This window comes from Notolepis coatsorum (genome assembly GCF_963971535.1).
Source record: "Notolepis coatsorum genome assembly, chromosome: 6".
NCBI lineage: Eukaryota > Metazoa > Chordata > Actinopteri > Aulopiformes > Paralepididae > Notolepis > Notolepis coatsorum.
This window is the reverse complement of record NC_140170.1, coordinates 150,635,331-150,748,554: the sequence shown is the minus strand read 5'-3', so window position 1 is coordinate 150,748,554 and position 113,224 is coordinate 150,635,331. Positions and strand designations below refer to the sequence as shown.

Here is a 113,224-nt window from a genome sequence, read left to right as displayed (position 1 = left end):
GTTCGAACAAAGTGTAGCTAATTGGTGGAAATTGGTTTTAAGCCATAAATATTGGATCAATATTGATATTTTTCCAATAAAGAAATGCATTTAAAAGTGAATTTGATCCTTTTTAAATGAAAAATAGTGCTTGGAAAAGTACTTTAATTTCATTTAGCAATGTCTTTTTCTTCCACATCTTGAAACATATTACAGACAATACTTTTCACCTGGTAGTTTACAGCTCTAACCCCATATGCTTGCCTGTACCTAATATGTAGAATTATTGTTTGTCTGTACATGTCTGATGTAAATATTTTGCACAATGTTTTTTTTTTTTTTTTTTTCGTTTTTGTCCCATCCCAATGTTAGTCGTTATGCCAATTCCCAATCCCCTTCCTGGTCGTTGCGCACTCTACCGCGTCTATACTTTCCGTAGCCGCATTTCTGGCAGACGCTCTCTGATTGGCCACTGTTGCCCAATCGCGTGACAAGCTGTGTCTTTGCCCATTTCCGCGTCGAACAGCCTGCAAACTACCTGGCGTTCTATCGCCATGCTCTAAGACAAACTCTAACCTTAACCAACTTCGAAAGAGTGCCTAAGCTTAACCGTCGAAAGAACTTGCTGTCACGCTCTAAGACAAACTCTAACCTTAACCAACTTCGAAAGAGTGCCTAACCTTAACCAGTGTAGAAACAGGCGTCGGCCAATCAGAGAGCGTCTTGCCAGAAATGCGGCTACGGAAAGTATAGACGCCACTCTACCCCCTACCGTCAGTCCGGGAGGGCGGAGACTATCACATGCTTCCTCCAACACATGTGTACCCAGCCCACCATTTCTTTTCACCTGGCAGCGCAGACTCTCACTGGGAGAGTGTAACGTGTGGAAGGTCACACTACCTCTCCTAGATACTTCCCTTGCTGTGCAGGCGCCCCGACCGAACTGTAGGAGTCACTGTTTACAACGATATTATATTATATTTTCCCTAACAGACTTTCCCACGTGAACTTTGGAAATTACTCAATAACCAACTAGGCTGCAGTAAAAAACTTAAAACCAGATTCTCAAACATAAAGACGGACAACACGCTCATCACAGAAAAGCTGGATGTAGCCAATTACTTAAATAGTTTCTTCACAAACATAGCCACAACACTGGTAAACAAACTCAGGGCATTATGGGGTAGAACACATAGTAGCATACTACAAGAACCTAGGGGTCCACAAAGACGACTTCAAACTGGAAATGGTAACAACAGATGAGGTACTCAAAAAACTGAGCGCCCTCCAACCTAACAAGGCCACTGGCCATGACAACATCCCCTCCAAATTCCTCAGAGACTCAGCAGCCGCCATCACCCCAGTCATCACACACATAATAAACCTCTCCATAAAACAGGGACACGTCCCCAAGGACTTCAAAATTGCGAGAGTGACCCCTCTGCACAAAAAAGGTAAAAGTAAATTAGACCCAGGCAACTACCGCCCTGTTTCTATCCTTACCTCCATCTCGAAAGTCATGGAAAAAATTGTATACGAACAGGTCGAAAAATACCTTGCGGAAAAAAATCTAATCTACGAATTCCAATCTGGCTTCAGAACATCCCACTCCACTGACACATGCCTTCTCTATTTAAACGACCACATCAAACAAGAGGTGGACGCGGGCAAATACTGCGGCATGGTCATGCTGGACCTACAAAAGGCCTTCGACACTGTCAATCACACCATTCTGATTGACAAGCTAAAAGCAATTGGTTTTGATAGTCTATCAGTGAGCTGGATGCAATCCTACCTGGAGGGGAGAGAGCAGATGGTGGAGGTAAACGGTACCCTATCCCCCCCCCCCTCACAGTAAGCTGTGGTGTTCCACAAGGAAGCATACTAGGTCCGCTACTGTTCCTAATTTATGCAAATGACATGTCGTCAGCTTGTGACTGCAACTTGTTCCTGTTTGCGGACGACTCAGCCCTGCTGGTCTCTGACAAGAACAAGTTACAGGTTGAAAAAAACCCTCAGCTCAGAACTAGGCAAACTCTGCATATGGCTTGCTGGTAATGGGCAAAACAGAGTCCATTCTCTTCGGTTCAAATAACAAACTCAGCAAGACCGACGGCTTCTCAGTTACAGTGGGTGACAATATTGTCACAAAGAAAGAAGATATTACCTACCTGGGTTCCATCCTAGAGGCAAATCTTTCCTGTGACAAAATGGCATCCAATGTAATAAAAAAAGTCAACCAACGAACTCGATTCTTGTACCGGATCTCCTCACAGTGGTAAACAAGAATACCCTGAAGACTGGCAGGAGCACTCATTCAAGGGTACTACGACTATGCTTGCACCTCATGGTACCAAAGGCGCTAAAAACACTTTACAAACATCTCAAAACAAACTGGTCAGACTGCTGCTTGACCTTACTCCTAGAACCCACCTCACCCCTGCCCACTTTGACAACCTAGGATGGCTTAGAGTAGACGACAGAGTACAGCAACTTGCAATGGGCCTGGTCTACAAGATACACTACACGACCAAGGTACCCATGTACATGTCAAAATACTTCCCAAAGGTCAGTGAATACCACGATCACAACACCAGAGGGAGCTCCACAAATCATGTTAAACCCAGATTCGGCTCAAACAAGGGACTAAACACGTTTCGCAATTATGCCACATCAATGTGGAACGCCCTACCCAAAGCTGTAAAGGAATGTGAATCACTACCCACTTTCAAAAACACTCAAAAAACACCTAAGGGAGACTGCAACTCGAAACTGGCCCCTGTAAATGTCTGAACACAACCCCCTCCAATGTACAGTAAATTACCAAGTATGGTCTTGTCAATATTCCAATGTACAGTTTTGTTTGTACAGTTGTACAGTGTGTCCCCCCCCCCACCCCTCCTACCCAACCTCCCCCCCACTCCTACCCAACCACCTCCAATGTACAGTCCCCCCCCCACCTACCCAATCCAATGTACAGTTTCTACGTCAAATGTATATACTCTTTTTTCTGGACTCTTTTTGTATCACAAACAGTACTGTATTTGCAAATCTGGTATGTCATAAATGTATAGATGTAGCAGTACTGTAGTATCTGTATGTCATGTATGTCATATATGTTACGATGAATTGAAAATGGGGGACCCTGATGTAAACAAGACGAAAGTCTTTCTCTGGTCTGCATCCCCTTAACAATTGTATGTATTGAGCTGTACTGTACTGTACCCATTCTGCAATCTGTTAATAAAGTTTTCAATCAATCAATCAAACCTCCCCTTCCCCCTCCTGCTATGATGCCTGAATTTCCCCAAGGGGATCAATAAAGGAATATCTTATCTTATTTCATTGGTTTCATTTAGGCTCTGTTGTCTGTTTTATTTACACCAGAATTTTATTTAGTTTTCACAAATTTCACTCTCAAGTTTGTATAAATAAATTTGATAGTGGTGTATACATTATTGCATTTAAAATGGTAGAGAAATATATTTTTAAACTCAAAATATGCCCCATGGGGACAAGCACTTTTCTTGTACTTGGAACTTCATATTGATTAAAAACAAATATTGCCCAATTCTTGGCTCAAATAGGTATAATTGTTCAAAGAACATTTAACATTATTCAAATATATAAATTAAATGTGACTACAAAGTCTGTTTAAAGTGTATGCTCTCTGCAAAGGCTGGGGACAGAAAAGTGGGCGTTTCTATAGAATGACTTCCCCATACCAATGACTTGACATGTTAGTATATACTATATAATAATACATTTTATTTATACGGCGCCTTTCAGGACACTCAAGGTCGCCGTACAACAATTTAAAAACAGTTCATTAACAATCACAATACATTTAACGGCGGGGGGCAGAGCAGCTGAAGGCTCTTGACCCCATGGTGGACAGACGGGCTGGGGGGACGGTCAGGTTGATGGAGGAGGCAGACCTGAGGGACCGGGTGGGAATGTTGATGTGGAGGAGGTCGGACAGGTATGGAGGGGCGAGGTTGTGGATGGCCTTAAATGTATGGAGGAGGATCTTGTAGTCTATGATTGATTGAAAATTGTATTAACAGATTGCAGAATGGGTACAGTACAGTACAGCTCAATACATACAATTGTTAAGGGGATGCAGACCAGAGAAAGACTTTCGTCTTGTTTACATCAGGGTCCCCCATTTTCAATTCATCATAAAATCTATGCAGTGTTAATGGGAAGCCAGTGTAGTTGGCGTAGGACGGGGGGCGAGAGGCTGCAACAGGGGCGTTTTTAGGGTTAGAAAACATTGGGGGCTTCAGCCCGGGGGGGTGTTTTTTTTCTAAACACAGAAATACGCAATTTTTGAGTAATTAGAGATGAATACTGAATAACTAGAATCATTAGAGGTTCTCAAAGTGAGGTCCAGGTCCATGAGAGGGATCTGGGCAGTCCCCATAGAAAATTCAAAGTTAACAGGACCAAATCATCAGTTTCTTATTTATTTATTTATTTAACCTTTATTTAGCCAGATAAAACATTGATCTGGTCCAAGAAGCCCCAACAGGAGTACAAATATACATATATACACATATATATACATATATATATATATATATATATATATATATATATATATATATATATATATATATATATATATATATATATATATATATATATATATATATATATATATATATATATATATATATATAATATACATATACTGTACATACATACACACATATACACCAATAACAAAATAAAAACACAGTTAAGAATCATACACATAAGCAAATAAACAAACAAACAAACAAACATATGCACAGCCTATGTACAAAAGAAATAAACAGTTCATCTCTAGTCTTTACAGTTTTCTTCAATTGCATAAACACTCAAATCAAAAGTATTACACAATTAACAAAACCTTACACTCAAGGAGCAAAATATAGGCCCAGATTTGCACCCCTACAATGTCAGCCTCACACTTTTTGCAAAACAATACACACAGTGATTTGCAAAACACTAAACACACTTGCATTACATTAGACACAGAATGTCAAATTACCACACATATGAGCCAATTGGTTAAACACAGCAATCAGATGCACAAACACACCATTGCTTAATTGTAGATACACCAATCAGGTTTAAGCACTATAAAAATGCAGCAGGTGAGTTCACCTGTCTTCAACCAAAATGGAAGGAGAGTGAAGTACTGTACACAGAGAACGTGAAAATATACAATACATTCACCAAACACTACACAAGACAACCAATGATGCAGACTGATGAAAATATAAATGTTCTCCCATTTTCCCAAATCAGTCAACATGGAGAATCACAACAAAAAATTATCTTGCCAGATCCAGCTAGGCAAAGAGATAATGTCTAGTATTTTCTGTTTAAATGTTTTCAATTTTGTTTTGTTTTACTGTAATTTTAACCTGTACTGGATACAGTATTTTATGTTTGTCTGATATTTGCTGAGCTTACAGTGTTATGCACATACAGGGACATGTATTGTTGTGATTCTCCATGTTGAAATGTTGACTGATTTGGTTATATGGAGAGAAAACTTATATTTTCATCAGTCTGCATCATTGATTTGGGTATATGGAGAGAACATTTTATTTTTTCATCAGTCTGCATCATTGATTTGGGTATATGTAGATAAATAAATTATATTTTCATCAGTCACTCTACAGCATTGGTCTTGTGTAGTGTTTGGTGAATTTATTGTATATTTGCACATTCTCTGCAGTACTCTAATCACTGAGAAGTAGAATTGCTAAATGTGTTTTAGGTTAAGCACAGCAGTGTGTGTAACTGGTTCAAACAGAATTCATTCATATGAAACGTGTGTTTCATATGGTAACAAAATGTAGTTTTTATAAATTAGTGTATGGTTTTGACAAGTGTTTAATTTAGCAAAGGATCTGAGGTGTTCTGATAATTGTGTGTGTGGTTGTGCTAATTGTGTGTTTTGAAACACCGGGCCCCGTTTTCAAAATCATGCTTAGGCAATCGAAAAAAAACTGTATTGTGTGTTTCATTATATGCATATGTTTCAGTCTTCTCATAAAAAAAAAATTAGATTTTTGGGTCTTTTCCTGCCTTTGGTCCGCTTTGCATTCACATCTCAAATGAACCGCAGCAGGGTTCACTTGCAAGAGTGAATGAGCTTTCACACCACCCCAAACCAACCGGACTATCCAAGGAAATTAACCAGGGTTCGATTAAAGCTTATTATAGGACACTGGACATGGGTATGGATGGCTCCAGGTGCTGCTGCGTTAAAGTGCACATCTTCAATATCTGTACTATTTAAAAGCACAGTGCAGGACACACTCAAAGGTTATCGCACCTCAGAGATGGCAGTGGACATGTATGACAGGACAAAGGCCATATGTAATGCCCTTTGGATTGAGGAACATACTACCAGCCAAAGGAGGAAGCAGAAAAGGATGGACGAGTATGTAGTTGAGTCATCTTGTGGCACAAGCTCAGACCTGAGCTCAGGAGATCAGCTGAGACAGAGACTGTTATATCCAGTCGTCGACAGAATGCTGCAAGAGCTTGAGAGCAGGTTCTCATGAGTTGGATAACAACTTATGAGAGGCATACAGGCATGTTATCCAGCCTCAGACCAGTTTCTCTCAGTGGAATTGCTGCAACCCCTCGCCACACATTACAATATCCAACTATTGCCAGAGGAGATCACAGTTGCAAAGTGTTTCCTGGTCAGGACAGGCAGAGATGCAGTCCCTACTATCCAAAGTGTCTTTTCCCTCCTGGATAATAATAATAATAATAATAATAATAATAATAATAATAATAATAATAATAATAATAATAATAATAATAATAATAATAATAATAATAATAATGCATTTGATTTATAAGGCGCCTTTCAGGACACTAAAAAAAAAGTCCACAAATCGGTGAATGAAAAAATTATAGGATCAAATGAAAACTACTTAATAAAAATGGATGTTTAAAAGTCCTAAAAACCAACAAAAAATACCAAACACTAACAAACATTCAGCACAGACAATGGGGATGCTGACATTACAAAAAAAAAAAAAAAAAAAAAAAAAAATTTTTTTTTTTTTAGATCCTGGGCTAGGAGAAAAACATCCGGGGCTAAAGCCCCGGAAGCCCACGGCTAACGACGCCACTGGGCTGCAACATGACAACGTGACTAGGTTACCGAAAAAAAAAAGAAGAAGAAGAAGAAGAAGCCCGGATGTTTGAATGCTGCTGGCCAATCCTGATAGGACAGAGAAATACCGGAAACAATCGCCGGTTTTTGGTGACGCTGCATTAGACTGCAAGACATGGCCCATTCTAGTGAGTACATTATTTCGTTAACATTGAGAATAATGTTAGATATATGATTATTTATCCAGGTTTCCGATTTTGAATAGATAATATAATTAAATAGCTATGTCCAGTAGAGACTTTTTGTACAAAAAAAAACGCTGCACGGCGCGTGCAGTGTCATCATAGTCTAGTTCACGTTAGCTAACGTTAGCGAAGCCTGCGATAATGAGTACAAACTGTCAATGATGAATGTTTGTTTTCTATAAGCAGTTTGCTGGTATCTCAATGTATCGTGTATCACTGTACATGGGTAATACAGTACAACTTTGTACGTACATCTGATGATTTACACTATTACTCAGTAGTACTAATTTATATATTCTATATCCAGTTTACTCACCCGTACGTTGCATATTGCTGTTGCACTTTACGGTTACATTTTGCATTCTGATTGGATGCCAAACTTCTTTTCGTTATAATGACGTGCTTGTGCTGTATGATCGATGTCAATACATTTTTAATATAATCTAATCTTCTGTCCACAGGTTTGCTCGGCTATTTCCTCCTCAGCCTGGCTCTCGGAGCCCGGGCTCTCGCACCATCTCACTACCTCTCCCCCTCGGATGTGGCGAGGCTTCAGAGCCTTCTGAATCAACCCCCCACAGACCTGGAGTCGGCATACTATTCTGTCGTCGGTCTGACCAAGCTTGGAGCTACTGTCGCTGATCCATCTGTGAGAGAATTCACTTACTGATTGTTGATGTTTATCTGTGGTCTAAGTTGAAGATGCACATTGATTAGAATGTCTCTTGACAAAGCTTGATTTTGTTACATTTGTCATGGTATCTTTTTGCTGTTTTCATTGTTAATCTAATAGTGATCATTGTCTTCATACCTTAATTTGAGATGTTTGTCTGTGTGTGTTTACAGGAAGCGTGCCAATTCCTGAAATCGCAGCTAGATTCCACAAGTGTTGATTCTCTCTTTTTTGCTGCCGAGGCCAGTCAAGCCCTGTCAGGATGTGAGGTATAAAACTGTTTCACCTTAAAGATCCCCTCCACTGAAAAATGGAGAGGGAGCGCTTCTCTGTACATCCCTAAAATTGGAGATGCATGTGTGATGTCGCAAATGGTCCCAACCGATTATTGTCCAATATGTATGTGGTAACTTGACACCTTTTAGCTTCAGCGTACATAGAAAGCAGAGCTTTCAAGAAAGCATATTCATAGACCCTTGCATTCCCAATGAGGGTAAAGGTGTAGAGATGGTGCTAAGCCATTTTAAGTAGTTGGTTGAATAATTTTATGGAAAAATCACATTATACAATTTGTTAATCAATATAGAATTGTTTTACACTTTTAAAATCTACCGGAATGTGATCTATAAAGGACCATACCAATTTGGACTTCTCGCCATTACCTGCGGTAGACCCTGTCTTTAAGAAATTTTGTGTGCATATGTATATAAAGTGTATGTTTTGGTAGATTTCAGCCCACTTTTCACACTGCCACTGGTGTTTAAAAGGGATGTTCTCCGTGACACTTGAAAATCGCTAGGCACAGGTCATTTCACTCTTCTGAAAACCACTACGCCTTTACGTTTGCTAATGCTGGCATTATTTTATTACTCTAGCTATTCAAATTCACGGATCAACCTGGAGTTAATAACGATTGCACTCAACTCGTTTGATGTGCCAGGCTGTTGGCAAAAGTAAAATGGCTTTGTGATATTCATAAGGTATGCCTAGCCCATTTTCAGGCTGAGTTGCAATGTGAATGGCATTTAGTAAGTTAAGCTGAGATCTGCTAAAACACACATATATACTGTACCTGCAAACACAAAATTAGTTAAAGAGGTCATATTGTGCTTTTTGGGGTTTTCTCTTTCCTTTAGGGTGTTATATAGCTGGAGGTGCATGTAGAAAGTCATGCAGAGTTACAAAGCCTGAAGTCTACTCCAAAGAGTTAGTCCCTGACAGAAAACACTGCTCCTGAACTGCCTGAAATGCCTCGTTTTGTAGTCCAGCCTTTTCTGGACTTCCCTGCGTCACATTTCCAACACACGCTCTAAGAGGTCGGCCAATCAAAAGGTAGTGGGGACCTTAAAGAGACGGGAGCCAAAACAGTCCGTTTCAGGCTGAGGGATCTGGAGGTGCTGCACACACAGCCTGTACAGTTGTCACTAGGTGCTTTTTGACCATGGCTCATCTGGCAATATTCATAACATTTATTTAAAAAAATCCCTTAGATCCCTGTGTCCAACGAGACTCGCGACATCCTCCTTGCGGCAGTCAGCGAGGACTCCACCGTGACTCAGATCCACCGGGCTGTGGGTGCTCTCAGCTCCCTGGGGCTTCCTCTGGCCTCTCAGGAGGTTGTTGCTGCCCTTACAGCTCGCATCAACAAGGAGGACAACGTTATGGCGTAAGTACCCTGCTGGCTGTACCCTGCAGCCTGTACCCTGCAGCCCATAATATCGTCTGTCCGATATATCTGTCTAACCCGAATAGATATATCGGACAGTCGATTTTATCGGCAGATATTATCCGTTTACAGATATAACGGCAAAGGTGCCGCCAATAAAGCCCAGATGAAATTCTTCACAATGGTAGCAAATAAGAGCCTTGTCTTGTGGCGTGTTGATTTTTTTTTAACAGTGTTATCTTTTTTAATTGTTAATAATTACTTGAAGGTCGGAACACACCAATCCAAAATCAAAGAACAGGGTTTGCACAAGGTCCTTAACTCATTGACTGCCAGCTATTAGACGGGGCCCGTCGTAGCAATGCCACGCTTTAAAAGATAGGAGTGCGTCACCTTGTTTGTAGCGCTATAAAACTATATTCTATATTATAGCTATGGATACAATATTATGGCCCATTTGACATCACCTATCTATCCTACAATATGTGAAAAATAAATAATTCTTTCATCCATACGTTCCAGTGTTATACCGTGGTGAATATAAGTATAGTTATAGCGTGGTCTGGGGTAATTCCCGAAAGGCTGAGTAAATAGCCTTATACGTCAATTCTACTATAAACATCACTGTTTCTTGCCTGTACACGCTACTATTCCCGTTTTTGAATGTTTTGATCCTCCCCAACGGCATACGTTGTAGAGTAACGTTACACACACTCGTTGCGATCGAGGTAGTGATGCACCGATTTCAAAATTGTGGCCGATAACCGATATTAATATTGCTGTTCTGGCCGATACCGATATTTACCGATGTCGATATCTCTGTATAGAAAACACTTTTTTATGATAATAAAATAAAGAGCTATTTTCCAAAACGCTTTTTTTTTTATCCACTTTTTCTCCCCATTTTCTATTTTTCCTCTCATCCCAATTTCGTATTTCCAATTCTTCCCTCCCCTGTCTTGAACGTTGCTAGACTATGCCTCCCACTGGTCGGCTGTAGTGAGGATGGAAGCCTTGCATCACGTGTCCCCTCCGGTACACGAGGAGGCAGCCTGTCTCATCTTTTCACAGCAGCAGCTCGAACTCTCAGTGGCGAGGAGTAACGCGTGGGAGGCTCACGCTGCCAATTGTGTTAGTATGACGGCTCGATACCAGCATCTCCTGCGTTAGTGGCGAGCGCCTTTCCCACTGCGCCACTCAGCCGTTACTTTTGTAACTTATTTTCAGAAATTACTGATATTTTGAAACAATTTAAGGCCAAAACAAGTAAAAAAAAAAAAAAAAATAAATAAAAATGATTCTTTTATTTTTATGTTTTTTTAATTATCGGCCCTATCTTGATATCGGACCGATACCGATGTGTAAAAAAACTGCCATATCGGCCGATATTATATCGGCGGCCGATATATTGTGCATCACTAGATCGAGGTGAATCAACCTCTGTTGGATCAACGCAGGATTGATATCATATAGCCCTTACCTTAACCAGGATGTACCCCAAAAAGAATATTCCAATTATCTGATCGCGAGTCCCAGTATTGGTGTCGATCATGTCGCCAACATAATCCACCACACATGCATTGGGAGCACTTGACGCTTCTCAATCCGATTGTTAACCATACTTATCTCGGGTTTGGCAATTAGAGTTAAAGTGCTTGATAAAAAAAAGTCCAGGCCTGGAATTCCTTAACTCATTGAGCGCCACACTCTTTTCCCATCTTTACTCAATGTTATGTTTTACTTTACTCAATGTTTTACTCAGCGTTATTGACCATTTTAGCGATGTTTGCAGACCCATCGTGTGTTCTATATTATAGCTATGGAGACAATAGTATGGCTCATTTGACAGGCATTGTTCATAGTCCATCACTGACTAACCAGTTCAGTGAGGGCTGGGGATGGGATGCCGCATACCAGACCTTATCTCCTTTGACTCCAGACTTGACCTTGTGGATTCCACTCTCTCCAGCAGAGTTGTTTTGGCTGAGAGGGGGGGGGGGGGGGGGGGGGCAGCAGGCAGCGCTTCCAGAATGCCCCAATTTGATTTAAACAAGATTTGTCACGCTCTTAATCTCTTGCGCGATCCCCAGCATAGGGCTGGGCGATAAAACGATAACGGTAACTATCGCGATAAATTATTTCCTCGAAATAAACATGAAACGTGGTCGCAAAGTTTCGATATATCGATTTTCCAAGCTTGGATATATCCAACAACCAATCAGTGAAGGAGATGGCCGAGAGCGAAGGAGACCCGCGCTGCACCTCTGGGTAGAGAGGTAGGACTCAAGGCTGGCTAGGATAATTAGCTTGCACGGCGCTATTTTATATATTTACGTGCCGAGTATGTGTGTGGCGTGAATTCTGATGCCACAGTTATAGTAGTGTGTGGTATACGGTGGACGTCATTGCAATGTATTGGGGCGAAACGGAGTATTTTAGGGATATTTAGTACTAGGGATGCACGATATTGCTTTTTTGACACCGATAACTTTATGCTCCTCAAGCCGATAACCGATATCGATAACCGATATTTATTGTATTATAATTTTTTTTTAATGTATGTATATTTTTTTTATCACAATTTTTTTTTCAACATGAAACAAAACATATCACAATACAATAATAATACATAAAAAGACTTTCCAGGACAATAACTTAACACCAACTTAAATGTGACCTAACCAGACAACAGAAACAAAAGCCAAGACAACAGTTTTGACTGATAAAGTGACCATATTTATTTTTCCAAATGAAAATTCACAATCCGTCAACAACTTATAATACATCCAACCTAAGACGCTTGAAGTTTTTTGTTCTTTTTTCAAAGCGGAGCCTTGAAAAAAAGGCTTTGAGTGGACACATCACCACCTCACATCACCACCACAACAACAAGTCACCTGCAACATCACCACCGCCACGGTGTTAAAAGCCCACGTCGACGGCGCGAGCACGCTTGTACCTATTGACGAGTCGTTTGCTAAATTAAAGAAGTTTGACAGAAATGACCCAAGGGCTCAAGCCGCTAGCTTTTAAGCAGTCCTTGGTGGTGCAAATTAACCTGGCTACTACGGAGCAATAAGTGACTGCGTATTCAACCAAGGGTTGCATCACAGCCATGAAAGGGGCTAGCTTTGCTTAGCTCCTCGCGTCGTCGTAGGCTTCTAAGTTAACACAATAACACACCATCGTAGCGGTGGTGATGCCGCAGATGACCTGTCAGGCTGGATGTATTACAAGTTGTTGCCCTTTTCCCTCCTTGTGGAACTTCTGCATTGCATTTATTACAAATAGCAAGTGAACTTTTTCCTCTGAAATTCCGAGTACCGACGCGGCCATCTTTGTTGTTAACGTCCGCGCTGCTTCCAGAAACTTGCGTGGCTACGTGTCACAGCCAAGAAAGGGAGCGCTGGATTTGTGTAAAACGTCCTGTTCCTAAACCACACGCTATCAGTTGCACCACAGTACTGACAAAACGGAAGGAGCCTACAGTCAAAACAAATGCACTTCATTCCAATTCACCCACACCGCATTTTTTTTTACCAAAAAATATATTATATTATCGGAGCTATTAATAATGTTATCGGGTTTATCGGGATGACGTCATAATTGCTGATATCGGCCCGATAAAATTATCGTGCATCCCTATTTAGTACATTGGAAACATGGCTGGCTAGGATAATTAGCTTGCACGGCGCAATTGTATAGTTTGGCTGGCTAGGATAATTAGCTTGCACGGCGCTATTTTATATATTTACGTGCCGAGTATGTGTGTGGCGTGAATTCTGATGCCACGGTTATAGTAGTGTGTGGTATACGGTGGACGTCGTTGCAATGTATTGGGGCGGAACAGAGTATTTTAGGGATATTTAGTACATTGGAAATATGGCTGGCTAGGATAATTAGCTTGCACGGCGCAATTTTATAGTTTGGCTGGCTAGGATAATTAGCTTGCACGGCGCTATTTTATATATTTACGTGCCGAGTATGTGTGTGGCGTGAATTCTGATGCCACGGTTATAGTAGTGTGTGGTATACGGTGGACGTCGTTGCAATGTATTGGGGCAGAACAGAGTATTTTAGGGATATTTAGTACATTGTCATGGGATACACTGCTCGCTCTGGCTAACTGCTAACGTGCGCGGACTGATGACGACATCAACTCGAGACATTCGCAGCAGAAAAACAAGTATTAATAGCCCGTCCATCGGCGCCGGGCATAAGAAGTTAATTAAACTTGACAGACATTATATCGACGATAATTATCGATATCGAGTTATATGAAAATAATTTTATAATTTTATCGCGATAACGTTTTTGGCCATATCGCCCAGCCCTACCCCAGCATGACCTTTGATCTCGATTGCTCGTCCGAATGATACACAGCGAGTCTCTTAAACAGTTCAATGTGGGAGACTTCAATCCTGGCTAATGCCACCGCCAAAGGATCTCTCCGAATTATTTTTAAACAAAACCAGACTCGGATGACGATCGCTCCCAAGCCGATCAGCATGAACACGAGGATATAGATGTCCTCTACGTCTTCAATCTCCAGAGGAAAGAGGCAGATCGCGTTCCCTTTCCCCCAGCTGTCAATAGAAAATCCTGATTGAAATGTTCCAAGTGGGCATATCGGATCAGCCGAATCCTGCTTCCTTGAAGAAAATATGCGATAGATCGCTGCAAATGACCAGCTTATTTGATCCATATTGTAGGTTTGAGTAGGGAGTTGATTCCGCTGAAGAAGGTAGAGTCGACACGTCTAACTCAAAACTCTGATCGTTACCAAAAGCATGGTTTAGGTCTGGTAAAATACGACTCTGTGATCGCTACAAAAACATGTTTCAGGTTCGGTAAAATAGACATAGAATATACCTTATTAAAGGTGCAATCTTTGTTCAACGTAAATGCGCCTTCTGGTTCTACTGGTATGCACTTGGTTGACGCGCTTAAATATCGGCACTCGGGAGATCGGACTTTACATTTGACATTTATTTTCCTTTCAGATCTTCGGATTCTAATAATCCCCACAATGAAATTTAGGAAAGGCTTGTCTTACCATTTGACGGAGAAATCATAGTGTAGAATCAATCAAAACAGGCTGCTCTGCAATGGTCAAAAAACCATGTCACCACATACTAAACATTTTTAGAACACTGGCTGTGTGACGGCCAGCCCATTTTAACACCTGATGCCCGTTTCCCCACATGCATCCCAATTGGCATCTCCATAATTAGCTTATCAGCTATCCCATAAAAGCAAAGCAAATTAGTAGTCTACCTTCATATAGTACCAATAGCCTATAGGCCTACATTGCATCATCACAATATAATCAGAAGGTAGCCAGAAGGTACTCTAAAAAGAATAATCCCTAGTGATCCCATCGCGATTACTCGTGTATATGGGAAAAAGGTTTGAGGCGTTAAAATCTCAGAGCAATCGCTCTGTCCTCTGAATGGGAGTTATTGCAGACGAAAAAATAAAATAAAAAAGTGTCCACACACTAAACTATTCCAGTTCAAAGCGTAGGTGACTTTTCTCGGGTTTGGCGCAGAAAGGGTTAAACAGCCAATTTTTTAACAAGGTTCTTAAAAAGTCCTTGAAATTCAAATCAACCATTCGCATTGATAGTTTTGTTCATCCATGATACAAATTGGATAAAAGTCGGAAATTGGTTTTAACTAGAGGTGGGCATAGATTAATTTTTTTAATCTAGATTAATCTATCTGCAATCCTGGATTTAATCTAGATTAAAATGGCTCAAAAAAAATTCAAAATATGTGTGTTCTACCCAAATAATTACCAGAAGTAAGTCCTTACTTTTTCTTTCCTCATGTTTCTCAGGCCAGGTGGCCCATTACACCATGAGCCCATCTCCCGTTTCCAAAATGCATTACAGACTGTTTGAAAAAGCTGTTTTGCTATGATAATTGGTAATGAAATATCAAAATAATGTTGTTTTATTCATAAGTTAACACAAATAAATAATATTACCAGTACAGTACAGTATCTAGCACTCTCAGGAGCAAAACAGAAAGAATCATTTCAAACTATGTGACATGGCTTGAATCAACTGCTCCAGTGGAGTTGCTCAGTGGCCAATGGTGTCAACTGTGGTTGTACTGGGCAGCTCCCAGGTGTGAATGGAACTGTGTGAATGTGAAGCAGGGCGTTCCTGAAAAAGAGCATCTGTGCTCAGCGAACCTACCCTGGGTAAATTTTTTTTTTTTTTTATTATAGATTAATGCGTTAATTATATTATCGCGCGATACTAGTAAAACGCAGCACGTTAACGCCGTTAACGGCCCAGCTCTAGTTTTAACACTTTCCGTGCCAGAAATAGGCGCTTGAGTGCCAACGCTGTAGTCAATGGACGGCGATCATATTTGCGAACGCATAAACTATATCTTAAATTATGGCTATGTGTCTAATAAGCCCGTCGCTTATCAATGAGGTTTTTTTTTTTTTTTTTTTGATACTTTCAGAAAAAAATAAGATTCTGCAGGAATCGCGCTTTACTGTAATACACAAAACACGTTGTCATCTTTCGGCCTATTTATGAATCGTTTTCAAATAAATGCTAGATTATCAATAGTATATGTGTACTTATGCACGCTATAGAAGCAGGCTGAAAAATCGATTATCATTCTTATTTCCTGATCAGCACACACACACTCACAGCCACACACACACATATGGGACACGTTGATATATAGGTGAAAACAGCTCTGATTATCCCAAGACTGGTAAAATAGATTCCTTACCTCAGATCAGATGTTCTCCAAAAAGATTATTCCAATTCCTGATCGCCATTCCAAATATCGATCGCGTTTATTGATCCAACGCTGGGTGGTCGAAATACATATTCCACGCTGTTCTGATGGTGGGCAATGAATGGGATCGGCTCGGATTACATGCCTGACAAGTAAAATGTGGAATCCGGACTCTTTTTTTTCCCATCAATTTCATTCAGTCCAATCCAATGGGGTGCAATACCATCCGGAGAGACGATAGGGGGAGGTATTTTCCCTGTTCGACCTCGGACAGATCCCCACTGGTAACGTGAGGCTAGATTGATGAAAAATGAATGGAAATCGATAATAAAAAAAATAACGATTAAAAATGAGATTTCTCGTCGGTTGGCACTCAAAAGTGTTAAAGGTCCCATGTCTTATAAATGGCCTTTTCCAGTGTTTAGCATTGTTTTCTAGCAATGTGGGGTTGTATCAATGGAGTCTGTGTCTCTAATTCTCATTTTGGCTCATCAGTCCAGTCTCGAGTTCACGAGATCCTCCCTCACTGAACTAAGCTATTCTGAATTTCGCGTACCTGTGACGTCCAAGAATTCTCATCTGCATAACTAACGCCCCCTCTATGGTTGTAGAACTAACGGCCCCTCTATGGTTGTAGCACACTCAACCATTCGCTCAACAACAGAGCGAGTGGAAATACTGACACTTCCTCAAACGGGTTGACGTGGCACGGGTGCCGACAGAGAGAGCAGAGAAAGAGCGAGAGTGACACGGAGAACCCCACACACTCCCGACCGTGCGCGGGGAAACACACACACGCAGTCGGGAGCACTCTCATATCACTGTCAACCTGCTGCAGAATATCATTGCGCATGCTCCGATCCATGCAATAATATTCACAGGGGTATATATTGTCATTTGAAACAAGTTACTAATACATTGTCCTGTTGGATTATGCCCCCCCGCGGCGAAATTAATTCGTATCCCCCTCAATCTCTCTGTCTCTCTCTGTCTGCCAGTGCAGACTGTGGGTGACTGTCACTCAAAGCGCTTATGGGATATAGATCAGGGGAAGACACTGAGAAAATACGGCGAGTCCGGGAGTCGAACTCGTGTACCCCAGATCCGTGACGCGCACGGTTGTCCCCGACGCCGAAATAGCGCCGAGATACGCGGTGAGCTACTGGAGCTCCCAAGTTGAACTAGTTTTAACTTTATGCGCTGGGAGCGCTCCTCCCAAAAACTCTGCTATGGACACAAGCCCTTAGAGTACTTGATTAGAAATACAAAACAATGAATTTTTTTTGGAAAAAAAAACCTTACAGATGTGTTCAATAGACTCACAGGAATTGTGTAACATTGCCCAAATAGTGAAAGGAATAGCAAAACACAGGACCTTTAAGCCATAAATATTGGATCAGATCTTTCCCCTATAAAAAACAGCAATTGTATCTTTTCAAATTCCCTTTTAAAATGATAAATAGCGCTTGGGAAAGTACTTGAAAGTCCTTGAATTAAATTTTGCAATGTCTGTGGGAACCCTGAAAGAACTACCACAGACAAAAGGTGACTCCTATAGTCTCCCGTCGCCTGTACTTGGGGCTCGTCTCCCGTCGCCTGTACTTGGGCTTGTACGTTTCTGCGCCTGCATGAGATTAAATAACTCCACACCAGCATGTGGCGGAAGACCACATGTAAAGAACTTCCACGCTGATGACGTGTGTGTGTGGCTGTGACGTCTGTGCGACTGGTCACCAGTCATGGCCAATCAAGTTGAAAACGGTCCCATCGATCGGGTGCATCTCTAAAAACATGACATTGTTTTTATCTTTTAGAATACGGCTATTTGTTTGTGTGAGACAGAAATTGTATGCAATATTTGAAAGGAAATGTCATTTTTCATATTGTCTGTTTAATTAATAAAAGTATAAAGGCAGAGATATTGAATACAATTTAAATTTAAGTTCCCAAATATCAAAATCTGTATTGCCAAATCAGTCTAGCCCAAATGTCTATCCCTAGGATGTCATGCAATGTCAGCACGTTTCACATCATTATTGCCAGTTTGTTCAGAAAAAGTTTATTCAGATGTTTAAGGAATACATTCTTCTGCTTTTTGGGGACAGTATTACTATGGCTCTCCAGACAGCTGCCCGCCTCTCCCAGCAGACAGAGCTTGGGCGAATCCTGGAGGAGATTGAGGTGAGTTCTTCTACAGCTCCACCAGGTGACACTGTGGCTCCATCCAACTGTAGTACCATCATATGTATATTTATTATTGCCTAGTTTACAGAAGGTGTATATACACCACTGTTCTAAACGGAGGTGGGAATGTATGCGTTTCATATGTTTGAATTCCCCTCCTTAGGATCTGACCGCTCGTTTGGATGACTTGGGTGGCGTCTACCTCCAGTTTGAAGAGGGACTCGAGGCAACAGCCTTGTTTGTGACTGCTGCCTATTCGCTGTCGGACCATGTGGATATGGAACCCCCTCTTAAGGAGGTATTATCTTTTAGTATGACACTTGACGCATTCCAGGTCTGTCTGGCTCATCTCGCCAAGGCTAGGATAAGTATTCCACACTAAAGTCAATCATATCATCATAAGATGAATCTGTGTTCTGAATGACATCGCACACAACCATTTGCCTGTTGCACTGGAACTCTAGTCTGTCAATGGCAGCCTATGACATGACTCTGGGCAGACAGTGATCACCTGAGGTCGTATAACATTCACCCTCTCCACAGGACCAGGTCATCCAGCTGGTGAACGCCATCTTCAGCAAGAAGTCCTGGGACTCCCTGGCTGAGGCTTTTAGCGTAGCGAGCGCTGCAGCTGCCCTCTCCAACAACCGCTTCCACGTGCCGGTCATCGTCAAGGCCCAGGGCCCTGCCACAGTGTCCCACAGCCAGCCAATTCTGCAGGTACACTGGGACGTTCACTGGGCTCAATAGTCGTCTCCTCTCTCCTGTTTGAATGTCCCCCTACTGACGGTATTTTGCTTGTGTTGCGATTTGCAGCTCCTTGTCACCGACGTCCTCTCCCGACCCCTGGCCTCGGCCAGTGTGGTGGTGGAATCTGCCTACGCTGTGGTCTCTAAAAGCGTTGTACTCAGCCAGGCACCGTTCTCCCTCAGAGAGTAAGTATCCTCAAGAGGGTTGATTGGTTGTGTGCATTTGTTTTTGGTAGGGCTGTACCGAATGCTTCGAAGCTTCGATCATAATGTTGACATTCGAATTCTAAATCAACATTCGAATTAATATTTTTTTATAAAATATTATATATATATACGGTATACGTATATATTTTTTTTTAAATCTTTTTAATTAAAAAAAATATTGTCTATTCAATCTGTTTAAACCAATGGGGGTTTTCTTCACAGTTGCAGTCAAAGATTAGGCTACACTAATATTATACTATAAGACGTCACCATCACTTTCATACCAACCGTTCCCTTATTGGACTATTTATGTTGACGAAACCGATGAGTTATATTCATCAAAGAAAGTTGATTTAATAAAAGAAAAATACTAATTTAATCAGATTAATCACTTTATTCAAATTGAGGATTTAGTAAAAAAAAATAAAACTTTTTATGAAGTACATTTTTTTTTTTTTATAGACATTCGAAGCTTCATTCGAATACTTCAATAGAAACTTCGAATGTTAAAAGATGACATTCGGTACAGCCCTAGTTTTGGATAGATTTGGTTTTGGATGTATGTCGAGCGACTCTTCGGTTTTGCTTTTACAGCGGCGTCTTTGAACTGAACTTCATGTCCAACCAGCCGGCCAGTGGGTATTACCAGTTCACAGTCGCTGTGACGGGCGACAGCCGCTTGGTTGCCAATCACGTTGAGGTGAGCTTACATTCGGCATTCAGGTAGAATTCGAAGTGGTGACATATTTTCAGTTTTGCAACAGCTGCTACCCGACTGGACCGTTGAAGCATACAATAATTTCTTCCCAGGATATCGATTTACATTGAAAGGAAAAGATTTGTTGTGTCTAGAGTGGATTCTACAGCATTTCAGTTCTCAGTCACTTACCAGGAGCCTTTGGGGTTTGACTCCAACACCAGTATGATGGTTGAATGGACCTATTTCAAACTCCGCCCTCTTGTCTTGATCCTCCAATCACAACAGTTGCTTCCCTCTGATTGGAGGATCAAGAAAAGAGGGCAGGGCTTGATATAGGTCAATTGAGATTTCATTCTGTATTCATAAACATACACAGAATTTGAATAGCCATGGATGTCATCTGTGAAGTGTTGTCTAGCAGTGTATTTCATACACCCGGGCCTTAAGGACTCCCATAATTGATACAAATCCGGGCTGTGGACCCCCCATTAACACTATCTCTGCCAAGGATGCCTAAACTCGTCATTCCCCGCCATGCTCATTCTGCCAATGACGCCGTGACACGTCATTGAGATCAATATTTTAAAAATCTGTGATCGCAATCATATTTCTCCTCCGGAGACTTGAGATCTACTGTTGATCCCCTCTCAACTCTCCAACGGTTCAAGAGCGCCATCTGGTGGCCGATCGGCGGATCGCCCAAACCGGAAACGGAAGCTGGTGCTCATTCCAATTCGGTCCGATCACTCACTAATAGTCCCGGGACTCGAGCTAGACACAATGGATAGCAATCCGTTACCAATAACTCGATAAACAACATGATTTGGACGTATATACTATTATACAACCTGGAGATGGATCGCATATTTTAACATCCCATAATAGGAATATTTTTGCTCATCGCCCAACGCTACGAGGAAGCTACGGTGAGTTTCAGCGTTTTTTTTTAACGTGTTCGATACAAACTGCTCTAATGATCATATCACCCACACTAGATGAATCATCTAACGTTGGCCACAGAATTATAAACGACCCCCCCCCCCCATCCGGTCAACATCAGATTATAAGTAGTAACTTCTAGAAGCACATCCATTTGAAATTTTTTATCTCGCGCCGATCGCTATCAAACTGTATACAATCATCAATATAATGCATTTAGGGCTATAAATCACGTTCTGCAGAAAGCTGCAGAAAACGATAAAAAAAAATACTTATACTTTAGACCGTATTTTAGTATGAATATGTGAATGAAAAAGTATAACGTTGCTACACCCTGAACAATAGATACTTGATGTTGAATGGGCCATAGTAATGTCAATTTAGCAATACAATTTTTAAAAAGTTATAGCCCTGCAAAGAAGGGGAACTTCTCCATAGACAAATAGAGCTGGCAGAGGATGGTATAATGATGTACATAAGCCTGGCGAAGAAAGTGTTAAGATCTTGTTTCAGGGACCCCCATTTAAGAAGACGTTTGTTAGAAACTATTTAGTGCAGAATTCCAAAACTGTCTACTGCATGTGGGGGAGATAACAGTAGATTGAAAGCTATGATTAGAGTTGTCACTCTTATGATGTCATTGGGCTAAGTTATAGTGGATTTCTGGAGACTCTTTGGAACCTCCTTGGGGATCACTGGGGCCCACTTTGAGAACCACTGATCTAAAGTGCTCTGGTTCTATCACATACGTGAGAGGGGTCTCTCTCAGCGCCCCAAGATTATCTCAAGAGAACAATTATGTCGTCTCACATTTATGTCAAGCTCATTCACCTTTCTTGCCTTTTTTAAGATGGGATTTCTGAGTCCACTCCACATACATGTGACCGTAATGGTTCTGTATTAGTATTGAAAGGTGCACGTTGCCTACATTGTCACATGGACTTCATTGCTTTCTTTTCCCCTCCCTCTCTGTAATCCTTCTGTAGCTGAAGGTCAAGGTGTCTACCGAGGTGGCCATTACCAGCATGGACCTGTCTATTGTGGATAAGGACCAGAGCATCGGCACAAAGACGACCAGGTGAGAGATGGGGCCGATGAATGAAGACCCTTTTATTTTAAAGGTCCACTTCACAGATAATTCACAGTTCATCCTATCGTTCCATTTTGAGGAGGACATGCAATAATCTGACATGTGACTTGGCAATGGGTTCCATGTCTCAAAGAGCTTGGCCATATCAGTTCCCCTGAGAAACTCAGCGGACAGCAGACCTCTAATGCAGGGGTTCCCAATGTTTTCAGGCTGCGACCCCCAAAATAACTGTCAGAGAGTCGTGGCCCCCACTATTATAGGAGGTTAAAAAAATCTAATTATTTTATTTATTTATTTTATATAAATGGAAATGTATGGTTGAAACATGCAAACGTTCAAACGCACACACAGTAATAAGCATTGGAGGCTTTTAACCAGGGCCGGACTGGGGAAATCATTCAGGCCAGGAAATATAGTGTGAAATATAGCCCCAGTCAGGCCACTTTTTAACACTTTCAGAGCCGGCCGTGTTTTCCTTTTTACCCCCTTGAATGCCCATCAACCACTTCAATGTTAGCGTTAATATCGCCTAATCTATGTGTAGGCCTGCCACGATAACACATTTTGCTGGGCGATTAATTGCCCCCAAAAATATCGCGATAAGCGATATTATTGCGACCGGTTAGAGAATTTTTTTTTTGGAGAAATTTATTTCCCAAAAGTTCTCAATTTTCTTTTAAAAATTCACTAATATAATGATAATCGCATAATAATGCAAGGACACCGTTTCAAAGTGCAATAAACTTATTTAACATTAGGGCGGCTAGGTGGTGTAGTGGGCAAGGCACTCGCCACCAGTGTGGAGACGCTAGGATTCGCGTGTTCGAATCCAGCTCTCCACATTGTTTTCAGTTTAGCTGGTCGTCCGCAGTAATACACATTGGCCGTATTACGGGGAGGGAAAACTGAAGGGTGGGGATCGAACGTTGTGAACAAGCGACTCCTACAAGTCGGTTGGTGCGCCTGCGCAGTAGAATCAGGAAGTGTCGGGGGCAGCGTGAGCCTCCCACGCGTTACTCCTCGACACTGAGAGATCGAGCTGCGCAGGTGAAAAGATGCGACTGCTGTTACCTCAAGTACCGGAGGGGACTTGTGCTATGTATGACTTAGTCCACATTGCAGCCGGCTTGTGGGAGGCAAGAAACAGCGTTCGTGACAGGGGAGGGTTGAATTGGATGATACGAAATTGGGATGGGAGAAAAATATAGAAAATGGGAGAAAAAGTGGATCAAAAAAAAAAACTTATTTAACATTGGAAGACATTTTAAATATCCTAAATAAAAAAATGCTCAGTTTGATTGTTTATTATAAAACAAACTGAAACTGGAAACAAGCCCTCTGTCTGGCTTTTTGTGTCATCCTTTTAACATGTACATGTATTATTAATGTACCTTGCGCCGCGGTACCATGTACAAAATGTTAATAAAGTGTGAGGAAAAAACTGGAAACATAATAAATAAAAAGGCAGTGAAACAATAATCAAACACCAAAATATATACTATCTCTATTGGAATGGAGACTTCAGCACAAGATAAACTAGGGATGGGCAAAAATAATCCAGATCGATTGATCACATGATGTACTCGTGGAGGAAAACGCTGTACAAAATAAACATATTTTCCGGTGTTTTGGACTTTTATTTTGAAGCCCACCGCTCCGTCTTTTCCGGTGTTTTAGAATTTTATTTTGAAGCCCACCGACCGGAGCGGAAGTATTGTTGTTATTATCCTAGCAGCCAACTTGTCTCGTCCGGTTGTGTTTTTGAGCTAATGATAAAACAAATGTTGAGATTGTTGGTGAACAACTAACTTTAGGTTAGTTTTAACGTTAGCTACTAACGTTAGATGCAGCTACTACAGGCAATCAACGATGAGGAGGAAGCGTCAAAGCCGTATATAATAGAATAGCCGTGGTGCGTAGGCACGAGAGCGCAACTCTATTACCCGTTATAATAAATGTATTCATGTTTAACTTGTCCCCGTGTCCAGTCCTTTGACCACCCGTTCATTGTAAACAATGATGCATGTAATTGTATTAACGTTATTCTGTGTTGTAGCTAGGGCTGTCTTAAATACTTCGAAGCTTCGTTCGATGGCACAAGCTTCGAACATTAAAAAAAATCGAAGTTTAAAAAAAAATAAAACTTTTTTTTTCAACACTTTTTTTTTTAGTTCGATGTGTGTGTGTGAACTACCCATCCCAGTTAGGACAGCCGAATCCCGTCCAATCTTTCGCCGTCGACTAAAGACTCACTTCTTCAACCATTATCTGAAATGATAAAAAAAAAAAAAAAAAATCTAACCGTGACTAACCTTAATCGATTTATTGCTTATCGCGGCAGGCCTAGCTATGTGTCTAATCTGCTATGTGTCTTATCTGCTATGCGTCTAATCTGCCCGTCGCTTATCAATGACTACAGTAATTTTCCAGTCAACATTGTCGAAGCGGATCGGTTAATTTCCGTTTTATAGCATTTTGAAAAGCCCTCGTTTTCACGGAAAATAAAAAGATTCTGTGATAAATGCCCTGTACTGGAATATTTTTCGGCCTATTTATTAATCGTTTTCAAAAACGCTAGATTATCGATAGTATATGTGTACGTATGCACGCTGGTGCCGCAAGCTGAACATCGATTCTCTTAGTTTCTGATCGCTCGCACAGCCAAACAGCCATATCACACATAGGGGAAAAGCTTATCTTCCTGAAAACAGGTCTGGTTATCCTAAGACTGGTAAAATAGATTCCTTACCTGAGATCAGATGGTATCCAAAAAGATTATTCCAATTCCTGATCGCCATTCCAAAAATCTATCCTTTTATTGATCCAATGCTACGTACTGTAAAGACATATTACACACTGTTCTGATGGTCCACAATGACTCCGAGCGGCTCTGGGTACATGCGTGAGAAGTAAAATGTGGATTCATCATCTGGGAGATGATAGGGGGCGCTTTTTTCACATTTGAGCGCCTGGTGGGGCTGGTTTCCCAACGGTAGACTCTGTTGATGAAATATGAATTCAGATCGCTAATAAATAAAAAAGATCACGCTAATTATCGTGCTGGGCATTCGTGTTATGTCGTGGCTGGCATTCAAAGTGTTAAGCAGGGGGTCTGGGGGTCCCCCACCAGGACATTTTTTGTTACAAAGACTTAATTTCCTGATCATAACACCACATATACATTTTTATAATTCTAACTCTTTAAATGCCAGTGTGTGTGATGGCATATATTTGCAATATATCAAATGCAAAGTAGATCTTTCTGGAGGGGATTATTACAGGCTAGCATGTGTCAATGATTAGCAACAACACTGATTTTGATGAGTTTTTATTTTTTTGTAAGGGTCCCGCCTCCACCAATCACATGTGGCTCCCTTTGTATGTGTGAGCAAAAGAGAGAGAGAGATAGTTCTCCAACAATCTTTTTATATACGTATATATATATATTTTTTTTTTTTTTGCGAAATCATCTGGCGACCGCCCCGCGGCAGCTCGGTCCCCACTTTGGGAACCACTGCTCTAATGAATTGTGACGTTATTTCCTCAACCGGAGTAGGTCCAACTCGAGGAAGGTTGAGGAAATGGTGTCTGTAGTTCACTAGAGGTCTGTATTTCACTAGAAGTCTGCAGTTCACTAGGGGTCTGTAGTTCACTGGAGGTCTGTATTTCACTGGAGGTCTGTAGTTCACTGGAGGTCTGTAGTTCACTGGAGGTCTGTAGTTCACTGGAGGTCTGCAGTAGGCTTGGGCGGTATCAGGGCTGTACACTGCGACGATCTCGTTGCAAATTGCCCCTTAATTTGGCCGTTGCGAGTTGGAAATATTATTTGGGAGCAACGTTGCGAGTTGTGATTTCAACCCTTCATTCGCATTTCACTCCTAAATTAATCCATACAAATTGGATACATTAAAAAAAAAAAAACATTAGCCTACAACCAAGGCTGTACAGTGCGCCACAATGTTGTGATGCTATGAAAGAATCTGTCTGCAATGAATGAACTTACTGCGATCACCGATAGCCTGAGTGAAAAAAAAGATTTGCGTGTGGAGTGAATCTGGGTCACGCTATATACTTGGTACTTGTAGTCTATCGTGCGATTAAAGACCATGTCCCTATCTGCGTAGTCTATACATCCAACACCAAATCCCATAATTCCTAGCAAAACGAAACTGAATGTGGCCTCTCTTCCTTTCAATATGGGCTATTGCATCGCCAAAGAAGCACCTCCTTTCAATACATTTAAGACGCAAATTTTGCTCTGCAAGAACAACTGAGTGGATATCAGTCCATCTTATGACAACCACGTCCGATGTGGAGAGATGATAAGATGATGATTGACGTGATGATGTGATGATTGATTGACGGGGACATGGACACTTTTAACGTTCACGTTCAGCCATGCATTAGGTGAGTACTAGTAGCCCACTATTAGGACGTGAAATACGGTCTATTTAAATTTATAAAATATCAACCTATCTATCTAATAATGAGACAATATGCAAATAAGATAATACTTATAATTGTCACGGTTCCCCCGTATATGAAATGAAAGTGGCTTGCAACTTTACTGCTGGTAAAATCACTGTTTATTTCTCGTTTAGCATAGTATTACATTCCACTTCTATAAACAATCAAAGTCCTACCGTAAGAGCCTCATACGGGTCAATTAAACCTTTTTGATTAGTCTTTCCTTCGAGCTAAGTTGGACTGAACATTTCACTGTCAAAAGCGCAAATGTAAATAAGGTTGCGTCGCAACACGGTTTTCAAAATAAAGGTCACATATACAAATACCTCTCAATTCTTATTAAAAAAAGTCCCGGATATACATAAACATTAATTGGCATAGATCTCTATAAACGGCCCAACACATTGATCACTTTAGGCACACACTGAAACCAGTAACATCACAAATATGACGCAGGTAATTACCCATACAAATAATAAACCTTTCATGGGGTTATTTACAATAATAATTTATTTGATTTCTAAAGCACTTTTCATTGTGAAACAAATGTATGCAGAGTTTCTTGTTCTCCTGATTAATGCAATGGTGTGTGTTGTGGTGATCTCATTCAAGGGGCACTACACAAGCACGCGCACACACACACACACACACACACACAGTTTGTTGTTTTTGTTCTATTAGTGATTTACACACTTTCTCAGTTGGTTCATTATAAAAGATACAAACCTGAAAACAAACGCACTTAAATGTTAAATAAAAGGACCACAGTAATGAGGCAGGAGGAACATATTTTTTTAATAATGGTAAAATTGTTATTTAAAAATTTGCCCCTAAAAAATATCTTTTGTCCCTAAATTTCTCATTTAGGGGCAAGTGTGCCTGTTGTGAAGGATCAGATTAAACCGAATATATATATTTATTTATGGATATATATTTAATAGTATTTGTATATCGTTTGATATCCCCTGTATATTCCTTGTACAATATGCACTGAATATCCCTTTAGTCTACTAAACAGCCCATAATAGTTTCATTCTACCATTGGACGAGAACCTGGCGCCAGCAGCCATGCCCCTTGGTTCAAGTTCAATCGTGCCGACCAACATGTCGTGGCAAGCCCGGTTCCGCGTAGGAATACGTCTGGCGAAATACGAATGGTACTATTTGTTCACAGCGCATATATATATGGCGCAAGTAAAGTAGAACTTCCTTTTTAGTCCATTAGTTCTTTACCCTCCAACTAAGTAACAGACGCGAAGCCTCACCCACGACGCACGTGTGGTGCAGTAAGGCCTACTTGGCCTCAAAATAGGCATTGAGATATCGTGTGGATTAATAGTTGAATTATCATAGTTTGGCACTATACCGTCGAGTTGGACGTATTTCTATTAAGCTAATAATAGTCTATTATGTATGGTGCATCGTTCGGTTAGAGTTATAAAGTGAGCAGTACCCCCATCGTTCCTGACGTTATCTGGAGTCTTAACCAGGCTGGGCAGACCACGTGTGGTGCTTGCATCCGAGGAGCTCCGGGCCAGGACGAGTGGACCTGTACATTGGATTACTTTACCCGGACGACGGCGAGCCTTCCACGGCTTGGATTATCTACATGCTTTGGGTGCTTTGATTATTCCATGGATAACGGCCAACACTGCTGAGTGTTGGAACTACCCCCCGGAGAGGAGTCCAGGTGAGACGGCGCTCTACCCCGAGTGAGGTCGCCTCACGTCTCTTCATCTGTGGACCGGCAGCTACCGTCCACCAGAGGGTCCAGCTGTATTCATCTGCGGACCGAGGTTCTGTGGGCATCGTGTTCAGGACTCTGAATTCTCCCAAGAAATCGTGGCCAGATGGGATACCGCCAGCGGCTCTTCTAACCCCCCCCCTACTGTCTTACAACCAGCGGGACCCCCCCCCCCCCCCCCCCTTAGTGTAACCAAGTAAACAAATCACGGAGATGGCCAGTTAGCCCGCAGCATCAGAGTGCTACTATCGTTAGCTCTCAGAATGGTAGCCAGGAGCCCGCAGCATCCTAGTACTACTAACGTTAGCTCTCAGAAATGTAGCCAGAAGCCCACAGCACCCTAGTACTAGTAACGTTAGTATTGTGTATTCAAAAACGCAACGGACTGCGACGTAACGTTTGACCGTTTATTTGCTTGCTCCACCAGAGCACAACAACACACACTCTTGTTACCATAACGCTTTACGGTATTTTCACAGCACTGTCGCAACATTACCGTAAAGTGTGAACGCCGTTGTGATCCACATACACAACAGTTAGCTCTCAGAATAGCCAGTTAGCCCGCAGCACCAGCAACAGTAAGCGTGTCTCATTTAATTTCCACCACTGAAGCGCCTGAAGCGGGGTTTCCCCTCCTCCTCCTCCTGTGTGTAGTAGTGATGTGACGATTCATCGATTTGCATCGGTGCGCCGGCATACACGTTCACGATGCGAGTGCACCGGTGGAATATGTCCGCATCGGCAAAATGTCAGGCTGAACTCGCGATGCATCTTGTTGTAGCGTCTTTGCATCGGTCAAAAACCGATGCATTCATATAATTTCCTCTCATCCACTTGTCAGCAGTGCACTGACTGCACACACACAGCAGATACTATTGCTTCGCTACTACATAAGGCGAGAGCCGGGTCACAGTTATCAACAAACAGTGGAAGTCGAGGAGACATGAATAGAATTGATCAACATGCTAACGCTAGTAGCCTCTGGCTAACGCCAGTTAGCCGTTCAGCTAACGCTAAACTAGTGTCTAACTAACTAACTAACGTGACTGCAACACCAGTACCATTAGTGAGGAGGGGGGGGGGGGGGGGTATATTGAAGACGCTTGACAACAGGGGTTCAAAGATAACTTCACATTTATTGGTTATTCGTTTCTTAATTATATCGCTTCATGCATCCATCCAGCCTGGCTCCGTGTTGTTGACATAATACGGCTAGTGGGCTACGGTCGGAAAGTATAGACGCATCCTAGTGACCTAGTGTGTGTGACATCAACTGTCGACGGCAACTCAGACGGGGAGGGGCTCTCTCTCTCTCTCTCTCTCTCTCTCTCTCTCGTGTGTTTTTAGCTAAAGTTGTATGGGGGGGTGCTAAAGGTGAGCGATAAAGTGGCAGTCAGGAGAATGAGGCTGGCAGGTCACTGCCAGAGACACCATGAGATGCCAACCAGCAAACTTGTGCTGTGGGAACCAACACACGGGCATCGATCACGAGGACGTCCCACATTAACCTACGTGGACGTACTCGGGAGAGATGCGGGAACAGAAAGCACCGGCGAGCTAGCCAGATGCATGGAGGATCGGGATGACTGGAAGCACCGATGGAGGGCCCGTCCGAGGACGACCTAGATAGATAGAAAAGACAGTTTATGCAAAAGTCTTCTTAGGCACCCAAGAGTTTTTATATAAATTGTCTTACAGTAGATTATTTTATTTTTAATAATAATATAAGCTGCATATAAGGAATACAACCAAATCCTCTGTCATACCATAAAATTGTATCATTATTTTGCATCGTGTTGAATCGCATCGTATCGCCCCGAACCGCATTATGGTGAATCAAATCGTATCGTATCTCAACAGGGGGTGAATCGTATCGCATCGCATCGCCCGGTGCTTCAAATGTATCGTTAATGTATCGTATCGTTGGCACCGTATCGAGATGCGCATCGCATCGGCCTCAGTGAGGAGATGCACATCCCTAGTGTGTAGAAGACAACCAGCTCTGCGGCTCGCTCCACTAGTGAGGACTGGTCTCGCCCTCTGCTAGCGCGTGTGTGCACTACAACAAACCACTGTCAAAACTCTGTTTCAGTGTAATATAAACTGAAATGCATCTGTGATTTTGACGGTATTGATTTTCAATACCGTCGGGATTTCAAAATACCCTGGTATACCGTCATACCGCCCAAGCCTAGTCTGCAGTTCACTGGAGGTCTGTAGTTCACTGGAGGTCTGTAGTTCATTGGAGGTCTGCAGTTCATTGGAGGTCTGTAGTTCACTGGAGGTCTTTAGTTCACTGGAGGTCTGCAGTTCACTGGAGGTCTGCAGGTCATTAGGGGTCTGCTCTTAGCCGGGTGACGACACTCCAGGGGTTCTTTTTTTACCTTTATTTTACCAGGTAGTCCTTTTAGATCAAAGATCTCTTTTTCGAGCAAGACCTGACCTTTAAAGTGGAGATGAAGCAGTGAGCAATGTGATCCTAGTTTGTTTGTTGTGTACCTTGTGTAAGACAGGGTTCTATAATCAAATGTGAAATCTATCTTATTTGTCTGAAAAATATAATATAATATCCCTGTTTTCAACATGGGCGCCGCCATTTTGTTGCTGACGTCATGGCTGACGTCATGCCGGGGGTTGGGTGTATACACTCTGGTTAGCTGCCTATATTGAATGGGTCAGTCAGCAAATAAAATGTTGCCTACAAAACAACGGGACCGCGGTGGTTCTGTTTGTATTGCTCCTGGCTGTTCAAACTAATTTTACCATGTGAGAGAGAGGAAAGTTGGTTAATTTCCACAAACTACCAGTGAAAAAAACAGTGTTGTTGACATGTTGGCTCGGGCTGGCTGCACTCAGGCGGCGCGACCAGCCTGTTGGACAGGGAAGGAGGATCTGCAGCGAACACTTCATTGCCTCGGATTATGTTGTTGGGGTGGGATGTTTGTCCAGAAGACCACTAATCAGCTGAAGCCGGACGCGGTTCCCTCGGTCTTCGACAGACAGACCGGCGTTAGCTCTCGGGAGCGATCGCTAGCTAGTTGGCACCAGCCGGGGCCCGGCGTTAGCTCTAGTTAGCGTTAGCAACCGGAGCGTCGCTGAGCATTCAGCCGGCTGGCTACCTAGACCCACTTCAACCAGCGTCGGTTGCTAACGCTAACTAGCTAGCGAGAGCTAACGCCGGGCCCCGGCTGGTGCCAACTAGCTAGCGATCGCTCCCGAGAGCTAACGCCGGTCTGTCTGTCGAAGACCGAGGGAACCGCGTCCGGCTTCAGCTGATTAGTGGTCTTCTGGACAAACATCCCACCCCAACAACATAATCCGAGGCAATGAAGTGTTCTCTGCAGATCCTCCTTCCCTGTCCAACAGGCTGGTCGCGCCGCCTGAGTGCAGCCAGCCCGAGCCAACATGTCAACAACACTGTTTTTTTCACTGGTAGTTTGTGGAAATTAACCAACTTTCCTCTCTCTCACATGGTAAAATTAGTTTGAACAGCCAGGAGCAATACAAACAGAACCACCGCGGTCCCGTTGTTTTGTAGGCAACATTTTATTTGCTGACTGACCCATTCAATATAGGCAGCTAACCAGAGTGTATACACCCAACCCACGGTATGACGTCAGCAACAAAATGGCCGCGCCCATAATGCTAAATGCTTCAGAAATGTACACAACAAATCGTTTTTTCTTAGAAACTGCTTATTTTTATAACGTGACTTCTTCTGTGGCTTATCTAAATACTAATGTGATGCTATGAATATGTATTTATCGCACTGCTTCATTTCCACTTTAACGTCCGATTATCGCATGTCATCCTCGCAACAGGATGGTAGGATTCAGGTAAGTAAATGTTCTAATATGTGTTTTTAATCATGTAGGGTGGATTATCCCTCTAAATCCAAGACCTCCTTCATCGCAGACAGCCACCAGAACTTTGCCATGGCTTTCCAGTTGGTTGATATCAACACCGGAGTCGAACTTACCCCCCATCAGGTTAATTAATAGTTAACATGTTTACATTCCAAATTCAAATTAATAGTAGTCTAAATGTGTTCCAGCAATGATTAATATTTATTTGTGCAAAGCAAGGGGCACAGTATATTGTACCTCTACGATACCCATTATTCTCAAGCTATCCTTTGCCCATTTTCAGACTTTTGTCAGGTTGCACAATCAGAAAACCGGCCAAGAAGTCGTGTTTGTGGCTGAGCCCGACAGCAAGAAACTTTACAAGTTCGAGTTGGACATGGCGGAGAGGAAATCTGAGTTCAACACCATGTCCGGCACTTATTCCCTCCACCTCATCGTCGGAGACGCTACCCTGGAGAACCCCGTCCTGTGGAACGTGGTGAGTGTTGTGACATCGAATAAGAGTCAATGTAACTTAGTGAGAAATCTGTGAGTTGTTTTCTTCTAAAGCGCATCTCTTTTCAAGGCCGATGTGATTCTGAAGTTCCTTGACGAGGAGGCCCCTGCGATCATTCAGCCAAAGACGCTTTACGTGCCCAAACCAGAGATCCAGGTAACACACCTTTATTCCTCAGTTATATATCTGATCTGCTGCATCGTTTGCATCAGTGTAGAACAAGTTGCGTTAAGATGACTAGTAGTTGCACTCATTTGTAAGGAAGATTAAAGTCTTTTTCTGGTCTGCATCCTCTTAGCAGTTGTTTGTATTGAGCCGTGCTCTTCAATCTGTTAATAAAGTTCAATCATTCAAACCATCCGCCCTTTTGATCGGCTGTAATCTGTCTGCAGAGTAACAATTAGAATTCCTTCCTATTGTCATTGCTTTCAGTTTCAAATATACTAGGATGGCAAATTATACAAGAACAAATGGCAATAAATGTAAGAATAGTATATATAAAAAAAGAAAAGGTGTGCAGGTTTCATTAACTCATTCCCCGCCAACAACGATTATACTCGTTATTGGGCGCTATCCTTTGAACGCCAACAACGAGTATACTAGTTATTTGATCGTTTAAATTTTTTCCTCTTTTAATATTCTATTCAATGTCAGGGACCCGTATGTTGCCGTTATAAGGCATACTGCGACCCCAAGGGTGCAGTACCGGCCAGACCCTCCCAGGTGGCAGTATCGAGAGTGCAGTAAACCCTGTTCCAGACCCTGTGTTACACTCAAATGTCTCCGGGTGCAGTGTTCTGGGTTGGGCGAGTCGAGTGGTTGTCCGATTGCATTGAAGCGTGTCAAATGCCCCCGATCCATATGTTGTGGTGGGTTATGTCATGGACCAGATGGAGATCAGATGGACCAGATGGCGATCAAACAATTGGAATATTATTTTTGGAATACTCCCGATCACAGGTAAGGAACATCTGACGTCAATTCTAGCTTGATCGTGCAATGTTTTTATACCGATCCAGCTGATCAGCGTTTTTAGTGTTCAATACGAATGTCGTTACTGGCAATCAAAGAATCAGAAACGACCCCCCCCCCTCCCCCTTTCATGCATTCATGATTAAACATAATACATATTATATAGATTTGATTTGGGAATAGTAGCGTGTCCAGGCAAGAACCGCCAAAGCTTATAGGTAGTTAGTATGTGTTAAAAACAGAGATGGACAAATACATAGGGCTAAAAAGAAGAGCTAAAATACAGCTAAAAGTGGTGAATGGAAGAGGAGTTAGTCCACAACCCAGCTCCTCCAGTCTACGGCAGTTAGCCCGTCCTGGCCCTGCCTGGTTGTGGAGCCTGATTGCCACCGGCACAAAGGACTGCCCGAAGCACTTTGTGGTATGTTGGGGGGGGGGGGGGGGGAGAGATAAGTATGTGGCTAAACGTGGACCATATACTGTGTATACACCAATACACGGTAAACGTGGACCATATACCGTGTATACACGGTAGGGCTGAGCCCAAACGTTCGAACCTTCGTTCGTTATGTTGGCATTCGAATTCTAAATAAAAATTTGAATTTTTTTATACAATTTGTATACAGTTGCAGATAAAGATTAGGCTACACTAATATTATAGTATTAAAAGAAACTGATTAGTTATATTCATTAAAGAAAGTTGATTTAGTTCGGCTGGGGCTGGTAAGTTGATTTAATAAAAAAGAAAAGACTCATTTAATCAGATGAATCACTTTATTCAAATTGAGGATTTATTTTGAGGATATTTATAAAGAAAATAATAATAATAATAAAAACGCTAAATCTTTTTTTGAAATTAAAAACGAAGGTTCGAATGTTCGCTCGAAAAACCCTGACGAAGTTCGAATCCCAAAAACAGGCTTCGGGGACAGCCTTAATACACGGGTGCAGTATACACAAGGTACTAGCGATGTTCGATATTGGCTTTTTTACCTATACCATTACCGATGGTCCTATACAACAAGAGGTGCAAATCCAGAGCCTGCAGGATAATGAAAGATCCTCACCCCCCCAACAACAGCCTGTTCATGCTGCTGCGGTCAGGCAAACGCCTGCGAGCACCAGTAACGAGGACAGAGAGACTTAGGCTCAGCTTCTTCCCCCAGGCCATCAGAGCCTTGAACACTGAACTCTCCACGCACAAGCACACATGAGCACACGCACAACACACACACTGTACACGCTCACACACTAGCAGCGACTTTAACATGAGCACACACACTCATGCTGCACACGCTCACACTATGGACACTTTACAGAAGGAAAGGTCACTTTAAGAATAGTATAGCTTGAGATTGTATAATATAGCAGTGTACATAAAGACCCAATGCCTCATCCGTAGCTAACAGTGTACTGCACTGCCACAGGACCTAGCATGTCCGACCATGCTCTGTAAATAGCTCATGTACATATACCGATATGCCTACTTTGTTTACTTGTTTATTGTACTATGTCGCTCTATTGGTTGGACTCTTATTATTATTACTTGTATTATGCACATCGTTGCGGGTGAGACCCCCCGCATTTCACTGTATACCTGTTAGGGCTGTCTTAAATACTTCGAAGCTTCGTTCGATGGCACAAGCTTCGAACATTAAAAAAAAATCGAAGTTTCAAAAACAATTTGTTTATTTTTTACTTCAATTTTTGTGTGTGCCGCGCGTGCGCATGGGGCCATTGGGTGGGCCCGGGGGATGAATACACTGGAGGAAAGTAACCCAGCTCAGCACTGCCCAAATTATATCATCACTATTGCCTGTTTGAAGGATATCATCCTCAAACACATATACACCTACATGCCTTGTAGAATTCCACACATAAGAAAGAAAGATACTGGGATGAATAAACAAAATAGGAAATAAAATGTAGAAATGCATGCAATACATAGATAAATATGAATCTCCATATATGAAATAGAACATTTAGATAAGGTGCTACTGAGATATTTTGGTGAGTTCTTTGTATTTTTGTGGAAGTAGCCCTTCTTAAAAATGCATGAACATTCACTGATAATTGGTCTGTAGTGGAGTCTACAAGGTCTACATTGCCGGACCATGTAGAATCCGGACCTTGTAGACTGACATAATTCTGTGCATAGTTTAGTCTACACGGGCCATATTTCAAATAATCAAAATCTTACTTCATTCATCTTAAACATTCTTGATTTGGGGGATTGGTAGTTCCCATGTTCAAATGACAACAGCGATCCACTTTGAATTAAATCACACAGCCGAGTGAAACCTTGTTGGCTGCGTCACAGTCACGAAAGGGGCTACTTAATTCATTAATCCAATCCACTTTATTTATAGAGCACATTTAAAAACAACAACGTTTTTACGAAAGTGCTGTACAAGTCCCACAATATAAGATAAAAAAAAATATATATATATATATATATATAAAATCGAAGCTTCGAATTAAAATCGAAGCTCGGCCCCGAAGCTTCGATTGCCAAAAAAAGCTTCGAAGGTCAGCCCTAATACCTGTATGCCGTGACAAATAAAACTCTTGTATCTTGTATCTTGTACCGATATTGTCCAACTCTTAATTTCCGATACCGATATATGCAGGGTCCCCCCCCCCCCCCCCCCCCCCCCCCCAAAACTGAATAATTTCAGGTAATTAACATTACATATCTCTTCTCGTGGAATTAGCACAACATTATGCATACTTTTGACAATAAATAAAATCAGAATTTGTTCTTACTTGCTTGCCTGGGTAAATAAAGGTAAAATAAATGTAAAAAAAACAAAGTTTATTTTTTTTAGTTTTTTTTTTTTAAACCGATACCGATAATTTCAGATATCACATTTTAATGCCAATATCGGCAGATAATATCGGACATCCCTACAAGGTACCCTAACTGGCAGGGTATGCAATGCATCATTATGTTGTAGTCCGTGCCGGTTAGGTGGTAAGAGTCATTGGATTTATATTTGTCTGAGCCAAACCTAAGCTGTGTAGTGTCTGTGTATATATGTATTGTAATTATAAATAATGTATATAATACACTTTTTTTACGCATAAAGAATTTTGAATCATGACCTCAAAATCGAAATTTGTGCCAGGGTTAGCTTAGTTAGCATTAGCAGCTACCGTTAGTTAAGGTTTTTACCGCTCGCAGAGTTTTCACTTCACATAGAAACAGCACAACTTGTGAGAGGAGTTGTCATAGTGCTGTGAACGGCCGGGCTGAAGAGCTAGATGTCATAGCTTCTAAAATGTAAGGTCTGCTGATCTGTCCATTATGAAATGACAATTGTGTGTTGACACACCCAGTCGCCCACTACACAAAGCGTGCTCTCTCTCTCACTCTCTCTCTCGCTCTCTCAAGCACACACTGCTCTGGTCATGAATCCACTCAACTCATACAAAATACGCATCGGGCTATTATTCTAAATGTATCGATACTAATAAAATGGAGTATTGAACCGTTTTTAACAGCTGGGTATCGCAATACTTTTCTAGTATCGGTGTATCGTGCAACCCTACTCAGGAGTTCTATACAGTGATCAGTGACTTATTTAAAATCTCCTTCTTCTCTCTGCAGCACCTGTTCAGGGAACCAGAGAAGAAGCCTCCCACCGTGGTCTCCAACACCTTCACAGCCCTCATCCTCTCACCCCTGCTGCTGCTGCTCATTCTGGTACTTGTTATTTCATCCTCTCACTCTTCTTCCTGCTGCTGCTCATTCTGGTACTTGTTATTTCATGCTCTCACTCTTCCTCCTGCTGCTCATTCTGGTACTTGTTATTTCATCCTCTCACTCTTCCTGCTGCTGCTCATTCTGGTACTTGTTATTTCATCCTCTCACTCTTCCTCCTGCTGCTCATTCTGGTACTTGTTATTTCATCCTCTCACTCTTCCTCCTGCTGCTCATTCTGGTACTTGTTATTTCATCCTCTCACTCTTCCTCCTGCTGCTCATTCTGGTACTTGTTATTTCATCCTCTCACTCTTCCTCCTCCTGCTGCTGCTCATTCTGGTACTTGTTATTTCATCCTATCACCCCTGCTGCTGCTCATTCTGGTACACCGGGTATATTGCTGTTCATTTATGTCTGTGGAGCATTCTAAAAGTTGATTTCTCTACTTGAGTAATTCATGCTCGAGTACCTGATCTGGAAAAACGTATTAATTAAGAAAAGAAATTACTTGTGTCCATCACTAGTAGTATCGGCCCATGATAATTATTTGTTTCATATATCTATATCCGTCCAATAAGCAAAGCTGTGTGTATGTCTATATATATCGGCAAACGGAAATCGACTGGTGACGGTGATTTATTTTTTTATTGATTGCATTGGTTCAGTGAGAAAACTGGGCCGATGTGAACAACTGATGATTATTTATCTGTCTAGCTGCCGTTGTGTGTGTTTTTAATTATTTTGGCCACGCAGTTTGTTTGGGTAACCGTTCTTGCATGTGATGATGGAATGCTCAATTAGCATTGAGGGCTAACATTGTTTCAGTATGTACAGAAATGGTATGTACACAATTAGATTATCATAGTAATTCGTTTTTTGTTTAAATACAGATCAAAATGTCTATCTGTGCATTCCTAGAATTCTAGTATTCATTGTGGAGCAAGGCTGTTCAGAGTGAAACCTTGATACCCAGTGAATTAAACCGTAGTTGATGAATCACGCAACACTTCAAAAGCAGTGTTAGGGGCCGTGTCGACAGCCAGCTTTTTCTGAGTTGCCAGCTCCTTTCTGTCATTCATTTCTATGCTAAAGACGCGACAGGCACGCTCCTTTTCCCAACGCCGCGCCTCGCGTTTTAGCGCTCTTGGCGGCTAGCGTTTTTGGCGGAGCGCTCCCAGCGCATAAAGTTGAAAATAGTTTGACTTTGAGAGGAGCGCCGCTCATCAAGGTAACTTTTTTCGACCAACCAATCAAAATCGAGCAAGTGGCGGAGCCGCGGGAGTCGCGAGACTAAAGCAGATTGAGGTCCGGAGTTCTGGAAACGCTCTGAGCATGCATATTTTTGATTTTCAAAGCGGTCTACCTTGAAAAAAACGTTGTCTGTGGACACAAGTCCTTATACCGTTTTTTTATTTTATTTTTTAACCCTGACATGATCACTGAGTAAAGGTTATTATTACAATAGACCATAGATGTAAAATAATTAATGAAGTTTATACAATAATAGACTGATCTGCCTTTTTCTCTTGCTTCTTTTGTTTGCCGCTCTGTGGATTTCAAAGAAGCTTTTTTATGCATTTGTTTTGTATTTCTGTCCTCTAGTGGTTTAAACTTGGGGCCAACATCTCCAACTTCACCTTCACTACCAGCACAGTTCTGTTCCACATAGGACACGCAGGTCAGTCCCTCAACACCTGAGCAGAGAACATGATTATGCAGCTGTTTTACTTTATTTTACTTTATTGCTTCACAGCAGTTTGTGATGGTTCTGATTGACAGTAGTACTAATTTATATATTTTATACCTAGTTTAATCGCCTGTACGTTGTATATTATTATTGCACTTTACTGTTACATTTGCACTCTGGTTGGATGCCAAACCTCTTTTCGTTGTACTGTCCTTGCCCTGTGTGTAATGACAATACAATTTAATCTAATATAAATTCCCCAACGGGATTAATAAAGGAACACTTGACTTGACTTGGGCATGTTTGTTTCAGCCATGTTGGGCCTGATGTACGTCTACTGGACCCATCTCAACATGTTCCAGACCCTCAAGTACCTGGCCGTCATCGGGAGTTTTACTTTCTTCTTCGGGAACCACATGCTGGCCCAGAAAGCAGTCAAGAGGTAATGTCTTTTTCAGAGAGCTACACAGAGAGCCCCCGACCTCGGGGAGAAAGTCTGGCCCCTTTCAGACGAGCGGGGACTCCAGGTGCTTTGGGACCCTCTCTGCGGTTCTTAGCTCCGAGCCCGTTTTTTTTTAAAAGGGCCTACTGTTTGGCGCCGGCTCCTCAGTAGGTCCCCAGGGGCCAGCTGTCAGGGAAGTGTGGCAGGAAGAGTGAGTGTACGGCTCACGGCTCCGTGGCACCAGGGGGAAAAAGCGCGCTCACTAGATCTGTGCGGGTGACAACCTGAGTGGGCGATTTCCTCAAGCCATCAATATGAGCGTTCAAAAAGGCCAAAGTGACTCATTGTGTTCCCGGTATTGCTGGCTGAAGACGTCAATCTCTTTTAATGGCTCACTTTTACTCTGGAGTAACCGATGCTCCCATCTTTTGTTGCCATAAGCCATTTAATTACACTTAACGAGTACAAGATTACAATTGATGATAATCGCCAGTGTAATTTTCCTATTGAGGTGTTTTTCTGCTTGACTTACCACTAGCCACTGTCCTTGTAGCTTAGTGCCTTGTTTCTTTTAACCCTTTCTTTTCCACTCTTTGCTTTAAATGTCTCTTTACTCCTCTTCCAGGATTGCTGCAGAGCAAAGTAGTAGGTTGGCAAAGTATAGGAGCCTACGATAAAGGCCTCTTTTCTTGTAACAAATGGCTGGTCTTCCAGGCTGAAGTAAGGGCATCCCCACAGATTTGCATTCCAGTGCATCTCCATATGGCCTGCCTAATGCATGGCTGTGTGGTGCTCACTCAACTCACTCTTACTTCCGAGTGTTTCATGTGTACTTGACGCCCCCGGCTTGCCCCTCACTCATCCCACCCCTGAAGGGATGTTCCATCCGTTTTAAGAAGCCCGTCTGATTTTGCTACAAATTATGGGAGTCATTTCACCTACGCCAGTGTGTTTGTGTTTTTGTGATATTAGAAGAGATTTTTTTATTGGCGTTTGTTAGCATTGCTAGTGGAGGCCAATGGGGTTTCAAATCCCATTTGAAAAATCACAATCATAGCTTCTTAACGGTGCACTATATAGTTAAAATTCTAAAGGTATATTTTCATAACTGAATAAACAAACGGTCCTCAAAGGAATATTGTCTCTCTGGAATATTGTTTGAAGCTAGAAGACTACCTGAAAAGTTACTGTTTCACTATTCGTACAATGGCAGGACCCTTTAGTTTCATAAACATATGCTAGACTTACTTTTTGATTCTGAGTAATCTCGTTTAGCCAGACCTCCGTTTCATTGTAAAAAAACAAAACAAAAAAAACAACAGTGGCCTGTCTTTAGGTTCAAAGTGCTGCAGAATGATTTTGATTCATGACATAAGATTGATTTTATGATGACGTTACATGTATATTAAATGTATTTTTAGGGGGAAAACTCTCATTGTGGCTTTAAATGTGATTTTTCAGATAAATAGTTTTTAAAACATTTGACTTTCACAAGCATCGCTAACGAATGCTATTTGTTTTCTATTCTACTTATAATATTTCAAAAACACTATTTTGGATGGACTGAAGTGCCGGATTACAAATCGGATAGGCTTCATAAAATGGGTGGAGTTTCCCTTTAACCTTGGTGTCCATGCATTATTAAAACCTCCATGACATTCTAACACATATGGATGTGTCCGTAGTTTCTGTTGTAACATAACCATTTTAGTGACATGTTTTGTGTTTGTGTTCATAAGCAAGGATCTGCAATGTTAAAGGGGCACTTTTATTATGCACATAATCTCACACATATCCCCAAACTGTAAACGCACATTAATTTCTTTTGACCGTCTTTGAATGTGTCCTCCAGTGATGTCATTGGAGGACATTGAATCCGTGTGTTGTGTTAATTACAGCTCAATGACATTATCTAGATGAAAAGAAAATAGCTAAATGGATTGCTATTTTTCATCTCCAGTCCTCTGATGACATCACTGGAGGACATAATCAAACTCATTGGGCCTCATTCACTAAACTTTTCTTAAATTCTTCTTTTGTTCTTGGGGGGGGGGGGGGACATGGGATACATGAAACATGGATTTTGTGTGTGAATTTTACCAGATGATCCTATTTAGTTTCTAAATGGGATACACTGCCAGTTAATGTTAATTGGCATAGGTAGTAGGGCTGGGTATCGCCACTGATTTCCCAAAACTATTCGATTCCGATTCACAAGGTCCCGAAACGATTCGATTAAATGCTATACAATTTAAATGGTTCAAGGAACTCTCTTAACATGTTGCATTGTAAAAATTATCAATGTTTACATTAAGAATAGACTCAAGCAGTTACATGAATGTACTTTTTATTGGAACATAGGCGTTTGCATTAGGGCTGTCTTAAATACTTCGAAGCTTCGTTCGATGGCACAAGCTTCGAACATAAAAAAGAATCAAAGTTAAAAAAAAATTAATCAAATCTTGCGCCTCCATTCCAATGAAACGAAAGTAAGCGGCGCCTTCCCGCCTCCATTCCAATGAAACTAAAGTAAGCGGCGCCTCGACTCCACCTATCTACAACAAGCACATGGAGATTATCTGTGTTGAAAACAACAAGGACATGTGCAGCAGACATGTCGACGAAGAAGCGAAGCAATGCCGTTTGTTATTTAAGACTATGTCGGACAGATTTGTGTTCATTGTGCTGCTTTTTTAAAGTGTCCCGACCCATATAAAAATATATCTTAATAAAACGTGCTTAATTAAGTCGAATTCTGCCTTTGTCTCTATCAACTACATATAAATATTTATATAATTGTTTGCTTGATAGACGAAGGTTGCAACATAATTATGTAATGTCATGTCGTTGGCTGTGAGAGCAGCCCCACTGCACCCAGGCAGGGCAGCCGAGTGAAACCTTGTTGGCTGTGTTAGTCACGAAAGGGCTACTTAATTAATTAATCAATCCAATCCACTTTATTTATAGAGCACATTTAAAAACAACAACGTTTTTTTGGAAAATACCTATCCCGAGGCCAAACTTAATTGCCGACCCCTGGTCTACACCCTCCCTAGACCGACATTGGGGCAATGCGCGCAATGACCAGGAAGGGAATTGGCATAACGACAACAAAAATTGGGGGATACATCTTTTTTTCTTTTTTTTTTATCGATCTTGGAATTTTATTAATCAATAATCGCTAATTCAAATGAAGATCGATTCGGAATCAGGAAATCAATTTTCTTAACCCAGCCCGAATAGTAATATGTAATGCTATGCTAGTTACACATCATAGCTGTAATATGTAATGCTATGCTAGTTACACATCATAGCTGTAATATGTAATGCTACGCTAGTTACACATCATAGCTGTAATATGTAATGCTACGCTAGTTACACATCATAGCTGTAATGTGTAATGCTACGCTAGTTACACATCATAGCTGTAATATGTAATGCTATGCTAGTTATACATCATAGCTGTAATATGTAATGCTACGCTAGTTACACATCATAACTGTAATGCTATGCTAGTTACACATCATAGCTGTAATATGTAATGCTATGCTAGTTACGCATCGTAGCTGTAATATGTAATGCTACGCTAGTTACGCATCGTAGCTGTAATGTTACGCTAGTTATGCATTGTAGCTGTAATATATAATGCTACACTAGTTATGCATTGTGGCTGTAATATGTAATGCTATGCTAGTTATGTATCATAGCTAATGGGTAATGCTTTAGCTGTAATATGTAAGGCTACGCTAGTTACATATCATAGCTGTAATAGGTAATGATTTAGCTGTAATATGTAATGCTATGCTAGTTACGCATCATAGCTGTAATATGTAATGCTATGCTAGTTACGTATCATGGCTGTAATGGGTAATGAGTTAGCTGTAATATGTAAGGCTACGCTAGTTACGTATCATAGCTGTAATAGGTAATGATTTAGCTATAATATGTAATGCTACTCTAGTTATGCATCGTAGGCGTAGCTGTAATATGTAATAATATGCTAGTTGCGTATCATAGCTGTAATGGGTAATGCTTTAGCTGTAATATGTAAGGCTACGCTAGTTGCGTATCATAGCTGGTCAAAGAACCGGGTAGTGAGAAGAATTTAAGAACCCTCGGGGGTCAGAGTATCTGCTTTTATCTAATGTTTAAATTGTTATTTTCACTCGATTCAACATATCGGCACCCGGAGAGCAGACACACTCTGTTGATATTTTAACAAATCGAGTTATTTCATCAACTTCGTCGTGAGTGTTTGACAAATAGGTCGCCCAAATTTTATGTTTAGAATTTTTCAATGGTAAAGTTTAGTTAATTTTAATGTTCATTCGACCGGCTGAAGCTAGTGTAATGTTGCATATTACAGACTGGGACCAGCAAATGGGGATCCAGCAAACGATAAACTGTCTTGTCAAACAAAATTTGTGCACAGCTATTTACAGTTTTCGGGTACATGTGAGATTATGTGCAAAATAAATAGTCAATGGGTCTCATTCTCCAAGGACTTACGACAAAAAGGGCTTTCTCTTAGGGCCATTTGAGACCTTTTCGGGCCGATTTTGGGATTCACCAACCGTCCCAATAAAACATATATAATTAATATTATATTATAATATATTTTCTATATTCATGTCTTGCCCGAAAAGGTCTCAAATGGCCCTAAGAGAAAGCCCTTTTTGTCGTAAGTCTGTTGGAGAATGAGACCCATTGTTTGTCAGTGAAGTGCCCTTTTAAGACATTTCTCATGAGAATCTTTGGCATAATTATCTTTGTATTTGTCGTGAATCTGTGCAGAGAAATGCATGCGTCAACCCTTAACATGACTTGTTAAGTTGTTAGTAATCCAGTTTTAAACCTTGGAATGTAGTGCCTTGATGGTAGATACAGTGATGTTTCGTTCATGTTGATGTAGATCTGAAAAGTCCAATGTGAAATGTATTTTTCTCTTTCAGAATTGCGTCAAAATGAGGACAAAAAACACTGAAGACACAGATGAAGATTTTTTTTCTTTTTTTTCAAGGACACAAAAAAATCATACTGTTGGGAAGAATGAAGAAATAATGTATCATGAATCCGATTGACAATTTAAACAAAGAAAAATACAGTTTGTAAATGTGATTACATGGTGTCGCTGGGCGGCTGGTCAGACGCTCCTACTGAGGCTGGAAAGCTAACAATCCTTGCACTTCATTTTCCTGTGATTTTTGTTTTTGTCCCAATATTTTCTAAGGCCTGTGGTTTATTTTATGGGGTTCGTTATTTTTTTCTACATTCCTTATTCCCGTCGCTCAACGCCCCATCTAACCTGAAGCACTGCAATACTGTTTGCATTCTAAGACTTGTAGATCCATCGACAGTGTTCAATAACCATGACTGTAAGGTGTGTTTGACCATTTTTGCATAAGTGTGGAAGATGAGAGCTATTGTCTTCACTCCCATGATTAAGAAGTTAAAAAAATAAGTTACTGTACCCAAGTAAAAGAGGAAAGGAATGACCACATAAGTTATGGGCAATGCCAGGAATGGAGATGTTTGTTTTGTAATGAAAAGGAAATAAAAGACTAAAGGACAGTTGAGTTTTGAGGGTTTTTTTCTGAGTGAGACACATCTGAAAACGGTATATTTGAAAGATTCATTAAATGAGAAATCATACAAGTGATTGCTTTAGTTGGAGGAAGAAAAATAAATAAAATCCCATCCTTCTGTTTTTCACAGAAGGCACTACAAAAATCGGAAATTCATCAAGGCACAAGAACTGAAATGTAGATTTTCTTTACTTGGCTTTAATGGGATAATATTTACACCTGAAAATGAATGTTCAGAGCGGTGCAGAAGAGGGGGTGCAGCAGTTTGTTTTCACTTTGTCCACGTAGGCATTCTCAACGATGTAGTCTGTAATGACCAAATATCTTTGATTAGGTTAAAGATAATCATTTTCAAATATTACACAGTGAATGCTTAAAACAATTATGGCATATTAACAGAATTCCTTAAGAGAAGTCAAAGTGAATGCAAAGGTTTGAATGCATGTTTGTTTCTGTGGTTGTTACCTTGTTCTGTTAGCATTCCCTTGTCATCCCCTGTATCTCTTGTTTTCTATGGATGGATGTAAGATCCTGTTCATACGTTCCTTCATAGATGTCTGACTGACGTTTCACATAGCCGTTACCTCTATGGAAAGCATAAAACAATTCATTCTTAGCAGGATTACTTAATAGTATTCTGTGATTTAGTAGTTTTGTGACTTTCTTTTCCCCTGATGAATTTCCAAAGGGTCAGATTAAAAATGTTTCTTCTTACCTGCTATCACTGGGACAGGTGCATACATTTTAATTATGACCGGTCGTTTGACGAAACGTTGTGATTATTACATTTGTCAAAAGGTTTAATTTACATTTACTTTGTCATTTAGCTGACGCTTTTATCCAAATCGACTTACAAGTTCTGTACGACAAGTCATCACTGTAGAGCCTTCCACTTACCCTAATCTTTTCCCCATGATGGTCTGGAGGAACTTCCTGGCAGAGATTTGCCCCAGGACCTTCCTGTAGCTGTTGGTGAAGATGGCATCTGCATGTCGTCCCAAGCTAAGATGGAGAATGAAGACTCTTTACATTGGATATTTAATACAGTGGTTGGTTCGTACGGGCACTGGAAATCCTTGAAAATGCTTGTATTTCAATGTGGTGTTTTCAAGGTTTGAAAGGTGCTTTAATTGTGTATAAAGTGCTGGAAAGTTATTGAAATTGTAATTGCACTGTATACTTTCATAATAACTCCCTATCTAACTGAATAGTTAGGTTTTTAGGCAGTGGCGGCCGGTGACACGTGAAGTAGGAGGGTACATGGTGAATAACACCATGTTACAATTGTGTCGCTAGAGATTTCGCTCAGAGCATATTCAGCACCTTCATGAGATCAAGTGTACAAAAAATCTAAGCAAATGAATAAAGGGAAGATGATTAAAGAGAAGGATTTGTAGATACAGTAATAAATTATAATACATTTTAATTATAAATTCATATTTGACCTTGAACTTGACCTTATTATGGCCAAGGCTCCTCTTTCCAATGGCAGTGTTAAATCTGGATTTAGTCATTTCCTCTCGGTTTTACGATAAAAGATATAATTAGCATTTTTTCCATAAATTCTTATTTTCGGTAAATCTTATAAAACATCGGTAAAAATTTAAATATACTTGTTATACAATATATTTGTTGCCTGTCGATTGCCCTTTCAGGTGACAAAATCCGTTCAGCGGTTCTCGAGTTACATGCCGATATGTGAGACGTGCGCCAAAGTACACATTACCACCCCTGACTCCCGGGGGTCTAGTTCAGTCAATCATTTAGCAATCTTGAAAATTCTTGGACAGGGTTGGACACGATTTATGATTAAAAAAAACAAGCATGGTCAATTAAGGCTCAAGGAGCTGATTGACTGCCTATAAAGACTGTTCTCTTATTTTGCACATTTTCAGTAAATATTTCATTGAAATTGAAGTTTTATCGGGTGATTATTTTAGTGATTGTTTCATATTGGCTCAGCCAGGTTATATAGTATGCCAAGTCGACATAATTTTTATTGTTTATAGCACAATAACATCTGATTTAATGCGATGGAAGAAGTGAAATTATCATTTTGAGTACATATTTAATTTACCACAGCCGCATAAGATGCTGTAAAAGCTTGAAAAGTGCTTTTGGAAAAGGTGTAAGAACCCTCAAAATGGGGTCCAGGTCCTTGAGGAGGTGCCCCAGAAAATGTGAATAATTTCACTATTATTCATTCACTAGACGTTAAGCCCAATGGGAGAATATACTGTGTAAGAGTGACCATCAATTTGGGGGTCCTTCATATGAAAAAAACATTTTGGGAACAGTTTACAGGATGCCTATGCAGTAAAGGAAAATTACGAATTGTTGTACTAGATGGAGTGAACATGTATACATTTCAGGTTTCAATGGATGAATAGGAATGGACACAATGTAACAGAAATAAGATATTCCTTAATCCTTATCTTATTTCTGTTACATTGTGTCCATTCCTATTCATCCATCCTAAATTTAATACCTCAGAGGAACAACCATCTCACTCCGTTTTAGGTTTTCAGAGGAACAATGTTTATCTAATGTTAAGAGTTGTGTACATTCAATACACATTCACGCTACAAGTGAATTAGATTCTGACTTTACAACTGCAGATGCATCATATGGTTCCTCTTCTGATGGGTTTAGTTCTATTTTCCAACAGCCACTCAGCCTGTACGGGGATGCTGACCGTAGCTCTGCGTCTTGCCCAGGAGGAGAGCCGTCTCCCAGCAGCCCAACTGGATTCTCTAGGGAAGACGTCATCAGGATGGACATGTCCCTCTGACCAAACCTGAGAAACACAGCATCACAAAAGAACCCTTACGATAAAGATATGGTGGGAGTTTGACGGTAATCAGTTGTACCCACGGCCATTTTATAGATAATTAACCCTGGTAAAAGTTATGTATCGTCACGGTACCAATAATACCGTGGTACAGTATAATTACATTTAAACCATGATACTGTTGGTAATATCATGATATTTCCATAGTTTCTGGTCAATACATCATCATAGTGACCAGAAAATTAAGGAAATATGGTATCATGATATCATGGGACATAGTGACCACCCCCCAACAACATGAATCTAAGTGTCATTATGAAACTCAATTAAAAGGTATTGACAATGAATGAATTGATTGATTGATTGAAAAGTTTATTAACAGATTGCAGAATGGGTACAGTACAGTACATCTCAATACATACAATTGTTAAGGGGATGCAGACCAGAGAAAGACTTTCGTCTTGTTTCCACCAGGGTCCCCCATTTTCAATTCATCATAACATATATGACATACATGACATACAGATAGACAGTACTGCTACATCTATACATTTATGACATATCAGATTTGCAAATACAGTACTGTTTGTGATACAAAAGTGTCCAGAAAAGGAGTGTATATACATTTGGCGTAGAAACTGTACATTGGAGGAGGTTGGTGGGGTGGGGTTGGGTGGGTTGGGTGAGGGCTGTACATTGGAGGTGGGGGGGGGGGGGGGGGGGGGGTTGGGTAGGGGACACACACACATTTTACACTGTACATTGGAATGTTGACAAAGCCTTACTTGGTCATTTACTGTACAACTAGGTTAGGACATTTGTAGGGGCCAGTTTCGAATTGCAGTCTCACGTAGGTGTTTTTTGAGAGTGTTTTTGAAGGTGGGTAGTGATTCACATTCCTTTACAGCTTTAGGCAGGGCGTTCCACATTGATGTGGCATAATTGCGAAACGTGTTTAGTCCCTTGTTTGAGCCGAATCTGGGTTTTACATGATTTGTGGAGCTCCCTCTGGTGTTGTGATCGTGGTATTCACTGACCTTTGGGAAGTATTTTGACATGTACATGGGTACCTTGGTCGCGTAGTGTATCTTGTAGACCAGGCCCATTGCAAGTTGCTGTACTCTGTCGTCTACTCTAAGCCATCCTAGGTTGTCAAAGTGGGCAGGGGTGAGGTGGGTTCTAGGAGTCAGGTCAAGTAGTAGTCTGACTAGCTTGTTTTGAGATGTTTGTAATTTGTTTTTTAGTGCCTTTGAGGTGCTTTGGTACCATGAGGTGCAAGCATAGTCGTAGTACCCTTGAATGAGTGCTCCTGCTAGAGTCTTCAGGGTATTCTTGTTTACCAGAGAGGAGATCCGGTACAAGAATCGCGTTCGTTGGTTGACTTTTTTTATTACATTGGATGCCATTTTGTCACAGGAAAGATTAGCCTCTAGGATGGAACCCAGGTAGGTAATTTCATCTTTCCTTGTGATAATATTGTCACCCACTGTAACCGAGAAGCCGTCGGTCTTGCTGAGTTTGTTATTTGAACCGAAGAGAATGGACTCTGTTTTGCCCATGTGTAATGATAGTTTGTTGTCGGCGAGCCATATGCAGATTTTGCCTAGTTCCGAGCTGAGGGCTTTTTCAACCTGCAACTTGTTCTTGTCAGAGACCAGCAGGGCTGAGTCGTCCGCAAACAGGAACAAGTTGCAGTCACAAGCTGACGACATGTCATTTGCATAAATTAGGAATAGTAGCGGTCCTAGTATGCTTCCTTGTGGAACACCACAGCTCACTGTGAGGGGGGGGGATAGGGTACCGTTTACTTCCACCATCTGTTCCCTCCCCTCCAGGTAGGATTGTATCCAGCTCACTGATAAACTATCAAAACCAATTGCTTTTAGCTTGTCAATCAGAATGGTGTGATTGACAGTGTCGAAGGCCTTTTGTAGGTCCAGCATGACCATGCCGCAGTATTTGCCCGCGTCCACCTCTTGTTTGATGTGGTCGTTCAAGTAGAGAAGGCATGTGTCAGTGGAGTGGGATGTTCTGAAGCCAGATTGGAATTCGTAGATTAGATTTTTTTCCGCGAGGTACTTTTCGATCTGTTCGTATACTATTTTTTCCATGACTTTCGAGATGGATGTAAGGATAGAAACAGGGCGGTAGTTACCCGGGTCTAATTTGCTGCCCTTTTTGTGCAGGGGTGTTACTCTCGCAATTTTGAAGTCCTTGGGGACGTGTCCCTGTTTTATGGAGAGGTTTATTATGTGTGTGATGACTGGGGTGATGGCTGCTGCTGAGTCTCTGAGGAATGAAAACTTTATTTAACAGATTGCAGAATGGGTACAATACAGTACGGCTCAATACACACAATTGTTAAGGGGATGCAGACCAGAGAAAGACGTTTGTCTTGTTTACATCAGGGTCCCCCATTTTCAATTCATAGTGACATTTATGACATACACAACATACATGACATCATGCCATTTATGGCATAGGGACATACATGACATACAGGTATATAGTACTGTTACATTTGTGATATATACGATATGCAAATATACAGTACTGTTACCCATAGATCCTAACAGAGAATACATATGATGGGGAGTAGACTGTCTATTAGGGGGGGTTGGACATTTACGGTGGCCAGTTTCGAATTGCAGGCGCAGCCTCCCGTAAGAGCGGTTTTGAATGTGGGTAGGGATTCACAACTTTTTATGGCTGTGGGTAGGGCGTTCCACATTGTTGTGGCATAATTGCGAAATGTGTTTAGTCCCTAAGTTGTTTGTGCCGAATCTGGGTTGCACATGATTTGTGGAACTCCCTCTGGTGTTGTGGGCGTGGCATTCACTGACCTTTGGGAAGTATTTCGACACACACATAAAATAGTTGTTTACAATACAACATTACATTAAAATCTTTAGAAATATTTTCGATGAGTCATACTGTAGCTGAATTATATGTTTGATTAAAACAAAACAAAATAGGAATGGCTCCGATTTGCATATCATGAGAATACATTTTTGATTGTGCTAGCTTGACTAGACTGTTACCTTTTTTCCAGAGGGGAAAAAAATCCACCTCATTCTAAATGCAACCTTTCCACTTGTTCTTTTTGTTCCCAGAATAATTATACGTTCATCTACTTCGCCATTGAAAGCTGTGTTTAATGTGCTGTGAAAATGTAGCACACGGTGACTAATTCGGCCATCTTGACCCTTCTTAGCATAACAAGAGCAGAGGGTCACGGTATGACAGCCAGAATGGCCTTGGAAAGATTTAACACACCATGTTTGCTGGATACAGTGATTCTCTCACAGTTCTTTCATACTGTATATATAATTATATATATATCGACCACACCTCGCGTTCGTCTCAGTGTTACGCTCTACGCTCTGAGTGAAGCACATTACTCGTCACACAAACATATACATGATACACTGATTTTCCTTTAAGGTATGAATCCTAAATTCAGTCTAAACTACTTCTGCTGAAACTGAGAGTTAAAGCATTAACTATTATTAATTTATCAACAGCTATATTTAACATTAAAAAAGTAGAAATACAATGAAGATTAAGAAAACATGAACTGATTTAGCAGATTTGGATTTACTATTATCATTATTAGTAGTAGTATTTACATTATTATTATTATTTTATTTTTTTACACACATTCCAATGTATTACAGTTGACTAACTGAAGTATTTCTTGTCAAATTAATTTCCAGAAACGGTATCCTGACATTCATTACTCAATATTTCATAAACAAATATGACTGCAAAGGCCTCAAGATAACTAATAAACCCCAATTAACATATAATCATGGTTACATCTATGTGAGAAATCATTTTGTAAATGTTTAATTTTTTTCAAAAGTTGTCATTTCAGCATGAAAATAACATCAATAACTTCAATAACATAAATGTATTGTTTCCAATGAATCAGCTTTTAATCCATAACTTACCTTATAGATGGGTAGAGTGGGGAGCCTGATGAAGACACCAACAGACAGCAGAACACCAGCAGTGCAGCTCTCTCCATCACCGTGGCCAGTACTGGGAAGAAGGGACAGCAAGATGAAATGACAGAGTAGAAATTACACTAGGAGAAGAAAATGCTGAAGCCACAGTTTCCCCTCACTTGGACTCATCTGATATCTCCGCTGTGGGCGGGTTCCAGTTGGCAGACCTGTATACAACAATATTGGATAAGAAAGGTAATGAAAGTTGTAAGTGAATTTGTTGAACATTCATGAATTCACTTATTCATCCAGGTTCATTATCCTATGTTCCAAATCATCAAAGCTAACCTACTGGATTGTCAAACTAAATAAAACAATACAAAACAAATCTGTTTTTAATCTAAGATATTAATATGTATTGTACATGCTATCAACTATGGTATCCTTGTAGGCTGCTTAAAGATTTAATTTGACAGATCTGCAGTATTCAAGTTACCTTTTTTTGTATGAATTCTGAGCTTTCCTGCAGTCCTTTTTCAGAATTTAGTGTTGTCCACTCTCGTCATCTCGAACTCTCTGTGTGATGGGTACAGGGTAGCAGCTATTGGAGGCGAGACTGAAAGAGTTGAGTGGATTCTCTGTGAGGTTGGTCAGTTTATACTCAACCTGTAATATCCAGTGACATCACACACAGTAATAACTGCTCTCTCTCCCTGAGGTGTCAGAATGCTCTCTCTCTCTCCCTCTGAAACTACTATTGATATTTAATCTAGCAAGCTACCACATTCACACATTCATGTTTCCTACCAATTAGAATAGGACCTTATATATTATTATTATTATTATTATTATTATTATTATTATTATTATTATATTCTACTACGCTAAAAAAGTATCATATTTAACCATGTAATTCTATCAAAGTGCTGTGTTTTAAGTGACAGGTTTGCTTCAGCTAAAAACAAGAAGATAAAAAAAAAATAAAGAATCTGGAGAATGTCTCCCCTCCCTTAACAATCAACACTGAAGTGCCCTTGAGCAAGGCACTTAATCAACTGTGGAGTATCAACCTTTTTTCAATGGAATTGCGTTGCTAGGGAACAGCTTAGGCCAAAGTTTATATCCCATCAGCTATTGTATTATTAGCAAATACTACAAACTGGAAATACACTTGGGCACATTGGAAATGTTTTGCCAACTCTTTGTGTTGTAGCCTATTGGGCAAGTGTGTGCACCTGTGGGTTGATTGATTGAAAACTTTATTAACAGATTGCAGAATGGGTACAATGGGGGGGTGTTTGGACATTTACCGGGGCCAGTTTCGAATGGCAGCCACCCGTAGGTACTCTTTGAGAGCGGTTTTGAAGGAGGGTAGGGATTCACATTATTTTACGGCTGTGGGTAGGGCGTTCCACATTGTTGTAGCATAATTGCGAAATGTGTTTAGTCCCTTGTTTGAGCCGAATCTGGGTTGAACATGATTTGTGGAACTCCCTCTGGTGTTGTGGTCGTGGAATTCACTGACCTTTGGGAAGTATTTCGACATGTACATGGGTATCTTAGTGGTGTAGTGTATCTTGTAGACCAGGCCCATTGCAAGTTGCTATACTTTGTCGTCTACTCTAAGCCATCCTAGGTTGTCAAAATGGGCAGGGGTGAGGTGGGTTTTAGGGGTAAGGTCAAGCAGTAGTCTGACCAGTTTGTTTTGTGATGTTTGTAGTCTTGTTTTTAGGGCCTTTGAGGTGCTTTGGTACCATGAGGTGCAAGCATAGTCGTAGTACCCTTGTATGAGTGCTCCTGTTAGAGTCTTCAAGGTATTCTTGTTTACCAGCGAGGAGATCCGGTACAAGAATCTTGTTTGTTAGTTGACTTTTTTGATTACATTGGTTGCCATTTTGTCACAGGAAAGATTTGCCTCTATGATGGAACCCAGGTAGGTAATTTCATCTTTCCTTGTGACAATATTGTCACCCACTGTAACAGAGAAGCTGTACGTTGGCCTTGCTGAGTTTGTTATTTGATCCAAAGAGAATGGACTCTGTTTTACCCATGTGTAATGATAGTTTGTTGTCGGCGAGCCATATGCAGATTCTGCCGAGTTCAGAGGTGAGGGCTTTTTCAACCTGCAACTTGTCCCTGTCAGAGACCAGCAGGGCTGAGTCGTCCGCAAACAGGAACAAGTTGCAGTCACAAGCTGACGACATGTCATTTGCATAAATTAGGAACAGGACCCTGATGGAAACAAGACGAAAGTCTTGCTCAGGTCTGCATCCTCTTAACAATTGTATGTATTGAGCTGTACTGTACTGTACCAATTCTGCAATCTGTTAATACACTTTTCAATCAATCAATCAATCAATCAATCAATCAGTGTTTGCTGGATTTGGCACTGGAACCTTTCATTTCAGAAACTGTGCTCGACGGATCACAACATTGAACGTACTAGGGGACACTTTTGGTTGACGTGCAGTTTACATACCCGTGGTGCTTAAATTACATTTAATATTAAGCGACAAAACGCTTGCTGGTAAACTGAAAGCTTTTAATGAACATATTCGTTTTATGACAGCCGTAGTATGAGGAATTGGACAACGTCAGTTTAGCAGTTAGCTTGCTAACGTCGCAGGGCAAACGCGTCAACTGTTAGCAGACAGACTCGTACTTTTAGCTACTTCTGTCTGACTAATAATACAGACTAGTACTGTCGCTAAAATTTATAAATATGAAATACCTGAGACGTTTAAGGCATTTGTGTCTAAACCTCCAACAATCGTTACCTATACGATGTATACGTCACAGTTATTGCTCCAAGTCTGCTAACATCACTTCAGGAGAAAACAGGAGGGTAACGTTAGACAAATTCAAGACTCTGATATCCTCTGGACCAAGTCTTCAGGATTTTGTCCAAAGAAACTCAGCCAACCAAACTCCAGCTGGCAGCGAGGGATGCAGTGGCGAGCAGCATGCCTATCTCCCAGAGGACTCAGACATGGGGAATGGGAGGAGAGGTTAGTCACAATAGTTAACTGCATCACACACGACTTGGATCTTTAGGGAAATACTATACTAACAGTCTTATCTTATTACAGTATACTTTGAAACGTATGGCTGTCAAATGAATGTCAACGACACAGACATAGCTTGGTCCATATTGCAGAAGAAGGGATATCAACGCACCAGTGACCTAGCTGAGGTAAAGTTACAGGAAGATATTGCGACTTATGTTCGCTTTCCTCATTTCAGTTCAGCTCCATGTATTCTATAGCCTAAACCTGATGTCTCTTTTCAGGCGGACGTTGTCCTCCTTGTAACATGCTCCATAAGGTAAGGTACTACAACAAATGTCCATGAGGATGGAATCTCTCTCATAATAGATGTTTGACTTTTAAAGCTGTCAGAATACAGCGAATAATGCTGCACAACACCTCTTCATTGGCCTCCACAGAGATAAAGCTGAACAAACGATTTGGAACAGATTACAGCAACTCACTGCCATGAAGAAGAGACGCCTAAAAACTCACACTCCAATGAAAATTGGGATTCTGGGTGAGTCACTTTACAGGTTTACCTGCACAGTTTCCATTTTCATGACTTACACAGCGAGCAGTTTAATGTCACTAAATTGTCGACAGTGGCGTCGCGTGGGTAAAATAACAGGGGAAGCCAAAAAAATTTTATTAAAAAAAATTTATTAAATATTTTTATTAACACTTAACACATGGGTTAAATTCATGATATACCATAGATTGCCAGCTCTATTTGTCTATGGAGAAGTACCCCTTCTTTGCATGGCTATAACTTTTTAAATTCTATTGCTACATTGCCATTATTAGGGCCCATTCAAAGTCCTATATGTATTGTTCATTTTGTAGCAACGTTAAACTTTTTCATTCACATATTCATAGTAAAGTATGGTCTAATGTATAAGTATGTTTTCATCTCTTTCTGCAGCTTTCTCCAGAACGTGATCTATAGCCCCAAATGCATTATATTGATGATGAAATACAGTTTGATGGCAATCGGGGCGATATAAAAAATTTCAATTGGACGTACTTCTAGAATGATCTACATATGATCTGATGATGACCGGATGGGCGGGGGATCGTTTATAATTCCGTGGGCAGCGTTATATCATTCATCTAGTGTGGGTCATATGTTCATCATAACAGTTTATATGGAACACGTTCGAAAATAACGCTGAATCTTACCGGATCTTCCTCGCGCCGTTGGACGATCAGCGTGGTGTAGACCGTTTTCGATTATGGGATGTTTATCCTGATGAACCATTTCCAGCTTGTATAATACTATATACGTCCAAATCATATTGTTTATCGAGTTATTGGCAATGGATCACTATATATTGTGACGAGCCAGAGTGCCGGCAGCCAAACCGAGTGCCCGGAAGTAATATGGCCGACCAGCACAACCTCCACAGCACTTCCTGTTTGGCGATTGCGCCGATCGGCCACCAGATGGCGCTCCTGAACCGCCAGAGAGCTCAGTGGGTCCTCCTGGTGGATCTCAGGCCAGCGGAGGGGAAATATGAATCCGATCACAGATTTTTGAAATATTGATATTAAAGACGCTGTAAAGCGTCCTTCGGCAACTTGAGCATGGCCGGGAATGACGCTGTAAAGCGTTTCCCGGCACCCAAAGTGTTAATATTTTCTTTTTTTTTCTTTTTTTTTTGGTCCCTGTTGGTCATTACAACAATACACAGGAGACGCGCTCAGCAGATTCTACCCTGTAATGGCCTATAGGTAATGACCAACAGGGACCGATAGGGAGCGCAGTGATTGCCGGACGCACCAGCCATTTTGCCAAGGTTCGCTCTGTGAGTACACTCGTTTTATAAGAATGATTTAAAATGTTTATGAGCAACTCCGAGCTTCCAGAACCCATCGTGAAGCTGTGTTAAACCCATATTGTACGCTGGGTATCTTTGAAATTCAGATCTGATATATTTTTGACCCACCCCGAGCCCCGCGATCACGCTTGGTTGTTTGATTCCTGGATGATCGCCCCGTATAAATAAGTGACTGCGGTCACAAAAGCCCCAGGCTTGCAAACCGAAAGTCACGAAAGGGGCTAAAGGGGATGCAGACCAGAGAAAGACGTTTGTCTTGTTTACATCAGGGTCATTAATACTGCTGGAGCATTGGTTCATTTTTGGTCCGATTTTTCCTTGCACGATTTTGCGTGCCGCGTGGGAGGAAATTCGAGACACATATTTGGTTGCAAAAAGGTGTCCCACGGTCTCCTCTATGGCCGTGAATATTTTCACGTGGATCGGAATCACGGCGCGCCTGTGGGACACTTTTCCGTTTTGGCGAGTTTATTCCACGCTTTCGGCTTTCCTTTTCTAAGCATTTTCGGGGCTACATGTGAATGAGTAAAAGTTGCGGGACGCCCAGATGTTTCCACGGTAGAAAGCTCGCGTGGATCCCATAATAGGCTCACTTAATACAGAGTTTTTAAAATCACGCAACATTTTCAGGGTCGCGAGCCGACCTTTTCCCCTCGTTTTCGATGATGGAAGTGATTTAGGAAACGCTTCGGCACGCCGAGAGGTACCCGTGGATTTAATCTCGCGAGGATCGGGGCAATATTCGGCCCGTGGGAGCAGTCACGGGTTAATACAATTTTCAGAGTGCAGAGGGGAGGTGTGCAGAGGGGATGCCAGACTAATTATTCTGCTCACAGCCCCGTTTTAAACTTTTAAGGTGTGGCAGTCAGCTCGAATCTGATTGGCTAGTATCGGTTTTGGACTCTACATACATGAATCACATGGTTGAGGCTGGAGAAAGACACCTACCCCCTGCCTCTCCTCTAGCTGCAGTGAGCATAGTGAGTCTGACAGTGTGTTAGAGAGAGTGAGAAGGAGAAGAGGGAGACATTTAAAAAAAATAAATAAAAAAAATTATAACACAGATGCACAGATGAAAAAGAATGTAAACTATATTAAAAAAAAATTATATATATATATATATTTTTTTTCTTCATATTTCATATTTGATATTAATTCAGATTTTGATAGGGAGGCCTGGCTTCCGTTGGCTTCCATAAGGATTCGCCACTGATTGTCGATGCACTATATAGGCATGGGACAATACGGCATATCGCAATACATCACCATTCCTGTGAAAGTGTCCTGGTTGTATGGTATCATGGACCACATATCGTGTGGTGAGATGAGCATATCGGCCCATCTCTAGTATCGTTATATCTGGCTGATAATCAGGCTAAAACACTTGTTCGGTACCAGAGAATTTCTCCAGTAATACCAATTTCAGTCATGTGTAACATGTTATTAATCAAAACAAAGTGACTTGATTTTCTGCATTTCTGACACATAGAAGCATGTTGGAGTTCTCTAATGGATGATGTTCCACTTTCATATGTGTGTGTCCAGGTTGCATGGCAGAGCGGTTAAAGACAGAGCTTTTGGAACGGGAGAAGCTGGTGGATGTTCTGGCGGGTCCAGACGCATACCGGGACCTTCCCCGCCTCTTGGCTGTCACTCATGGGGGTCAGCAGGCTAGCAATGTGCTGTTGTCCCTGGAGGAGACCTACGCTGACATCATGCCCATCCACCATGCCCCCCACGGATACAGTGCTTTTGTGTGAGTGTCCTTATCATCACAGACCTGTGATGGCTTTGGTAGGGGGCTGTCCTTCTCTCTATCACTCTATTAGGACTGGGGGGGGGGGGGGCAGATAAAAAATATCGATATTGAATAGTTTCCTTTGAATAGATTGAATAGTCTTTTACTCTCAGAATCAGAATATCGTTTCCTGTTTCCTGTTTGGCAGCAGCATGCACTTTGGCTACAAGCCATTCAAATGATTTTATTGTGATTTTGGACTTTTTTTTTTATAAAGCATACAAATATATTTGTTATCATCTTTCTATGTAATATATAGAGAAGAGCTGAAGTGTGGATGACTAACACCTAAAGAGATTTTTGATGGATTGACAATCCGGGCGTATCACCATCCAACCTGCCTGAATATCTTCCATCTTCTCTGAGTAAGCTTCTCAACTTCTTGAAGTAGCCTCTGTTCCTATTATTCAAGTAAATCACCGGAACCACTGGAAACAAGATGAGTGATGAAGGAAAAGACACAAAAAACAGGAAGAATTACAACCAAGCAACTGGGGCTGCAGCTGAGAAGGAGCTTGTCACCATAGACATTGTTAAGAAACTCATTAGTCAGAGTTTGGCTCAACAGAAAGCAGAAAATGCTATTTTACTTGGTAAACAGATCGCACAACAGAAACCCCACTATGAGGAGAAACCTTTTCAAGTAATGATGGACTCCACCAATAATCGTGAGATCCAAGCCAGCCTGCAATTTACCCAGCATGAAGTTGATGGAATAAAGGAAATAATATCCAAGCTCTCAACTGACCATGACCTTCTGGAGAAGAACATGAAAGTAGTCTGTGATAGCGTTGACCTCCTTGCAAAAAGCACGGATTACCTGGACGCAGTCTAAACGCAACAACCTGGCTTTTTAAAAACATTTGAGTCAATGTGTTTTTATTAAAGTTTTAGATGTTGCAGTAGACATTAGATGTAACAGACATAAGCACATAAACAAAACAAAACCAAGAAAACAGAAAAACTGTTCACAGAACACAAAACCGTTACAATACAATACAAAGTCATTATTTCAGGGAGTGAGAGACAGTCAACCGTTCCACATAAGAAATAAAGGGCTGCCACACCACATCAAACTTTCCACTTGTGTATTTTATCTTTTCCACTTGTAAACAATACATAACATCCCAAATCCACCTGCCAAATGAGGGAGGATGATTGTTTTTTCAAGTCAAGTCAAGAGTTTTAATTGTCACGGCATACAAGTATACAATGAAATGCGGGTGGTCTTGCCCGCGACGATGTGCAATACAGTGGTACAACATATAATAGAATCCAATAAAAAAACAACAATATAGTTCAACAATTAGGGATGCACGATATTGATTTTTTGACACCGATACCGATAACTTTATGCTCCTCAAGCCGATAACCGATATCGATAAACGATATTTATTGTATTATAATTTTTTTTAAATGTATATAAATATTTTTTTTTTATCTTTTTTTTAGTATTTATAAGTTCCGACGTCATCGGTACTGCTATCGGTACTCGAGAAATTATGGAGTTTTTTTTTTGAGGAATTTAAACGTCGCAAACTAATCTTGTTGGCCGTTTTCTATATCTCTCCTGCCTCGGTGTCTCTGCCTGCGCGAGGAGCGGGCTGTGCTCACACACACACTCACTCGCACACACACACACACACACACACACACACACACACACGGGTGCTGCCGAGTACAGACAGCTCTGCTCTCATCATGGCGGACAGAACGAAACGTTTAAAAGTCTGGGTCTATTTTTACTAAAGTCGATGCTGACCAACGCTCGTTGCCACAAGTGCAACAAGACATTTTCCAGTAATGTATAAGCGCTGGTACATGTCAATGTGGCTGGCGGGGAGCTAACGTTATTAGCCTGAGCTCCGAGTAGAATAATGGCCGACAATCCGGAGGTAAATAAACGAACGAGAGCTTCTGATTGGTGGTAAGAAGAAGAGGTGGGTGCAAGCGGTGGGACGTATTTGGCAGATCGACTGTCTGCCTCCGAATGTAACGTGACTACGTCACAGCCAAGGAAGGGAGCGCTGGATTTGTGAAAAACTCCCTGTTCCTAAACCACACGCTGTCAGTCGTACCACAGTACTGGCAAAACGGGAGGAGGCTATAATAAAAACAAGCGCCCTTCATCCAAATCCACCCACACCGGATTTCTTTTAACCAAAAAATGTATTATATATTATCGGAGCTATCAATAACATTATCGGGGTTTATCGGGATGACGTCATAATTGCTGATATCGGCCCGATAATTATCGTGCATCCCTTGTGCTTTTGGTAGATAAGAATCCCCAGAGAGAACACCAAAAAGTCCCAGAAAATGACATGGTTCAAGTACCCGACCTGCAAGCTCTTGAGTAGAGCTCAAATATGGATGACCAGAAAGCTGCTAGGCTAGGACATGAACAAAATGTGTGATACAGAGTTACAGACCGACCCGGGCTTGTTTGCATCTGTTACAAGTAGGACTAACCTCAGGGAAAATTCTTGACAGCTTGAGTTTGGACATATGTAGCCGATGTACAATCCTGAATTGAATAAACCTCGCACAGATAGATGAAGAGTGAACATTTTTAAGTATTCTTCTTGACCACACATCTTCTGATATGTCTGTTTCAAAGTCCTTTTCCCAGTGCCCCATGCTCAAAACTCCCTTTCTGAACCACTGATCAAATACATTATCTAGGAGGGAGGCAGGCTGTTCGCTGCACACTGGAAGAGGTATAAAAACTTTGGAAGAATGCTCATCTTAATTATATTAATTAATTAATAATGGAATAACATTCAAAATAATGCAATAACATTTTCCTCTATAAATGTTTACAAACACAGTAAGTTCTTTTCTATGTTCGATCAGTATTTCTGTGTTTTTTTCTTTTTTTTTATGTATTTTCTTTAATCAAGTGGAGGCCTCGTATAGGCCCACTTGGATGTCTTGCCTCTGCTTTAGCACAGATCTTTTTACATTTTTGTATTTGTTCTTTGTATATGTTTTAAACATGCTAAATAAATAAACTAAACTTTATTTATCAAGTACATTTTACATATACCCAACATTTTTACATATGCACTTAACATGCATGCCTTTATGGTGTGGGAGGAAACCAGAGCACTCCAAGGAAACCCACACAAACACCGGGAGAACATGCACATGGAAAAGCCTTCTACTGGGGTTTGAACCCAGGACTTTCTTACTGTGAGGCAGTGCTCACAGTGGTGCCAACCACCGAACCACCCGTGAGAATGATCTCTTCCCCTTTTCAGTGGACGTGTGAAGATCTTCACTAAGCGTTATTTCTAGTGAGCCTCCCGTCCTGCAGGTGTCACTAGTTTGCATTGTGCTGAGTTTCTGCTGAACTACTGTGGACACTCATTTGACCAAATTACACTTTTTGACAACAATGGCAGGTGCTGGTCCCCTGTAACCAGCGCAATTAAGCCTAATCGAATCGATATCAAATCGAATCGGCACCTTGAGAATTGAAATTGGATGGAATCTGGTAATCAGTGCTGATAACCAGCCATACACTCTATTCTATTTCCTGCGCTGTAGGACTGTTTCCTTATGTTGGCTTTGTTTTCCCAAACAGAAGACTCTTATTTATTTTGGTGACCCCATGACCTTTCCTCTAGGGATAGGAATCACCAGAGGCTCCACGATACGTTATTATCACAATACTTGAGTCACGATACTATGATGTTGCATAATATTGCTATATTTCGAATTATTACCTTTTTTTCAACAACAAATTATGTCTTGGATGGAAAACTGTCAACATCTGCATACAAATGTGTAATAATATATTAGATATGTTTTTATCTAATACAATAACGTTTTCAGTCTCACCTCACTCCAATATTTTCTATTACAGCAAAAAAAAAATCTAAATATTGGCATGCAAAATATTGCGATACTATGCTGTATAGATTTCTTCCCCCCACCCCTACTGTCCTCTCTAGCTCTAGTGCCCCAGTTGTAACCTCTGCTGAAACACTGTTCATGCTCCCCCACCCCTGCAGGTCCATCATGCGAGGCTGTGACAACATGTGTAGTTACTGTATTGTTCCCTTCACCCGAGGGAGAGAGAGGAGTCGGCCTGTCGGCTCCATCCTGGAGGAAATCGCAATTCTGTCGGAGCAGGTGAGAGAATAAAGTGGATCCCCTGGAAATTCTAAACGTCATAAAAGGTATAACCTGTATAACCTGTAATGTTGTCAAACAGCGACCTCTAGGTAAAAGGACCCCGGAAACGGCAGAGCGGTGGATAGGGGGGCGGGTCACGTGGGGGTCGCGGCCAATCAGAGGAACCCGGAAACCGAATTCCGTTGCGGAAAGGATACACGCGGACCGGACGGTATCCCCGGCCGCGTCCTAAAAGTCTGTGCCGACCAACTGGCCCCGGTATTCACTGACATATTTAATCTGTCCTTGGAACAGGCTGTCATCCCCACCTGTCTGAAGAAGTCCACTATCATCCCTGTACCCAAAAAATCCAAGCCTGCTTGCCTCAACGACTACCGCCCTGTAGCTCTCACCTCTATAGCCATGAAGTGCTTTGAGAAGCTAGTAAAGGGCTACATCTGCTCCTCCCTCCCCATCAACCTGGACCCCCTGCAATTTGCATACCGACCCCTACAGGTCCACGGAGGACGCCATAGCCCATGTGCTGCACACAGCAGCATCACACCTGGACAAGAGGCAGGGGAACTATGTGAGTGCTGTTCATCGACTACAGCTCAGCATTCAATACCATAGTCCCTTCCAAACTCATAGCCAAGCTCAGGGACCTGGGCTTGAACTATGACCTCTGCCAGTGGGTCTTGGACTTCCTGACGGGCAGACCCCAGGTGGTGAGAGCAGGCAACTGCACCTCCTCATCCATCACCCTCAACATAGGGGCCCCCCAGGGCTGTGTTCTGAGTCCCCTCCTCTACTCCCTGTACACGCATGACTGTGTGGCACAGCGGAACAACAACACAATCATCAAATTTGCTGACGACACAGTAGTGGTGGGCCTGATCTCTGCAAATGACGAGAGGGCCTACCTGGAAGAGGTCAAGGTCCTAGCGGGATGGTGTCTCCCTGAACGTCAGCAAAACAAAAGAGATGATTGTGGACTTTAGGAGGTCGGGGGTCAGGGACTACAGCCCCCTCAGCATCGACGGGGCACCGGTTGAGCGAGTGAACAGTTTTAAGTACCTCGGAGTCCACATATCCGAGGACTTGACATGGACCACACACATTGACAGTGTTGTGAGGAAGGCACGGCAACGCCTCTACTTCCTCAGGTGCCTAAGGAAGTTCCAAGTCAGTCAGAAGATCCTTAAGAACTTCTACTCATGTACAATAGAGAGCATCCTGACTGGCAATATCGCCTCCTGGTTTGGGAATAGCACCGCACAAGACCGTAGCAGACTACAGAGAGTGGCCCGTTCAGCCGAACGCACAATTGGAGGGGGGCTTCCCACTCTCCAGAACATTTACAACAAGCGGTGCATGGGTAAGGCTAAGATAATTATCAAAGACTCCAGCCAGCCAAACAACTGCCTCTTTGAACTGCTGCGGTCAGGCAAGCGATACCGGAGTCTCATGGCAAGCACAGAAAGACTCAGAAGAAGCTTCTATCCCCAGGCCATCAGGTTGCTCAACGAACAATAACACTATACAACAACCATCAGATGCACTCACAGCACACACATCCATACGCACACACTCACTTTGAACAAACAACTCACTGCAGCACCCACTTACACACTTTAGAACACCTAAACACACTTTATATTTATTGGCAAAGAATTTGCACAACAACCCATACCTCGGTACACCTTACTGTAAATTGTACCTAAATTGTACCTCATCCCATTTCTGCTTTGCACTATATAGTATATTGGATATTAGTATATTGTATAGTATATTGTATGGTAACTCAGTTACTTCTACTTTGCATTGAACATTGTACATACCGGTATATACATATTGAACACTTGTGTCTACGTACGTGACTTCTATTTTATACAAGTTCAAGTTTCAAGTTTCTTTAATAGTTGTCATACAGAAGTACAGAATACTTTTATACAAAATGCTTCTTACTGTTACGCTCCAGAGACTGTGCTAGACAAGATAGTATGAAATAAAATAGTATAGCATGTAAAAATAGAAGTAAAAATAGAAGTCACAGTGTTCAGTATATACATATGTACAATGTTCGATGCAGAATAGAAGTAACTGAGTTACCATACAATATACAATATACTATGCAATGTACTAATATACAATACTATATAGTGCAAAGCAGAAATGGGATGAGGTACAATTTAGGTACAGTTTACAGTAAGGTGTACACAGGTTGTAGTGCAAATCCTTTACCAATAAATATAAAGTGTGTTTAGGTGTTCTAAAGTGTGGAGAGTGGGTGCTGCAGTGTGTTGTTTGTTTAAAGTGAGTGTGTGCGTGTGGATGTGTGTGCTGTGTGCATTTGATGGTTGTTGCATGCTGGTAGAGGAGGATCATCAGTATATAGAGGTTGGTCATGCTGACATGGTAGAGGAGGATCATCAGTATATAGAGGTTGGTCATGCTGGTAGAGGAGGATCATCAGTATATGGAGAGGTTGGTCATGCTGACATGGTAGAGGAGGATCATCAGTATATAGAGGTAGGTCATGCTGGTAGAGGAGGATCATCAGTATATAGAGGTTGGTCATGCTGACATGGTAGAGGAGGATCATCAGTATATAGAGGTTGGTCATGCTGGTAGAGGAGGATCATCAGTATAGTTCAAGTTCAAGTTTCAAGTTTCTTTAATAGTTGTCATACAGAAGTACAGAATACTTTTATACAAAATGCTTCTTACTGTTACTGCTATACTTATTTTATTTTATACTTGTCTTTTTGTCTAGCACAGTCTCTGGAGCGTAACAGAAATAAGCAGTTTGTATAAAAGTATTCTGTACTTCTGTATGACAACTAATAAAGAAACTTGAACTTGAAAAGAAAACAATAGAAATGTAATGCATTCGAAGCCCACTGCCCCTCAAAATAGTTAATATTGTACTATTACTGTACCTTACTGTTAATTGTACCTCATCCCATTTCTGCTTTGCACTATATAGTATTGTATATTAGTACACTGCATAGTATATTGTATATTATATGGTAACTCGGTTACGTCTATTCTGCATCGAACATTGTACATATGTCTATACTGAACACTGTGACCTCATTTTTTACTTCTAATTTACATGCTATACTATGTTATTTCATACTTATCTTGTCTAGCACAGTCTCTGGAGCGTAACAGTAAGAAGCATTTTGTATAAAAGTATTCTGTACTTCTGTATGACAACTATTAAAGAAACTTGAAGAAACTTGAACATGAAACTATTTAGGATTTTAATATAGGATTTTAAAATAATAATAATAATAATAATAATAATAATAATAATTATATAAACCTTTATTTACCATGGGAAGGTTCGCTGAGCACACAGTCTCTTTCAGCAACGCCCTGCTTCACACTCTACACAGTTCCACACATTTATACATGGCAGTTTCCCAGTATAACCACAGTCTGACACTGTTGGCCCCTGAGCTTCACTGCAGTGCTATTATTACTTCCACGAAATGATGAAAATGAAAAATATATATGTATCACAGCTTTTGAATGTGCCTTTCTAGGAACTGTTAATTACTCTCTAAGGCCATGACATTTTTCGTTTTAATTATCTCAACGAGATGTATTCATTATTTCGTGGAATAATACACTATACATCTATCTGACCACCTCCACCCCCTGCACTCCCTTCTGGAGGCTGCCGTCCTCCGACACCAATCTGCTCTCCACCCCTCACACCCCCACTATGTACTTTTAGGGACAGAGGCTTCAGTGTGGTGGCTCCCACCCTCTGAAAACCCACCTGTTCACAAAGGCCTATGACCTCGAGTTGTCTCCCTGTCCTTTATTATTATTACTATTTATTTGGTTTATTCTGTGTCTTTGTTTTGCCTTGTAAAGCATCCTTTGGTTTCTTGAAAGGGGCTACAATATATAAGTCCAAGCTACATATTCCATAGTCCATTACATCTTAACGCTTTGATTTAATAACTTGGTATTAAGACTGCTATCACATGAGTATAATGACAATAACAATGTGACCCGCAACATTCTTTTAAATGATACATTCATTAATCAATAATTATTTTGGGGGGGGAAAGCAAAACGTGCAAAAACCAATGCGGCCAAAGCGTCCAAGTCGAGGCACAAGTGTTTTTCGTCCTGCTATTTTCAAACGTTTAGATATTTTAAAATGTTGTAGACCATCTCACAGAGGTGGAATATGCAATTTAAATAAATATGGGCTCTACCACAGATAAATAAATAGATAAATATATATATTTTCAGTGATGGCAGAAAAACATTTGACCTCCTATCAGGAGCAGGGGGTTCCCTGATGTTCCGGGCCAGTTCCCAATCGGCTCATCATTGTTCAGCCATGCATGTGTGTGTGTTCCTCCCCAGGGTGTGAAGGAGGTGACTCTCCTGGGTCAGAATGTAAACAGCTACAGGGACACGTCGGAGGAGCAGTTCCGTGGCGCCGATCCAACGCAGCTCAGCCGAGGCTTCGGGACCGTGTACCGAACCAAACAAGGAGGCCTGCGCTTCTCTGACCTCCTGGACAGAGTGTCCCTTGTGGACCCGGACATGAGGATCAGGTTCACCTCTCCTCATCCCAAGGACTTCCCCGATGAGGTGCAGACAACACACCCTGCTGAGAGTGATCATGAGGTCTTGATGACGGTGCTCTGTCTATGGGAGGAGGGGGGGGGGGGGGTTCATCGTCACAGCAATAGCAAAACACAAAGCCTTGCGTTCTAGAACTGTCAACAACTGATTCCATGTCAGCAGTGTCGCCACGGCCAGGGAATTAATAGTCTTGACTGACAGTTAAAAAAGGAAGATTTGTGGGTCTGTTCCAGATGGGGAATAGCCGTGTTATTGAGCTCGGCATGTATAATATAACGGTTCATCTTGGCTAGGGATGTGCTGATCTGACCTTTTCAGTCCCATACCGATACCTGGGCTTTGGGTATTGGCCGATACGGAGTACCGATCCAATCCGTTTACCTTTAATGAACAGTATAGACATTTGGCCGTCATTTTGGCCTCATTGGACAAAAATATGTACCATCTTCTCATTATTAGCAAAGACGGCAACAAACCAATGCCTGAATAAAGCCGACACACCAAATATCTCGCTGGCACCAGCTGTGCACAGTTTATGATCATCGTGCCCACAGCTAGTTTACATGCCTCACAAACGGCAGTGACCCTGTGTTTTATGTGGTGTAAGATAATTAACATTAAATCACAGAGTATTCCAGTGTTTTATAGTGCAGCCAATTCCCTGTGTTGACGTCACTCACTGAAGTGTGTCTGTGTGTGTGTGTGTCTGTGTCTGTCTGACTGTCTGTCTGTCTGTTTGTGTCTGTAGCCCCTTTCACACTGCCCATTAAAGCCGGGATTTGTACCTCATTATCCCAGCATGCCATTCTGTGTGAAAGGAACGAATGCGGAATGGGGGGTAACATTTTATGCAGCATTTTGCCGCTTCAGGTATAGTAAAATTGGCGGGTTGTTTTCGTCTGTGTGGAAGGGACATCCCGGCATAGTGGGACCACCAACCCACGCACATGATATAATAATAATAGGCTACACGTTTTATATCTAATTGAAATTATATGCAACATGAAAATCTCCGCTGGCTATTGGCAAGTTCTGCCCTACATTTTCAAAAGCCTAGAGAAAGCTTGTCTTAACTAATCATCATGAGTTATGCATGTCAAATTGATGGTATTTTTCATTCCATGCATGCGTCTTTGGGAGAGCTATTTCAGAATGCGCCGCCTCTTATTCTATTCACGATGCGTCTCCCATCTATTCTCTGCATCACGGCATTGTGTCTGAACGGTGAACGCACACTTATACCGTCTCGCTAGGTTCAGTGTGGACAACCCAAAGCCGGCAGATTGCGGGAGGGGGGGGAGAGAATCCATATAATGCTGCGAAGTCTGTGAAAAGGGCTTGTGTCTCTGTGTCTGTCAGACAGTGTGACAGAGAAGATGCTATTTGTATCCACAGATGTCCTGAAAGTTTATTAAATTAGAATATTATAATACTGTAATATTTTAATCCTATTCGTATGTGTGTGTGTGTGTGTGATTTGATCTGCACATACAAATAAAGTCTTTAGTAAATGTGTGTTTTGCAGGTCTTGCAGCTGATTGGGGAGCGTGGGAACATCTGTAAGCAGATCCACCTCCCTGCCCAGAGTGGCAGCAGCCAGGTGCTGCAGGCCATGCGGCGCGGGTAAGAACCCACCAGCTGGCTGCTCTTACATGACGCCATTTAGACTTGAATGAAAATATGAATAGTGGTCATCAGGGGTATATTGACCAATTCTTCAGAACTAATTACAAGCATTGAGTACTTTATGAAGTAGATACAAGTACCAATGTGTGCACACACACACGCATATCAAGGACTGTGACACACAGGGAACAAACTTAACTTTTTGACTTACCAGCCATTTGGCTGGTAGATTTTTAAAAGTACCAGCCGGGCAGATTCTTTACTAGCCAAAAATTATAAATAGCTTTTTAGTACATCGCCATGTGTTATTATTACATATAATACTCTCATATGCTATTTTCAATTAATATCATAAACAACATAAGGAATATTAGCATAATTTTGAGTGGACTGAAGGAATGAGTCAGCGTTAATAGTTTTAAATGCAAATAATTTATTGAAACATAGAAGTGGGGTCGGGACACACACACACACACTGTGTTTCAACTCACCACCCCCGCATCATATTGTAGTCTGTCTTCAAACTTCCACTCCTCTCGAAACTTTTATTTTTTTTATATATTTTTTTATTATTGCAAAACAAAAATTATTAAAAGTCAGTACTCAACACATAATGCATAATGAAACTAACAGTCAAGGTGGTTAAAATTACATGCAAGTACAGAAACAAGATAAAAAAAAAGTCTATAATAACATTTTAACCGTATACAGTGTATATCCAGCGAAATTACAATTATATAAATGTTATATAGAACATACCCCTAATACCTATTGTCTAAAACCCTACACACATATGCTCCAGCTCGAACCCCCCCCTCCCGGACCCCTCCTTGGATAGTACCTCCATTATCCCTCACTCCTAACCAGACACTACCATTATAAGCTAGCTTTTATTCTCTCCACCACTTCTACCCACATTGACATTTTGGATTCGTTGAGACCCAGAATTCTTGCTGTAGATATTTCTTGATATATCACATCTAGATATGTAAGAGACCAAACTTTCCGGCACATTTTTTCCGGTTGAAACCAGCGTGATGCGATCAGTTTTTTAGCAACTGTGATACCCGATAAGACCAATCTCTTTAGCTGTGGATTTACTGCAAACTCAAAAACATCATTTAAAAGCAATACAGAGGGGTGTACTGGTATATTCCAAGATACGAGTTTTGATAATTGAAGGGTCACATCTTTCCAGAATGCCTTAACTGGTGGGCAGTCCCAATACATGTGCATAAATGTCCCTTCGTCTCCATTTGTACATTGGGAGCATTTTGAGTCTTGTTTCAGGCCCATTCTGTTCAGCCTTATAGGAGTCAAGTATGTCCTGTGAATATAGTTAAGATTGATTTGTTGATGGTCCGGGTTCCTTGATGTAAGACGGACATTTGCCCATGCTTCTTGCCAATCAAAGTCACTTTCCAGGTCTGGAATATCCCTCCTCCAGACAGTGTCTAGTTGAAGGGTTTCATACGAGGACGTTAGTAATTGATAATAAAAACCTGATACAAAACCTCCCAATGTTTCTCTTTCATAGAAAAATTTGTGGTATCTGTGGTGTTCAACTGGTATGTGTAATGGAACACCGTGAGACCTCAAACATAGGCGTAACTGTATGTGAAAAAGCCATGTGGACTCGGTGAGGTTAAACTTTGTGCATATTTCTCCATAACTACAGAAGCCCTGGTTATTAAAAATATCCCCTAATGAGTGTATGCCTTGCTCTTCCCATATAGGGAATCTTATAGGACGTTTTCCCATTAAGAGTGCATTGTTATTGAATATGGGAGTGTGATTATGCCATTTTTGAGGGTTAGGATATTTTTTTTGTGTTTCTCGCCATGTTCTGATTGCATGGGTAATTATGGGGCCAAATTCCCGCTCACAGTGCTTGATTGAAAGTTTAGTGTGTGCTATGTCCTTCAGTCTCTGTGGGGCTACTATGTTTTCTTCCAATTCTCTCCAAGATACCAAAGCCTGGGGATCAAACCATATTGTCAATGGTCTTAATGTGAAAGCCTTAAAATATTGTAAAAAATCTGGAACTGCCATGCCACCGTCTGCTTTATTTCTCTGTGCGGTGGATCTTTTTATGCGAGGTGGTTTGTTATTCCAAATAAATTTGTATGTGGAGGATTGTAATCTTTTCCAGTAGCCCTCTGGAGGAGGTAACGGTAGCATTGAGCTGATGAAGTTGATTCTTGGTAATACATCCATCTTAACAATTGATACCCTTGCCTGTACTGAGTTTTTAAGTTTTGCCCACCTGTCCAGGTCGTCTTTGATTTTGTTCTGTATTTTTGTGTAATTGTGCTTCACCGTTTGCCTTATGGTGGGAAATATTTCCACACCCAAGCATCTAAAATGTTTAACCATGGGTATCGCACCTGGGAGGGATGTGTCTTTTTTTGCTCGGATGTTAAGAGGAAGGAAAGCCGACTTTGGCCAATTTATTTTAAATCCCGATAAATCACCAAAGTTCTCTATCAACTTGAGTAGATGCGGCAATGTGGTGTTGGGGTTTTGCATGAACAATATTACGTCGTCCGCATATAAACAAATTTTATGTTGTGTGCCCTTGATTACGATTGGTTCTATGTATTGGGATTGTCTTATATATTGTGCTAAAGGCTCTAATGATAGATCGAATAGTCCGGGACTAAGAGGGCAACCCTGTCTGGCTGAGCGTGATACCGGAAAGATTTCGGAGATGAATGTGCCTGTTGTAATCATGGCCGATGGGTCCTTGTATAGTACTTTAATCATATCAATGAATCCTTTTCCTAACCCCATCCTTTCTAATACTGCCCATAGAAACGACCATTCCAGCCTGTCAAATGCTTTCATAGCATCCAGGGATAGCATCGCCTTAGGTGTGGTGTCCTCTTTGTCTGCATCTAGTACGTGCAGAATTCGCCTTATGTTATCATTGATCAGGCGACCTCTTATGAAGCCAGTTTGGTCCGGATGAACTAAAGACGTCATATGCTTTTGCAATCTGATGGCTAATATCTTAGAGTACAGTTTGACATCGGCTCCGAGGAGGCTTAAAGGTCTGTAACTACCGCACTCAGTGGGGTCCTTGTCTTTTTTGAGAAGGACTGAAATGAGTGCGATATTGTGGTGTTTATGGAAGCTCCCCTCCTTGACTGAGTATAAGATCATATTTAGTAATAAGGGTCCAAATATGTCCCAACAAGAAAGGTACATTTCTGATGGGATACCGTCTTTTCCCGGAGCCTTACCGTTTTTCATTCCGGATATGGCCTTCTTGAGTTCTTCTAATGTGATCGGTGCTTCTAACTGTTTAGCGTCGTCCTCCGAAAGTTTAGGGAGAATAATTTGATTAAGATATGTGTCTAATTTGTTTTGATCAAAGGTCGTTTCTGAATTATACAAGTCGGAGTAGAATTCTTTGAATGTATCGTTTATTATTTTGGGGTCTGTCACAAGTACTTGTTGTTTTCTAATGGCAGTTATATCTGCAAATTTTGCATTAATTCTTAATCGCATGGCTAATAGGTGACTAGGTTTAGAACCTTGGAAATACTGCTGTTGTCTTGTGCTGCGTATTTGCATTTCCGATTTTTGTCTGTATATTGCATTGATCTCTGTCTTTAGAATGTTAACTTGATTTTCTAGTCCAGTAGAGTTGTTGTATTTTAAAGAATTAAATAATGTTGAGTAAAGCGTTTCCATTTCAGACAGTTTTGTGCATTGATTTTTGCGCAATATGGAGGAAAATCTATCCGTGAAATCCTTGATCATACCCTTTACCGACATCCATAATATTCTGGGGTCTTGCTCCGCGTTTGCATTATCCCATAAGAATACTGTGAGAGCTTCTTTGAGTTGTGTAATGAATTCCTTGTTGTTAAGCAGCATAGTATTAAAACGCCATCTTGGGGCCCGGGAAGATAGTATACCAAATGTTGCTTTCAGGATTAAATAACAATGATCTGAAAGCGCATTGGGTATCATTTCCACTTCATATTTATCAAATATTCTCGGGGATGCAAAGACGTAATCAATTCTGGATAATGTGTTGTGTCTCGCCGAACGACAGGAGTACTTTCGGGTCATGGGATTAAGTGAACGCCATAAAACAATTACCCCTGTAGTCTTTGACCAATCTTTTAATGCTTTAGATGCATTTTTTTGTTCGCTGGAAAAGGCAAGGTAAGATTTGTCCATCCTTGGATTCCAAATGGCATTAAAATCCGCACCTATTATATATGAGTACTCGGGATGGTTTAACATTTCCCCGGTTAGTGAAGTGAAGAAACCCACTTCGTACAAATTTGGGGCATATACCGCTGCCAACGCTATTTTCCTGTTATTATGTACAATCCTAGCTATAGTTATACGCCCCTCAGCATCCGACCATACCCCTTTTAATTCGATATTTAATTTACGTCTGACGACTATGGCTACACCTCGAGTTCTCGTACCAAAAGAAGAGTGACTAATATTATGGTATATGTTATCCGCTAACGTATTTATGTCTTCCTCTAAAATGTGCGTTTCGCTTAATAGAGCCACGTCCACATGTTCTTTTTTCATCAGTGTGAGCACGCTTTTGCGTTTGTGTTGTTTGTTTATCCCACCGGTGTTCCATATCATTATATTCAAACTAGCCATAATCTATGCATGTTTTTGTGTAGTTTTTGGTAATGCTTCTGGAGTGCGAAGCTACAATAGATGTACATCCAATTAATGAGGTCCCGTTGAGAGCCGAGCTTAAAAACATATATATATACAAATAAAAATCCCCTATTTTCCCCTCGCCCAGAGAGTCGTACAGGCCTGTGTTCCAAAAACACATCCTCCGCGAATGACTCTCTCCCTTAGTCCACCGGGTTGCCCAAACTGAGCATTGTAATCCTAATCTTCCTATGCTAATTGCCATAGGATCTAACATTTTCATTCTAATGCAATAGAATGTCGCTTTTGGTCTTGCACCTTCCCTTACTGTAATGAAATATTGTGAAAAATGAAAAAAAAGAGAATAAACTTTCATCGACATATTCATTTGAACCCTCTACTAACATGTAGGAAAGTCAGGAAAAAGGAAAAGATTGTAGAGAAATATTGACACCTAAATGTGAAGAACAATGGAAAAGAACAATGTAAGTTAAAAGATAGAGATAAAAAATAGAATAATAAAAAAAAAAAATATATAGATAAGGAATGAGAGATAGAATAATATTCAACGTGGAGAAGCCACTAGAACCGAATTAAGTGATTAGATAAAATAGAAAAGCAGAGCCTTTTAGAGCTTCAATGTGCCAGTCACTTCATCAGTGGAGTGATTACATAAATTGTTAGAATAACCTTGTTGTGTTCATACGTTTAGGTGTGGTTGATTTTTGAAGTATTATTAAGGACTGATTGAACTTCAGTCAATTGATTATCTGCTATGTATATACACACCGGATGTTTAATGTTAGAGTTGTAGGCCTTCGTTGTCATGGTGCATTATATTCTAGAAGGTTGTAGAATATACTAGTACCAATAGACTGTTGTTATGTTCCAGAATGATCTAAGAGACCCAGGGCAGTCGAGCGATAAACCCAGAATATTCCAGATTGAACTTATTGCCAATGATATGTACTTGTCTCCCCGGAGACCAGAGTCTGAAATTATAATGTATTACGGATCGTATTATACACAGTACGCATTGATATAGACGGCCTGCATATCATCTGCTACTTTGATGAACACAATAAAAGTCATTCTAATACTGATATACACTGAGAAAGAGGGAGATGAATCGGCTTATCTGTTTTCAGACACTGTCGTTCTGACTTGGGGTATCTCCTCCATATTTAATCCAATACTCCTCAGCCTCTTGTGGTGTGCGTAATCCAATCCTGCGGCCGTCCTTTTTCACGATCGATAACAGCGCCGGGTATGTTAGCCGTGGCCTGTGGCCAGCCTTGAACAATTTTTGCATCACCTCCTTGTATGGTAGACGTCGAGCGATGGCTTCTTTGCTTAGATCTTCGTAGATAAATATTGAATGTTCACCATGTTTCAGCATCCCACGTTGGATGCGAGCAATTTTGATGATGTCATCTCTTATTGATGTCTTCCGCAGAGTAACAATGATGACTCTTGGCCCTTTGCTTTTTTGCTCCCGAGAACCGATTCTGTAAACTTGGTCCACTTTCGGCACTTTGTTTGGAAAGTTGTTACCCAAAATCAATGATAGAACTGTTGGAAAGTTGTCGTCTTCGCAATTGACTGCTTCATCAAGCCCTACAATGCGGATGTTATTTCGCCTGTGGTAGCGATGGGATTCGAGTAGCCTCTCCATCGATTCATCTTTAACCTCTTGTATTTCCCTCCGGCATGCTTCTTTCACAATTTCTATCTCATTTGCCATCTCTGTCATGCCATTGCAGATGGTGTTTTCGTTCACTTTGACTGCCAGTGTAATATCTGTCACCGAATTCTCCACTGTCGTGATTCGCTCGGACTGTGCAGCGACCGTTTTCTTGACTTCCTCTAATTTAGCATCGATGCGATCGAATTTATCTTCGACGTGTGCTTTGAGCTCATCGACGTGTGCTTTGAGCTCCTCGATGTGTGTAATCTGTTCTTTCATCAGGTTAGTCAGTGAGTTGAAATCGGGTGGCATGGTTGTACTGCTTGTGCCAGCTGGTGGTATAGGTGCAGTGACGATGGCGATGGATTTGTCTGCTATTATCTTATCCAGATCAGCTGCTCTATCTCTCACGGAGCTTGTTCCTGTCGCTCCTGTTTTGTTGACAACTATTGTCTCACTGTCGGGGACCATAGTCGATGGTCCCGTTGTATTTTCCTCTTTATTCTCCTCGTCGGGGCTTGTCGCCAACGGTTCTTTACCCGCGTCGCCTAGGCTGTGTCTTCTTGAACGTGTATCGCTCTGCGCCGCTGAAGTTGCCGTTTCTTGTTTCTTTGCCGTCTTTCCCTTATCCTTACCCATGTTGTCTTTTGATATAGTTAGTAGAAGGTCTTATAAATACATACGATGTGGTCTTATCTCTTTTGGTATTGTCCAAATAATGTTTTTAAACGAAATTAACGTTGATGGGAGCGGAGCTGTTGCCAAATGCGTGCGCTACATAATGCGCTAAACCGGAAGTTCCACTCTTGAAACTTTTTTATATTTGAATATCAACATTATCTGTCCATCTTCAGTAATCCTCAGTTTACTATAATATACTCCTGTCCTGACTAGTGACTCCGTCGTCTTTCCAAACGCACGCACACACACACACACAGGGAAGGGGAGAGTGCCCCCCCCCCCCCATTTCCCTTTCCTCAGTGCAGTTCACTGTGGCTCTGCCTCGTCTGATCATCAGGATTAGCTTGTTAGCTTACATTAACGTTGTAGTGATTGGTACATAAACGTTCATTTCGGGCGATGTGGGCATAAAGGAATGGCGACGGTGCAAAGCATGTAGCTGCATTGGACTCGTGAGAAGAAAAAAAACATCACAGACTTATTTCGCGTCTGTAGGCGCACTGCTGTGTTAACGCTGCTGTGTTTAACGCTGCTGCTCTGTTTTCAAGAAACAACACGGAGTGGGCGGATATCATATGACTCGCGGAGTTGCTAGAGGGTTTTTCAAAATAAGAGTATCATATGAACCTGAACGTTGCTAGCTGCCGGAGCCCAGATATTATGACTGGAGCTGCGCTTGGGGCGGCAATGAGACCCGCACAGGATTTTCAAAATAAGAGTATCGATATGAACTACACGCCAGCTGGCGAGCAGACTATTATTTTTAGACGCAAGACGGTAAATCGACACGCATTTGGCGAATGGCGTCTAGTTATTTTGTTCCCTGCACACACACAGTATAGTTTATAGATAGTATTTGTGTTAGTACTACAGATAGTATTGGTATTAATACTACAGATAGTATTAGTACTAATACTACAGATAGTATTGGTATTAATACTACAGATAGTATTGTTATTAATACTACAGATAATAGTGGTATTATTACTACATATAGAATTAGTATTAATACAGATAGTATTGGTACTAATACTACAGATAGTATTGGTGTACTTCTAGTGTTTGTTATCTGTGTTTCTTATTAGTCTTGTCATTATGCAGCTACACCAGAGAGGCCTACCTGGAGCTTGTGGAGAACATCAAGAGACTGATCCCAGGTCTGTTGATTCAAGCTCTGATCAGTGTTGTGGAGTGTAATTTGAAATGACCAAATGGAAGCAAAATTAGAGTTAGTGAGTTTTGTGATAATCTCTATAATTTCTCTACTACTCCCCAATTCACCCAGATTGTTATAGTAATGAAATCATATGGTTATAAGCAGTGTTGAGCAAGTTACTCAGGAAGTCTAATTAGTTACTTATTACTGATTACTCTTAAAAGTAATCAAAATTACTTCACTGATTTCTTAATATTAGTAAGTAATTAGTTACGTTACTAGTTATGTTTAACTAACTCCCTAGTCTCTAATACTCATTACTTTCGCCGGTCCGCAAAGTCAGAATAAATGTATATATTTATCTGTCCCAGCGGTTAGCCTCCCTAGTGTTTAACCTGCTGTCTGTGTGTCTCAGGGGTTAGTCTCCCTAGTGTTTAACCTGCTGTCTGTGTGTCTCAGGGGTTAGTCTCTAGTGTTTAACCTGCTGTCTGTGTGTCTCAGGGGTTAGTCTCCCTAGTGTTTAACCTGCTGTCTGTGTGTCTCAGGGGTTAGTCTCCCTAGTGTTTAACCTGCTGTCTGTGTGTCTCAGGGGTTAGTCTCTCTAGTGTTTAACCTGCTGTCTGTGTGTCTCAGGGGTTAGTCTCCCTAGTGTTTATTTAACCTGCTGTCTGTGTGTCTCAGGGGTTAGTCTCCCTAGTGTTTAACCTGCTGTCTGTGTCTCAGGGGTTAGTCTCCCTAGTGTTTATTTAACCTGCTGTCTGTGTGTCTCAGGGGTTAGTCTCCCTAGTGTTTAACCTGCTGTCTGTGTGTCTCAGGGGTTAGTCTCTCTAGTGTTTGACCTGCTGTCTGTGTGTCTCAGGGGTTAGTCTCCCTAGTGTTTGACCTGCTGTCTGTGTCTCAGGGGTTAGTCTCCCTAGTGTTTAACCTGCTGTCTGTGTGTCTCAGGGGTTAGCCTCCCTAGTGTTTAACCTGCTGTCTGTGTCTCAGGGGTTAGTCTCTAGTGTTTAACCTGCTGTCTGTGTCTCAGGGGTTAGTCTCCCTAGTGGTTAATCTGCTGTCTGTGTGTCTCAGGGGTTAGTCTCTAGTGGTTAATCTGCTGTCTGTGTGTCTCAGGGGTTAGCCTCCCTAGTGTTTGACCTGCTGTCTGTGTGTCTCAGGGGTTAGCCTCCCTAGTGTTTAACCTGCTGTCTGTGTGTCTCAGGGGTTAGCCTCCCTAGTGTTTAACCTGCTGTCTGTGTGTCTCAGGGGTTAGCCTCCCTAGTGTTTAACCTGCTGTCTGTGTGTCTCAGGGGTTAGTCTCCCTAGTGTTTAACCTGCTGTCTGTGTGTCTCAGGGGTTAGTCTCCCTAGTGTTTAACCTGCTGTCTGTGTGTCTCAGGGGTTAGTCTCCCTAGTGTTTATTTAACCTGCTGTCTGTGTGTCTCAGGGGTTAGTCTCCCTAGTGTTTAACCTGCTGTCTGTGTGTCTCAGGGGTTAGTCTCTCTAGTGTTTAACCTGCTGTCTGTGTGTCTCAGGGGTTAGTCTCCCTAGTGTTTAACCTGCTGTCTGTGTGTCTCAGGGGTTAGTCTCTCTAGTGTTTGACCTGCTGTCTGTGTGTCTCAGGGGTTAGTCTCCCTAGTGTTTGACCTGCTGTCTGTGTCTCAGGGGTTAGTCTCCCTAGTGTTTAACCTGCTGTCTGTGTGTCTCAGGGGTTAGCCTCCCTAGTGTTTAACCTGCTGTCTGTGTCTCAGGGGTTAGTCTCTAGTGTTTAACCTGCTGTCTGTGTCTCAGGGGTTAGTCTCCCTAGTGGTTAATCTGCTGTCTGTGTGTCTCAGGGGTTAGTCTCTAGTGGTTAATCTGCTGTCTGTGTGTCTCAGGGGTTAGCCTCCCTAGTGTTTGACCTGCTGTCTGTGTGTCTCAGGGGTTAGCCTCCCTAGTGTTTAACCTGCTGTCTGTGTGTCTCAGGGGTTAGTCTCCCTAGTGTTTAACCTGCTGTCTGTGTGTCTCAGGGGTTAGTCTCCCTAGTGTTTAACCTGCTGTCTGTGTGTCTCAGGGGTTAGTCTCCCTAGTGTTTAACCTGCTGTCTGTGTGTCTCAGGGGTTAGTCTCTCTAGTGTTTAACCTGCTGTCTGTGTGTCTCAGGGGTTAGTCTCCCTAGTGTTTATTTAACCTGCTGTCTGTGTGTCTCAGGGGTTAGTCTCCCTAGTGTTTAACCTGCTGTCTGTGTGTCTCAGGGGTTAGTCTCCCTAGTGTTTATTTAACCTGCTGTCTGTGTGTCTCAGGGGTTAGCCTCCCTAGTGTTTAACCTGCTGTCTGTGTGTCTCAGGGCTTAGTCTCTCTAGTGTTTGACCTGCTGTCTGTGTGTCTCAGGGGTTAGTCTCAGCAGTGACTTCATCTCAGGCTTCTGTGGTGAGATGGAGGAGGATCACCTGCAGACACTGTCTCTGATCAGGGAGGTGGGCTACAACGTTGGCTTCCTTTTTGCCTACAGTATGAGAAAGGTTAGTACTCGCATAATTTATGTAATATATTTCAGCGAAATGTCCTATGAATTATGATTTGAGTCCCCAATGGCATTAAGAGTCTGTTTCTCTTCCGTGACTTTATGCGTTTTCGAATGAAGCAGTCTGGGTTGGTGACATATAGTTATCATTATCACTACATCGTTGAGGACAAATTAAAGGAACGTTTTATATGATAGGGAGACAGTGGGATTATTTAAAAATCAATGATCACATTTTAATTTATCATATTTTACTTATGCCTCTAGAATCCAGGATGGATCAGTGACAAAATTCTTCAGAATAGAGAAGGGTGAGATTTGGATGTAAAAATACGGGCAAATGTTCACTTTATGTGCACTTTAAAGCAAGGACATTTTGTAGGTGTAGATGTATACGAATATTTCCCTTGTATAGACTTTCAGTATCTACTGAGCAAACTCGAAAGTACCAATAAAGTGTTGTCGTTTCTTTTTTTTAGAACATCCATAATAGAGAATAGCTGGATTGTTCATCTTCTCTGAATATCCTTTACAATCTCTTCTTCTGTCTTCAGAAAACCCATGCGTTCCACCGGCTCCAGGACGACGTGCCGGCAGAGGTGAAGCAGCGGCGGCTGGAGGAGCTCATCAGTGTGTTCAGGGAGGAGGCTGCAAGGGTCAATGCCGCCCTCATCGGCAGCACACAGCTCGTCCTAGTGGAGGGAGTGAGTACTGCAGACACATTACTACTGCAGCGCTGCAGCTGGGACTGTATTAGTGCTGGGCAGTGTATCAATATCTATTGTTTACTGTTTGGCGCGTTATTTTTCATTTGATTTTGTATATGTTGTATACAGTATATTGTGATATACAATTTTGTTCTCTGAATCAATGATTAAAAGTAAATAGGTACAAGTCAGATTTCTCACAATGATGTCTGAAATATTTGAGAATGCAGCTGAAAAGTATAGTTATATACATTCAGTCCAATATGACCAACATCAATTGGATTATATATAACGTGTTGTTTTCCATACCAAAGCAGATATTGTGATACAGCCTTCTGTATATTGATATAGGGGAAAAGTCCTGAATATTATGATATTCATTCGCCCAGCCCTAGACTGTATGTCAGTACATTGTGTTCAAAATCCATTCGTTGTGCACATTCCATAAGGTTGTGTTTTCTCCTCTGTGCAGGAGAGCAAGAGATCTGCCAACGATCTCAGCGGGAGGAGCGATGGGAACGTCAAGGTGATCTTTCCCAAGGAGGATGTGGCCGTTCACCCTGCAGGCTGCAGCACTGCCCCCATCAGCCCTGGACACTATGTCCTGGTCAAGGTATTTATTCAGATAAATACATTGACTATCCTACAAAAAAGAGCAATAAGAGTAATAAACAATGCAGGATATCGGGACCACACACACACTGTTTCTACAATCACACATTTTGAAGTTCATTGATATGGTAAACTTTAAAACTCTGCAAGTTATGTACAAAGCAAGAAATAATCAATTACCGGTAGGGATGTCCGATATTATCGGCCTACCGATATTATCGGCCGATATCGGCATTCAAATGTGATATCGGATTTTTTTTTTACATTTCTATAACCTTTATTTACCCAGACAAGCAAGTAAGAACTAATTCTGATTTGATTTATTGTCAAAAGTATGCATAATGTTGTGTTAATTCCACAACAAGAGATATGTAAGGGATAATGTATGTATGCGCAGCCGAGGTGTTTTAAACGTCAGTGAAGGTCAATTATTTTGCGACAATGACCGAGTATAGGCTATACATTATCCCGCTTATTACATGGCTAACTTACTAACAATATACCTAATTCATCGACAAGACTAGATCAAATGCAGACGCAGTTGTTCTGTGGCTCTGTCAGCCCAAATAAAGTGATTATTATTATCGGCAGCCGGCAGGTCTGTGGTCTGATTGCATGACTGAGTGCAGCTGTGCATATGCTGAGCATCACTGATACAGTGTGTGTAGTGGGCTTGATTGTGAACAGCTGCGCACAGCGGCCATTATTGTTCCACAGAGGTCCGTTATTGAGTAATATCGGACCTCTGACGAGTGCTATTGACAATCACAAGCAAGCATTTTAGTGAATGTGAAAACGCCATGTAATAAGTAATGTTAATTACCTGAAATTATAAAAAAAATTGGGGGGGGGAAACCCTGCATATATCGGTATCGGTTGATATCGGTATCGGAAATTAAGAGTTGGACAATATCGGTATCGGTAAAAAAGCCAATATCGAGCATCCCTAATTACCGGTAAATGTAAGAAGCTAATTTCTGGATAAAGAGGGGGGATACAACCTCAGAGGACCATTGAACTTCAAAAAACCTGTGATGAAAACCAACCTGAAAATAATGTGTATCTCCTCTTACGGAGCCACCCTGTGGAATGGGCTGCTACAGGATGAACTAAAATATTGTGAAAACATAAATCAATTCAAATCTAGACTAAAGAAATCTATTTTTGATAGGTACAGAAGGGAAGAAGAGCTTTAATTGCATATTAAAAAAAAATAATAATAAATACGTATGATACTGTATTGTGCGCTATATCATATCACATTATATAATTAATTTATATATTATATTGAACTATATTTGCAGTATATACTATTATATTATGGTACTATATTGTATTGTATATATCATGTACTATACATCTCATCACATTATGTATGTGCTGTATACACTATTATGTACTATATACTATTATATGTGCTATTATATACTGCAGGTATACTATACTGTAATGTGTACTGTAATGTGTACTATATGTGTGTACTGAAATGTGTACTATATGTATCTACTATGTATGTATGTAAATTAAAAAAAATGAAACGGTAGGGTCTTCAGTGGTAGGGCCCGACAAGCCTAGTGCTTCTCCCTAGCCCTTTTCGGACAATTGGACAATGCTGCAATAGCAGCTGGTAAAACTTTGGTGATTTATGGAATGGACGTTGTTATGTGTCCAAAGCCTGAAATAAAAAATAACTGAACTGAACTGAAGGTATTTATTCAGATCACCATGCAAAAAATTACATTTCCATGTTTGTTTGTTTGTTTGTTCGTTCATTCATTTGTTCATTCATTTGTTAATTCGTTCATACATGCGTTTGTTCGTTCATTCATTTGTTCATTCGTTCGTTTATTAATTTGTTTGTTTGTTCATTCATTCGTTTGTTTGTTTGTTCATTCATTCATTGTGTGTTCACGTTTCCTTTGTTGGATCTCATTACCATTCAGATAACATCAGCCAACTCCCAGAGTCTGCGAGGCCGAGCCCTGAGTCACAGCTCCCAGAGTGACAGCTCCCAGAGTCACAGCTCCCCAACCAGGCCTGATCAGCAGCTCGATGGGCAGGTGGCTTCAGCTTGACGGTTGGGTGGCTTCAGCTTGACGGAGAGGTGGCTTCAGCTTGCCGGACGGGTGGCTTCAGCTTGACGGACAGGTGGCTTCAGCTTGACGGACAGGTGGCTTCAGCTTGACGGACAGGTGGCTTCAGCTTGACGGGCAGGTGGCTTCAGCTCGATGTAACTAGTGTTGTGACAAAAATGTCTCTCGATTTCTCTGATATCTCTCTGTAATATAAGGTCTTGCGAACACCACTGCTGTGTGGCACGTCATCATGACCACTGCTGTGTGGCACGTCATCATGACCACTGCTGTGTGGCACGTCATCATGACCACTGCTGTGTGGCACGTCATCATGACCACTGCTGTGTGGCACGTCATCATGACCACTGCTGTACACCTCCAGTGGCAACAGGAAGGAAAGGAGGAGGGTAAGATTTAGACAGTTCTAGTCTGCCTGCTGAAATCTTAACCCCCATCATTCCTCTGCAATATTAGGAAATAAGGGGGTGGGTAAGATATCAGCGACGCTGTTTAAATCCTGCCTAACGGAATGCACTGCCACGTAAGGGGAGTGCAATTGACACATCTCAAATCTATAAAATCTTTTATCCTCCAATCACAACTGTCGCTTCCCTCAAACAAAGCAAGCAACAGTTGTGATTGGAGGATCAAGAAAAGAGGGTAGGGCTTGAGATAAGTTTTATTCTGTGGAAAGTGATAATTGGGCACGACGCCAGCCCTAACCTGATGATGGCATGCCGTTGATGGACAGTAATGACAACAACAATGAAAACAGCTTCCCCAGAAAGTGTGTCTTTTCTCCTCATTTGTAAATGTGTGGCAGAGGGAGACAGATTCTGCATTTTGAGGGGAATTCACATGAACGTGCTCGCATACAAAATACATGTTGGACATCTAAGTAAGCTGACATACAACTAGGACAACTGATGAAAGATCATGGCTGTATGAAAACAAAATATCAATTGAAAACAAGTGTTATTTATAACGAGTATTAATTATAATGTACATAGTGAACAGTTGAAAAAATGCTAATAGATATTTGATTTAGTTATTGTTGTGTATGACGAATACACTGATCTGGCTAAAGTGATTGTGTCTGATTTGTTGATTTTGAAGTTTGGGCTGTTGTTGAGTAGTGGGTGGAAAGGAATCCCAACCTGAGCTGAGCATGACATGAGAGAGAGAGAGAATCGGAGAGTTTCCTTGCAATGTTAAGCAACCTGATCCCCTGCTTTTTAGAGGAAAACAAATAAATGAAAATACTGTCATGGTGATAATAACATACCTAACCCCACAATAATGCAACAATGCAGTCTGCAAATTGCCACAATTCTAGCTGAAGTTTAATACTCACATGGCAGTTTATATTAAACAAACAAAAAAAGAACTGAATTGCACAAGTATTTACAGGATCAAACATGAATGGAAAACGATGTAAAAAAAACAACAAAAGAGTAGAAATTATTTAAAATGCTATCTATTTAAAAGAGCAATCAATCATGGCAGTGGGAAGAGCAGGTTCTGCTGTGCTTTTAGGAATAAGCGCTGGCTCTCTCTGATATTCCTTCGCTGGCCGCGGGGGAGTTGAGTCCATGCCACGATTGTTCATTCATGGCGACTTGTACCAATGTGGAGACGCAGCCCCCGGGGGAACCTTCCTAAGACGAGTATTCATCCTGAGAACTGTACGTCTGTGCCGATCAGCATATGGTCCTGGACACACAGAGAAGGAGATGGTGCATCAGTGAATTACATAATGACATTTACAGGTTCTATACATCACTGTGGTGTTTCATCTATTGTCCACCAAGGTCATTATGTTCCATCAGCCCGTATGACTCTGTCTGCCCGGTCATGAAGGTACTAATTAGAATGATACGCAGGCCATTGTGAGCGTTCTATGGGGAGAGTGCCGAGTGTCTGACCTTTAGGACGTGGAGCTCCGTGTTCACCAGGTCCATCTTTCCGATGGAAGGAAGAGGGTATCCTTCTGCCAGACGAGCTGTGAAGGGCAATGCACAATTTTGCACATATTTAATCACAACAAACAAACAAACAAACAAACGCATACAACATACATACAGTGTTACATTCAGTGGTACCACTTAACTGTCACCGGCACCTATAGGTGCCGTTTTGCACTTGCGGCACTTTGGCCTCGTTTTTAAGGCGATCCAATGCTTTTATGCCAATGAACCAATACATTGCTTGAAAGCTAAGATTGTCACCATTCGAGAGGTAAATGTATCTATGTTCCAGTTTTATGTACTGTTGAGCTTCAATACACTGTACCGATCACACATACCACCACCAACCTGGTTGTGTGGCAATAAATTAATCTTGGCCATTTTTGAAAAACGCATAGACATACCATTATAAAAAGTTGTGTAAGACACTCATTTTCTGTGGTATTGTTATCAACTTTGGACCTGTACTAGATAAGGCTTTAGGCTATGGACCCATTGTTGTTTTCCGGTCATACCTATCAGCTGGAACCTATAAGAGGCCTCTGTTTGCAAGATAATTCAAATGGAAGTAAAAAAAAAACTGATGTAATCAAGACAAAAGTCTTTCTCTGGTCTGCATTCCCTTAACAATTGTGTGTATTGAGCTGTACTGTATTGTACCCATTCTGCAATCTGTTAATAAAGTTGTCAATCAATCAATCAAAACTTAAAAATTTTAAAAGCACTCAAGAGTGATTCTTCCTGTTGTGGATGAAAATTCAGAATGTTTCCTTTCAAACGAGACCAGACTCATGCATGTATAAAGTATAATAAATTGCAGATTACTTTGGGTATGCAATTTTCAGGCTAAGGCCATAGAATAAAGCTCATTTGGATATATAAAAAATAGAAGGAAAGAAACTGTTCTGTGAGTCCACAAAATCAGTCTCCCTTTCATTGTGAATGGAGCAGTTTCAGACTTTACACAGTACTTGATGACGTCCCTCCCAAGTTTGATTCTTACTTCTCTGGTCTATGGCTTTGGGAGAGAGAGTAGCTCACATTCACAAACATTGATTGAACTGTCTTAGGCCGTGGAAATAACATAAAAATGTTGGTTGAAATGTAAAAAGAAAACATGTATGAATTGTCCTCACCGTTGACTTTGGGTATGATTGCCACCTTTAGGACCATTGAGAAGATGTTATCCAGTGATTTGACCTATTGGATACAGTCAGTTCATTTAGATTATAACGATGACACTGGCTTAATATGATAATGACTGTTATTTGACAATGTGTGCGACTGGTTCTAGAATGTGGTCCTAATACCTTAAAGTCTCCGACATAGCTAGTCCGCAATGTCATCTTCATCCTGCAAAACAAAACGTGGATAGATTTAGCTCTCTAATATAGCCTGTATAATCAACCTTTTGAATAATTTGAATCCCTTTAGTTTTCCTTCCCTACTCACTGGTTCAGGGTGACCGCTCCGACCAGCTTCACGTCGGACACGTACACTCGAGTACTGACACTCCCGTCCTACGGAGACGACGAGAGGAGCGTGAACATTTTAATTTACATGCGTGTTGCCCCGAGTGACGCGGTCGCTACGTTCAACCTGTAACATCTAGGGATCCTCCGATATTGATATTGGATATCGGCCCTGATATGACTAAAATAGCTGGATCGGGTATCGGTAAAAAAACATCGGATTTCATTTCTTTATAATAATATAATATAATAATGAATCACATAATAAATAACAATTCAGTACATTTATATCTGTGTTAATTTGTTACATTTTGTTTCACTAAGTTAGGAAAGTAATGTTTTAAGTACAGTCTGATGTTGCCTTGCACAAAATAATGATCCCAGTCTCTTCCACACAGTGAGGGATACAGTCTATTAATTGAACAATGGGTATCGGATCGGTACTCTGTATCGACAGATACCCAAAGCCCAGGTATCGGTATCGGGACTTAAAAAGTTGGGTCGGCGCATCCCTAGTAACATCCATTCAATCCATTCATTCAAAACCTTTTATTTGAAGCACAAAGGATCGCTGAGGTCGCCCTCATTTACAATGATATTATCGAGGGTACGAGACATAATTAAAATGGCGGGACAAAGCATGAGTAGAAAAAAGCCAAATATTATACATAAATAAAATATATATAAAGAAATAATAAATGTATCGGTTAAAACAATTACATACTGAAACGCAGTGGTTTGTGATCATGGTAGATGGACTGCATTTATATAGCGCTTTTTTACAAAGTGCTTTACAACTTATGCCTCACATTCAGGCATTCACTCACACAGCGGAGCAAGGTGCAGAGTATGCAAGTATGATTAGGGTTGGTTACCAAACTCTGTACTTTTAATAGTACCGCCCGAATTAGATCGGTACTACCATTACCGACTCAGCTAGATCAATCGGTACCAAATCTGGGTACCTTTACTTGTTTAGTATAAGAGTGTAATTAATATACTAGACAAGAGGGAGCCTTTTCCACAAATATATATTACTGTCCCATCTCTTGGGTCTTTGGAAAGACCAGACAAGGTCAGAGGAGTTTGATAATATTTACTGAGGATGGCCAAATAATGTTGATATTTAATAAACATTAAAAAAACACACTATACGTAATCATGTGATTTATTTTTTGTGGTGTGTGTGTTACAACAATAAATAACCAAAATAACAATGTTTAAATTGAGATGCCGAATACCGAATTCGAGAAACTGGTACTGGTACCAGTATCGGTTCAAATGTGAAAGGTACCCAACCCTAGTATTGATCTTCAGGGTGCGTTGAAGATCTACATACCATGTTGAGAACAAAGAGAGGGGTAAGAGTGGCATTTCGCTGTATGGCGTAGGCCGTCACTGTGGCGATCGCCTCAATGGTCACGTTATCGGGTTCAAGGGTTATGGCGGGCTCCTCCACTGTCGTCACCAGCAGCTTCATCGTCAGACCTGGGAAACGCTTGGCAATCTGAGAGAACACACAGACGGACACGCCTCTTTAGAACAAGCCAGAAGATATAATCCTCAGACGAAGAACCATGTAGTTCAGTTCTGAAACCCATGTATTTGCAGTTGTAAAGGCAGTCCATATCACTTGTATTTGTGATAATTGAGGTTCTCAATTATTGTTATAATTCTTTGTATCCAGGGATGATTTGTTGAACATACATTATACACATTTACAACTGAGAGAGCTCCTCGGTACAACCAGTTTCCTACTGCTGGCCCCCCGAGTGGCTCTACTGGAGCAGGTTCAGTGCCTTGCTCAAAAGATGAGGAGAGAGTCATTCATTCACTTTCCCCCACTTAGATGTTTCCCCCCTGCTGGTCTGGGGGGTCGAACTAGCGACCTTGTGCTCACAAGCCAATGTCCACTCAGGATCAGGGTAACATGTTCCCTCCACCTTCTGATCGTTACATAATGGGCTTGTGTGGCCTCACCTGTGGAATGAAGGCCCCAAATGTTCTGGTGTTCAGCCGGATGGGAGAAGCCGGCGGAATCTGTCGTGACAGATTAAAGAAGACGCTTGAAGATCCAGTACAATGATGTTTTAATTCAGTCATAAATTGCTTATTGTGGAATGTTAATGTCAGGAGTGTTGTTGCTGTTCTTCGCTCTATTCTCTTTATTTTAAATCTTTCAAAAATGTTCTTATGTACCCCAGTTGCTATTGCATACAGTACATGTACATATTTGTGTTTTATTACACATATATGTTCATACATACCAACTATTTCGCCTGTTTTATTCTCCACCCATCGATCATCCATAGCAACACTACTATTACCGACATCCAAGAAGGGGGATCCCCCTTGAACGGCACTTCTAAGGTTTCTCTCCTCCACATTGCCTGTGGTGCTTTTTTGCTATTGCTAGGTTTTTAGTGAGTTTTTCTTTACCTTCGCTGGGGTATGTCTAGGAGTGTTGTTTTGGATTTCATGTTTTTTTTTCTTGATTTATTGTGATGTTTCTTCTTGACTTGTTCAAAGAAGACTTGTCCGGCCCATGGGGACATTAACGTGTGATTTAGAAATAAATTTGATTTGATTTTAGTGTAATTCTTTCAGCTTCAGATGTATCATTTGATTTGTTAAGTGTTTTAGGTCACCCTCTCTGAGCACAACAACTTTCAGTGTGTTGAGGGGGCAAGATGTCAAGGTATCATCATAATACATTAAGCTTTCAAATGTAAACACATTTATGAGCCCAGTGCAGGGGTATAATCAAAGACTCTAGTCACCCAAACAACTGCCTCTTTGAACTGCTGCGGTCAGGCAAGCGATACCGGAGTCTCATGGCCAGTACAGAGAGATTCAGAAGGAGCTTCTATCCCCAGGCCATCAGGATGCTCAACGACAATAACACAAATGTAACAAACCATCAAATACACTCACAGCACACACATCCACACGTACACACTCACTTTAAATAAACAACTCACTGTAGCACTCACTTTAGACACTTTAACACACTTTATATTTATTGGTAAAGAGATTTGCACTACAATCCATACCTCATTGCACCTTACCCTAAGTTGTACCTCATCCCATTTCTGCATTGTACTGTATTGTATTGTAACTCAGTTACAAATTTGTTCTACTCTGTATTGTATATTGTATAATATTATGTATATTGATGAACACTTGTTTACACTTTGTTTACGTACTTTTGACTTTCTATTTTATACTTTATCTATTTTTATCTAGCACACTCTCAGGAGCAAGACAGAAAAAAGAATTTCATATAAAAGTATTCTGTATTTTTGTATGACAACTAATAAAGAAACTTGAAACGTGTGATCAGTTGCTATAGAGGAGATTAACATTGGCTAACCTGCGCTAGTAGCTGATACATAAATTGTCACAGTTTCTGTGGATGTTTTTGAACTACTAAAATTAACTAAATTGTAGCAAGCTAGTTTCATTACTTGTGGACTAGATTAGATCCTTTACAACTACAGACAGACTGACAGGTGATGGGCCAATCAGGGTAACCTGTGGATCAGCGTGTGACAGCACCACGGTAGATTGGTATAAAAGCAGAAGAAAGTACCATATCATCAGTGATGTTTACACTGAGAGCCCCGGCTCTGTTGTAAACAAAGCCAGCAGAGTTGATGGTGAAGGCAGAGATGCCGATGTACATCATGTTGTTGATTTGAGGGAGAAGAGAGAAGGGTGTCGGGACGAACGGGGGCTCCTGAGGCTTTCCAACGTTGTAGAACTCACCCTAGAGAGACAGAGAGATGGTCAGATACACTGGTGTGATCAGACCTTTCCACAAAGCTTAAAATGGCACGTTCTTAAAAATATTTGGAGGACCATACCACACAGGGGTAATAGAAGAAGTCCATACTACACAGGGTTAATAGAATAGGTCCATACTACACAGGGCAGGGTAATAGAAGAGGTCCATACTACACAGGGGTAATAGAAGAGGTCCATACTACACAGGGTTAATAGAAGAGGTCCATACTACACAGGGTTAATAGAAGAGGTCCATACTACACAGGGGTAATAGAAGAGGTCCATACTACACAGGGCAGGGTAATAGAAGAGGTCCATACTACACAGGGCAGGGTAATAGAAGAGGTCCATACTACACAGGGCAGGGTAATAGAAGAGGTCCATACTACACAGGGTAATAGAAGAGGTCCATACTACACAGGGTAATAGAAGAGGTCCATACTACACAGGGTTAATAGAATAGGTCCATACTACACAGGGTAATAAAAGAGGTCCATACTACACAGGGTTAATAGAAGAGGTCCATACTACACAGGGTTAATAGAATAGGTCCATACTACACAGGGTTAATAGAATAGGTCCATACTACACAGGGTAATAGAAGAGGTCCATACTACACAGGGTAATAGAAGAGGTCCATACTACAAATCAAGTCAAGTCAAGTCAAGAGTTTTAATTGTCACGGCATACAAGTATACAATGAAATGCGGGTGGTCTTGCCCGCAACGATGTGCAATACAGTGGTACAACATATAATAGAATCCAATAAAAAAACAACTGTGCAATAAACAGGTAACAGGTAACATGGTGTGACATCTCGGTATCTTTCTATCTACACAGGGGGTAATAGAAGAGGTCCATACTACACATTCGTAAATTATTATTAAATCATTTATAACTATATTTGTATAACATTTACAACTTATTTATAACTCATTATCAACATTGTTTGTACTTGATTTGTTCATCATTAAATAATGTTGTTATGTGTAGTAACACATTTGTAGATGCTTTGAAAAATGGATATGAAAAAACGACTATACTGTACCTCCATTTATTTGTTCATGTTCAACAAATGATTTGTTAAGACATTCATGTTCAACAAATGATTTGTTAAGACATTCATAAAACATCTATAAATCATTTGCAGATGCTATTGTGTGCCCTAATCTGAAGTGAAGCCTATTCATCATTAATGTCTAATAGTTTGTTTATTTGTGGACTTTTATGAATACACACGAAGCAATTACCAGACTTGTCTTTTCATGTTTAACAAATGATTTGTTAAGACATTCATAAAACATCTATAAATCATTTGCAGATGCTATTGTGTGCCCTAATATAAAGTGAAGCCTATTCATCATTAACAAATGTCTAATACAGTTAATTATTTGTTTACTTTTTCATCACCTGTTACAAATGTTTTCGAATACACGCTTCTTTGTAACATCAAACAGTGACACAATTAGGACTATAGATAAATGCAATTTTATTAACATATAAAATACAAGTGCATAACATATAGTGTAACATGGGGGGGCACTAGGAGTAGGACCCAGGAGTCCCTGGCCAGGTATTGACAGAGTATGTAGAGGAAGTATAAATAATGTAGAACGAATTTGTAAATGTTATACAAATATAGTTATAAATGATTTAATAATAGATTTGTTCATGATTAGTTCATTATCTACAAATATCTTATAAAGGTCTTATAACCGAGTGTTATTATAAAGTGTTACCAATGCACCTTTATAAAACACAAAGTATTCTGGCCACTGTTCTTCTGGTGTGACTTTTGGTTGAACTTGCAAATGGATTTTGAGGAACCCCTTCAGCCAGGAAATAAGACATCAGACTGCCCCAAGCAACCTTTTCAGACTAAGAAATCTAAATATAATATAAATTTTGCACTTGCTGTACATGCTCTGCTCAGACAGACTGATAGCATCTGAACAGTTTCTTTGCATTCAGATGATCACATTACTGAGACCACATCTGACCCCTTTTTCATCAACTCTGCGTCTGAAACCAAACCGTGCGGCACATCCTCTGGGGAGAGACACCGGGGACATTGTGTCATAATCACGGCGAGAGCCTTCTTCACTCCTCCTCCTCCTCTTCCCCCACATTCACCACGGAAGCCCCACACCTTCTTCACTCCTCCGCATCCTCTCCCACATTCACAACGGAAGCCTCACACCCATATATGGGCAGCACCTCTTCCCCGGATTCACACGCTGTCAAGCTCTTCACTCAACACGGCTGTACCTCATCCCCTGATCATCAAGACAGTACATCTACCTGCAGATCCTGACCAGACCTCGTCGTAGTGTTAATCTAGCTACGACGACTCAACCTAAAGCCTTGCTAACCTGCTTGTATTATTATTCCTTGCTCTAACCTTGTTTCTCTGTGTGCCCAGGACCTCCGCTCCAGTGCACCCCCCTGCCTGGACATCTCGTGCTGCACAAGGAGTCTCCTGCTCTCTCTTCCACGACACAGACCTGTGTCTTCTGCCCACAGCTGCACTGGGAGTGCACCTGTCCTCACCCCCCAAGAAACATTCCCAATACCTGTCTGTTGCACATTTCCTGATGTAACTCTGTCTGCTTAGGGAAATACAATTAGAACGCTCCATTCTCTCTTCTCCTGTTCAGCTATTGGGCTCTGCCTAAACACATTCTCACACATTGTGGATGAAAGCATCTTGCGCGGACAGGTCGTTGGACATTTCATGGGTTTCATTCAGGCCGTCCCCATGGGGTCTCTCCTCAAAAGATGAGCGCACTGCACGGTTTGGTTTTTCCTACAAATGCCGCCCTGGTTTACAAACCATAAAAGGGTCTGTTGGTGCACAGAGATGACAGAGATGACAGGCAACGACAAAAAACTTTAAACCAGATTTTCAGGGGCGGCTAAGTGGCGCAGTGGGCAAGGCGCTCGCCACTAGTGCAGGAGATGCTAGGTTCGAGCCCAGCTCTCGGCATTGCTACCAGCTTGGCTGGTCGTTCATACTAACACAATTGGCAGTGTTAGGGGTGGGAGAGCTGGTGGGTGGGTCCTGGTTGTTGTAAACAGTGACTCCTACAGTTTGGTCGGGGCGCCTGCTCAGTGAGGAAAGGATCTAAGGGGGGTAGTGTGATCCTTCCACACGTTACACCCTCTCAGTGAGAGTCCGCGCTGCCAGGTGAAAAGAAGCGGTTGATTGGCTACACATGTGTTGGAGGAAGCATGTGATAATTGTGATAGCCTCCACTCTCCCAGACCGACCGTAGGGGGTAGGTGCACAGCGACCAGGAAGGGGATTGGGAATTGGCATAACGACTAACATTGGGATGGGAGAAAAACTGAGGAAAAAGGAGGGGGGAAAAGATTAAAAAAAAGAAGAAAAAAAAATGATTTTCAAACATAAACATAAAGACGGACAACACGCTCATCACAGACAAGTGGGCAAGGCACTCACCATGAATACTGGAGGCTGGGCTCAAACAGATCATCTCCCTGTTCGAGCCCAGCGCTCCACATTGCTTTCAGTTTAGCTGGTCGTCCACACTAATACACATTGGCAGTATTAGGGGGAGGGAAAACTGATGGGTGGGGATCGGGCGTTGTGGACAGCGACTCCTACAGGTCGGTTGGTGCGCCTCCGCAGTAGAATCAAGAAGCGACGGGGGCGGGGCCCCTCCAAAGCCCAGACCCCTGACGCTGAAAGATCAAGCCGCGCAGGTGGAAAGATGCGACTGCTGTTACCTCGAGTATCGGAGGGGACTCGTGCTATGTATGACTTAGTCCACATTGCAGCCGGCTTGTGGGAGGCATGAAACAGCGTTCAAAGACAGGGGAGGGTTGAATTGGACGATACGAAAAAATTGGATAAAAAAAAGAACATCCCACTCCACTGACACATGCCTTCTCTATTTGAACGACCACATCAAACAAGAGGTGGACGTGGGCAAATACTGCGGCATGGTCATGCTGGACCTACAAAAGGCCTTCGACACTGTCAATCACTCCATTCTGATTGACAAGCTAAAAGCAATTGGTTTTGATAGTCTATCAGTGAGCTGGATGCAATCTTACCTGGAGGGGAGAGAACAGATGGTGGAGGTAAACGGTACCCTATCCCCCCCCCCCTCCCAGTGAGCTGTGGTGTTCCACAAGGAAGCATACTAGGACCGCTACTGTTCCTAATTTATGCAAATGACATGTCATCAGCTTGTGACTGCAACTTGTTCCTGTTCACGGACGACTCAGCCCTGGTCTCTGACAAGAACAAGTTACTTACAGGTTGAAAAAACCCTCAGCTCGGAACTAGGCAAAATCTGCATCTGGCTCACTGATAACAAACTATCATTACACCTGGGTAAAACAGAGTCCATTCTCTTCGGTTCAAATAACAAACTCAGCAAGACCGACGGCTTCTCAGTTACAGTGGGTGACAATATTGTCACAAGGAAAGATGAAATTACATACCTAGGTTCCATCCTAGAGGCAAATCTTTCCTGTGACAAAATGGCATCCAATGTAATAAAAAAAAGTCAACCAACGAACTCGATTCTTGTACCTGATCTCCTCTCTGGTAAACAAGAATACCCTGAAGACTCTGGCAGGAGCACTCATTCAAGGGTACTATGGCTATGCTGGCACCTCATGGTACCAAAGCACCTCAAAGGCAATTACAAATATCACAAAACAAACTGGTCAGACTACTGCTTGACCTTACTCCTAGAACCCACCTCACCCCTGCCCATTTTGACTACCTAGGATGGCTTAGAGTAGACGACAGAGTACAGCAACTTGCAATGGGCCTGGTCTACAAGATACACTACACGACTAAGGTACCCATGTACATGTCAAAATACTTCCAAAAGGTCAGTGAATACCACGACCACAACACCAGAGGGAGCTCCATAAATCATGTTAAACCCATCATGCTAATCGGCTCAAACAAGGGACTAAACACGTTTCGCAATTATGCCACAACAATGTGGAACGCCCTACCCACAGCTGTAAAGGAATGTGAATCACTACCCACTTTCAAAACCACTCTCAAAGAGCACCTACAGGAGACTGCAATTCGAAACTGGCCCCTGTAAATGTCCTAACGCAACCCCCTCCAATGTACAATAAATGTCCTATTAAACCCAATAATACACAAGACCCTCTTCTTGGGACCAAGTAAGGTTTCGTCGATAATCCAATGTACAGTTCAATCAATCAATCAAGGCATGACCTCTCACCTTCAAGCTGAGATCTATGGAGGCGTTTGAAATGGTCGGTGATGAAACCATGGAATATTCAATCTCTGCATCTTTGTCCACTTTGGCTACAACTGCAGTAAAACAAAAATGGATTCAGATGTAAAGATATTCAACATAAATGTATTTATATATTTCTTTAACCCTTTCAGGTATAATAAATATTTCGGAATGTTCTCTTGGAATTCAATCTTTGAATTCTAAAACTCCATAGATTTAATTGTCCCATAGCATAAATTACATTGTCATTTAGGATGTTCAAGTTCTCAAACAAATTCTCACTCACAAATGACATTGTACAACAGGGTTAGAAATCAACATATATGGAAATACAAAACATATTAGATGTTTTCTCTGCAAGCATTCTCTTCCTTATACCATTGAGTGTTTTCAGGCGAGGGTTCATATCAGATATGGTATCCTCCACCAGAGGGCAGATCTGTAACAGAAAAGAGCAGAGATGGACCATTTCTTAGAAATTAACACAACAGATTTATTCATCTTGAATTGATGATTGCCTTCTGTCCATCCATAAGATGTTGTTTGTTGATGTCTTTCACAGTGTGAGAATCTGCCGTTAACCCATCTGAAAGTATAATTAGATGGAGGTGTTGGATGGAATCTAATTAGATTAATTCAGATATGAACAGTTATTTATTAGTGGGACCACAATTTTATCATTTCCAACAATGATACCAGGCAATTGTACCAGAAAAACCCAGACACTCCAAGCGTTTGTTACTGGAAGCAGAAAATATTGGCATTTGTTACCAGTGCTAGCAGAAGTCAATACAGCCAGTGCTTTAAGCCTTTAAATCATGGGCTATGGCAGGTAGACTCAGACAAGGGCCTGTGCTTAATCACAAGAGGCTCACTAATGCAAGATATAAGTATATGTAATTTACTTCATTTGTAAATTGTTATAAAAAAAATCCAATTACGGGCGGCTATGTGGCGTAGTGGGCAAGGCGCTCGCCACGAATGACGGAGACGCTGGGCTTGCCTGTTCAATTACAATAAAAATACAAAAGAAAAAAAAGAAAAAAATTATAATAATAAGCCATGCGGGCTGATTCTATGGCTAAGAAGCTGCTAAGTAACAATGCTTTTGATTTTTGGAAAGAAGTGAGAGTATTATTAACAACTGTAAAACATCTCTACCATGCACTGTAGATGGAGTCTCTGGATCCGAAAATATTGCTGAGTTATGGCGACAGCATTATAGTACCTTATTCAACTGTGTTCAAAGTGATTTGTACAGTATGAGCCACACAACATTGAGAGTAATGACTCAATGATGGCTATGTCACATGAGGTGCACCGAGCTATAAAGAAGCTGTCTGGTGCTGCAAGTGCATGGTAGATGATATTACTGCTGAACCCTAAATATGCCAGTCCCAGGATATTTGTTTGTTTTACTGGCTTTATGATTCATGGCTTGTTACCAGACTCAATATTGTCTGTTCCGTTAGTGCCGGTTATATTATGGACAAAGCTGGTGAAGTTGGCCGCCTAGATAACTACAGACCCAGAGCTTTAGCCAGCGTATACTGCCAAATGTCCTATAAAGAATCCTGCTGGATAGGATACATTAAATTAGTTAAATAAATCCACAGATAACCAGTAGATAGATGTCAAGGCTGTCAATCGATTAAAATATTTAATCTGATTAATCGCATGATTTTCCATAGTTAACTCACGATTAATCGCAAATTAATCGCAAATTTTTTATCTGTTCTAAATCTACTAATCTAAATCTATCTAATTAATAATGCATTAACTTTGACAGCCTCAGTTCTTATGTGTTTTATTGATACTTACAAAGCCTTTGATCGTGTTAATCATAGAAAGTTAAATTGAGTCAAAGAGGGTTGTCTAAATACATCGTGCAATAGGGCAATAGCGTCTCAGCCCCATTTGGGGTTAGCAATGGTGTCAGACAAGGAGGAATCTTGTCCCCAGTTCTTTTAAATCTATATGATCTGTCCAAGCAATTGTCTGTAATACTGCATGATTGCTAATACTCTAATATGATTGGTAATGATTGGTATGATTGGTAATACCATTCTGCCCTTGGATTTATCACCGGTGACAGTTATGGTTCCCATCATCCCTGCTTCAAGATGTCTACCATCATCCCTGTGCCGAAGAAACCCTCCCCAGCATGTCCAAATGACTACAGACCGGTGGCACTCACCTCTGTGGTCATGAAATGTTTCGAGAGGCTGGTCAAGGACCACATTTGTGCCTCCCTCCCCAGTGATATGGACCCTATGCAATTTGCATACAGGACAAACAGGTCCACCGACGACGCGGTCTCCCAGGTACTGCACAGCACCCTCTCGCACCTTGACCGTCAGAAGGGGGGCTATGTGAGACTGTTGTTCATTGACTACAGCTCAGCGTTCAACACCATAGTCCCCACCAGACTGGTGGACAAGCTGATCGAGCTAGGTCTGAGCTCCGCCCTGAGCGCCTGGGTACTGGACTTTCTGAGCGAAAGACCCCAGGCGGTCAGGGTGGGGGGTCAGACCTCCAACACCATCACCCTGAGCATCGGGTCCCCCCAGGGCTGTGTTCTGAGCCCCCTGCTGTACTCACTCTACACACACGACTGTGTGGCCAAGTTCAGCTCCAACTCCATAGTGAAGTTCGCAGATGACACGGTGGTGGTGGGGCTGATCTCGGACAACGACGAGAAGGCCTACCGGGAGGAGGTTGAGGTACTGGAACGCTGGTGCCAGGACAACAGCCTGCTCCTGAACATTGGCAAAACCAAGGAACTGATCGTGGATTATAGGAGAGGACAGCAGGAGACACACACACCACTGATGATAAACGGGGCTACCGTGGACAGGGTGAGCAGCTTCAAGTACCTGGGGGTCCACATCTCAGAGGACCTGACATGGTCAACACACATAGACACAGTAGTAAAGAAGGCGAAACAGCGTCTCTACCACCTGAGACAGTTAAGGAAGTTCAGAGTATCGGGGAAGATACTCCAGTCCTTCTACTCAGGAGCTGTAGAGAGCATCCTGACCGGAAACATCACTGCCTGGTATGGAAACAGCACGGCACAGGACAAGAAGGCCCTACAGAAAGTGGTGCGCTCAGCCGAGCGTACCACGGGTATTGCACTACCCCCCCTGCAGGTTCTATACAACAAGAGGTGCAAATCCAGAGCCTGCAGGATAATGAAAGACCCTCACCACCCCAATAACAGCCTGTTTCAGCTGCTGAGGTCAGGCAGACGCCTGCGAACCCCAGCTACTAGGACAGAGCGGCTTAGGCTCAGCTTCTTCCCCCAGGCCATCAGAGCCATGAACAATGAACATTGAGTGCTCAGAACATTGAACTGTCCACACACAAGCACACATGAACACACACACGACACGCACACTGTGCACGCTCACACACGAGCAGCCACTTAACACTTTAACATGAGCGGGCACACACTCATGTCGCACACACGCACACTTATGGCCAAAGGAAAGGACACTTTAAATTAGAATAACAGGAACAGTGTATTGCACTACCAAAGCTAACTAGCATGTCACACATGCTCTGTAAATAACTATGTACAGATACCGAGATGTCACTCCATGTTACCTGCTACCTGTTACTGCACAATGTTGTTTTCTTCTTTTGATTCTATTATATGTACCACTGTATTGCACATCGTTGCGGGCAAGACCACCCGCATTTCATTGTATACCTGTATGCCGTGACAATTAAAACTCTTGACTTGACTTGACATCATTGTATCCTGTATGCTAAGGTTGGGTGGTCCTCTCTGGCAGAGAGACGTGACTTGCACTGGCATCCGTTTCTGTATGAAACCATTATTGGTGATCTTCGACCGTACATCACTTCATTGCTTGATTGGAGCTCTGGACCTTATCATACTTGCTCTGGTGATTGTCTTACACAGACTTTGCACTGAATTAGGAAAATCTGCTTTTAGCTTCTGGGCCCCCGACACATGGAACATTTTGCAATGCACTTTAATTAAAACTCAATTCAATTAGTATCCATTGGTCAGTCTAAATCTTTAATAGTCAACCATTTCACCACAGTCTGCAGTTGTTTTTAATTATTTAAAATAGTTTAATTGATTGATCTTTCTGTTTCTGTATTGTTTTTGTATTTATTATGTGCTGTATTTCTCAACGTCATTGTGAATGAGAACTTGCTCTCAATGATTTTTCAATATTAAATAAAGATTGAATGAATGAACTTTAGTGAACCACATAATGCATGCAGATGATCTATTGGTCTTTAGTCCAAGTTGCGCTGGTCTCCAGCAGCTCCTTACTGTTCTGTGTTTGGTGTGGAACATCAGCTCCTTACTCTGTTCTGTGTCTGGTGTGGAGCATCAGCTCCTTACTGTTCTGTGTTTGGTGTGGAACATCAGCTCCTTACTGTTCTGTGTTTGGTGTGGAACATCAGCTCCTTACTGTTCTGTGTCTGGTGTGGAACATCAGCTCCTTACTGTTCTGTGTCTGGTGTGGAACATCAGCTCCTTAATGTTCTGTGTTTGGTGTGGAACATCAGCTCCTTACTGTTCTGTGTTTGGTGTGGAACATCAGCTCCTTAATGTTCTGTGTCTGGTGTGGAACATCAGCTCCTTAATGTTCTGTGTCTGGTGTGGAACATGATATCAAATATAATGCCAGTAAGATGCCTGATCTGTAGAACCAAAGAGGACATGTCTAAAATTCCTTGATTTCAAATGGTCTGATCATAATCTTGGTGTTTGTAGCTCAAATATGTTGGACATATTATTACAGAACAAATTATAGATGTGATGATATTTATAGTATGCACAAGTCAACATTCTGAAAGTTTAGTTTGTGTACAGATAGAGTGAAGATGTCCTTGTTCATTGTATATTTTATATCACTCTATAATGTACACTTGTGGTCTAACTACAAAAAAAGCAAGGTTACAGAAACTTCAAGTAGTATAGTCAATACCTTCCAAGCTGTTTTAATAAATATTTGCCTTAATGACTCTGAAAATGAGGTAATTGGTTTTAATAAACATGAGGTTTAGTTCTTCCCAGCTGTGTAGACTTGTTGTCTCTTTGTAAGACATTGTCTTCCTTGTTAAACCTTGATATTTTATTGTGTTTGTTTGTCATTTATTCTGTGTGTTGTTCTGTCTTTAGCTCTTTTTTTTTTTATCGGACCCTGAGTCTGTAATAAGGTTTGATTGACTGATTTATTGATTGATTGAATAGATGGGCGGGAGTCATGTCTCTTTATCTGAGTTAAAGGAACATGCCAATAGTTTAGGAAATTAGTTTACCGTTTTCTAGATTTTTTAGATACCAGTTTCCTCTCTGTGCGTTCAGTAGAAAGTTATCTGGCTGCATGTTACTTGTTAGCCTAGCTTAGCACAATGAATGGAAGCGGACATGACTGGTTATCCTAGGCATTGTCCAACTAACACCTCTCCCGAAGGCTAACCGGTCATGTCCGCTTCCATTCATTGTGCTAAGATAGGCTAACATGCAGCCAGATAGCTTTCTACTGAACGCACAGAGAGGAAACTGGTATCTATCTTCTTGTCTCTCTCTGGAGAAGACGAGCTAATTTCCCAAAATGTTGGCGTGTTCCTTTAACAAATGCAAAAATGTTCTGCCTCCAGTATCTATTTTTTTGTATCTACTTTTTCTCCCATTTTTCAATTTTTCTCCCATCCCAATTTCGTATTGTCCAATTCTACCCTCCCCTGTCTCGAACGCTGTTAGGCCATGCCTCCCACAGGCCGGCTGCAATGTGGACGAAGCCTTGCATCACGTGTCCCCTCCGGTACACAAGGAGGCAGCCGTCGCATCTTTTCACCTGCACAGCGCGATCTCTCAGCGGCGAGGGTCTGCGTGGGACGTGGGAGGGACACACCGCCCCCGTTGCTTCCTGATTCTGCAGCGCAGGCGCACCAACCTACCTGTAGGAGTCGCTGTCCACAACGTCCGATCCCCACCCACCAGCTTCCCACCCCTAACACTGCCAATAGACCTATCTCAAACCCTGCCCTCTTTTCTTGATCCTCCAATCACAACTGTCGCTTACCTCGGACAAACAAAGCGTCAGTTGTGATTGGAGGATCAAGAAAAGAGGGCAGGGTTTGAGATAGGTCCATTGCGTTAGTATGAACGACCAGCCAAGCTGGTAGCAATGCCGAGAGCTGGGCTCGAACCCAGCATCTCCTCAAGTAAAGTCAAGTAATTTATTTATATAGCACGTTTAAAAGCACAAGAGCCAACCAAAGTGCTGTACAATCAAAGCTTAAAATCAATGTCCTAATATAAAATACACAAATACAAAAATACAAAAAGGCACAGCAGGACAAGACAGTACATTCAGAGAATAGGACAGTAGGACAACACACGGATAGGGGAACACAAAGTACAGTAGCACACAGGGGACAGAGGAGCATAAGAAGAGATACAAGAGGGAGGGGGCAGGATAAAATTACATGGGAGTGTGTGAGTTAGGGTGTGGGAGAATCAGGGTTTATTGAAGGCCAGGGAATAGAAGTGGGTTTTAGACGGGCCTTAAATGTCTCCAGCGAGGGGGCAGATCGGATCTCCAGGGGAAGCTGGTTCCATATGGCTCCTGAATTAGTGGCGAGCGTCTTGCCCACTGCGCCATTTAGCCACCCCTGCCTCCAGTATCTCAAGAGCCATACCGCTGGTGCCATGCCAGTGGTTTTGTTTTTGTGGATGAACTGAATTGACTCCTATTTTAACCGGATATGCTTGTTAGACAAAGGAGACTTGTCCCCTTTAATCCTTGTGGGTCTTTCTTCCTCACCTGTTTCTGCAGTGCGCTGCGCACAACCTTGTCCATGAAGTTACTGAAGACGTTGTATAGCCAGCTGAGAAGACAATAAGCATTGATCAGAAGCAATACGCATATATATATATAATTTGGAGGCAAGTAACGTTAGGGACGACAGTGGCTCAGGAGGTAGAACAGTCGCCTGGTAATCGGAAGGTTCTTGGTTCTATTCCCGCTCCTCCTGGCCAGTGTGTCGAAGCGTCCTTGAGCAAGACACTTAATCCCTAATTGCTCCCGATGAAAGCAGGTTGGCTCCTTGCATGGTTACCACCACCGTCGGTGTGTGAGTGAGTGGGTGAATGTGAATTGTAAAGCCCCCCAAAAATTGTTAACATACAAACGTATGTATGTCAAACATGATGTGAAAATCTGTAAATTCTCATTACAAAAGATTTCTGTTTAACAGGGGATTTACCTGGCTCCGCCGTGGAATCTGATGGTTGCGTTGCCTACATTCGCCACACAGTCTAAGGTACTGACTGTCGGTCGGCCCGTCTCGTCACTCTTGACGGAAATGCTGGTGGTGATGGTGAGCCCGTTCATTGTCAGGTCAAACGATCCACTGTCTTTACTGTTGTGAGATAAATGAATGCATGTTACTACAGCCGACATCCCGCTAGTTAAAGCTGCTCCTTGTATTCTTCTGAAAAGTCACAATAATGTATTGCATATCTTTAAATCTTCATTGAATATATAGTGTCACAAGAGAAACTGGATCCCTGTAACTGTCTGAATCTAGAAATGATGTGTTTTGGCTGTGATGGTCCTACCACCTTTACCATAGAGAGGCATCTTATACATGCATTGTTGTTTCACTTTTTGTGATTTGTTTCAAGATTATGAAAAAATTTCAAGCATTTATAACTAATTATTGTCAAGGTCATTCTTTCCTGTCAAAACGACATGATGTACCTTCAGGGGATTTGTGCTCAGCACCACAACAATCTACAGTTGCAGTACCTCTGGACCTTCGCCTTCAGTAGCGCCCATGGAACTCTGACTCAGAAGGTTCAGAGGGGCCGAACCTTCATGAGATCAGTCATTCGTTTCGGCGCTGATCAAGAGCAATGGGTGGGGTCTTCTTTTTCACAACATTACTTTTCCTGAGCCTGTTGGATGTGTGAATTTAGCATTTAGCATTTAGTATTTAGCATTTTTTGATTATATATTAGATTAGATTTAGACTATTGGATTATTAGATTATATATAGCATATATTTAGCATTTAGCATATTTTGTTTAAATTATATATTGGATTAGATTTAGATTATTAGATTATATATTCTAACTATATTGTAGGGCAACAATAACTGAGAGGGCATACATACCCTCATCTCGCACCTTGTTGCCCATATGCGCATGTCCAGAGTTAATTATCTTGTATATTGTTTACACTGCCTTTTTATTATTTTTATTTTTACTTCTCCACTGTATAATTCTGTGACCTGTACCTGTATGTCTTCTACTACCTGTACCTCCCCTCCCCCCTCCCCATGCTGCTATGATACCTGAATTTCCCCAAGGGGATCAATAAAGGAATATCTTATCTTATCTTACCTCAATATCTCTTTGTCAAATCATTTAAAAGATGTACAAAATATAAGGTGGAGAACCCCCTCTCCTACCTGTGCTCTGTTACTCACATGAACCTGAAGTATCGAACCCTCCAGTTTCCATGCAGGTTGATGAAGGCGTTAGCGATGGACAGACTGACTCCGGTGTCTGGCATCAGGCCCAGGGCAGATTTAGGTAATCCCAGATTCACTATTTGCATGCTGTAACATACAAGGGTGAGGGGAATCAAGGAACGTTTGTTAGAAGAGGGGTGGTATATTGGTGGTGGTACAGATTTGGACTTTGTGGAAATGTTATAAAATTAATGATTAACTCTCTGGAAGAATAGCCTGATAGGTCTTAAAGAGATCCAAGTAAAAATATGCTCTTACTTGTTCAGGCCGTACTGGATCTTGCCGATGGGTGACATTTTTACTGTGCCTGAGATATCCGGGACCTTGATGGTTTTGAGTTTCTCCTGGAGAGACACCATTCCAATCTGTTTGCCTGGCAACAGGCGAACGTTGAGAGAGAATGATGAGAGAATGATTCATAATTCATGAGTCTGTAGAGGGAAAAGCTTTTAACCCTTTTACTACCACACTACAGAAGGTTAACCCTTTACTATCCTGTAGTGTGATAGTAAAGGGTTAACCTTCTGTAGTGTGGTAGTGAAAGGGCTAACCCTTTGTCGTGTGGCAGTGAAAGGGTTAACCTTCCGTATTGTCGCAGTGAAAGGGTTAAACCATTTGGTAGTGCGGCAGTGAAAGGGTTAAGGTCAGGTGAGTTTGCCTGTAGTAGACGTACCATATTCTAGGCCTTTCTCTGTGAGTTTCACCTTGACCCCGGCGTTGGTGCTTGAGGTCGTAGGGACGAAAGCCAACAGGGACAGCCAACACCACGGGACCATCTTGAATCTTGTGACATACGCAAGACAAAAACATTTATCAACACTGTAACCAATGCTATGTTCATATGATATCATAGGAAATACATGCTTAGGTAAGATTGTGGTTCCTGCATAGATTATTTGGAGAACAATGAATGTATATAGTTCCTGTTTAAAAAAAAAAAAACATCCCATCCCAATTTAGTCATTATGCCAATTCCCCCCCTCCCCTACCTGGTCGTTGTGCGCATGTGCCTCCTACTGGTCGGTCAAGGGAGCCCTGAGGTCTACCACATGCTTCCTCCGACACATGCGGAGACAGCCAGCAGCTCTCTTTTCACCTGACAGCGCGGACTCTCATTGGTGAAGTGTAACGCCTATAGTTCCTGTTTTGGAGAACGTTTTGTACAGTATGATCTCTTAGGGTCCTTTACTCTGAACGATGCTTTATATCCCCTGCATTGCATTTAAACTATTGTATAAAGGGAACACGTGTTACATAACTTCATTAACAAGTGTTTACACGAGTACCGTTAAACAGCTCTTTGTCACAACCAGGACCATGCACAGACAGCGACTCAAGACCAAAAAAAAAGGTCACTGTGGTAGCCTTCCTAATGTACTAACGAGTTTTTCCATCAGGGTGTATTCTAAAGGATCACCTTGATTACCTTTATTGCATGAGGGCTCCTCTTTTGGACCCTAATGTGAGCACACATGCCTGCACGTGACCACTGACTGAACCTTCTGAAAGGAACAATTAGTTCCTTTTTTTTGTCTCATGACTTCCTTATTAAACAACGAGGTACATATCACATAGTAGATTTGTATGAAGCAGGTCCGTTCTCGAACCCTGTAACACCTGGTTGCAAATCAGTGGTACAGTAGGCTACAGGGACGCCTGATTCATTGCCTGTGAAAGAACCGTCTGCAGATACACAGCCACATGACCTGCAGCGAGTTAGCAAACACGCTGTATTTTTAATTAAGTTATGCTGAAATTAAAGCCTCAATCCGGGTTTTTATTTGTCCATTTAAATGTAGTGGTATTTTCCAATACTTTCTTAAAGAATTGTAATTATAGATATAATTATTATTATTGTAATCCACTAACCTATTTTGTAACCCAAAATGCAGGGTCATTAAGTGTTTACAAAAAAATACATACATTACACAACATTTTATTGTAGGCACTCGTGTTTAGTTAGTCACATATTGTAAATCCCTTATCAAGAACGCTATCGATTTAGTTCGAGACATGTCTCCGCTGCGATTTTTCCCCTTCGTGTCACGATTGGATTACAGACTGAGGCTTTAGAAAAGCCACAAGGAAAGGAGACAGAGCTGACTTGCTAAATCACAGACATGTGACTTGAGTATGTTCTGGAACTCAATGGAAGGCTGTTTGCCTGCTGAGGGAGTCGATTGCGGGTCAATACACCCTCTCAGAGACAAGTTCCCAAATGAAAATTGGGGTTTTAAGACAGACAGAGCACTATCGGAAAAACAAAGCTAGCGAATAGTCTTTGTCATACTATGCGTATGAAAACATAATGTGTATTGCTTCAAGCAATAGTTCATGCAAATGTGGCCTACATCTCTCCAATACCAGTGTCTGCGTTACACTAACTATTGCATCTAAAGACCTCCAGGGATGGAATCACAAGTTCAATCTTCAACAAAAGAACAAAAGCAGAAGTTGCCACAACAACCATTAAAATCAAGGAAAAAGGAAGCATAACCCATCATCATTATAACCCATCAGAGGCCTCACGCTTGACTCCTTCATGCCAACACGTTTGACAATACATTTAGCAGTTTTACTGTCACAAATAGACCATTTACTGTACATACATTTCAACTCTTTATATCATCCACGGCTACACATAAACAATAATGCTCCATTTACATACATTTCAACTTTTTGTTTCATCCAAGGCTATACATAAACAATAATGAGCCATTTACATACATTTCAACTTTTTGTTTCATCCACGGCTATACATAAACAATAATGAATCCATTCACATACATACATTTCAACTCTTTCTTTCATCCACGGCTACACAAACAATAATGAGTTAGAGGAGAGAAATAGTTCTGCTTTTATAAACACACAAGACATTTGAAAAAAATAAATAAAAAAAAAGACAAAAGACAAGATGAATGTAAGAGAACTAGGAAAAGGTTTTGAAATGAGGCCTGTTCAGTATTCTCTCAGTACGTACCTGTTTACCTTCACTAAGGCAGGGTCAGTGGGCTTCTCTGCTGCTGTGTCCGTCTGGCTGGCAACAGGGCAAAGTGAAAGGGGGGAAGAGAGACACAAGGTTTCTAATTCACTTTGCTCAACCAGGAAGAGGGCTCAGCAAGAAATGGCCTGTGACAATCCCAGATACATGTGTAAACACTGCAAACTTGTTTCACTTCCCTGCCAATAAAAGTAAATACGATAAGAATTTAACAAAAAGGTTCACTGTGTACCTTCACTGCCTCCACCTTGTTTCATACATTTTCAAGATACACATGATTTATTCCATTCATGTCTTGATTATAATGGATTCCTTTTCACATTTGATCACAAATAAAACAATTGCACTTTTATTGATAAATGTGATCTAGCAGAGGTAAATAAGATAAGATAAGATAAGATGATCCTTTAATAATCCCCGGGGGGGAATTCGGGTGTCAAGGGGGGTACAGGGTGGGGGATACATAGCTTCACAGTCCTATACAGTCCAGTATCTATATACACTATAGATACACTATAAAATATAAATACAAATACAATATAATATACAAATACAAAATACAAAATAGTCCAGTGATAAGAGTCCAGTGATATGAGTCTCTAGACCAAAATAAGTGGTCTACATGTTAAAATAATAGCTCTACATGTGAGGATTCGCCTGTCCCTGGACCTTTTTCCTGTGTTTTCCCTGTCTACTCTCCTCAACAGCCCCCACCCTTGCGATGATTTACTCTCCTCTACTCTTCACCAGCCCCCACCCTTGGACATCCTTGATCCTCTACCTTCACGCACCTGTTGGGAGTTTGCAATCACCTCGGGAGAGTACATAGGTTGCAGACTCCCCTCCAGTCCTGGTCGGGTCGTTCTGTGTTCTGGACTCTGTATCTGTGTCTGTGTTCATGGAGTGCTGTACGTTACCATTCTGTACGTCACCATCACCTGCCGCGTCTCCGGCGTGAGACGACGGCCCAGCCATCACCACCTGTCGCCGTTTGCCTGGAGTGGGACACCGTCTTCGCTCTCTAATTCTCCTTAGCCTTAGTCCCTTAGCCTGTTCGCCTCTTAAAGGCACAGTGCCGCATTTTCCAGATTTCCTTGTCTCTAGTGTTTTTTGTGTTCTCCCTTAAAGGGACTGTGCCGCTTTTTGTTCTATAATAAATATTTGCCCTGTTTTGGCTTACTCTCATACCTGTCTTGTGTTGTGCGATTGGGGTCGGTTACAAACCATAACAGTACGACCCGACCAGTCGATGACCCCAGCCAGCACAGACAGTGTATGTGAGTTAGCCCCTGTTAGTTCCCTCTAGTTCCCTCTAACCCACTCTAGCTCCCTCTAGTTCCCCTGTTAGTTCCCCTGTTAGTTTCCCCTGTTTGACTCCCCTGTTAGCCTCGTTAGCTCCCCTGTTAGCTACCCTGTTCCCCACAGCTATGGACTGTCCTTCCAGCTAGCTTGTTCTCCTTTGCTAGTCCAGCCCTGTCTGCTAGCCTAGCTCCGGCAGCTAGCGCAGCCTCTATGCTAATGTAGCAGTACAGCTAGCATAGGCCCTGTAGCTAGCAATGCTCTGGCAGCTACCCAGTCCCTCTGCTAGCCCCACTTTAGGTGTAGCTTCCCCTGCTAGCATGGCCCAGTTTTTTTTTGTTTGTTGCTTTGTCATGTCCCCTGCCCCGCTGTCTGATTTTTTGGGTCGCCCGGTGGCTCCCGTGGAGGGGGAGGTACTGTGAGGATTCGCCTGTACCTGGACCTTTTTCCTGTGTTTTCCCTGTCTACTCTCCTCAACAGCCCCCACCCTTGCGATGATTTACTCTCCTCTACTCTTCACCAGCCCCCACCCTTGGACATCCTTGATCCTCTACCTTCACGCACCTGTTGGGAGTTTGCAATCACCTCGGGAGAGTACATAGGTTGCAGACTCCCCTCCAGTCCTGGTCGGGTCATTCTGTGTTCTGGACTCTGTATCTGTGTCTGTGTTCATGGAGTGCTGTACGTTACCATTCTGTACGTCACCATCACCTGCCGCGTCTCCGGCGTGAGACGACGGCCCAGCCATCACCACCTGTCGCCGTTTGCCTGGAGTGGGACGCCGTCTTCGCTCTCTAATTCTCTACGGGAGGTTTTCCAGTGTTCCCACTCCAGACGTCAAGGCGGCTCGCCATCGCTCCCGATTCCACGGGAGGAAGGCGTCTCTTCGTGATCCTCGTTCCTGGGGTGAGGCTCGTCGTCGCTCCCTAGTATTCCACGGGAGGACGGTGTGTTCCCATCCCGGTCCCCTGGGACCCTCTTTGTTCTGCGCTGCCCGGTTGCAGCATCCGAGGAGGCGGAAGAGGATCTCCGTGCCAGGCCTCCGCCGTCGGGCCCCTGTCCCCGTGCCAGGCCCCCGCCGTCGGGCCCCTGTTCCCGTACCAGGCCTCCGCCGTTGGGCCCCTGTTCCCGTGCCAGGCCTCCGCCGTCGGAACCCTGTCCTCATCCCTGTAAGCAGCTCTGGCCCTCGCCCTGTCCAAGGCCTTAACCCTGTTCTCTGTCCCTGTCTCCAGCCCGCCTCTCCGGGCCTCTGTCCCTGTCCCCCTCTCCAGTGCCCCTGGTCCTGGCCCTGACACTTAGCCATGGTCCTTAGCCCTGGCCCTTAGCCTTAGTCCCTTAGCCTGTTCGCCTCTTAAAGGCACAGTGCCGCATTTTCCAGATTTCCTTGTCTCTAGTGTTTTTGTGTTCTCCCTTAAAGGGACTGTGCCACTTTTTGTTCTATAATAAATATTTGCCCTGTTTTGGCTTACTCTTATACCTGTCTTGTGTTGTGCGATTGGGGTCGGTTACAAACCATAACACTACATTCCGACAGCCACTGCCACTGATAAGATAAGATAAGCTGATCCTTTATTGATCCTCTTGGGGAAATTCGGGTGTAAAAGCAGCATGTGAAGGGGGGGGGGGGGGGGGGGGGGGGGTACAGGGTGGGGGATGCAAATAGATACAAATACAATATAATATAAAAAAAAGTACAAACACAAGATGGCAAATATTAACCATATATGCTGTCTAGTTTGTGTGTGTGTGTGTGTGTGTGTGTGTGTGTGTGCGTGCGCGTGTGCGCGCGCGTGTGTGTAGGTGTGTAGGTGTGTGTGTGTGTGTATGCATGAGGGCTGCAGTGGTAGAAGGTGGACATCAACATACAACAGATAAGTAGAACAGAGTGCTGTCTCTTTGATGTACTGAATCCTGAGCCTTTAGCGTTCGACATCAGTTGCATCATTCAAATAATAACTTGTACTTGTCTGCTCTAAGATCAGCTTCTACAGGGCCTCTTCTCGCTTACCAAAGATTGGAGGCACAATGGAAATGGATGCCTTACAAATATAGGAAATTTGCTGTGGAACGCAACCCACCCTGTAGTTTGTACTTAGGGCTGTAGTTTGTATTTAGGGCTGTAGGCTCACATCCAGATCACATGAAATTTGCTGTAGTTTGTATTTAGGGCTGTAGGCTCACATCCAGATCACATGTAATTTTCTGTAGTTTGTATTTAGGGCTGTAGGCTCACATCCAGATCACATGTAATTTGCTGTAGTTTGTATTTAGGGCTGTAGGCTCACATCCAGATCACATGTAATTTGCTGTAGTTTGTATTTAGGGCTGTAGGCTCACATCCAGATCACATGTAATTTGCTGTAGTTTGTATTTAGGGCTGATATACCGTAAGCCCGTAAGGAGTAAGGAGATGCAGGACGTAAAACAGAGACGTAAGCGTAGGGCGTAAGGAGACGCAGGAGAAGACAATATCATCCCCGCCGGTTAGACCTGGATGTGATGCATGCTGTTGGTGAGACCGGTAGTGCATTCACTGTTTGTTTTTATGGATCGTATGGAAGCCATATGCTTGATTATGAATATATCATTATATAACAGCTGTGTTTATTCGACCTATTAACATGACATAAGGCGTTTGGGATTTCCTCTGAAGCATAAATATGTTTGATGATCCTGAAAGAAATATGAAAGAATTGAAGAAAATAAAAGCACAGGAAGCTGTTGACTATACTACTGTGTTGTATGCTGGCAATGACTTGCTGGCTATTAAAGAGTAATAGCGTTGCAACGGCAAACAGAGGGCATTGTCCTTGCCTGAATAAAGGACAGTTGGGAATGTTCCGGCACTACGGCGTAATACGAGGACACAGATGGCGTAAACTCCCTGTGGTCTCACTGAATTCATTATTCTTTACCTCAAGGATGAAAATAGCCTCAATAATGTCCTTCCTCTTCATTTATACAGCGTTTAGTTCCAAACATATATTGTAATTGAATGAGAGACATTCCACTAGTGCTTATAACGGCAGTAGGCCCATAGGAATTTGTAAATGACAGGAGCATTTTAAAGAGAGGGGGTGGAGCAGTGTTGTTATGGAAACGTTTTCGAAAATGGCTTCCCCTGTTTCTAGTGTGTGAATATGTCTGACAATAATTCAATGTGTCTAACGCTAATTCCTTGCATTCCCTGTGTTCGCGAGGACGTTGTGTAACCGGCTGACCGCTCTTGATCCTCCCTATCCTAACATTGACACTTAACTTGCTGACCTCTCTTGATCCTCCCTATCCTAACATTGACACTTCATAGTGGGACAGGATACAGGTGCCGCCAGGGGGAGCTGGTGGCGATGTTGGGCAGGGAGACACAGGTGAAGAAGGATGAGCTCAGGGCGTGGCGCAGACGGAGGAACTTCCTCTTCATCATTTTCCAGAGAGGGAAGAGGACGCACGGAGCTGGAGCTCCGGACATCAAGCACGCGAGATATAAACCCAGTTACGAAGCGGATTAGTAATGAGTATGCGATAGCTTAGCTTTTAGTTAATGCGGAAGAGACATTGTGAACGAAGAAGCAGACGAGCGACTGCCGAAGAGTGTGGTAAATATTGCCCACAGCTGAAGTATATGCGTCATGACAGGGGGTTCACCACGACCCACAGCTTAGCTTCAGTTATGTTGGTTTCACAGCGCATGCGCACCAGGCAGCCAAATAGCCTGGTGCGCATGCACTGTGACACCAACGGCGGAAATACACGGCTCGCTCTCTGAGTACCACTCGTTTTATAACAATGATTTAAAATGTTTATTAGCAACTCCGAGCTTTCAGACCCCAGTGCGTCGCTGTGTGAAACCCTAATTGTACGCTGGGTACCTTTGAAATTCATATCTGATATATTTTTGACCCACCCCGAGCTCAGAAGCAGTGCTTGGTGGTCCAAATGAGCCTAGTAGCTATATAGCTGAGAGTGACTGCGGTTACAAAAGCCCCTGGCTTGCACATCGCAGTCACATAAGGGGCTAGTCTCTGCTGTGCGGGCATACCCAACCGACCTGTAGGAGTCGCTGTCCACAACGTCCAGATTACCACCCATCGACTTCCACCCGCTAACTCTGCCAATTGAGTTAGTATGACGACTGGCCCAAGCTGGAGGCAACGCCGACAGCCGGAGGAGAACCCGGTGTCTCTTGCGTTGGTGACGAGCACAATGTCCGCTGCGCCACCCAGCATCCCTTGTCCGTTACTTCTTCTTAGAAGTTGTGTTGGCTTAACGTCAACTTCTAGTAGTTTCGTGAAGAGACGGTATTCTCCGTGCCTCTCTCATGGGCAACGTCTTGTTCCAACATGCCGTCTTGTTCCAACATGCCTGGACACGCCCGTCACTGTGGGACTCCACTCAGGTACTCCATTCTGATAGGCTGGTTCTGAAAACTCCCGCCCCGCTTGTGATAGGACTATGTACCTGTTCATAATGATTCCACTATGTGTAGAATTACGATGGTAGGATAACCATCTATTTGCATCCCCTACACATAGTTTTATATAGGGATGCTAGGGACATGTTCCTACCAAAGCCACAGAAACACAAATTGTCCCTATCAAAGAATTGCAGAGTGAAAACTGTAGTTATATATCATACTGGTCATCACGTCTCGCTCCTGCCATTATGAGATAACTCTTATCTCCTAGCACCTACTGTGCTCATGAACAAACAATTTGCACCCATGCACCTGACCAGGCCACGCCCCAGCGTCCTCCTATAAGACGCCGGACATGGTCACACTCTACCT

At 41.8% G+C, this 113,224-nt stretch overlaps 4 protein-coding genes across 5 annotated transcripts; 2 read left to right on the top strand and 2 right to left on the bottom strand.

Moving 5' to 3' along the window:
* The first annotated feature begins 7,241 nt into the window (after positions 1–7,241).
* On the top strand, positions 7,242–45,287 carry rpn2 (ribophorin II). The gene is made up of 17 exons (XM_084316074.1): positions 7,242–7,302; positions 7,821–8,008; positions 8,206–8,301; positions 9,523–9,698; positions 18,574–18,649; positions 18,816–18,950; positions 19,196–19,372; positions 19,469–19,587; positions 20,203–20,308; positions 22,234–22,325; positions 32,423–32,537; positions 32,698–32,892; positions 32,980–33,066; positions 37,493–37,588; positions 39,190–39,265; positions 39,587–39,716; positions 44,669–45,287. The coding sequence occupies exons 1-17, from the start codon at positions 7,290–7,292 to the stop codon at positions 44,682–44,684; spliced, it is 1,893 nt and encodes a 630-aa protein (XP_084172200.1). The 5' UTR covers positions 7,242–7,289; the 3' UTR covers positions 44,685–45,287.
* Positions 45,288–45,406: 119 nt separating this feature from the next.
* On the bottom strand, positions 45,407–52,604 carry ghrh (growth hormone releasing hormone). The gene is made up of 7 exons (XM_084316075.1): positions 52,539–52,604; positions 52,222–52,269; positions 52,046–52,136; positions 47,997–48,098; positions 46,199–46,303; positions 45,767–45,887; positions 45,407–45,608 (listed from the first exon to the last, which is right to left on the bottom strand). The coding sequence occupies exons 2-6, from the start codon at positions 52,229–52,231 to the stop codon at positions 45,776–45,778; spliced, it is 420 nt and encodes a 139-aa protein (XP_084172201.1). The 5' UTR covers positions 52,232–52,269; positions 52,539–52,604; the 3' UTR covers positions 45,407–45,608; positions 45,767–45,775.
* A 1,910-nt stretch (positions 52,605–54,514) lies between these two features.
* cdk5rap1 (CDK5 regulatory subunit associated protein 1) lies at positions 54,515–84,192 on the top strand. Of its 2 annotated transcripts, none has more exons than XM_084317191.1 (13): positions 54,515–55,050; positions 55,132–55,235; positions 55,332–55,366; positions 55,488–55,588; positions 58,455–58,665; positions 62,727–62,847; positions 67,225–67,455; positions 68,975–69,072; positions 77,189–77,244; positions 79,591–79,721; positions 80,278–80,427; positions 80,903–81,043; positions 82,986–84,192. In XM_084317191.1, exons 1-13 carry the CDS (start codon positions 54,765–54,767, stop codon positions 83,115–83,117), a joined length of 1,797 nt encoding a protein of 598 aa, XP_084173317.1. In that variant the 5' UTR covers positions 54,515–54,764; the 3' UTR covers positions 83,118–84,192. The 2 variants fall into 2 exon arrangements, with proteins under 2 accessions (XP_084173317.1, XP_084173316.1); XM_084317190.1 differs by having other exon boundaries at positions 67,225–67,491.
* Positions 84,193–84,442: 250 nt separating this feature from the next.
* On the bottom strand, positions 84,443–107,178 carry LOC311230336 (bactericidal permeability-increasing protein-like). Its single transcript, XM_084316585.1, has 16 exons — positions 107,119–107,178; positions 104,809–104,918; positions 104,394–104,508; positions 104,091–104,222; positions 102,864–103,019; positions 102,422–102,485; positions 95,979–96,039; positions 95,583–95,674; positions 90,149–90,325; positions 88,537–88,596; positions 87,896–88,063; positions 86,537–86,604; positions 86,395–86,437; positions 86,221–86,284; positions 85,043–85,119; positions 84,443–84,830 (listed from the first exon to the last, which is right to left on the bottom strand). The coding sequence occupies exons 2-16, from the start codon at positions 104,909–104,911 to the stop codon at positions 84,789–84,791; spliced, it is 1,422 nt and encodes a 473-aa protein (XP_084172711.1). The 5' UTR covers positions 104,912–104,918; positions 107,119–107,178; the 3' UTR covers positions 84,443–84,788.
* Positions 107,179–113,224: the final 6,046 nt, after the last annotated feature.

Excerpts from the sequence above, each read along its gene's own strand:
- ghrh (XM_084316075.1), bottom strand. Across the intron at positions 48,099-52,045 it reads CCACTCTACCCATCTATAAG|GTTTGGTCAGAGGGACATGT; the intron begins GTAAGTTATGGA and ends TGTGTTTCTCAG. Across the intron at positions 45,888-46,198 it reads ATCATGGGGAAAAGATTAGG|AGGTAACGGCTATGTGAAAC; the intron begins GTAAGTGGAAGG and ends TGCTTTCCATAG.
- LOC311230336 (XM_084316585.1), bottom strand. The coding sequence starts at position 104,911 with ATGGTCCCGTGGTGTTGGCTGTCCCTGTTGGCTTTCGTCCCTACGACC. Across the intron at positions 103,020-104,090 it reads GTTCGATACTTCAGGTTCAT|TAAAGACAGTGGATCGTTTG; the intron begins GTGAGTAACAGA and ends ATCTCACAACAG. Across the intron at positions 90,326-95,582 it reads CCATAGATCTCAGCTTGAAG|GGTGAGTTCTACAACGTTGG; the intron begins GTGAGAGGTCAT and ends CTGTCTCTCTAG.
- cdk5rap1 (XM_084317190.1), top strand. The coding sequence starts at position 54,765 with ATGAAATACCTGAGACGTTTAAGGCATTTGTGTCTAAACCTCCAACAA. Across the intron at positions 67,492-68,974 it reads CTGCTGAGAGTGATCATGAG|GTCTTGCAGCTGATTGGGGA; the intron begins GTCTTGATGACG and ends TGTGTTTTGCAG. Across the intron at positions 69,073-77,188 it reads CTGCAGGCCATGCGGCGCGG|CTACACCAGAGAGGCCTACC; the intron begins GTAAGAACCCAC and ends GTCATTATGCAG.
- rpn2 (XM_084316074.1), top strand. Across the intron at positions 8,009-8,205 it reads CTACTGTCGCTGATCCATCT|GAAGCGTGCCAATTCCTGAA; the intron begins GTGAGAGAATTC and ends GTGTGTTTACAG. Across the intron at positions 19,588-20,202 it reads GCACCGTTCTCCCTCAGAGA|CGGCGTCTTTGAACTGAACT; the intron begins GTAAGTATCCTC and ends TTGCTTTTACAG.